Raw genomic sequence first — 144,179 nt, 5'->3', positions numbered from 1 at the left:
ACCAGGGCTGTGTGGAGCTGAGAGTGCACGTGGTGTGTCCCTGATCTCCAGCTGCTCTCCAGGATTTCCTGTGGTGAGCTTGGAGGAGCCTGGTGAGCACAGCCCTGCTGGACCCGCTGGGGCAAACTCCCTGTCCCTCCTGCAAAGGTGGCACAGAGCAAGGGTGAACTCTGCTGCATGTTAATGCACTTCAGCAGCAGCCTCTGGAATGAGGAACCTAGCTCCCTGCTGAATTAAAACACAGGGAATACACATGAGTGAGTGAGAGAGTCTCCATGGAAGGTCTGGGCAGGCAGAGCATCTCCAAACTCAATGGCAGGTGTGATGCCTGGTGAGCCCCCTGCACCTCACATGGGGCCAGCCCTGGCCCTGCCTGCCACCTTCATCAGCTCTGGGCCTGCCACCTTCGTCAGCCCTGGGGCCCTCTGCCACCTTCAACACCTCTGGGCCTGCCGCCTTCACCAGCCCTGGCCCTACCACCTTCATCACCTCTGGGCCTGCCTGCCACCTTCACCAATCCTGGGGCTGCCTGCCGCCTTCATCAGTTGTGGGGCTGTCTGCCACCTTCATCACCTCTGGGTCTGCCACCTTCATCATCTCTGGCCCTGCCTGCCACCTTCACCAGCCCTGGGCCTGCCACCTTCATCAGTTGTGGGCCTGCCTGCCACCTTCACCAGACCTGGGGCACTCTGCCATCTTCATCATCTTTGGGCCTGTCACTTTCACCAGCCCTGGGGCTTCCTGGCACCTTCACCAAACCTGGGGTTGCCACCTTCACCAGTCCTGGGGCTGTCTACCATCTTCATCATCTCTGGGCCTGCCACCTTCACCAACCCTGGGCCTGCCACCTTCACCAGCCCTGGGGCTGTCTGCCACCTTCACGAACCCTGGGCCTACCACCTCCATCATCTCTGGGACGGCCTGCCACCTTCACCAATCCTGGGGCTGCCTGCCGCCTTCATCAGTTGTGGGGCTGTCTGCCACCTTCATCACCTCTGGGTCTGCCACCTTCATCATCTCTGGCCCTGCCTGCCACCTTCACCAGCCCTGGGCCTGCCACCTTCATCAGTTGTGGGCCTGCCTGCCACCTTCACCAGACCTGGGGCACTCTGCCATCTTCATCATCTTTGGGCCTGTCACTTTCACCAGCCCTGGGGCTTCCTGGCACCTTCACCAAACCTGGGGTTGCCACCTTCACCAGTCCTGGGGCTGTCTACCATCTTCATCATCTCTGGGCCTGCCACCTTCACCAACCCTGGGCCTGCCACCTTCACCAGCCCTGGGGCTGTCTGCCACCTTCACGAACCCTGGGCCTACCACCTCCATCATCTCTGGGACGGCCTGCCACCTTCACCAACCCTGGGGCTGCCTGCCACCTTCATCAGTTGTGGGGCTGTCTGCCACCTTCATCATCTCTGGGGCTGCCTGCCACCTTCATCATCTCTGGGCCTGCCACCTTCACGAACCCTGGGCCTGCCACCTTCATCATCTCTGGGGTTGCCTGCCACCTTCATCATCTCTGGCCCTGCCACCTTCCTCAGCGTCTCACTGGCTGCTGTGGCTGAGTCAGCCTGAGCTAACCTGGGGGCAGTAGGAAGCCATGAGATCTTTGAGGAGAAAAGCCAAATATGAGCACTTTACTTTCTTGCAGGTGCCAGCTTCATCCTGAAAGAGCCCTGAGGCAAGGGAAAGCTCTGCTGGCTCTTGTTCATCTGTGGTTATTTCTCATCCCTCAAGGCCTCTGTAGGAAGGTTCAGGAGTGCTTCTGTGCCCAGACCAGCTGTGTTTGATTTCTCCCTGCTCCTGTTTTCTGCACAGCACTTTGCTGCTGCCTGGATGTATCTTGCACATGAATACCAGCCAAAAGTGACCTTCAGCATCCCCCTGCTCATGGAGCACAGGTGGAGGAGTTGGAGTGGAGCTAATGGCCATTTCTAGCATCCCTGCTTGTTCTTCTTCTCTCAGAATTTAAGGGATGTATTTTATTTCTCTGGAGCAAGGAGACTAGCACAGCTTTTTCACACATGGAGGAGTAATGCCAGGGTTGGATTATTTGAGATGTTTGATTATTGAAAATGGGAGAGATTAAATGGCCACAAAGAGCTGCAAAATGAGGAGGTAATTGCACTTCATAGGAGTTCAAAGATAACACAGGGAATGTAGATCTGGACCAGGGCTGTGTGAACTGCCTTTATGTGCCCTTATGAAATGTAATTTGGGTTTTTTTTTTTTCCCAAGAAGCTTCATGTTTGATAGAGGAATAATGTCACAGCAGGTGAGATGGTTTGCTGGCAGTTAATTGGAATCTGTGTGGGTCCAACAACCAACTTTTTATGGTGTCTGATTTCCTGCTAGCCCAAACTCAGGATACCTCCCCTGGCATAAATGGAATGGGCTATTGGAGGATCTAGTGCAATTAGTCTAAGTGGTAAGGACTCTCCTTTGCATCACTCTTGAAACCCTGTAGAGCTGAGCTTTGCAGGAGAGAGGGAATTTGGCCCCCTGCCTTTCATGTGGTGCCAGTTTGGGTGAATTGATGTTTGATGTACGTAGGTAGCACCACCAAGTCAATTCAAGTGGACAAAGGTTAAGTGTGCACTGCAGGCAATTATCCATTAGTATAAAAGCTCCTTGGGATAATATTTATACATTGAAATGCCAAAAAAAAAAAAATGGACATGATGATAGCTTTTGCAGCACTGTATAGTTCATACATTAGAGCTCTGCTTTGCATGTTTGGTATTTCAGAAATAAGGGAACCCATTTTTGTCAGGAAATGCAACATGTGAAATGCAGTGTGTCCAAGTGAAGCAACAACATCCAGTGCTTGCTGTAAACCTTTTCCTTTAATATAGAAATTAGATATATTTTATAAATAAAATATAAATGTCCTGGGATATTTGATGGAAGAAACTCCCTGTAATGGTAACCCTGAGATGTCCAGTTGGTAGAAATCTCTGTATGGATTCTCATGGAGAATCTCTCATGGTTTCTCATGGAAACTCACATGGAGTTGTGGAATGGTATCCCTGTAAGAGGCAGGGACAGAGTTCCCCTGCAGTGCTGTGAGAGCAGGATTTCTCCTGCAGTCTCTACTGTCAGGCTTCAGTGACTTCCCTGTCAATGACGTTTATGGTACCTGGAAAATCCAATTTACAGTTGAAGGGGTTAATAACTGGCTATTATCAGGCATTACCTTAGAAAACAAGTCTGTCTTGTGTGTATTAAACAAGTGGTTCCCTGGCATCAGTGTGCTTGGTGCTTGCAAAATTCTCCTGAGGATTGTCTGGTGCTGGTAGTCAATATGATTTTCTCCATCAGAGGCAGTAATTTGGGACATACCCACCTAGAGAGTTACATGTTCAGGTGTTCCACACCTTCAGGAACTGTGAGTCTTTGGGACTTCAACCTCCACCTCCAATTTCCTTAAACCCAGGTTTTTTACAATATCAGGATGATACTGTGAAGATTCATCCTCATCCTTGCCTTGATCCATGGACAGATTGGGAGAAATTAAATTTTTAAATGTTCCCAGATCCACCTTGGAGCTGTGGTCTGTGGCTGGCTGATTTAGCTTCATATGATTTGTTCCAGTTGCCTTAAGAACTATTCTTAAAGCATTTGAATAACCACAACAGCCCAGGAGCTCCAGCTTTATGCATAAAGAAGCCAAAAAATGCACTGGACCACCTGGGACCCCGTGTGTGGATCCTATCCCTGTGCTTTGGTGCAGGTTTGGAGACTATTGTCATCTCAGGTGAGATTCACCTCCTCTAATCTACAAGTCTGATCCTCATATTTCTCATTAAAGCTCAGCTCCTGAAGTTATCTGAGCACATCAGAATATTAGATTTCAGTTTTTTCTGTGAAAATAGTTGCTGGCATTAAAAAATGGCAAGCAGTAAATCCTAAATGTTAGGAAACACTGGGAACATGCTGTAATTCTGGGAATGAGATTTTAAATTGTGTCTGCTCTTCAAATCAGTATCACTCTTTTGGGGGACTGTGGTGTTTAGTAAGGGTGTAGGGAGGAATTTTGTACTGAGACAATTTTTCACTGCTCTGGGAGTGTAAAAAGTGATGTAGTGTGAGAATTAGCTTTTCCAGACTCTAATAGCTGTCACAGTGTTTACTGGTCGATCTGTGATCCTTCCATCATCTTTGGAAAGTTAAGGACCCTGATAAAATATCCATTAAAGTCAGAGTTTTTTTGTACATCTCCCCAGGCACTGGATGAGATCCAGCCTAAATACCCAATCTACATTTTCATGAGTCATTGCAGGAGCAGGGAACACACTACAACAGGTACAATTGCCAGTTTCAGTGGGAATTTTGCTGCCTCCACTCTGACTCCAGCCCAGTCAATCTAAATTTCCATTATGGACAAGGCTGATCTGATATTCCTATGACACACTGCTCAAAAAACGTGGACACAGAGTAGTTATAAACCATTTCCCAATGACTTGGGCCTTGATATTAAAGCATGTATGGCTCATGCATCTGCTCTTTTGTAAATCTGCTGGTGCTTCCACACAGCCTGCATAAGGAGCAGGGAAGACACAGAAACATCTGTTTGGAGTTTTAAGCAGCTTGTTAGATGAATTCAGCACCTGGGTTCCCTGCAGTGAGTCAGCTCTCGTCTGCTCAGTACGGATGAGAAATGGAGAAACACAACACTCCTTGGGATCCCTGTTCTCCTGGCTCCTGGTGGATTGCTCGAGGTAATTCCTGCTGCTGCAAGTGGGAACTGCCTGTGCAAAAGCCCCAGAAGTAAATATGGCAATAGCATTCTGAGGGGGGAGAGTTTACTCTGCTAAATCTGCTGAATCCTACAAGAAATCTGGAGAGGAACTGTGTCACAGGCATCTTTTATGAAAAATCCTTTCCTTAGGATTTTTCCTCCTGACAAGCTGAGAGGCCTTAGGAACAAAATGTAAACAATGATTATCTGCTGCTGTGGAATGCAATAGGTGGATCTGTGATTGGTCTCATGTGGTTGTTCCTAATTAATGGCCAATCACAGTCAGCTGGCTTGGACTTTCTGAGACAAACCTTTGTTATTGTTCCTTCTTTTTCTATTCTTAGCTAGCCTTCTGATGAAAATCCTTTCTTCTATTCTTTTAGTATAGTTTTAATGTAATATATATCATAAAATAATAAATCAGCCTTCTGAAACATGGAGTCAGATCCTCATCTCTTCCCTCATCCTAAGACCCCTGTGAACATGGTCACAGAACTGTTTACGTGGCATGGAGTGAGAGGATAAGGGGGAATGGCCTCAATCTGACAGAGAGTATGTTTAGTTGATGTATTAGGAAGAAATTCTTCCCTGTGAGGGTGGGCAGGCCCTGGCACAGGGCGCCCAGAGCAGCTGGGGCTGCCCCTGAATCCCTGGCAGTGCCCAAGGCCAGGCTGGACAGGGCTTGGAGCACTCTGGTGGAAGGTGTCCCTGCCCATGGTGGGAGGGTGGGAATGATCTTTAAGGTCCTTTCCAACCAGACCATTTTGTGATTTCTGTGATTTCCATGATTTCTGTTATTTCTGAGGATGTGGTGCTGCTACACACAGGTTATGGTGTTTCCATCTTACTGCCATCCCAGCTGATTCCTTGGCAGTACCCACTACTGGGCAGTGGTCCTGAAAAAATCACTGTGTCTGCTTAAAAAGCCACAGTCCTGAACCAGTTTTCTTTCTGTTCCCTTTTCCCCCCTTCCCCACAACTGGAAAGGATCTCTCTGGTTTTGGTGACCATTACACAGCCAAATGGAAATCTCATTTTGCTGGGAGCTCCTGGCCAGGCTGTGAAAGCAGCACAAGGGACTTGGCTCTGGGAAGGAGGTGCAGAGCAGCTGCATGATGACAAGTCCCTTCTGCTTGGTAACCTTCTCTTTTCCTGCCTGTGTATAAGGTGTTAGACATGAGTTGATCTCAAGGGTTAATTTGCCACAGCAAGGAGAATTTCCATTGAAGTAAATTTATTTTTAGCCTACTCAGAGAACCCAAGAGTCCATCCCCTCTACCTGTTCGTGTTGATGAGCAGAAGGAATGGGCTTGTGAGACAAACTGTTAGGTTGTAATATCATTTTTCTCCTTGCAGCTCTAGAATCAGGCTGCCTAAAAAGTGTGTTTGTGTCATGGCCACAGAAAAAGAATCATTTTGGCTGTGCCCAAAGTATGCTGCACCTCCCTCTAAGGCCAGTGTACCAAAACTGGCTCATGGCCCAGTGCAGAGGCCCTGGACTCATCAGGAAACGCCAGTTTTAATCCTTTATGGCCTGAAGTCCTTGTATTCCTTTGGGTTATCCATTCCAAAATTGAGGGAGGAGAAGAACTGTGATTGTCTGGTGCCTCCCCGGAGGCATGAACAGCACTGGCCTGTGCTAACCTGGATATAGTATGTTTTGTCTGATGTAGTTATAATGATCAATGAGCTATTACTCTCTCTCTTCTGAGTGATTTTGATTATTATGTATAACAGCACATGCTCTCCAGTGGATAAAAGCCTCTAATTCCATTTTATCCAACTCAGAGAGCAATCTCAGCAACTGGCTGTTGCCTGTATTATTCAGCAGCAGCTATGGCATGTACTATTGCATATGATATGAAGGACTTTGTAATAAATATTTAGTGTTCCTTTAATCTGTCTGTTCTTATATCGTGTTCTGCAGATAATCCCCAACTCCACCATGTACAATTTAATAATTCTTCTTCTGCCAGTCTGCTCTTGTCCCTTATCCAGGAACCCATGCCCACCTGCCCTGGGATGAGCTTTCCATCAGTTTTTCTTCAGAGTTCTGGGTTTTCATGACTGTGTCATTAGGAGGAAGAACATTTGTTGCTTGTCTGGATTTGTGAGTAGCAATAAACTGCCTGGTGCTTAGATCCCAGTTTTCTGGCACACAATGATTATTTTTTCCCTGGCTGGAGGCCAAAGGCCTTTGGGAGACAGCAAGGTCTCCCAAGACCCTCTCCAAGGGTCTCACCAAGGCATTGGTGATGTTTGTGTTTGCTGCAGGCTCTTTTATCTGATGCAAGTTACCTTGTGCCTGTCCTTTCTTCTCACCCATTGCATGGGTTGGTTGGAGCCCTTCAAGGAAGGGGCTTTCCTAGGTGGGAACCTGGGCTTGGGGCACCAGGCATCTTTGGAGTCTGGGGACCAAGTAGTTCAGCTCTCCTGTGGGTCTATCTTCAACATGGCCATGTTGCAAGGGCTGAGCAGAAATAAGTAGAGCTGTGAGCTGGGGAGTGTCCAAAGGGGAGAGGGGCAGGGCCCCATGAACACCAACTGCTCTGAGTCTGCCCCAGCTCTGGTGACCAGTGACAGGAGCTGGGGGAATGGCTGGGGCTGTGTCAGGGGAGGTTTAGGCTGAGTATTAGGAAAAGCTTCTTCTTGCAGAGGGTGCTGGGGCACTGAACAGGGTCCCCAGGGAATGGTCATGGCCCCAAGGCTGCCAGAGCTCAAGAAATGCCCAGACAGTGCTCTCAGAAACATGGTGGGATTGTTGGCCCTGTCCTGTGCAGAGCCAGGATGCACTGGATGATCCCTGTGGGTCTCTTCCAACTCAGGATATTCTACAATTCTTTGAAAAGATGTCTCCAGACCACCATGGTTAACATGCAGCTAAAGTCTCTTAATTGACCTTTCCCCTTTCCGAGTTCAACTATAAACATCAGCTTTCCAGCACCTGTGGCAATGAGATCCAAGTTTAAAATAATCCAGGCCTTCTCACTTGAGTTCTTCTTGGAGCAAGGACCATGGGAAGAGACAGGTGATCATACACCAGGACATGCATTTTTCTGGAGCACCCTTACCCCAGCCAGGCCTGACTTGCACAGTCAGATGTACCCACCTCTTGCTTTCTCTGCTACCATAAATTCTGTTAACCCCCAGGGAACAGAGCACTAGAGATGGAAAGGGGATTTCATGATGAAAAGGACAGTGACAAGCAGCATATCTGCTACTTGTCCATGGTTAACATGCAGCTAAAGTCTGTTAATTGACCTTTTCCTTCTCTGAGTCCAGCTATAACCATCAGCTTTCCAATACCTGTGGCAATGAGATCCTGTGGCAAGTTTCAGATAATCCAGGGCTTCTCACTTGAGTTCTTCTTGGAGCAAGGACCATGGGAAGAGACAGGTGGTCATACACCAGGACATGCATAGTTTTTTGGAGCACCTTTACCCCAGCCAGGCCTGACTTCTACAGTCAGATGTACCCACCTCTTGCTTTCTCTGCTACCATAAATTCTTTAACCCCCAGGGATCAAAGCACTAGAGATGGGAAGGGGATTTCATGATGAAAAAGACAGTGACAAGCAGCATATCTGGAGTGGTACCCTGCTTCACTGCTTCAAAGTTAGTTATACTGCAAGTCAGGATTTACTATAACTATTCTATAAACTGTGCTAATGAAATCATGCCAGTATTTGTTAAAGCAGGCAATAATGCTGAACCAGAGAAGACATGAAAAGGGTTCTGATCATCTATTAATAGTGTTGCAGTCCTATTTTGAAAAGCTCCCCAAATTCGTGTGTGGTGGCATTAAACACTAACCTCCTTAAAGAACACTTAGTGCACCTTAGTAGTATCTATTATAGTGTATGGGATTTTAATTGCTTTATTATAAAAGAAAGCAATATTCGCCCTTTTATGAATTTTGATTTAATGACTTTAGCACATTCATTATTAGTTCATTATGGTTCTGTGGAATTGAGGCCTCCTGAGTTAAAAGGATGTCCCCACACTAAGCTGGCCTCAATTAAATTGTAATCATATTGTGGTTAATCTCAAGGACTTGCTCTATAAGGGCAGGGTATGAGAGAGAGAGAGGCAGTGGGGGGCAGGAGGAAGAAACAGGAATGCAAAGAAGCAGGATTTGTGTTGATGAAAAGCTGTTTAAGTCCATTTAGAACCTGAAATGGCTTCCTTAGCTTGACCCATAATATTACACACTTAAAGCCACAAGTAGAACTTCCTGAAGTAAATAAAGCACTGCTGGTCTTTAGGAATAGAGGAAAATTCTATTTAGGGAGGTTTGGCCAGTTTCTCCTCAAGTCCTGGAGCCAGCAGAGGTCCATGAGAACAGGCCACTGACAGACACCAGTGGGACTGGGGGGGACTGGAGGTGCCTTCTGACACTCCTGGTTTGACTGGGACCATTTGTGTGCAGATGGGAGGGAAAGGGAAGCCCCTTGCAGAGGGCAGCGGCAGCGCTGAAGGCGCTGCAGGGAGCAGGGCTGTGGGCAGGGACACTGCAGGAGCTCTGTTTGTGCCCATGGTGCCAGCCTGGGTGCAGGACAAAGGGCTCTCCACTGGAGCCTTCCCCTGCCATGCTTGGCCACAGGGCCACAATAAGGAAACCAGCAACTTGGGATGATCTGGAAGAAGATTAGAAATTCAGCTCACAAGCAATTTGGTTGAAATATTCCCTCTTTGATGTTTTGCCATGCTGAACAGTATAATAACTCTTCCAGAAGAACACTCCAAACAGAGCTATTTTGGGATTACATTTTTCCTTTAGCTTTTATCCTGTGGTTTTCCTGAATCTACTTTTTATCTCCTACATTTCACTGAAAATGTCTTGAGCTCTCATCAACTATTTTGGATGTTTCAAGATCCCTTCAAGCTTAGATCCTGGGTATAAATAAGAGTTCTTGTTCATAAAACTGGAGTGCTTTGCAATGACTGTTTGAAAAGCTTTATGTTATTTTTTTTTGCTCTACTGTGGAGCCAAATCTGGAATCCATGAGGCCCAAAACTGAGGAAAATGAGGAGAGGCCAGATTCCTGTGTGTTGCAAAGCAAACCTTTGTAGTGCTGGGGTCAGGGAAGATTTCCACAATAACTTCCCATTAGAAAGCCAGATCATCAACAAGAACAGAATTGAGTACAATCTTCAATTTGAGTTCATTATTTGATGTAATTTAAGCTTGAAAAATAGTTAAAAAGAAAATAAATAAGCCTCAGAGAAACTAGAATCCTGCTTTCACATACTGTCCTTGTTAAGATAAAGCTAAGTGAAGATTGTGAAGAACACCAATTTTTAGGCTTTAAAAGATGTTTGTCTCTGTAAGAGCAGAAAGTAAATTAAGTCTAAAAGGTTAGTTATCAGGAACAAGCCTCACCAGATTTTGTGCCATGTTGTTTAATAATTATGAATGATAATTACTGTGAGAATATCAATAATACAGTGGGAATGTTTACAATGTCAATATTTCATAAAGTTTTTCTGTATTTCAGGAATTAAATGGAAAGTGTTGTATTTCATGAAGTAAAAAAAAGCTGTTGGGGGGGGAATGTTGTTTTTATGGCAGTGACTTATGTGTGGAGTTTTCCAGCATCTTTTCAGTCTTTAGTTGTCTCTTCATCAGCTCACAGCTACAGTGAGTCTTTTATTTCCCAAATTTCACAAGTCTCTTTAAATCCCTATTATATGTTGCTGATGGTCAAAGGCCAGGCCAGACCCTTTAGCTTTGCTGAAGGGAACTCCACTCTCAGCAACCCTGACTGTACTCAGAGAGCTGGAGAGTTCCCTAAACTGAGGCACATCTGTTTGCCATGAGAATTTACTCTTTTTTCCAGTTTTCTTATGCCATTTAGGGCTTTAACTTGCAGATGATCAGGTCTACAAAAAGCCCAGGCACTGAATTCTTGCGCAGAAAATATCCAGCACTGACAAGACAATGTCCAGGGAGAAAACAGCTTAAGGAATTTCTTCCTGACCGTGGAAATATGTCCACATTGCTGAGAGAGGCTGGCTCTGGCACCTCTGCAAGCTCCTGGCAGTGCAAGCTGTAACCCTGGGAGCCATTCAGCAGCAAGGAATGAATGAGAGGTGCTCTGTGATGTAGAGCACCCCAGAGAGCAGAACACACCAGTTCCCTCCAAGTGCTCTGCTTTAAGGGGTTTTGGGCTAAGTCCAGCCAGTGACATGTGGGACAATCCAAAGCAAATCTCTGCATGTAACTCACTGCTGCTTCTGTGCCAGTGCCACCATAACTGACCATTGTTATGGATGGATAATGAGATGATTGGCTCTCACAATTAAAAGATAACTATTGTGTGAATATTAAAAGAAGCTTTAGTGATGTACAGTTATGTTAGTGTAGTTTAGATGTCCTCTGTTCTCCCCACAGTTCCCTTTCCCCCTGTATTGTTGCCATCAGACAGCCTGGGCTGTCTGGCACAGGTACAAAGAAGCTGCACAGGTGTCCCTTGCATGGGGCAGGTGGGAATGGAAAAGCTTGGGGTGCTGAGGGGGTGGGCATGGCAACACCTGAGCTCCAATGCAGGTACAAAGCAGTCTGCACTGATAAATGGCAAAGCAGAGCTGACTGACAGACTTTGGGAGGGGCCAGGGCTGGCTGATGCAACCCCCAGAGTATAAAAGACTGAGCATCCATCCTGAAGATGAACTGGCCGTGTGGCGTGCATGAGGGGCAGTTCCCAGTGCTGCAGCTTTTTCCTTGTGTAGTCCTTTGTTGTATTTTTGTTAAGGTTTAATAAACTTCTTTAAATTTTCACAGTGAGCAGTTGTTTCTCACACCATTCTCATCAACACAATCTCGTGGACATTGATGAGTTGTTTGCAGAGCACAGTTCTCCTGGCACACTTCTGACCCAGAGAACAGCCAGACCAGCACCTTCCCCTCTGCCCTGCCATGCCCTGGGTTGGGAACTGCAGCAGGGACACGTTGGGCACCTGTGGCTGTGCTAGCAGCAGAGCTTGGAGCCACAGCTCTGTCCTGCTTTCCAGGCTGTGAGAAAGGATTCTCATTTTGAAAAATTTTAAAGGTTTATTAAAACCTTTGCAAAAAAACAACAGAAGACTGAATAGAGAAAATATTACAGCACCTGGAGCAGAGGATCTTTCCCACCATGTGCTCACCCACACAATGGAGGTTTCACCTTTTCACCCTTTAGCCCCTCCCAAAGTTCTGTCCATGGACTCCTCCTTCCCTGCCCAGTGCTGGAGATCACTGCCTGACACCTTGATTGGAGCTCAGGTGCTGCCACAGGAACGAGTGACCCTCCCAAATGTCCCAAACCCAGGGCACCCCTGAGAACAACACAAGGGGGGGAAAACTATGAAACTTCTCTTAGCACATACCTAATATTTGCCCTTTAATTGTGAGAGTAAACCATTTCATTGCTCATCTATCACACAGGCCATGCATGCTTGCAGCTCCTGCATGTCCAGGAACTGATCAGCCTGATCTAGTGGATGGCATGCCTGCCCATGCCATGGGCTTGGAACCAGCTGGTTTTAAAGGCACCTTCCAACCCAAACCATCTTGTGATTCCATGGATCCCTGTATTCTACTGTCGCATTCACATTCTCTGGAAAAATCCTTTCATCCAGGATTTTTCTCCTGGGAAGCTGAGAAGCTTCAGAGAAAAGGAAAACAATTCTGATCTCATTTGCTTCTCCTGTGTTGTGCTCATGTGGAATGTGTTTGGAGATTGTTTACCCACAGGTGATTGTTCCATTGCATTCTGCTGGGAGTTGTTTTCACTCTTTGGCCAAGCAGGGCCAAGCTGTGTCAGGACTCTGGAGAGAGTCACAAGTTTTCATTATTATCTTTTTAGCATTGTGTAAGTATCCTTTATGTATTCTTTAGTATAGTATAGTTTAGTATTCTTTAATATCATTTAGTATCATAAAGTAATAAATTAGCTTTCTGAGAACATGGAGTCAGATTCATCATTCCTGCCTTCCTTTGTTGGGGATCCCAACAAATACAATATTCTATGATTCATTTTAGTGGAAGCCAGCACCTTCCATGTGCCACTGAGTGATCACCAAAGCTCTCCAAAGAGAAGTCAGTCCCTCACACTGTGTGTGTGTGTGCTGGGAGTAGGCATAGCCTGAGCCTCCTGTGTGTGACAGATGTAGAGGAGCAGGTAGAAGAGAAGGTGCTGGTGAGAGATGAACACTGTCAGGCACTATCTCTACTTTTGATTAATTTGCAAAGATGAGTAATTAAATCCCAACAATCTTCCTTCAAAATATGAAGAAGTCACCTTCATCTTTTGTCTTTCCCTGGGCTTCCCTTCCCAAGTATACACAGAGCTGATCAGGAGGATACAGCCTGTAAAGTAATTTCTGGAGAGAGATTGTACTGCCTTTTCCCTCAGTAAGCTCGAGAAAGGTAAAAATTATCATATTATGGGTGCTTTGGCCATGAAGAGAAAATGATGCTAGATGTGAAGAGAAAGAAATTCCTCTTATCTCTGGGAATTTTTAAGCATTAAATTAATTCCCCTATCTCTTGGTGTGTTAATGGGAAGGCTTTCAGCTCTGTGTTAGACAGAGGCCCGCATTTGCATTTAGATGGAGCTATTTTAAGGATTGTAGTGTATACATAGGGGCCTGTATCCCATTTACAATAGAATCTGTAAGATAAAATTAATATCTAGTAAGTGGTTGTTTTTGCAGTTTTGTTATAATCTGAACCCGTAACTGAAGTGCCATAATCTGACATAATAAATACCAGAGTCTTTCACTTGAGAGAGATCTTATCCACCCACAGGAAGAATACTCTCTTTAACCAGTGAAGTGGTATTATTTTTTCCCTTTCACAAGATATCATGAAGTGCTGCATCCAGGGCAGTTCCTGACAGTGATACCCAGATGACTTTTCCTTTTTCTCGTGTAAAACAATGTTCTGCTTCAGGAGGAGAAATGTTTTTGCCCCACCACCCAGGACAGCATAGCAGGGTGGTGGTGGCTGTAAGGGGGACACAGTGAAGGGACTTTAAATCCTATTTTTTATCTCTGTTTGCCTCTGAGATGGGCTCTCAAGGGAATTTCTTGTACATGCCAGGAGCTGTGCTGGTTGTTACTGCTGGGTTTGCAAACTACTGATTTCCAGAAACACCTTGAAACTTTGGTTTTGGTAGAACTCTGACCTTGTGAGATCCCACCTAGAGTACTGCATCTGGGTCTGGGGTCCTCTGCACAAGAGAGAAATAGGCCTGTTGGAGAGGGTCCAAGGGCTGGAGCCAGGCTGGCAGAGCTGGGGGTGCTCACCTGGAGAGGAAAAGGCTCCAGGGAGAGCTCAGAGCTCCTGCCAGGGCCTAAAGGGGCTCCAGGAGAGCTGGAGAGGGACTGGGGACAAGGGATGGAGGGACAGGACACAGGGAATGGCTCCCACTGCCAGAGTTCCATTTAGGTTGGATACTGGGAAGAAATTCTCCCCTGTGAGGATGGGCAGGCCCTGGCACAGGGTGCCCAGAGTAGCTGTGGCTGCCGCTGGATCCCTGGCAGTGCCCAAGGCCAGGCTGGATGGGATTGGAGCAGCCTGGGACACTGGAAGGTGTCCCCATGGCAGGGAGATCAGAACTGGATGAGCTTTGAGGTTGCTTCCAACCCAAACCATTCTGGGATCCTATGACTTAGACAAAAGCTCTGAGCTGCTGCCAGGAGCCTCTGTGGCAGGCTGATGGATGAAACCCAGGTTTGGGGGTTCAGCCTGGTTTGCACCACCCTAAACCTGGGATTGCTATGGCAGCTGCCAAGTCTGAAGGAGAGCCCTGGCACAGGTGGAGTAAAGGCTGTGCCTCGTTCCCTCTCGGGGTTTCTGTGGTCAAGATGACCCTGAGGTGTCAGAAAGTTTCTTTTACCCAGCCCCAAGATCGAAGAAGAAGTTGAGATTCCTCAGCTCTGCTTTCCAATGTTGTTTATTTTCTCTTATCTGTTCCATTCTTTCTCTGCCCTGCTGAGATCTGTCCAGCAGGTCGGGTTGTGGCACAGTCCCTGCCCTTGGGGTGCTGTTGGCTTTTTATACTAAGAACTGTGTGTACTTTATTTACAATAATTTTCCAATACCCATCTCCTATGTTAGACAGTCTGGCTCTACTCTAAACCAATCCAGAAGTGTCACCATCACAGCAGAAGATGGAGGACAAGAAGAAGAAAGAAAAAGGACAAGGGACACCCAAATTCCTCCATCTTGGCTTCTGAACCCCCATTCTGAAAACTCAAAATTCTACTTTTCTATCCTGTAACAAGCTGTCATTCTACTTAAACTCTTGTGGCTTATAATTCTTCATATAAAGTTGGTTGAATTTTTTCCATGGGTTAAAATGAAAGCCACAGGTATCTTTGACTCCATGCCAAGGTTTCTGAGCCCCTGCCAGGGTCTCGAGTCATGCAGGGCAGCCAGAGCAATGTCCTGGGTTCCAACAGTTCCCCTGCCCAGGGAGGACTGAGCAGCCCCGGGTTCACTTGCCCTGAATTCATTCTGCTTGCAGGGAGTGAAATAGAGATGGAAAATCAATGGGGTTTGTTTCAAATGCCATCTGTTTTCAATGACACAAACTGCTCATCACTATAAAGACTCTGCATCCAATGACAAAGGGTAGCCCCAAATAATCCAGCCCTGCAGCTGGAGCCATGCAAAACCATGGATCATTGATTGAGCAAGCAGCTCAGGTGAGAAATCTGCTCAGGTGCTCCTGAAGAGGTCTTCAGGGCGGTGTTTAAGTGGTTTTTCCTAAAATTGTCCCATGGAGTTAAAAGGAACATTTTTGCTGATTATGCTGACATTTTTTATAAGGTAAAACTCAGGCAGAGTTTCACACTAAAGGTGCTGCACCTTGCAGCTCCTTGTCAAAGATGGAAATGGTGTTGGTCACTTAAGGTCACTTCCAAGGCTTTTTTTACTTTATTGGGAACTATTCGAAGCTTCTTTTATCCTCAGGTAAAAAATTTTGAACAAAAATTACTTGAAAAATAACAGTCCCAACTAAACCCATATTTCAAGTGGGTTAAAACACTTTTCTTTAAAAAGCTGAAATGTCTTCTATTGATGTGACTCTATGTTTCTTAAGCTAAGTTATATCTCATAATGGCTGTGCCTTGAGAATATCTTTGAGGAATTTACTCCAATGGTGTGTTTCTACAGTATTGAAAGCTCTTTTGACTTTTCTCTAAAAATGAACTTCTGTTAAACTTACAAAACTGGTGCAAGAAATTCCCCATACAGCAAGGGAGCATTGCCTCATGGAAAATCCTTGTGGGAAAGATCTGGAGTGTTGGGGGGCTCTGTGCTCTCTCTCACCAGAAATCTGATGGGAAGAAATCAAAATTTATCTCCCAAGAACACATTATCAGCATTCCCAGGAGCTGCACCTGGCAGAGGCCGGCTTGCCAGCTCCTGTTGTTCCTTCTCATGCTGACAGCTATCAGAGAGATTCTATTTTAGGGAGGAGAAAGCTCTCCTGTTTCCCAGCCTTTCCAGCTGCCCCGTGCCTGCCTGCTGCCTGCTCAGCCCCTGATGAGTGCCTGTGGCCCCAGAGACCAGGTCTGAGATTGAAACTCAGATCAAAAGCTTATTTATTTTGTTTTTCAAGTGAATCCCTATCTATTAAGAATTGGACTAGTGAGCAGTAATCCTCGAGTCTTACATGAAAGATCAAATGAATGGATGGGAAAAGAAAGATAACAGGGGAAAAGCTTGATTTGGACTAGTTTCCCTAACAAGAATGGAAGAACAGTGAGACATGTCAATTTGACTTTTACAGAGCAGGTTAACGCCAGATACTTGTTTATCCTCAGAGATTCCTCAAATCCAGCAGATTTCAGCCCTGCCTAATGAAAGCTTAGGGAAGAGCAGGAAATGGAGCATGTACAGTTCAGAGGAGGGAAAGATGCAGATGAAAACAAATGCAAAGTCTCTCCCCTTCATGTTTCAAGTGCCAAATTATGCTTGACATTTCAATTTCCCCAAGGCGTGCTTCCATAAAATCGTTTTGAACTCTCCTCCAAGATGTTCAGGCTCCCATCAGCTCCTCCCCTGGCATCAGACAGGTCAGGCTGAGCTGGGGCTGGGGCTGTGAAATGCAACCAGTGCAATAATCACTGCCACAGCACTGCACCACTGGCATGCAGGAGAGCCATGCACGGGCTTCCCAGTCAGCTTGGCACCATGCAAACCCTGTGCCCACCCCATCAGCTGGTGACAGAACCCAGCCAAAGGAGCTGCTTTGGTTTGGTGACTCGCTTGTGGCTCATTTTGGAGCATTTCTGGGAATTCAGGCTGTTTACCACTTGTGTGTGGGTTGTTTCACACGAGGATCTCTGTACTGTGTGTCCATAGCCAGAAGGTCTCAAGTCCTTTGGAGATCTGTAAGAGAGATCTGTAACCACTAAAATTGTCACTAGTTCTCAATGTTCCAGCATTTTTAGAAATCTTGAATTTTTGAAGTGTTTTGACCATGTCCCCAGTGAAAATTACCACGATTAGGGAAATGGCAGAAACAGTGTGTTTTTCCCAAGCCGTTCTATTGATGTGTTTTGTTTTTCTTGTTTTCTTCTAAAGGTCAGTGAAATTTTCTGTTCTGCATAAATTTTATTGACTTTACTCATTGCAATCAGGCTTGTGAGGGAGATGCTGAGACTCTGGGCACTGTCAGTGCCAGAAAGTCAGAAGAAACCCTCCTCCCACGTGAGTGGGAATAATGGTGACCCAGCTTTTGAGAGACCTCACTGAATTGAATTCTCTGAAAAATATACCCTTGGGCTGTGCTTGCTGAGCACTTGAGAACACATATGATTGATGACATGGTCATTAGGAGCATGATTAAGAGCAGCCAGGATTTACATTTACCACCTTGGCCTTTTGCAGTGGTCTGGGGACCACCAGAGCTGTGCACAATGTGACTGCGTGTGTGCAGGGGGAACGGGGGAGCTGTGATTAATTCAGCTGGCAACACGATGCTGGCTCTCTCCTTTGATTGCAGCTGATGAATAGTAGTTTAAAAGCTAAGAATACATTAAGCACTTTGCTGTCGCTCCTCTACAGTCTGAGGCCCAGCACCACAGCTGTGCTCCGTTTACAATGGGTGCAGCTGAAGAGCCAAGAGGAAGGAAGAGAGACAGCTTTAACTTGACTTGAACTATGGATTCTGCTTGTCTTGGGAAGTGGCTGGAGGCACAGGCACCAGTCTCCCTGTGCTGACAGCAGGAGGGGGTTGCTGATGGGGTTTTGGGCCCCAGCAGGATTCACATTCACCAGATCTGGCTGCTTTGGCATGTAAAAATAACAAGTTGTTGCTCGAGCAGGTAATTGTGCTCCCTGCCCTCCCTCACACTTTGTGCCTGGAAGGCCTTTTCCCTCCTTGCAGAGCTGGAAGCTCCCTGCTGCAGTTTGAGGGTGCCAGCCCCTGCAGGGTGGCAGGGTGAGCTCTCTGGCCTCAGGCACAGCAGGCAGCCCTGGGCTGATCATGGTGCCACTGGGCAGGGATCCTCTGGGGCTCTGTCCATTATCCAAATTCCCCCCAAATGTGCACAAGCTTCATACTTAACTCCTGCCTTTGCCAAATTGGGTTGAGATTGACTGGCTGAAAGTGTTTGGGGGAAGAGGCAGTGAGGGAGGGCAGCATGGAAAGTTCAGGCTCACATGTGTCCTTCAGCAACCAGAGTTGTGCCAGGGTGGGGAAGCAGCAGCTCCACAGGCACAGGGAGCAGGAAAAGCTCCTCTGCTGCCCTGCATGGGCAGCATCCATCCAGGCACCTGGGCAGAGTGAGCCACGAGTGGATCCCTTTTTGTATAACACAGCAACACTTCTCTAACATCCATTTTCCAATTCACTGTACTGTTAATAACAACTACAACTTTCCTCCCAGCACCCCTGACCCAGTGTTCATGCCAGCACCATCGCCCTGATTTGATAGCAGCTATTGAAGGAAATAAAAATGACAGCTTTGGAGCAGTCTTGTCAGGCAGCATGATGACTCTTGGCAGCAGGAGAACCATTTGCCCTTCTGGAAGCTGCTGCTCAGACCCAGAATTTAACAGACCCTATATCTGGTACCAAGGTACCGAGGTATCAAGTATCTCTTTTCCCTCACAACTGGGCTAAGGCCCTGCCAGGCCTCGTGGGAAGAGTCCCCACAGGTGACAGACTCCATCCTGACAGCAGGAATTCTGATGGCACTGCCAGCTGGTGGCCAGCCAAGTCTCAAGGTCTGCCCTGCTTGGTCACTTCCACCACAAAAACAGAGGGAATTTGTGTGTGCTCTCCACAGTGTGGGACATGGGGAATTTGCTGCTTGCAGGAAAGAGTGGAATATTGCTTCCTCTGCTTCCCACCTCTGCACCCTCCACACTTTCCAGCTGCAGCATCTTCTGCTCCCCAAGGGTTTCTCCAGACAGGCTGGCTTGGCACAGGGCAGCCATGACAAATGGTTAAACTGTGCTGATAAATTATGCTCCTTTGCCCAGTCCTTCTGGAAAGCGATTTTAATGTGGATTAAAATAAAAGAGGTTTGATAGATGCTGGAAATGTCTCCCTTTGGCTGTTAAGAAAAAAATCTGAATGCCTGTAATATTTCTGCCGAGAATTACAATAATTGGTATTTAAATAGTATTCTGAGCAGAGCTGCAATTGCCTAGGAAAGCCAACCCCAGGAGCAAGATCTGTTGTCTTTAAGAGCTCAGCCAGGCTTGGTAACTTGAAAAGAAACTTGAATTATTGGGAATTTAAAACATGCCCTTGCTTTGGCTTGAATGCAACATCAAAGCAGGAGCCTGTGTGTTCCTGAAAAAAAGGTTCCCTCCCCTCCCAGCTGCTAAATGCTGTTTCTCTGCTGATTTTATTAATGCCACTATCCCAGCATCATCTTCATCTACAAATGCCTTTTTAATGTGCTCACAGGAGGGAGTCAATTTTGCCCTCTCAGAGGAAGAATTACCCACAGCCCAAACAAGAAGTGCCAGTAGCTAAAGAAGGCTGGTGATCTCAGGAACAGCTCTGCTCTCTTTGGAAGCAGTGGGCACAGCACTGAGAGGGCCTCTGGCATCCAGGGAGGGGTTAAATCCATCACACACCTTGTGGTCAGCCTGGATCCCATCAGCATGGTGGTCCTTGCACTCAGGAGGCAGTGCCCAAACCCTGCCACCTCCCCCAGTGTGGTATTCACATGCCCTCTGAACAGAGGAGCTGTGAGACAAGCAGAGAAGAAGGAAAACACAATTCTTATCTCACTTGCTGTGTCTGAGTTGTGCCACAGTAGAATGCAACATGGAGATTGGTTACCCAAAGTGAGGATGTTTTGTTCCCTTGGCCCATCAAGGCCAGGTGTGTGTGTGTGTCAGACTGTCATGGGAGAGAAGGAGAGATGAGTGCAGGGTGAGCAGGTGTGAGCAAGAGTGAGTGCATGGCAGATTCACTTTAGATACAATGTACAATAGTATAATAAAGTAATTAATTAGCCTTCTGATATCCATGGAGTCAGATGCATCATTCTCTCCCCTTCATCAGAGTCACCTTTCATTTACAATACCCCAGGACACGGCAGTTTCAGAGGGATGGTGGTTCCATGGTGGTTCCTCCCCTCCCTTCTGCTGCCACCTGCTCTCCAATGCTCACAAAGGCACTGCACATCTGGGACCTCCACCCCAAAAAGGCCCAATCACTGCTTCATAGAAATCATACAACATTTCTTTTATAATGTCAGGGTTTCTTTTGAGACCAGCCCCACTATATTTGTATTTGTGAGATACTGCTGCTGTTTTTCCTGCGTCTTCCCAAACCCAACATCTTTTAGTTGTACACCTGTTTCCCATGTAGATCCAGTATTTAAGTCCTTGCAAACCTCAAACCTACTGCTATTTCCACATGGCTTTTCCCTATAATCCCTCAGCTCTCCAACCATGCAGACCCCACAGATGACCCCACTAATGGGAACACATCAGGGCCCAATGCCACCAGCAAGCTCTGCCTCAAACAAGCTGGGGGCTCTGAGTGTGTTATTCACAAGTTTCAGACCAATACAGTTCACTGACACTGATTGTCTCATAGTTTTTCTCTTCCTACCAAAACCTCTATTACCTGTAAAAAAAAAAATACAAATACACATATATAAGAAATTATGTTTTATATAGAAATATAACCATATTATAATATATATTACTAAGTATAAATATATTGTTATAAAGCATATCATGTATTATATAAATATAATATATAATATAAATATTGTGTTATTATATATTATATATTATATATTATATATTATATATTATATATTATATAAATATTATTTATGTTTGTTTATATGCATTATAAATATAATACATCTATAATATATTATTTATTATATATATTATATTATATTATATTATATTATATTATATTATATTATATTATATTATATTATATTATATTATATTATATTATATTATTATTTCTGTTTATTTATATGCATTATATAATACATATAATTATATGTATTATATATTTGTATATAAATATAATATTATCTTTATATATAAATATATAAAACATATAATTTCTATATTTTTATATATATGATTTCATTAATTTAAAAAACCTGGGTAGGTATCTGAGCATCCCACAACTCATGGCAGTGTGGACATTCCCAAATTACTGTGGGATGGAGGGGTGCAGGCACACCTGAGAGCTGTGACCCAACACTGCTGGGACACTTTTGGCCTCTGTGCAGCACTGGGTGTGATGTGTGGACAGAGCTGACGTTTCTAATATCAGCAATAACCACTGGGAAAGGTCTCCATTTGCCTTGAAATCGTTATAGTTTTATGTGACAGCAGCTTTTTAGTCGCCAGCTGAGATTAGAAGTCCATTAAGTGCTTGAAATGGTGTGCATGCATTGTGTGAGTGTGTGCACTCCTGAGTAGCTGATGCTGTTAACTCTGTCCCACACAGGTGTCCATCCACATCCAGGTGCCCACCTCTCCAGAACAGGATTTCCTCAGGGTAGTAGATACTGGAGCTGCTCTGAATTTTGGGTTCTGTTTGCATCCTCTAATTTTAAAGAGAATTTAAAAGTGAGAGGAAAAGTGCTTAACCTCATAGAGGTTAATTTATATCAAAGATAGAGGATAATATATATTGAATATATATTATATATTATGGATTAAACCTAATAATTACAAGCTAAATTCATTACTGCTTCAAATGGAAAATAATTTGATTGAAGACAGTGGAAATTATTAACCCAGGGAAGCAGTTAGTTATTTAACATAACTAATAACTGCTAATAATTTTTTTTATTTCCTCTTAAAGGAATAAAGAAGTAAACCTCATTTCTCCTGTGACATCCATTGCTTTTCCCCAGTGTAACTCTAGTGATTTCTGCAGGGTTATTTCTGGGACTGAAACACTGGAAACGCACAAATGCTCCATTCATGGTGAAGTGGTTTGGATAAACCCAGACTAGAGTCAAGTGAACACACAGAGGGGAGAAAAAGAGAAATAGTGCTGAAGAGGAAATGCCAGTGAAGAGGTTTGTGAGAGCAGGAGCACAAGGATTACCAAGCCCTTCAGCTGTAGGAGATGCTTCAGTTTCTCTGAGTGGTGAATTGAGCAGAGCCAGGGCTGCTGATCAGTTCCTTACCCTGCTGGAGTTAAGCACCAGCAAGTGCTCCCTGGGCACAGCCAGGGAAACATCAAGAACAGGAGCATTTCTTGGAACTCTTCAGCAGCTCAGGTGGAGGTGGGATCCTTGTGGAGGAATGGCATCCAGTCTGGAATCAAAAATATGAACAGATCTCTTTTCAAATCTGAAAGATTTCTGCAGGGGTTTCACCATGCATGGTCAGGGGATTAGTTGATCCAGAGCTGACTGAGATCCCTAACTCACACCTACAGAAATGTGTTTGCATGCCAATGAGATCCCCAGACTTGGTTCTTAAAAACTAAAAATATTGTAATTTTAGATTTTAGGTAGTCCTTAGAGAGCTAGGTTGGGAAATTGAATCCTGGAGCCTTGGTGTCCTGGGTTGTAAATTATGGTTTGGGGTTATTTTAATTCCCATGTGTCAGAGCTGGGGCAGTTCTCTGCTGTTCTTGGGGCAGTTTTCTTGATCTCTGCCCCAGCCAATCCTCCCTGCAGGAGATCTCTGCTGTCCATGGCCACTGAGTGTCCCTGCAGGGCTGATCCAATTCCAGCATCCCATGGGGAGATGCTGCGCCCAGGGCAGGAGCCAAGCATTCCTACCTGGATCCAATGGGAGCCTGGCACAGCACAGCAGCCTTTGCCCAGTGCATTGCCAGAGGAGCAGCTTCTGCTGCCCTGCATGGCCAGAGGGAGCCCAGGCCCATCTCCAGCAGCCCTGGAGCTGCAGAGGAAAACTCCCCCCTTGTGCAGGATCCCTGCTCCAGCAGAGCCACAGCTGGCACTGCAGGAGGGCTGAGCCCCCATGGGATGGGGCTGTGCCACCCCCTGACACACAGGGGACAGGGACTGCTCTCACTCTGACACTGGTTTGTTTTCTATTTTGTACTATTGCATTTGTATTTTAAATTTTCCTAGTAAAGAACTGTTATTCCTATTCCCATATCTTTGCCTGAGAGCCCCTTAATCTCAAATTTATAATAATTCGGAGGGAGGGGATTTACATTTTCCATTTCAAGGTAGGCTCCTGCCTTTCTAGCAGACACCTGGCTTTTCAAATCCAGACACTTGTCACATTAGCCAGCCCAGGTGTGGCTGGAGACCCCAGGCAGTGTGATTTGTGATTCCAGCCCTGTCCCTCACCTCATGGCACACCTCACAATATCTGAGGGCTTCAAGCTCCTGACATGCTGACAGGACCTTTCTCATGGTGGGTATCCATGGTGGCCTTGGGCTCTTATTAACTCAGGTCCCACCCATCTTCAATGGAGAGCATCCTTGTCACAGGATATCAAGCAAAAAGAGGCAGAAGCCCCCTGCCACCAACCCCCTCCCCTTTCCTGCACTGCCCTGCCCCAGAGCCAAAAGCTGTCACCCAAGGAGGCTTTGGATGCTGGCAGAGCAGGAGGGATCATTCCAACTGAATAGAGCCATACACAGAGGTGGAAAGATCCTCTTAGCACTCATTAATTGTAATTTTCAGGATTAATGTAAAAGATTTGGCAGTTTGGCAGAAGAGAGTTTTAGCACAGATAATTTGCAGCATCTGGCTGGAGCCAAGGAAAGGGTCAGCAGCTCCCCCAGCCCCACCAGAGACAGGTGAAGAGAGGGACAGGAGTAACCAGACAGGGAACAGGGACATAAAGCCCCTGAGAGGTGACAAGATGCATTTTACACAAGGCAGTGTAAATATTCATGTGATTTATGAGAGTAGCAGACTTTTCATTGATGATTATATTGAATGGAGGGATATTTAGAAGCTGAGGGGATCAATACAGCAGCTGGGAGTCAAAGCAACAGAAGGAAAAGTGTAAATTGCAGTGGCTCCTTCTGGGTGAAGTGCTTTCAGTGCCCCTGGATCCATATCTATGAACTGATGGCTTTAGGAATACACTGTTATCTCTGTATTATCTATGTAGTGCTGGACATCCTTCCAGGGAGCCCAGCTCCCTGATGGCTTTAGGAACATACTGTTAGGAACTTGTCACAGACATCTTTTATGAAAAATCCTTTCCTTAGGATTTTTCCTCCTGAGAAGCTGAGAGGCCTCAGGAACAAAATGTAACCAATGGTTATCTGCTGCTGTGGAATGCAACAGGTGCATCTGGGATTGGGCTCATGTGGTTGTTTCTAATTAATGGCCAATCACAGCCCAGCTGGCTGGGACAGAGAGTCTGAGCCACAAGCCTTTGTTATCATTCTTTTCTTTTTCTATTCTTAGCCAGCCTTCTGATGAAATCCTTTCTTCTATTCTTTTAGTATAGTTTTAATATAATTTATATCATAAAATAATAAATCAGCCTTCTGAAACATGGAGTCAAATCTTCGTCTTTTCCCTCAACCTGAGACCCCCGTGAACGCTGTCACAGGAACTGATGGCTTTAGGAACATACATCATCTAGGTATTTAGTGCTATACATCCTTCCAGAGAGCCCAGCTGCCTCCAGGGCTGTGCAGTGAGCCCCACCTCAGGCTGTTGAATTGTTCCGGTGGAGGGCAAGGCCAGTCCTGCCCAGAGCACCAAACCCAGCCTTGTAGATGTCCTGCCAGAGACCCAGCTCTGGGCTGGATCATGGTTTAATCCCCACCTTCACTGCCATCCTCAGCGGGCAGGTAGGGATCAGAGGGCAGGGTGAATGTCAGTTGTTGGAACCCAGGACATTGCTCTGGCTGCCCTGGAGGACTCGAGACCCTGTCAAGGAGCTCAGAGACCTTGGCACAGAGTCACAAACACCTGTGCCTTTGATTTTAGCCCATGGAAACAATTCCCAACTTTGTGTGAGGAGTTACAAGCCACAAGAGTTTGAGTAAAATGTTAGTGCATTTATCACAGAATGAAAAAGTAGAATTTTGAGGATTTAGAATGAGAGTTCTAGAAGCAAAATAAAATAATCTAAGCATGTCCTGTCTTCTTCTTCTTGTCCTCCATCTTCTGCTGTGATGGTGACACTTCTGGATTGGTTTAGAGTAGAGCCAGACTGTCTAACATAGGTGATGGGTATTGAAAATTATTGTAAATAAAGCACACACAGTTCTTAGTATAAAAAGCCAACAGCACCCCAAGGGCAGGGACTGTGCCACAACCCGACCTGCTGGACAGATCTCAGCAGGTCAGAGAAAGAATGGAACAGATCAGAGAAAATAAACAGCCTTGGAAACCAAAACTGAGGAATCTTGACTTCCTACTCAAGTGTGAAGCTAGAAAAAAAAGACTTTTTAATACTTTAAGAGCCATTCCAACAACTCAGAACCCAAGAGTCAGTGGCACCACAGCCTTTGGTGAGCAAATCTGAGCTCTCCAGGCCTGCTCAGCCCAGATGGTGTGAGGACTTGTCCTACTTTTGGCTGGCATAGAATTCATTTTTCCCCTGAGTAGCTGGTACAGTGGTGTATTTTGGGTTCAGTGTGAGAATAATGCTGATCACACACTGTGGATATTGACAGCCTGGTCAGAGAGAGAAAGCCAGATAAACTTTCCCAGGAATTGTTCTGGAGAGTTTTAAGAAGGGTGAGAGAAGGAATTAAAACAATCTTGCAGCTGGTGTTTTGAACAGTTGTTTTCTCATAAGATGTTTACCAAAGGGCATCTTCTTAATTAGCCAATGTGACTGGGGTGTCGATTAAATGACCAGTCAGGTCCACCTGCATCAGAACAGTGTATAAAAAGAGATGGGTTTCTAATAAACTTGTGATAGGCCTGCTGAAGAGAGTTGGAGTTTGTGTTGCCTCCACTCCCGTTCCTGACTCAGTGGTGACATCACACTGATGTTTTTGTTGTTGCTGAGCTCTGCTTCCCCTAAATCAAGGACTTCCCAATGCTTCATGGGCTGCCATGAGCAGATGCACAAGAAGCCAGGAGGGAGCATGGCGAGGACAGGTGAGGCAGGCGGGACAGAGGCTGTTCCATCCCATGAAGTGTCCTGCCCTGGAGAGACTGGGGGGAGCTGCCTGGGGACAGGCTGGGTGTCAGGGAGCAGGTGCATTGAGAATCACTTGTTTCTCTTGGATTCATATTCGGGCTGTTTAGTGGAAGGGTCAGGAAGTAGTTCAGTGAAAAATGCCAGCTTTGGGAGTTGGAGATGAGGGTCTGAATCCTTTCTTCCTGAGATAGGGTGGTGGGGTAACTCTAAGAAGGTGTTTAAGGTCTTCAATCTTTGGCTTACAAGACCAATGTTTTTACAAACTATTGGAGTTAATTAGAGTTTGAGTAGTTTATTTTCTAGGGTGGCCGCAAAGGGGAATAAAACTTGGATGATTGTTAAGTAAGTGAATGAGGTTAGTTGGCCAATAATGATGAATGGGTGTTCTACTGGTTGGCTGCCCACTCAGGTTAGAATGAGGATGTTAGCAACTAGAGTTCAGAACAAGATTTGTGATAGATAGAGATCTATCTCTCTCTCCTTTTAATTATAATAATAATTAGTAATAGTAGTAGTAGTAGTAGTATTTCTACTATTTTTTCTTTGTTCCAATTATGTGACTGTTCTTATCCCAACTAAAAAGTTTTTTCTTTTCCCCCCTGATTCTCCTCCCCATCCCTCAGTGCGAGAGGAGCTCTCTCAGTGCCTTGATTTTCTGTCCTTGATTTCTGGCAGGGGTTAAGGCATGACAGGACCATAGATCTCCTCCCTGACCCATCCCACCCCTGCCTGCACCTTGGAGCCAGGGGAAGATGAGAGAATCACAAAATGGTTTGTGCTGGAAGCAATCTTAAAGCCTATCTCATTCCAACAAGATCTGTGACAAAGGCTTTAGAAATATGTTGTCTTTGTGATGGGGAGCAGAAAAAGACAAGGCAAGTGATTCCTTGTGTGAAACAGGTTATTCTGAAGCATGTCAGGAACTTTGCACCACTGTCTAGCCACTGTCATCTTGTGAGTATTGGGTTTTACTCCCTATCACTTTTTATTACATTTATTCCTTCAGAAGAAATATAACTCAAATGTCCCTAATCTTTTTAGCATGGAATTTTAGATTTTAATGGGTTTGTTTTAATTTGCACATATTCTTGTTAATAATGAAATCTGTTTAACAGGACTTAAACCAAAAAGCCTGTAATGGTAATTCAAAACATAAAACTCCAGTGCATTTCCATAAGAATTCCCTGTTAATATTCTTAAGGCTTTTTAATGGGTATTGGTATTAGCAGAAACATCACACAAATTAGAATTAGGCTCTTCGTGAGTATTTTAAAATGAATATTCACAGACTCTTCAGCATGAAATTAAATCTAGTTACATTTGATGCTGCTGGTGTGTTTTAAGGAAGTATACTTGACTGAAAAAAGATTGTGTTGCCTGTGAACTTATTACTGATAGTTCATTTAATTTATTACAGGCCGTTGAATGTAACAATCAAATTTTATATAGCATAGCCTTAGGAGCCAGTGTGAGCTTTAAATCTGCAGAGATGGAGCCTGAGCCAGTAAATCACTGGTGGAATTAGGAACAGGGACTTCTTGCTCTGGCCAGCACTCTCGTGTCTCTTGGCTGGGTGATAAACCTGCCCTGGTGCTCTAAAATGGGAAATCTGACTTTGGGGATTTGGGGTTGCCCTAAAATTGGGCCTCTAAGAAATATTATCATTTTCCCCCCTATTTTTCCTAGTTTAAACCCAGTACTTTCCATTGGGGTCACCTGTTTCCCAAGCACATCTGGGCCTTGCAGAGGTTTGTGATTCCCTCTTGGCTTTGTCACCAGCTCTGCTTCAGGTGCTGCTGAGGGCTGGTGGAGCCACAGCAGCTCCATGGCTCTGGCTTAACCTGTGCTGGAATCAGCCCCTCTGGTGCCAGAGGATGTATAAAGGACAGTCAGTGGGCAATTGTGTCCTTTCTTCACATAGTTTTGCTGAATTATTTCCCTATTCTGTTTTTTCCTGACCACACAGAACTAAGATCAAGCTTATAAAATCCAGATTACCACCCCCAGCTAGCATGCCAGCAAAGCAGGTGCTTAAAATTAAACATGTGCAAATCCACTGGAAGTCCAGGTGAAGCACATAGTAAAATTTAAGTAAAAGGTGAATTCTGAACTGATAGCTTTAGGAACACATTTTTGGACTGGACTGATGAGGAAACATCACAATCTGCGACAAGAAAATGCCTCCGTGACCCCCTGAGTGTTGCTATTATCACGGGATAGTCAGATTCACAATCTGCCCTGGTTTATCTCTTTTTTTTTGACAATAACACCTTGTGCCTGCCTCTAGGTCCCAGGAATCAGGCAGCACTTTCCATGATACATCTTGGAGCCCTTAAAACACAAAAGTAGAGTGTCATCCTCCTGCTGATGTACACCATGAGAACCTGTCATTCCCTTGATACAGTGCAGCAGGAGAATGGTCTCTCTTCAAAATCTATCACTGGGGATAGTGACATTTTGAGTTACGTGGTGCCAGGATGGCAAGTGTTTGAACCATTCACAAATGTAGACAAGACAGGGTCAAAATATATCTCTAGTTTTCACTTGGGCAGCTGGAACTCTCTGAAGTGCTAAAGATCACATTAATGTCATTGCCATTTAGTGGACAGCAAGGAAGTGAAATTGCATTGAAGCCCTTCAGTAGTTCCCAATTCCCATTTGCAATGGTCCCCAGCAGAGGCACAGTGGCTGAGTTGTCCCTGCAGATGGAGGCTGGCCAGGAGCTCCTGGCAGAGCAGGATGAGCTGCACACCCCAGGTTGTCAGAGCCCAGGACATTGCTCTGGCTGCCCTGGGTGATTCCAGACCCTGGCAGGGGCTCAGAGACCTTGGCACAGAGTCACAAACACCTGTGCCTTTGATTTTAGCCCATGGAAACGATCACCAACTTTGTGTGAAGAGTTACAAGCACAAGAGTTTGAGTAGAATGATAGTGAATTTGTCACAGGGTGAAAAAGTAGAATTTTGGGGATTTAGAATGGGGGTTCAAGAGGCAAGATGGAGGAATCTGGGCATGTCCTGTCCTTCTTCTTCTTCTTCTTGTCCTCCATCTTCTGCTGTGATGGTGACACTTCTGGATTGGTTTAGAGTAGAGACAGACTGTCTAACATAGGTGATGGGTATTGGGAAATTATTGTAAATAAAGCACACACAGTTCTTAGTATAAAAAGCCAACAGCACCCCAAGGGCAGGGACTGTGCCACAACCCGACCTGCTGGACAGATCTCAGCAGGTCAGAGAAAGAATGGAACAGATAAGAGAAAATAAACAACCTTGAAAGGCAGAGCTGAGGAATCTCAACTTTTTCTGCAGTCTCGGGGCTGGGAAAAAGAGACTTTAATACCTCAGGGGTCATTTCAATCACAGAAAACCTGAGACAGGTGTGCTGGAGAGCCAAACCCACCAGGAAGGCAGGGGGCTCTGTGAATCCATTGCCTGTTTTTCTGCTGTTAGGACCCTGCTGATGGTACCTCTGGCCTGAAGAATGGGCTGCCCCTGCAGCACATTCCCATATTGTAAAAAACAAATAGAGAAAGTCTTTCCTCTGTAACGCCTCAGCCTCTGAACCATTGTGTCCCCTGTGTCCCCTGTGTCCCCTGTGTCCCCTGGTCCCAGGGTGTCCTCTGGTCACTGGTGCCACGAGCATGGCCTGTAACAGCACCAGTGCTTCCTGTGCTCAGTGCTTAAAGATTTGTTGGATGAGTGGCCCGGTTGGCATTCTTTGTTGGAACTGTCTCCATGAAGAACTCATGGAATCAGGCAGGGCCAGCTCTTCAACCAGCAAGAGCCAACGTGGGTCTCTGGAGTCTAAATGGATGATCTGCTCTTCCTTGGGGTCTGCATTAGCTATGCAAAGAAAAATGAACAATTCTGGCAACTGGAGAACAATTCTGTGATGAATTAGTCAATTTTTTTATTTATTGCCTTGATGTTGCTCTATTCTACTGCTGGGAAATTATGCAAATTTTACTTGCACAGGAAAAGAATACTGATAATTAAGAAATGTGCATCTTGGACTCAAGATAATCTCAAAAATGCTCACTGGTGTTCATACACAGCAGAACACTGATAGCTGAGGCACATGCTGTGGCACCAGGGCTGGCTCCTCAGCCCTCAGGAGGTCACTGCTCACACTTTGGGTGGGGATGGGGTGCTTGCTCCAGAGGAACAAGGCTGGGGAAAAGAGGGCAGGGCTGGAAGGCAGAATAAGTCCTTCTTGGCCTTCTTGGCCTCCTTTCAGGCCGAGCTCTGCAGGTTAAATTAAATTAAACAGCCTTGGCTGTTTGGGGCTTATGTTGCTCTCAGGACCTGACTGAAGCATGTGGAGGGGACAAAGTCAGGGCTCTCAGCTGGAGTTCTTGCTGCAGAATCACACATGGGAACAAACTCCCAAGTTCCTCAGCCTTTCCTACGTTGGGTGCTATGGCAGGATGCCAGGCTGAGCCTGTGCTGCACAGAGAGATGTGTGGACCACAGCACAAAGCTCAGCTTTAAAACTGGCTGAGTGTAGAATCAGCTGCTTTTATTTCCAGATACCGCGATTTCAACCCAAAGGGAAAAAAAAAAACCCTACTAAGTTGCTTGTTACATGGAATAAAAAAAGATTTACTGGTTTAGGAGTGCTATTTTGAGGGCTAATGGTTGGGTGGTCAGTAAAACTCCTCCTGCATGCACAGGGCTGCCCAAGGAGCCCAGCCATGCTGGCTTGGTCAGCCAGTCTTTTGAAAATCCAGCTGTTCCTGACAGCTGAAAATGCAGCCCTAGTCATGGAAGTGGAGTAGATTAGCCCTAGGTAGGACCAGCACAAGGATAGGTTCTTTTCAAATACAGCAGACCAACTTATTTGCAGAGTGTCCACACAATTTATGGAAATTTCCCAGAATCTCAACCAGGGAGTCACATTAACAGAAGGGATATTAACCTGGGAACCTCCACAAAAACTTTACCATGACTTTCTTCTATCTTTGTGTTTTTCTCTCAATACAGCACTGTCACTGGGCAATTTAATTCTCTTCTGGGCACAATTGTCAGCCTGTTTTCCAGAAGGGACACATGCCACAGGATTTATTTTATTCCATTTAAGTAACTGTGACCAGTTGTCATAAATTGAGGAGTGGAAATTGCTCATTCCCTAAGGCTCTCTAGCAAATGAGATCACAAGTCCAATGACTATGTCTTGCAAAGCTTTTCAGTTCAATTACAGATGTCCATGTGCAACTGGTAATGCCAGCATCAGTTCAAATAGTATCATTGCAGGTGTGAAAGACCTGCAAATTGAAGTCTGTTTCACATCAGTATCCAACATGTGACTGGAAAGATTAAAAGGAAAATTTTCAAGGGACAAAGGAGGAACAATTAATGAGCCCTGGAGTGGCTCTGAAACAGGTAGCAAAGCAGAACAACTGTAAAAGGAGAAGCTGTCAGAAATGAGCAGTTTGGTGCCAAGTTTCAGGAGGAGATTAGTGGAGAGTTTCACTGGATCCATTAGTGTTTGTGAAGTACTTGTAGGCTGGATCAATGAGCATCACAGAAACTCCCAGGAGGAAGTGAATTAAAAGCTTTTCTTTTTTTTTTTTTTCTTCCTTTTTTTTTTTTATAGTGGGAAGCAAATAAAGCAGAGCTCACACACCAGCTGAGACTAAGACAAGGCACTGCATGGGCCTGCCAGGGTGAGGTCAGCTGGACGAGTTTGTGGCCATGACAAAATGTAGTGATGGCCAGCAGAGGTTTTTAAGTGACCTTAAGTCAATCTATTTTGAGCTTTGGGTTTTTGAGCTTCAATTCTGAGCATTTGGTGGGAGGTGGCCCTTTTTAGGTGGGCAATAAACTCTGTGACTTGGTTTTAGTGGAAACAATAAGGAGGTACTAAAATCCTGAGAGCCACCTTAAAGATGCAGCACCAGAGCTTCAAATGATTCTGCCAGCACAGCACCACTGAAGCTTCCCAAGTGCTGTTGATTTACACCAGTTAAACATCTGGCCCATATGCTTTGTATTATTAAATACTTCTGTGATTATTATGTGAACAATTAAGATGCATGGAAGAGAAAAAGCAGGCTATGAATTGTGCCTTCCCTGCAATTCAGGAGTAGGAATTGCTCAGGGAATGCTCTGCTCTGCCTTTTACTGAAGCTGTGCAGTTTATCTGTGGGTTTTTCTAGAAACCAGAAAGTGAATGGGACCTTGGGAGATTTTCAGGTTGCCTTCTCCCTCCAGGGCAATGTCATCACAGAATCACAGAATGGTTTGGGTTTGAAGAGACCTTAAAGCTCATCTAGTTCAACCCCACTCTATAGGCAGGGACACCTTCTACTCTCCCATCTTGCTCCAAGCCCCCTTCAACCTGGCCTTGAACATTTCCAAGGATGGATAAAACTTCAGCCCTGTCATATTTGCTCAAGATGTGCTTAAAACACTGACACTTGGGACGCTGCAGTGTATCCCAGTGCTCAGCGCTGGTGCTGAAGTAAGAATGTTTTCCCCAGTCCAGCTTAACCTCTCTCCCTGGCTGTGCTTGAGCTCTCCAATTCTTGTCCTGTCCACCACTGCCCTGGAGCAGAGCACAGCCCCTTCCCCTGCCCAGCAGTGCTTTGTAAGCAAAGCCTGTCACTTGGTTTGTCTCTTTTGTGTAACATTCAATCTGGTCAATCGTGTTGGAATTCACAGCTGAGGAAGTCCAGACAAGCCCAAGCAAATGTTAACACTGCAAATTCTTTATTATTTCTTTCCATAAGCCTGATTCCTTTTCATGGTTTGCTGCTGAAGTGTAGAAGTACATCCAGCCATAAGAGAAAAAGATCCATCTTTCAGCATCAGGAGATTAAAGAAATAGAGTGAGATAACGTTTTGCAAACCTGAAAGGATTTGAAAATCCCTCTCCTGCTATTTCTGGAAAAAAGTCAATTGCAGGGCAAGATTATCTTCATTAATAGTGTGAGAATGAGTGTTGGCTGTGGGTTTTGTTTAACCTGAAAAGCAGCATTCAACAGCTGGGTTTCTACATCTAAAATAATATCCGGAGAATCAAAAATTCTTTGCCACACATGAAATCATCCTTTGGCTGTGTAATGGAGCTCAGCAGTGCAATGTGCAGGAGAGCAGGATAACCTTTTAACATCCCCACAATCCCCAGGGACTGGCATGTTGCTTATTAACAGATGCTTGATGATTTGAAGTTCCCCAACTTAAAGCTTTGTATGTATTGCACAAGTCACTGGTTTTATGGAGAGCTTGGGAAACATAATTTTTGGCTTTCATCCTATTTTTCAGATGTGGCATGATGTAAGTGGCTGCTCTGAAGTGAAAGCAACTGTTCAGAGAGAGAGAAGGAGCTGAAGCAATGTTGTGGGAACTGCTCTGCGGGGCTTAGCCCATGGTGCCCTGTCAGAGCCTTAGGGGGCAGGATGGTGGGGATGGATGGAGAGCAGAGATCTCTGCAGCCAGGTCAGGAACTTGGGGTTTATTGCAAAGGGCCTGGGTGCAGGGCCCTGCTGGGAGCTGCCAGCCACAGCTCAGAGCAGGACTGAGAGAAGAGAGGAGCAGAGAGGATGAGAGGGTGAGAGAGTAAAAGGGTAAGAGAGTAAAAAGTGTAAGAGAGCAAGGTTCCCATTACAATACAATAAATCTTCTTCTGTGTTGAATATTCTCATTCTCACTGACCAATCTAGTACAAGATACAAATCCTACAGCATTTACATACAGCCTATAAGAATCATTACATTACCATCCTGTGTTACATTTTAAACCCTAAAAACTCCTCTTTGGGCCCCTTCTGCCAAGCTGTAGGCTCTGCTCTGCCCCTTGGGCCTGTCTGCAAGCAGAGGGTGTTGTTCCATCAAAAGGGGATCACCTTCAGCTGGCCATGCCATTGTTTTCCAGTTGTTCACTAACTGAGGTATCTCAAAGCTTGCTTTCATTTCAAACTCTTACAGTTTCCATATTCTCCAAATCTTTTGCTAGACAATCATATTTATAAGGCTTTCCTGTTTCATCTTCCCCAACATTGCCCTGCCTCAATGGGACACCTTCCCCAGGAGGTGTTTGGGGGGCTCAGCTCAGCAGCAGAAAGGAGCAAACATCCCTTTCCAAAACACACCTCTGTCCTTAGGCATTCACAGAGCCACACAATGGGTGGGGTTGGAAGGAGCTGTGGATGCCACCAGCCCACCCTCCCTGCTCAGGGATGGAGTCTGGCATGTCTGCAGGGCAGAGTGCTTACCTGGGCTTGTGTTCACTGCTTCCATCTGGGCTTGGAGCCATGGACTCAACGTCTGACCTCTGTTCCTTTGTCCTCACTGATATTGGCTCAAGGGAAAAACATCCATTTCTGTGCTAAAGGCAAGGCTGCAGGTAACTCAATTTATCAAAGTTCTGTGGTTCAGTGGCAAAATTAAGAAAAGGACACATTCACTGCCAGAGACACCCCTCAAGGGGTGAAAGATTGAAAGATTGAACAAAGATTGAACAAAGATTGAACCTTGTCTTGAGGCCATGTAAGAGTTTTTTCCCACTGACCCTTTGTATTCAGCAGGTCTTTCTGGAGGACTTTCATTCATGTCTGGAAGGCAGCTCTTACCTGCTCTCCTCCTGAAGGCATCCAGCCTTTGGTTGATCACTGCCCCCCTGCCACAGGAGCTGCTTGGAGAGCCAGGACTGTGTGCAGGAAGAAGGTCCAATTAACAAAATCTCCACTCAAAATATCTGCTATTTTCAGGGCACTCCTCACTTGCCAAGCTGTGCTAATGTTAGCAGTGCATGGTGAGAGGAACTTTAAAACTAGTGCTGGAAAAAATCCCAAACCCTGTCCCTGAACAAAATGCCACCAGCTCCCAAAAGACTTGTTTGACAGACAGAGAGCCCTGTAGCTGTCAGCTCTCCATGCCTTTGGGGACCTGCTTATTATTTTTAAATACTTTATCTTTCTTGTGGTTCTTCTAGCAGTGTTGCCTGTACAAGCAAAACATAAGGGTCTTAGCAGAGCTGTATGTAATTTTTGATATAAATAGGATAACTCTAACTTCTGTTGTTATACAGATAATAATAATCCGCATTTTATTTACATTTTGCAGCAACAGAAGAGGTGCATCTTGGAAGAAAGGTGTGTTGCTGCTCCCAGCAAGGTGAGCAGAGAGGGGTTGGGGCTTTTTCCAAAGCAGCAGAGAGGTGAAAGAACTGAGAAGCAAGCAGAGGCAGAGCGAGGGCTGCAGCACAGCCCTGCCCTCCCCAGTCTCATCACTCACCCTCAAATCTGTGACATTTCATGTGCCAAGGGCAAATAAATACAGGAAAACTATGTGGAGATGGAAGATCAGGGAGGTGTGGAGAACGAAGGGTTGGGTGAGTGGAGTTTTTGTGGAGAGAATCACTGCCTGGGACTGCTTGACAGAATTATACTTCATTACTGCCGCTTCACAGCCTTGATTTTCATATTTATTTGTGACTCTTCTTTTTTAAACCATGGGCTCTTTTGACATGAGAGTCATGCTGTGTAAAGCACTATTGATTAGAGTTTCTAATTTCATGCCATTACAGCATGACCATTGGGGAATGAAATGTATTTTATTTTTTCCACCACAGCTATGCCAGCAGTGTTTGGGAGGCAGCCATGGCACAGGCTGTCAGCAGCAGGCATTTTCAGCTCAAGATCTTTGCTGTTTGAGCCAAAAGGCGAATTTGCCCAAGGTCTAAGCCTCAGCTCACTGTGTTTTTCCTGGAATTAAAACACATCAGTTATAAAGTGTGTTTTGAGGCCAGAGGTTTTCCAAAAGGATGGCTGAATTGGGAACTTTCCATTTTTTAGTCAGGGCTGCAGAAGACCATATTCCCCCATTTTTTCCCCCATTTTCAGTCATACCCTTTGCCTTTCCACAACCTCTGGTTTGGTGCTCAAAAAAGCAAAGGAAATTGCTAGAGATATGGAACCACAGCATCTGATGTGATCATGTAATGTACATAATCCCCATTAGGCACAAGCTGCAAGAAAGAATTGACTGTAAACCTGAGGAAGACCTGGACCAGCCTTATTTAAAATAGTTTTCTCCTCTCACCTGCCAGATTTGGACCCTTCTGGAATTTCCTAAGGAAAGGGTTCATGGTCAGGGGAGTTGATGCACTAATAACATCTCATCCTGTTGGTGCTGTCTGGGGGCATCATCCCCTTCCCTCTTCCTCCTGGTATCCTCCAAAACCCTTGGGCTTTTTGGTCTGGCCCAAAAAAAATCTTGAAGATCTTTCTTTTAGCAAAAAAAAAACCACTTTTTTTTTCTTCTCAAAGGCTTGTGTGAGGTAAAGATAAAACGAGCCTAAGTCTGTGGCTGAGCTTGGCTAGAGTGGGTTTCCCTCATTCTGTAACTAACATGGCTTGTGTTCCCTCCTGCTTTGCCCTCTGAGCAGTGGATGTGCACTGTCCTGAGCTCATGAAGCTTTCCAGCAGTGCAGAAGAGCTCTGGTAGAGTGGCCATGGATGTGTGACCCCTTAAAGATGGCCAGATGAGAGCAGAGTGATTGCTTGACATCTGGCAAAGGGGAAAGTTCTCTGATTTCTGCTTTCTTGCAGGAGCTCCTGACACCCACCAGTGGGTGATGGATTAGTGCAGCACAGCTGGAGCTGCTCTTGGGCTGCAGATGTGAATCCCAGAGCTGTTCCCACGTGTCCTGGAGCGCTGGAGGTTTTGTGGCCAGTTTTGGGTTTCCCTCACAAAAAGACATCAATGTACTGGGACAAGAATGAGAAAAACTGGAGTTTTAAGGATGGAAAGAGGACATCTTAGAGGTGTTGATGACCTTCAGAAGAGGGTGTGCAAAAGGCAGAGTCAGACTGTGCTTGGAGATGCAGTGAGGGGCAACAGGCACAAATTGCAGACTGGGAAGTTCTAATGAGATATAAGATCAAAAGTATCCACCCTGAGGATGGGCACTTGGGTTTCAGTGTAAGCCAGCCCAGTTGATGCCTCAGCTTTAGCTTTTCTATTTTTCACATTCTGTGCTGCTTTAGTGTGTGGGTCTGGGCTTCATATGAGGGGATGGTGAGCTCTGTGCACAGAGCAGGGAGACAAAACAATTCCTGCTCCAGCTGGGCACCAAGGACAAATGATCCAAATCTCAGGCCCAAGAGCACAAACAACGTGGGCTGAAGAGAGAAAAACAAGGATGGGACTGCATGGGCTGGAGCTGCAATTGGACAATTAATTCCGGTATGTAAATGGGCCAAAACTTATAAAAATGTGAGATCTCGTGACCAAACCCTCTTTTGCTTCCATCTTGGAGCCATTTGGGCAGAGCCACGACTGTGGCTCCAGTACTGCCAGGGTGTGGCCTTTCAAGGTCCTTCAATAAATATCCACTTAATTCCTCTTTACTTCATCTAGCCTCTCTTCCAGCTCCTTAAGGCATCAAGCTCCACACCTCCCTGCTGCCTGCAGACTCCTCCAGGCCTCTGCTGGCCTGCTGGCATTTATAGACATTTCTAAATATCAGGGAAGTATTGCTGGGAGAGGGAACTGTGCAGTGAATGACTTGCAGCAGCAAAAGGAAGAAGGTGGTTGAGAGCTGGCTCGTGGTGACCATGCCAATGCTCCCCTGAGGAGTGAAGCCTCCTGTGGGAACAGAGCCTTTTCCAGGAGATGAAATGAACTTCTTCAGCATTAGCCCTGAGTAAACACTGGTCCAGCTCATAAAGCAGCCAGGAGTGCAGAGCTGTTTACAGATTTTATTTGTCTTGAGCCTTGTGCTTTGTGAGATCAGAGGTGTTTTTATTACCCAGCTTTGTGCAATATCATTCCAGAAACAAATGCCATGTGGGTGTTTACCATAATGAGGGAATACATTACAGCCTGAGAGGATGGCAGTGTCTAATAGAAATATTCTTCTGCAGCACCTGAGGGCCAGTCCCAAGGAACGGCTTTTCCTTGTTTCATTTTATTCTTTTTACTCTGATTTTTACTCTCTCCCTGCAGCTGGATGCTCCCCACACGCAGGACAAAGAGGCAGGACTGAGCCTTCCCTCCCCGGTAATGGGCTTTGGTTTTGGGGGAGCAGTTCCTGGTAATGGGCTTTGGTTTTTGAGGAGCAGTTCCCCACAGAGAATTAGAGCCCTGGCTGGAGGGGCAGCAGCAGCAGTGCACACCCAGCCACCCTGAGTCAAACAGAAAATGGAACTTGGTCAGCTTCTAGTACTGGAATTGAACTTTTGATTTTCCAAGGAAGATGCAAGCAGTTTGTACTTATAGGATGTTATAAAGGCACTTCAAGAATATTATATGGTCTGCTACTGCTACTGAGAACCTCTTAAAAACTTAATTGCCTGTGACACCAAATGGGATGAGAGTTGTTCCTTGAAAGATCTTGTGTTTTGAAACCACACAGCCAGTTCTAAATACTTTCAAATGGTACATACCTCTTTCTTCCTGCTGACAATTAGAGTAATAGCTGAATGCAGGATAAGGGAGAGTGCCTGAAAGGTTTCAGCACTGTTTTCTTGTTCCATGTTTTTTCACAATGCAAAAATACAGTGGCATTCTTGGTCAATGACTAACCACAAGATGAGGAGACAGAGAGATCTCAATGACAAAGTGACTCTAAAAGCTTGGGAACATCTCTGCACCTTTACCCAATTCTCTTTACCCTCCTTCCTTGTCAGCTATTCACAATCTGCTGATGTTTCAGTGAGAAAGGAGGGAAAAACACCCCACAACCAAAGTCTGTTACCCATGCTCTGGAAGAAAATGGGCTTCATCAGGCACAGCTTCTGTAGAAGAGAGGTCCTGGGGCTGAGAAACTGTCACTGGAGCCCAGGTAGTTTTGGCTGAGTGATGCCTCCCAGTTTGTGTCCTGGCAAGTGCCATTGACCCTTGGCTCCTGCTGCAGGTCACAAGGGTGACAGAGAAGGGGTCTCCTCACATCACTTACTCACTGCACTGACTAACCAACACCTCCATTAATTCTGGGGAGCAGGAGACCTCAAGAGTTTCAGCCTGATCACTTTTATTTTGGCCATAATATTGAGCACACAGGATTCTCTGGTCTCAGCCTGGCTGGAGCTAGCACAGGTGTCTGCTCTCTTTGTGTTTGTCCTTTAAGGACCTGTTTCCATCTCCTCATTTCCCTGTGTGGCCCATGACACACAATAGTATGAGACAGCAGTACCCACTGTAACATGATGTGACATCTGAAACCTCAAAGGACACACAGACACAGGCTCTGCTGACTGAACTGTGGATATGCTTCCTTTGCACCTGTTCTGAAAGCAGGGAAAAAATGGCTGTCATCTACAGCTTCAGCAATTTATTTTTTAAGCATATAAGCATCTCAGGGTTGTTGTTTTTTGGGGTTTTTTTTGTGGACAAGCAGATCTGCAAAGCACAGCAGATGTCTTCAAGATACAAGGGAACATTTCCCCTCGGTCCTCAGATGAAACGGACTGGGCTTTGCTCCAGAAAAGAGAAACGATTAATCCATCACTGAGCATCAACTTAAATGAGCTAATATTGGGTATTTTAGTTCTGATGTATGTGCTAAATGAAGTAATCATTCAGGGTATAAAAGTAATGTCTTTGGGAAAATGTTATAAAACACCATGGCTGAGGCACGTGGGGCTGCATGGAGCTGGAGCAGGCCCTGGGACAGCCACTGCTCCCACAGCAGAGCTGAGCCCAAACTGCAGGAACCACAGACTCCTGGGATGGTCTGCATTGAAAAATGCCCTTAAAGCTCATCTTGTTCCCCCCTGCCATGGCAGGGACACCTCCCACTGTCCCAGGCTGCTCCAAGCCCTGTCCAGCCTGGCCTTGGGCACTGCCAGGGATCCAGGGCAGCCCCAGCTGTGCCAGGGCCTGCCCACACTCAGCATAAAATCCTTCTTCCTAACAACTGATCCAAATCAACTCTCTGTAAGTCTCAAACCATTACCCTCTGTCTTACCACCACAGGCCCCTGCTAAAAAGTGGATCCCATTTTTTCTCCTAGACACCTTCCAGTACTGAGCACCACAAGAAGCTCTCCCTGGGCCCCTCTCCAGTCTGAGCAATCCCAATTTTCACAACTATGGAGTTAGTCTGGCACGTTCCCACCAGCATGGGGCCACCAAGGATCACAGTGCCAGCAGCCCAGCCTGCTCCAGTGCTCCCTGTAAACTCCTGACCCATCCCCAGCTGGTGGTGTGGGGAAGGGAGGGGCACTCTGCTGCCTGCACAGGTGCAGCACCAACAGAGCCTTCCACAGGCTCCCCAGCTCCTTCCTGACTATTTTACTGTACAATACAGCACTGGAAGTCATTATTGTTACAAAGAATCACTAATTCAATAATGCCACTACCCTGCAGGAATAGAAACCACACAATATTAATGTGCTTCCCCCCGGTATTCATTGCAGAACACAAAAGCTGCTCACAGAATGCAAGAAGACTTGAAGCAAGGGCACCATTAGTGCTGCCATGCATTGCTCACACCCAATCCAAGAGTTGGAAATTATGATTGCAAAGCACATTTTTGAATGCCATTCACAAATACAAAGAAAAAAAATTGCTAAAAGTTAAAACTTCAAATAAAAGTCGGAAAGCTGCCTGGCATTTTATGATAACACAGCACTTTATTATTCCTCTTCGATTGTTTGACGTTTATGCCTCTGTTTAGCAAGTCTGTTCATTTTCCTTCTCCAATTAACAGAGACTTTTTTCAGATTATTTTTATGAAATTCTCATTTAATTAGCAATGCCGCTGAATCTCAAATGGCAGTTTTAAAAATATCCTTCCACCGATCACGCAGCCGAATTGTCTTTCTGAGATATTTGAAGAATTGTAAACCTTCATTTGTCTGCTAATTATCCCCCCTGCTTAGATGATGGGAATGGGAGCACCTGACAATCAGGGGTTATTCACTGGACACTTTCATTGAGCACGGTGTGGAAAGATACAGATTTCACTTATTAAAACCCTCTCATGGACTTTTTTAGAAGTAGAGAATGGGATTTATCAGATGATTTTCATAATCCACACAATAGATGGGGAATTAAAATAATAGGACAAATAATAGAAAACAGGTGTGATAGGAGACATCAGGCACTCCACAAGCACAAAGCAAAATGAGAGGAAATACACTGATGATACAGTAAGGAAAAAAAAATAAACTGAGCAGTAAAATGTCAGTGAATGGGCCCTCCTGCCATACAGCTGGAGACCATTATAGTATTTAGCAACTCATACACAAATAAGCTTAAAATGCATATTTGCCATATATTGGTGGGTGTATGTAGCTTGGGTGAGAAAAAAATCCTTTCATCTACTACTGAACCACTTCCACATTTGCAGGGGAATGTGGCAGCTCTGCAGGTCCCTGCTGGTCAGTTCCCCTGTGCTCTGTGGCACTGCCCCTCTCCAGCCCTTTGGGAGCAGGGACTCCTGGCAATGCTCCCAGGGGACGTTTGTTAGTGGGATAAGGGGAAAACTCAGGTTTTCCTAGTGTTAAAAAATGAGACCAGGCTCTCAGTACTAAAGTGATTTCAGCATTTCATATAATAAAAGAAAGGCCCAAAGCAAGGGGGTCCAGGCCGGGCAGCAGCGTTCCTGTCGAGGATGGAGCAGCGCCGGCGCTGGGCCTGCTCAGCAGCCATGGCCCCGATGTTCCAGGTTGAGCTGGACACATTCAGTGGGTCAGATGCCCCTTTTTATCCTGTTTTTTGTCCCTTTGGATTGGTTTCTGTTTGGATCCTTCATTTACATGAAGGTTTAAGGTGCTCAATTGGCCCATGACAGTTCTGTCCAGGCTCATTTCGCTTGGGCAGTGCTGCACTTCACTTAGGTGTAATTTCTTATAACTACCCTTTTACCATGACCAAACTAACAGTACACGTTAAAAACGAGAGCAGGCTCCCAGTACTAAAGTGATTTCAGCATTTATTATAATAAAATAAAGGTCCAAAGCAAGGGGGCCCAGGCCGGGCAGGAGCATTCCTGCAGAGGATGGAGCAGCGCCGGCGCTGGGGCTGCTCAGCAGTGATGGCCCTGGTGTTCCAGGTGGAGCAGCACGGATTCCCTGGGTCAGATGCCCCTTTTTATCCTGTTTTTTGTCCCCTTTGGATTGGTTTCTTTTTGGGTTCCTCATTTGTATGAAGGTTTAAGGCGCTCGATTGGCCCATGACAGTTCTGTCCAGGCTGGCTCGTGGTGCACTTTACTGAGGTGTGTTATGGTACACTGGGTACCATATTTCTTTTAACTACCCTTTGAACCCCTTTTACAATATAATAGCTGTGATATATGTTATAAAATAATTTGTGCTAAAGGAAATTAAAACCACAGCATTTTGTGTACAAAGCCAGCGTCAGGCAACAAGCAGTAATAGGCTACGTGATAAAGAATGGAGATTCAAACACCAGGAGGACACTGGCTCCAGGGATGGATATTTCAAGGGATTTTTTTCCATCTGACAAGACCCCAGTAGGAGGTATTTGATAGGCATCATCAGAAGTTTATCCCAGAAAGTTTTCACCTGACAGGATTCCAGCAATTCTCCACCGGTTCCAGGAAGCACAGCAGCTAGAAAGAAAAACTACAGTAATATGCTAAAATATGCTAAAGAAGGGCCCCTTCCAGAGCCCAAAAGACTGTATAAAATGGACCCCTTCCAGAGCCTAAAGGACTGTATAAAATGGACCCCCATTAGAAATGACATTTGGAGACCCACAAGGATTTTGGTGCAATAGAGGCCAAATCCTGAGTCTCTCTGACCCTGATTGCCTGGCTCAGAGTCAAATTGCTTGTAGCTTTTTCCAAATTTATACTTTGATTATTTAATACATTTCCTTAATTATTGAATTGGAGTATTCATTTATAACATAGCCAAGCTAACAGTACATGCTTAACAATCTATCAACTATTTTACAACAGTTTCTAACCTATTTTTAAGACCTAGCACAGGGCTACAGGGCAAAATACTGAATTTGAGACAGAGTCATAGCATGGTTTGGGCTGGTAGGGAGCTTAAAGGTCCAACTCTCTGTCATGGGCAGGGACAACATTTTCTGTTCCAGTTTTTAAGCCTCATTCTAGCAGGACATCAGGACACTTCTGCCCGTGCCAGAGGTGAGTTTTGGGGGTGTTGGTTCTGCCACTGCATCTTTGCTGTGCTCCAGCTCTCATTTATATCCCAAAGTGCTCAGAAGCCCAGAGGCAGGAGGAGGGCAGGTGAGTATCAGTGTGGCCATTTCAGTGGCTGGAATGGATGTAGGGCTTGCAGGACCCCACCAGCCATCCTCACCGAGTCTCACAAGCTCCAAGAAGAGTTTCCAATCCAGCATTTGGGGGCCAGGGGAGAAAGCAGGAATGAAATAAACACGGGCAGGAGACTTTTCTCCTTTTTAATGCCTTTATTGAAAGTGATCAGCTCTGGAGGGAGAACCGACAGGTCTGTCTCATGCCACTGCTTCTCCCAGGAGTGACTTGGAGGAGGAGGAAAAGTGCAGCTTTGGCCACTGGTCAGTGGGCAGAGCTGGGGGTTCCATCCTCATGAGAGCATCAGGAAAATCCCTTGTTTGCTTTTTTGGTTGGACCTTCAGGGTCCTGCCTCTAGCTGAGGTCCTTCCTTGGCTAGGGCGAGGGGCAAAGAAAGGGTCTCAGCATCTCTGCAGGCTCTGGGCTTTGTTCCTCACATCCAGACATCACTTTGATCTCTTAATTCTGTGTTGGCTTGTTGTTTTTGGGGTCTTTTTGGTAAGTTTGGTGGGGTGGCTTTCCTGTGGCATGCTGGCTCTGAGGTCATTTGCATGCCCTCCCATGTCCCCTCCGATGTCCCCTCCTTTCACTGTCCAAGAAGGGTCATCCACCTGGCAGCAGACAGGGTGCTACTGACAAAAGGAGCAGTTAATGAAAATGACTGATGATTACAATAACAAACAGTTAGAACTCCACCCTGGCAGCAACTGGTCCAACCTGTTCACTCTGCAACCTTTTAAAAAGAATTGTCAGCTTTTTCTACTTATTACAGGAATTCTTCCATCCAGGCATTGAAGGGGAGCTGTGGCACAGGCTGCTGCTGCCAGAGAAGTGGAGAGGATCCGTCAGAGAGCCCCTCTGGATCTCCAGCTGCAGTAACACATTGTTATGAATCTCTATCAGTGCACTTGTAGTGCAGCTGGAGAGTATGTCTGACATTGCCTCCAGTGACCTTTTCAATACAGTCCAAGTGCTGCAGAGCTGGTCTTTCAAGAGGAATTCAAATCGAATTTACTCAGGCAGAAAGGATTGGCCTGAGGACAGCCCTGCTACTCACTTCGCATTTCTCCTTGTCATTCTCATGGAAATTGCAGCTCTTTGAGCATGGTGCTTCTTCCTACAAGCTGCAAATGTCTCCCTGCACACAGCAGGGACAGCCAGGGCTCTGAGGGAGGGTTTGGGCAGCGACAGTGCTGTGACAGTGGCAGCCAGGGCATGACAATGTTTGGGCATTGCAGGGCTGCTGGTGGCAGACAGGGCTCTGAGGGAGGGTTTGTGGTGATGTTTACAGGGCTCCCAGGAAGAGATGAGAATCTTGACTCCATGTTTCAGAAGGCTGATTTATTATGTTATGATATATATTATATTAAAATAAAATTATATACCTTTATGATACATATTATATTAAAAGAAAATGATATACTGAAACTATACTAAAAGAATATAAGAAAGGATTTCATCAGAAGGCTAGCAAAGAAAGGAATGGAATGATAATAAAATCTTGTGACTGACCAGAGAGTCTGAGACAGCTGGGCTGTGATTGGTCATCTAGTAGAAACAATTCACATGGACCAATCAAAGATGCACCTGTTGCATTCAACAGCAGCAGATAATTATTGTTTTTCTTCTCCTCTGAGGCTTCTCAGCTTCTCAGGAGAAAAATTCCTGGCAAAAGGATTTTTCATAAAATATGTCTGTGACAGGTTTGGGCAGTGACAGTGCTGTGCAGGCATTGCAGGGCTGCTGGAGGCAGGGGAGGATGCAGGTGTGAACTGCAGCACAACCTGTTGAGAGGTGACAATGTGACCTCATGAGCTGGCACACCAAATTTGCTGCTGTGTGCCAGGCACCCACCATTATGTTACAAAATGCAATGCATTCCCATGGGATGGAATAGCTGAGATCTGGATATTTTGACCCACCCATTAATGATAAAAATTTTAAAAATCCCTTTGCCAACAAAACCCGTGCTTTAAAAAGGCATTACTAGATTTTAATTTACCGCAAATTGCCCCCAAACTAGTCAAAGATCTATAGAATATATTAAACCATTGTTCTTTCTACTATCACAAATTCAGAAAAATCAGTTAAGAATCAAAATATATAATGATCTAATTTAAAAAAAGCAATCAATTAATCTGTCCCTGGTTGAAAAAAACACCCCAAAATAAAATAAAAATAAATAGCCACCTAAATGAATTATACAACACTATAGACCAGCCACATAAAATCCTAATGAATTAATATCAAGTGCCAGAAAACCCATTTATAATTTAAATCAAATAATTAAATTACAAGCTGTCTTTGAAATAATAATAAACCAAACAAGTGCAACTCTTGACCTTCTTGCTGACCAATCTACTCAAATAAGAAGTGCACTTCAGGTACAGGGAGAGAAATTCATGGGAGAGAAATTCACTGAGCGCTCTGCAAAGTGAGACAGCCAAGGAGCAACAATCTGGTGCTAACACTAATGGCCCTGGGGTGAAGTCTTTGCCCTTCTTGGGGCAAATCTGTGTGTTTGGGAGGAGGAAATGTTGTTGTTTTCATGTGCTTTCCTGGCACAGTATGATTATTTCATACATTTGTCGGAGGTGCTTTAAAATGTAATTTCTTTGATTAATTTGGTGTCTATATTTTCACTGTTTTGTTCTCTCCAATTTATGACAAAATTGAACAAAGTGGGTAACAAAATATAGCCCTGTCAGGCTCCTGTCTTCATGGGTATAAAGAAAAATGTGAAACTGTCAGGCACACAAATGTGCCAAACTCCAAGGAAAATTATTACATTCTGCTTGACATTTACTTTAATTTTACAAAATTCTGTAATACCATTATAAATAATAATAATAAAAAGCAGCATGGAAATATTTTAAAGTGTATTTATTTTCATTTGCTAGCTTGGTGATTTATGGGTTTGTTTTATTTTCTTTTTTTTCTTCCTCTCTGCATCAGAAGAGAGAATGAGCACCTTGAGCTCAAGTGCTGCTCTGACTGCAGGGTGCCTGCAGCTGGGTATCTGTCACCATCATATTTTCTGGAAAAATCCCTTTGCCCAGGATTTCTCTCCTGGGAAGCTGAGAAGCCTCAGAGAACAAGGAAAACAATTCTTATCTCATTTGCTTCTCCTGTGTTTTGCTGCTTTGGAATGTGGTTGGAGATTGTTTATCCAACATGTGACTTGTTTTGACTTAATGACCGATCACAGTCAGGCTGTGTTGGGATTCTGAAGGAGTCACGAGTTTTCAGTAGTATCTTTTAGCCCTCTGTAAGTGTCTTTTCTGTATTCTTTAGTATAGTTTAGTATAGTATTCTTTAATATATTATATACAATAAAATAATAAATTAGCCTTCTAGGAACATGGAGTCAGATTCATCATTCCCCTCCAGCTACAGAGGTCTCAGAAAATACCACAGGGTATCCAAGGAAATGTGCCTGCAAGAAGGGGGCAAAATAACAAAAAAAGTAAATCTCTGCTCCCAAAAGCTCTGCAAGGCTGTTGTTGAGCCCCTGTAAAGCTCTCTCTGAGGGACAGGTCACTGGGTCAGGTCAATGTCTGGAAATGCCAATCCAACAAAGTTGGTTTGTACCAGCTGAGGGTCTAAAGGGAGGCTGGTGCTGTGTGGGAATGGGACACAGACACCCAAAGAAGTGTGGGAAGTGAGCAATCTAATTTTTTAAGTGAGAATCTAATTAATTTTTTTCTAATCAAAGTAGATAAATACTTGAGAAAAAAGGCACAAGAGGGTGGAAGCCAGCAACACTCTGCTTTCAAGAATGGGATGAGCGAAGGTGCTTTGAAAAATTACACATGGGTATTTTAAAAATACACGTGGCTGATGCTGAGGGCCTAATCCTGCTCGTGCTGATGTGAGCACCACATTCTACCCTTCCCTTGAGACCAGGGCTGGCTCCTTAGGCCAGCCCAGCCTTGAAGCTCCTGTGCAGAAGTACAGATGCTCTCCACTGTAGCAGTTTTTAATCAAGAGGCAGCTGCTCTGTCTGGCTCTTTGGGGGAACTCAAAAGGCCATTAGCTCACATCACTCTCAACTCTCTTCTGAAAATCCTATTCTCCTCCTCACCAAGCCTCAAAGTAGAGTCACACACCCCAAAGGAAACGGGAGAAGAAAACCACTTCAAGGCATCAAGGTGGTGTCTGTTGCTCTGACAGCTGAAGGCCAAGAAAAGTGTATGAAAATAATTGATGGTATGTAGCAAGCAGGGCTGGCATCATTTACATACTGAACTGACAGCATGTGCCACTCACAGGCCCTTCCACTGTGAATAATGCCATATAGTGACACAGAAAACTCTTATTTATCTCAGGAGTTAAAAAAGCACCACCTGAGTGGACAGCCAGCTTCTGGGCTCCCCAGGAAAATGTTTATATAGGAGAGCTTGCATTAGATAAATGTGACCGTTTTCACAGGGGTCTCAGGTTGAGGGAAGAGATGAGAATGTTGACTCCATGTTTCAGAAGGCTGATTTATTATTTTATTATGTATATATTATATTAAAACTATACTAAAAGAATGGAAGAAAGGATTTCATCAGAAGGCTGGCTAAGAATAGAAAAAGAAGGAATGATAACAAAGGCTTGTGTCTCTGACAGAGAGTCCCAGCCAGCTGGCTGTGATTGGCCATTAATTAGGAACAACCACATGAGACCAATCCCAGATGCACCTGTTGCATTCCACAGCAGCAGATAACCATTGGTTACATTTTGTTCCTGAGGCCTCTCAGTTTCTCAGGAGGAAAAATCCTACGGAAAGGATTTTTCATAAAAGATGTCTGTGACAGATAATGATCTATAACCTGGCTGATATGGGCAAGGCTCTGTTAGCCAGTGAACTCCAGGATTTCCAGCCCATTTCCGTGCTCACCCCAGGGCTGATGCATTCCCTGGGACACAGCTCTAACACACTGAGTCTGGAGCCTCAAAGGGCTCTGAGTGGTCAATAGTTTTTACCTTTTCCCCTTGTCATCCCCATAATCTGTCATTTCCAAGGTGTTTGGGTTTCCTTAAGAGCCTCCAGCTGTGCTGCATTTGGGGTTGAGTGCTGCAGCTGCTCCCCATTGCCTCCCCTGCTGCTCTCAGGGAACCACCTGCTCTGGTTACAGGAAGCTCAGTTTCAGTAGCTGTGCTTGAGTAATCTACTTTATTTTGGCAAGAGAGGGCTAGAGAGGGTTCTCTGGGTTGGGATATCCATTGGGCTGGTGACCTTTGCAGTTGAGAAGTCCTTGCACAGCTTCCACCCACCTGTACCTGATGGGAAGGTGCACCTTGGCCATGACAGTGCACAGGAATGTGTCCCAGCATTGATCCTCTAAGCCCTGATATCCTTGGATTGCTCTGCTGGTGGGAACAGCTTTGCTGAGGGGTGGGATGTTTTTAGATAAAAAATAGCTTTCCTGCTGGGTGGAAGGTTTTGGTGAGCCAGACTCTCCCAGACTGGAAGGTTTAATTTGTTTTCATCTCTAACAGATGGCTGCTGTTGGGAACTAAACCCTGGGGAAGCAGCAAGGCTCTGTCATCCCAAACAAGTCAGGAAGCTTCTTCTTGATGTTTCCACAGCACCCATGTCCTGCTGGTTCAGTGGCCAGCAGGCCTGGACCCCTCTGTGAGAGACAACTGCTCACTTGAAAATTTAAAGAGGTTTATTAAACCTAAAAAAAAAAATGCAACAAAGGACTACATAAAGAAAAAGCTGCAGCACTGGGAACTGCCCCTCATGCACACCACATGGCCAGTTCATCTTCAGGATGGATGCTCAGTCTTTTATACTCTGGGGGGTTGCATCAGCCAGCCCTGGCCCCTCCCAAAGTCTGTCAGTCAGCTCTGCTTTGCCATTTATCAGTGCAGACTGCTTTGTACCTGCATTGGAGCTCAGGTGTTGCCATGCCCACCCCCTGAGCACCCCAAGCTTTTCCATTCCCACCTGCCCCGTGCAAGGGACACCTGTGCAGCCTCTTTGTACCTGTGCCAGACAGCCCAGGCTGTCTGATGGCAACAATACAGGGGGAAAGGGAACTGTGGGGAGAACAGAGGACATCTAAACTACACTAACATAACTGTACATCACTAAAGCTTATTAATATTCACACAATAATTATTTTTCAACTAAGAGCCAATCATTATCCATCTATAACCCCTCCATGCTGTGCTCACATGAGTGGAGCTGCTCCTGTGTGCAAACCCCAAGCACCTCCTCTCCTCTCCTCTGTGCTCTGCCATCCAGCAGGTCTCCACTCCACCTCTGCTTCATGAAGCCCTTCTGGGAAGTGCAGTGTGCTGCCTGCTCAGGAAAAGGCGTTATAATGGGCAGGTAGCGATGGGGGAAGATGGATCACTGAGTCAGAAATCAATCGAGAGCTTGTGATGGCATCATAAATCAGGGGATGCTGAGCGTTAAAGAAACCCAACACTTGATTTATAACTTGGCACAAGCCATTTGTCGCCAGCCAAGATTTTTCTCTTTTCAAAAAGAGAAACATTTTCGTAAGCTTAATTTAACATTATTTTTTTCCACTGTGCTAAGTGTTTCTGTAGGGTTTATTTTTCCTCCCGCAGCTAAAACTCAATTTGTGGATAAAAACAGTCAAATGACATCTGAAAATTTTGTTTCCTTTTTGAAATTCTTGTTGGGCTTGTGTCCTTTTTTCCCTAATTCATGGTCATTCTTCTTTCAGCCTAGATTTGTCCCTGATGTCTTTTAATATTGAGTCTCACTGGGAGCTGGAGGCTTTTGCTGGTGGATGGCTGGTGCAAATCCAGCTCATGCTGCTGACAAGTATCATCAGTTAATCACTGCTCTGCTGCTGATGTGGAGCTCATTTTGGTGTCAGCAGCAGGTAGGCAGCTGCCTCACCTGCACCTGCCCTCTCAGCTGTGTGTCTGGCTGCAGGAGGAGCTGAACACTCAGTGGGTTGTGGTAAATCAGGATTTCCCCTGAGCTGCAGTGCCTTGGGAGGGGCACAAAGTGCTGCTCCCAGTGCTGGGACTGGTGCTTGCAGTGCCTGATGCATCAGAGGGGTTTTGGTTTATCTGTCCCTGCACCTCAGCAATGTGACCGTGTTCACAGGGGTCTGAGGATGAGGGAAGAGATGAGGATCTGACTCCATGTTTCAGAAGGCTGATTTATTATTTTATGATATATATTATATTAAAACTATACTAAAAGAATAGAAGAAAGGATTTCATCAGAAGGCTAGCTAAGGATAGAATAGCAAAGAATGATAACAAAGGCTGGTGGCTTGGACTCTGTCCCAGCCAGCTGAATGTGATTGGCCATTAATTAGAAACAACCACATGAGACCAATCCCAGATGCACCTGTTGCATTCCACAGCAGCAGATAACCATTGGTTACATTTTGTTCCTGAGGCCTCTCAGCTTCTCAGGAGGAAAAGTCCTACGGAAAGGATTTTTCATAAAAGATGTCTGTGACACAGCATCTCCTCTTTTATGCTGCCAGGTGATGTGTCATTTATATGTATTTATTTTTTTTTAATGAGGAATTAAAGTATTGTTCTGGTGTGAATGTGTTTTTTAGAATCTCAAATAAAGCATCTGTTCATTCTAAGGTGCTCTGAGCATCAGGCTTGATGGGCAATGCTGTTCCCAGAGAACTCACCTTTTTCCTGTTGTTTTATAATTAATTGGATTTTGGACTTGATTTCTTTGGGTGCCTTAAACCAAGGTGGGAAAGCACAAAGCAGAGCTGTTCTGGAGTTTTCTGTGTGCCCTGGTGACAGTGTTTATATAACATGGATACAGCAGGTGGGCACAGCACCAAACCTGAGTTCCAGAAGTGTTTGGACAATGCCTTAAGCACATTGTGGGATTCTGTTGCAGACATCTTTTTATGGGAAATCCTTTCTTTAGGATTTTTCCTCCTGAGAAGCTGAGAGGCCTCAGGAACAAAATGTAACCAGTGGTTATCTGCTGCTGTGGAATGCAACAGGTGCATCTGGGATTGGGCTCATGTGGTTGTTTCTAATTAATGGCCAATCACAGCCCACCTACCTCAGCTCTCTGTCTGAGACACAAACCTTTGTTATTCATTCCTTTCTATTCTTAGCTTAGCTAGCCTTCTGAGAACCTTTTATTCTATTCTTTTAGTATAGTTTTAATAAAATATATATAATAAAATAATAAATCAAACCTTCTGAAATATGGAGTCAAATCCTTGTCTCTTCCCTCATCCAAAGACCCCTGTGACCACGGTCACAGGATTCTTAGGGATATCTTGGAGATGTACTGAGCTAAGAGTTGAACTTGATGATCCTTGTGGGCCCCTCTCAACTCAGAATAACCTGTGGTTCTGAGGTAATTGTGCTCTTTATTGGAAGTATTTGTCAGTGCAAAGCATTGTGCACAGGGTGATGGTGGGAGTGTGCTCAGTTTGCAACATGTCTCAGACCCACGTGTGGTTCTGGCAAATCTATTCCAGGCCAAAATGGTAACAAGCAAGAAGAAATAAAAAAAAGTATGGAACTCAAATAACCTCCACTTACAAATAGTGCCTATGGTCCATTTAGCTTCACACACACAAAGTATAATTGTTCATAGGCAAAAGTCCCGTGAGCTCCCTGCAATAGAGAGGATTGGTGTTGCCTGGTTACCAGTGGTACCCTGGCATGCTGAGATAAATCAATACAGCTCCAAATATTAAAGCCTTTAAAATAAAATCAAAGCTGTATCCACAGTCCCCAGTGTTCCTCTTTACCTTAGAGCCAAGGTAGCACTGGAGCTGTGCAGGAGCCATGGGCACTGTCTTGGTTTGGAAACCCAGGAATCTGCTAAGGAAGGCAGGAGCCTCCCTCCCCTGAAATGGAGAATGTGAACCCTCCCCACCCCTCTGAATTGCTATAATTTTGAAATTAAGGGGCTCTCAGGCAAAAATATGGGAGCAGGAAATAACATTTCTTTAATAGGGAAGGAAAAAAAAGGATAAAATAAACAATGCAGTGAACCAAACCAACACTGACAGAGTCAGAACCCAGCCTGACACCCTGTGGGTCAGGGTGTTGGCAGCAGAACCATTGGAATTGTGGCTCAGCCCTCCTGCAGTGTCAGGGCTGGTTCTGCTGGAGCAGGGATCCTGTAGAAAGGTGCAGTCTCTTCCTCTGAAGATCCAGTGGAAGAAGAGGCAGCTGCTGTTCCTCTGGGAAATCCAGTGCAGAAGCCGTGCTGGGGTTCCAGAATCTCCAGATTATATCCAGGTAGGAATGCTTGGCTCCTCCCTCTGGGCTCACATCTCCCAATGGGATGCTGTAGTTCTTATCAGCCATGCAGGGACATTCCATAGCTGTTATCAGCTGGTGTCTCCCCTGAGGGAGGTGTGAATGTGGTCACTCAGAGAGAGAGATAAGGCAAACTGCCCACTTGACAAAGGTAATCTGCCCTACAGATGGGAATAGAAAACATCTTGCATTGCAATCTTCAACAGGCACAGAGACTGCCCAGGCTGTTGCTCTGCCTTCCACTTCTTCCTTCTTCCACTCCTTGGACTAAAAGTGAGAATAGGCTGAGCCATCCCAGCGGAGAGAGCAGGATGGAGGGGCAGCAGGGCTTTGTATAGAGGTGGAGGTGAATTTTATCTGCTCAGCCCATCTCTCCTGTGCAAGCCTTGCAAAGACATGTGGCAGCAGGTCCTCCTCTCTTAGGGGGCCAGGCTGAGGTTTGCCCTGGGCAAGATGCTCTGAGCCAGGCCTGAAAGGAGCCCAGAGCCCTGAGCAGAGTCATGGCATGTGCTGGTAGTGTCTGCTGAGAAATGGGGAGGGGGGGAAATATCTGTAAAAAAATGCCAGAACAACTTGGTTTCCCAGGGAAGTGCCTCAGCTGCCAAGATCCCAGGTGGATCTTCCCCCTGGGGTGGATGTGGGTCAGTATTGTCCTTGAAGAGGAGATAACTTTACATGTTTGAGTCTTGCTCTTAATTAAATAAGAGTGAAGAAACCATATCCTACAGATTGAAAGAGAATGAGCAAAGCACAGAAAAGAAATAACCCTCTCTGGCTCATTTACTAGAGTGAATAATATTGGTGGTGATTGACCTAACTTTCCTACAGAAATACAATTTATATCATTTGTTGAGACTAAGTTTTCTACAGATGATAATGGTAGGGAAGATCTTGCTCTGGAGTGAAATGTTAGACACAGGCATGGGGTGGGCTGCCTGGATCAGCTCCCTGAGCTTGGAAATCCCAGGTAACAGGAGCTCAGATCTGAAATGCAAATGTAAAACAATCAGAGACCTTGGTTCCTGGACACAGTGCTGAGATAAGTCACTTACTGATGCCTGAGAGTGGGTTAAGCTGTCTATGTAGACACAGCCCTTGGAATTCATGTGACAGTAATACCTAGAGAAATCTACCAGGATTAGATCACTTATATTAGATTTGGTAGATATGCATGTACAGTCTCTTCTCCCAAAAGATTGTAATGTAAGTAGACAAGTCAAAATAATGGTGAGAAAAAAAAGGCTGTAACTTTACTCCAGCTTGTAGATGCCAAACTAGAGCACAGCAAGGCTCAGTCACTTCCCCACAGAGACAAAAAAAAAGTGTAGTTGAGCTGGGAACTTGTCTTGGTTTGAAAAGCCAGGTGTCTGCTAAAGAAGACAGGAGCCTTCCTTGAAATGAAGAATGTAAACCCTGTCCTTCCAAATTATTATAATTTTGAAATTAAGGGGCTCTCAGGCAAAGATATGGGAGTAGGAATAACAGTTCTTTACTAGGAAAACTAAAAATACAAATCCAATAGTACAAAAAAAAAAAAAAATTGATAGAGTGAGAGCAGTCCCTGTCCCCTGTGTGTCAGGGGGTGGCACAGCCCCATCCCATGGGGGCTCAGCCCTCCTGCAGTGCCAGCTGTGGCTCTGCTGGAGCAGGGATCCTGCACAAGGGGGGAGTTTTCCTCTGCAGCTCCAGGGCTGCTGCAGATGGGCCTGCTCATGTGTGTTCCTGCCCGTGGTGTCCCTGGCAGGGGGTGGAATGAGATGAGATTTGAGGTCCTTCCAACCCAAACCATTGTGTGATTCCATGGTCACTGTGCTGCACATCCAGCACTGGGAAGCTGTGTGTCAGAGACGTCTTTTATGGAAAATCCTTTCCTTAGGATTTTTCCTCCTGAGAAGCTGAGAGGCCTCAGGAACAAAATGTAACCAATGGTTATCTGCTGCTGTGGAATGCAACAGGTGCATCTGGGATTGGGCTCATGTTGGTTGTTTCTAATTAATGGCCAATCACATTCAGCTGGCTCAGACTCTCTGTCCAAACACAAGCCTTTGTTATCATTCTTTCTTTTTCTATTCTTAGCCAGCCTTCTGATGAAATCCTTTCTTCTATTCTTTTAGTATAGTTTTAATATAATATATATCATAAAATAATAAATCAGCCTTCTGAAACATGGAGTCAGATCCTCATCTCTTCCCTCAGCCTGAGACCCCTGTGAACACGGTCACATCTGTGCCCATGGAGGGCTCTGGGGAGCTCTCACTGTGTTTGCCCAGGGGCTGTGGCTGTGTTTGGACAGCGCCTGCAGTTCCTGGGGCTGCAGGCTGCAGTCTGGAGCACTCATGGGGCTGCAGGCTGGAAAGGTTTCCCCACCCCACCCAAACAGCTCTTTGTGTGTCCTGGGAAAGCCTCAGGGGACTCCCAGTGGCTCTTTGATCCAGCCAGAGCAGTGTAGGGTGAGGTTCCATCCCAGCTGCTGCCAGCAGGGCAGGACCCAGCACAGAGGAGCAGGGAACAGAGGAGGGGGAGCTGGTGGCACCAGCCACCATTTATCACTGCTAGAAATGAAGGGATGGGACTATTTTGGGGCTAAGAACGGTTTATTGCTCAGGCAAACATCAGTCTCAGAGGCTGTGACATTTTAGAGGAGCAAGCAGTCTGCCATAGCTCAGGAGCAGTCACAAGTTCTCTGTTACAAGGCAATACAGAACTTTCTAACCCAATGGACAGTTACCACAGGGTTTATTTTGCTGTTCTCACCTATCACCTTTCCTCACTTCTGTGCACTGTGGATACTTTTGTCCAATGGCTTCTGTCTCACATGCACACATATACTTCTGTTATAACCTCTAAACTCCCAACCTACTCCAAACTGTTACATTACTACACTATAAACCCTTCACCATCTTATCAATACATTTCTTACTTACTTAAGGCATATTCTTACTTACAACTATAGAAAAATAAGTTTATGTTTTCAGTCTCCTGCAGGGAAAGCAGGCATTCCAGGAGAAAGGAGCAAAGATGGTGCTGGTGAGAGAGGCTTGGAGGACAGGACTGGGCTCCCAATCTGAGCATGTGTTGGGGAAGATGAAACAGGAAAGCCTTATAAATATGATTGTCTGGGAAAAGATTTTGAGAATATGGAAACTATAAGTGAGATTGAAATGAAAGCAAGCTTTGAGATACCTTAGTTACTGAACAATTGGAAAACAATGGCATGGCCAGCTGAAGGTGATCCCCTTTTGATGGAACAACACCCTCTGCTTGCAGACAGGCCCAAGGCTCAGAGCAGACCCCACAGCTTGGCAGAAGGGGCCCAAAGAGGAGTTTTTGGGGTTTAAAATGTAACACAGTATGGTAATGTAATGATTCTTATAGGCTGTATGGAAATGCTATAGGATTTGTATCTTGTACTAGATTGGTTAGTGAGAATGAGAATATTCAACACAGAAGAAGATTTATTGTATTGGAATGGGAACCTCACTCTCTTGCCTCTTAGCTCTTACCCTTTTTTCTCTCTGCCCCTCTCTTCTCTCAGTCCTGCTCTGAGCTGTGCCTGGCAGCTCCCAGCAGGGCCCTGCCCCCAGGCCCTTTGCAATGAACCCCAAGTTCCTGACCTGGCTGCAGAGATCTCTGCTCTCCATCCATCCCCACTGTCCTACCCCCGATGGTCTTACAGGCATGGAGAGCAGAAGGACCAGCAGGGAATGGGTCTGGTGGGAATGAGGATGTGCTCATTTCTGCAATCCAGTGTCTGCCCCACAGAGCATTTGCAGTGGCCAACACCACCCTGCTGGAGGGGAAGCCCCCCTGACAGCAGCTGGGCACAAGATTGTCCCCACACACACCACAGTCCCCAGCCCTTCAGGCTGTACCCCTCTGGGGTGTGACCTCCAGAGACAGATGCTCCTGCTTGCTGAGCAGAGGAGAAAGAGCTGCTGCTCTTAATTATTAATGGAATTTCACACACAGCACTAAAGACACAGGCAATTCTTTTTGGCAAGTGTAATGAAAAAATTAATTGAATAATCATTCCATGTAAATAGATTTAGATAAGCTTCTCGTCTTTCGGTTTGAATTTTTTTTTTCCTTCCCCTCCTTCTCTCTCCCTGCTCACACCTTCCACTTTTCAGTAGAGAAACACTGTGATTAATTGCTTGGAATATTGTTTTAATTCATAGCATCCTGTGGTGAGCAGTGGCTGTACTGGCTGGGGCCACCAAGTCCCTTGGGTACAGACAGTCTTACCTAGGGGATGCAGAGCAGTACTAGGGAAGAAAGGGCTGTTAAAATTTACTGCTAGTAGGAGCACTTCAAAAGAAACCAAAATGCCTGATTTATAGGGTGTTGTTTTTTTAATGGCTTAGAGAGCATGATCCTGTTCATGCCTATGAATCTTCCCAGTTTTTAGGGGGTTGTTCCTGGTGGGTGTCCCTGCAACTGGATCCAGGCCCTGCCTGCTTTAGGGACCATGTGCTGGGGACCATCCTGTGAGAAACAACTGCTCACTGTGAAAATTTAAAGAGGTTTATTAAACCTTAACAAAAATACAACAAAGGACTACACAAGGAAAAAGCTGCAGCACTGGGAACTGCCCCTCATGCACACCACATGGCCAGTTCATCTTCAGGATGGATGCTCAGTCTTTTATACCCTGGGGGTTGCATCAGCCAGCCCTGGCCCCTCCCAAAGTCTGTCAGTCAGCTCTGCTTTGCCATTTATCAGTGCAGACTGCTTTGTACCTGCATTGGAGCTCAGGTGTTGCCATGCCCACCCCCTGAGCACCCCAAGCTTTTCCATTCCCACCTGCCCCATGCAAGGGACACCTGTGCAGCCTCTTTGTACCTGTGCCAGACAGCCCAGGCTGTCTGATGGCAACAATACAGGGGGAAAGGGAACTGTGGGGAGAACAGAGGACATCTAAACTACACTAACATAACTGTACATCACTAAAGCTTCTCTTAATATTCACACAATAGTTATCTTTTAATTGTGAGATCCAATTATCTCATTATCCATCCATAACAATGCCCTGCCTGCTGCAGTGACCGGGTGTTTGTGAGATGCTGTCACTGTTCCCCAGGGCTGCTCAGGTCCTGTCAGCTTCATGCCTTAAACTCTCATGTTGGAGTGGGAGGAAGCAGGACAAACCTTCCAGTTTTTCTCTTCTCTTTTCCCATCAGGGAGTTGTTAACGTTTCCCAATTAATGAGCCCATAATTGACCCTTGGGCAGGGTTGGGCACCCCTGTGAGTTCCCTGGGGCTGCACTGCCAAGAGCCATGGGAGGGATGTGGAGCAGCCAGGCCAGGGCAGCCCTTCCCAGCAAGGACCAAACCCCAAACAGAGCAGGACCAAAGCACTGAATTCCTTACAAATGCCAGAGTCTGGGGCTGTGCTGTTTCCTGTGAAACCAGTGAAGGAACCCCTTTTGTGCTGTGCTCTGGTTCCCACCTCTCATCAGAAGCAGTCTGGCTTTTTCTCTCTTGTGTCTTGCAGTGAAAAATACTTCCCATTAAATTTTATCTCAGAGGATCTTCTTTGAGGTCTCCAGCTCTAATTCCCTAACATGCAATATTTGTAAAGACAGAAACCTTTTTTACCCTTACCCATGAAACTTCTCAATTCTCATTACTCTGCAAAATGGCATAAATTTAAGGATGAGCCAGGAGAGAATATCTTTTTATAGGAATTTCTTATGGCTTTAAAAATTAACAATCCAAAATACACACCAACATAACCAACCCCCCAAACCACCTTTGTCCCCTTCTGTGTAGGACCCTGAGCTCTCATGGATGCCCAGCAGCATCTCAGCAGAGCCACAGGGAAGGTGTTCAGGACCAGGCTGCAGTGACCCTGTTTAGCACCAGCACAGGTTCAGCCACAGCAGGACACATCCACTTTCTGTATTTTTAAGTTTAAAATTGCCAAATTCCTTGCCTTGTGATCTGCTCCATCGTTAAGATGATACAGACAAATTTCAACTCTCTCTGCAGATTTTCCAGGAGTGTTATGCCAGCATTTCCTGAAGACATATTGCTGTTCAACCATGTGTCTTTTTCAGCTCCCCATCTCACCTGACAGCAAATTTCCAGTTCTCTATAGTTACAACTATGTTCAAACAGTGTCTTATCATTCAATCAGCCCACACTGAACCAGCCAGTTGCCTGGAAGAGAGACTGCTCTTATGGCTTTTCACACTTACTCAGCTGCTGCCTCACTCTGCAAAACAAAACAAAAAGGGAGAAACAGAAACTGCCTGCTGAAATGAAGCAACTGCTTTGGTGCTGCTTGTCGTGCCTGTGGTTTCCATGAGTTTCCATGCCTGGAGTTTCTGAATTTCTTTTGCTTTAGATGACAGCTGGGTGTGTGACTGTCCCTTGAAATGGCAGAAGAGCCCAGTTTATTTCTGCCTTGGGATCTAACCAAACTGAGCTTTGTGGAGCATGGACCCAAGGCAGCTCATTTGGGTGTTGTACATGGGAAAGAGGAGCTGGCTTGTTAAAAATGTGTATTTTATGATTGGCTTTTTGCAAGTATTAAAATGAATATTATATGTGTTATGTTAGAAAGTTATGCTGTAGTAATTCTGTCAAGTAGTGTGTTAAATATAGTTTTAGGTTATAATGTTAAAATAGAAACGATGCTATGTAAGATACTTTTTTTAAAAAGAGAGGAATGAGGTACTCCCACCAAGATAGCAGCCACAGGACACCTGAATCTTTCAGAGAAAGAGAATTTATTGCTGCATTATCAGGAGAAATGAACTTCTTCCCACCTTGCTCAGCACTGAAGACACCGTCAGGACTCAGAGGAAGAAGCTGACACTGCCCATACAGAATCCTGTGTTTGAATGGAATTTCTGCATCATGTATGAGGTGTATGAATATGCAACAGGCTGCTGCTTTTAAGGATTAATCCTCTGTTAACGTGGGTCCTTTTTTCAGGCTTATTTTGCCCAGAAAGAGGTACCCAGACTTTCCATAACTCTTTCTTTTTATTGTCTCGTATTGTCCTAAATCCTAATTGTCCAAATTTTTATTAATCTAATTATTATAGATAATTAGAGTAATAGTTATATCTATAGATCTAATTTTATCTATAATTATTAGTACTTTTGTACACATTTTATTGCTATTAAACTTTTAAAATTCTAAAACCAAGTAATTAGATTTTTCACATCGCTCTTCCACAGGCTTGTCTCACAGGTCTGGCGAAATACCTGTAACTCTTAAATACCTGTATTTAACTCTGTTAAATACCTGTAACTCTTCTCTGGGGCATTTATTTCCATTGCCAGGTACGTGTACAATTGTAGCATTCATAATTCCAGTCAAGCTGAGACAATTCAGGCTGGATCTGGTTTGTGCACACACACACACACAGAGAGCCCTGCCCACCCTCCAGCCCCTGCCCAGCTGGGAAGGAGCAGCTTTGGGAGTGGGAGCAGCCCAGTTGCTCCACAGGAGTTAATGAGCAGTTCCCTTTCTCAGGGGTTTTGGGTCTTCTAATTCACTGGGTGGGCTGTCTCAGAATCTCTGCTGGCCAGAGTGACTCTGAGATATGGACAAGCTTCTTTTCCCAGCCTGGCCATTGAAGAAGGAGTCAGGACTCTTCTGTTCTCATTCTCAAGGTTGTTTATTGTTTCTTGTCTATACCATTCTTTCTCTGACCCACCTCAGGTCTGTCTGGCAGGTTGGGTTGAGGCACACTGACAGCCTCAGGGCAGTGTTGTCTTTTGATACTAAAAACCACGTGTGCATTATTTACCATAACTTCCCAATACCTATCACCCATGTTAGACACTGAGCTTCTACTCTAAACCAATCCAACAGTGCCACCATCACAGCAGAAGATGGAGGCCAAGAAGGAGAAAGACTGGGCACACCCAGATTCCTCCATCCTGCCTCCTGAACCCCCATTCTAAATCCCCACAATTCTACATTTTCACCCTGTGATAAACTCACTATCATTCTACTTAAACTTTCTTTATTTGTAATTCTTCATGTAAAGGTTGGTAATTGTTTTTTCCATGGGTCAAGATCAAAGGCACAGGGGGGTCTTGGGCTCTGTGCCAGGGTCTCTGAGCCCCCTGGCAGGGTCTCGAGTCCTCCAGGGCAGCCAGAGGAATTTCCTGGGTTCTGACAGGCTGAAGCTCTCTGTGTGTGATTGTCTGCTGTGATTCAGTACAAAATCAGCAAAACTTAGTTGCTGGAGGGTTTCCCCCCACTTTGAATACCCCTAATGTCCAGGTCCTGCTGAGGCCATCTCAAACTCCTTACCTGCTGGGCTTTGGCTCAAATGCCTGTGGAAGAGGTTAAAAACCCCTGGCCCACAGCAAAACCAGGTTATTTACTGGGGTTGCTGCTCAGCAGTGTCCAAGCATGATCTTCATCCCACAATCAAAGTCTTGGGACTCATTTGTTCCAATTACACCAGTAACTCCAGATGAAAACCAGCAGAAACACACCAGTATAAAACAGGGTCAAAGGTGAGGTGACAGTCTGCTCCTACTGACACTGCTGTTCTTTTTCCACTGATGTTTTATTGCCCTCTGGTATAAATCAGGTCTTTCATGGTTTTTAAGGTTTGGTTTCATGTGACTGCCCTCTGCTAAAGTGTCCTTTCTCAGGTTTCAGGGCTCTGTTTTAACCTTTAATTAAAAAAAGAGTGAGTAATCTATAAACAATGTAGAATTGTTTTTTTTGGTTTTGGGGTTTTTTTTCTCTTTTTTTTTTTCTTCTCCCCTCCTCCCTGCAAAAGAGCCAACTGAGCCTAATCCTATATTCTGAAGCCATTCAGGACTGCTTTTACTGGGTTTATGTAGAATTTGGTTGCCTGTGGCTTCAGGCAGCCCAAATCTCTCAGGATGTGCAGGACAGGTGAGGGAGAGCCAGGTACCTGAGGATCCCATCCAGAAGAGAACAATGCCTTTGGGAATCAACTCTTGCACATCCCCAGGGAAGGGGAATTCTGTGGGGAAAGGGAAAGCCTCCAAGGCTGGATGCTGGGCAAAGCCTTTTCCTCATGGCAGGAGTGACCCTCACCACGCTGGTGTCATTCCATCCTCTCCCTATGGAAAATACCAAATCCAGGCAATCCTTCCAAGAGCACTCAGCTCCTGCCTGTGCTCCCACTGAGAGCTTTTTTGTTTGGAAAGAGGTTATTGAGGCCATCATCACCTGGATATTGCTGGGAGGGCTTGGGATTGTTTGAACATCCAGGTTTCAGATGGTCGGGGTGCTGAAAAATGAGCTCAAGGTCCATTAAAAAATGCCAGATATTATCCACATGGAATTCTCCAAATGGATATTATCCACATGGATAATCCATGGGATCATATGACATGTTTTTAGGAATTTGGGCTGGGTGAATTTTGCTTTTTCCCAGTATTGCCATCCCTCAACCTGGTCTGTAGCAAACACGTCTCAAATGCACTTTGTTAAATAGTTTCTTTAACCTTTGTGTTTCGATTCTCTCTATCATAAGATAGGTATAGCAGCCCATCTCATGGGATTGTACTGTGGAACACTGATTAAAATCTTCACACAAAACCACTTCACACTTGTGCAAAGTGTTCCTGGGAATGCAGGAAGAACCTTGCCTGCCCAAAAAGCTCTTTTACTTTGTTGGAGTCAGTGGATTTGCTACTTAAAAAAAAAACCACAAAAAACCACCAAAAACCAAAACCAAACCAAAACAAAAATAAACCACCAAAAAACCCCACAAAAAAAAACAAAACAAAAAAAACCAACAAAAAAAACCCCAATGAAACAAGAAAAAAAAAAACACAAAAACACCCCAAAAAAAAATTTTAAAAAGCAACAAGACAAAAAAGAGCCAAGTCTGCAGAAGCTCCTGCAATAAGCAGGGAAAAGTTCAGGAGCTGCTGCCCTCCTTGGTCCTTCCCAGTGCCCAAAGGCCACACAGGTTCCCAGGAGCCTGCAGGGTGAGGCAGAGGACACTGCAGCTCAAGTGCCACATCCTTTCTGCCAGGCAGTTTATTTATCAGACTCTGCCTCTGATATAATTAATGTCACCCTCAGCCCCTGCTCCTGCAGAGGAAGGGGCTCAGTCACCTGCTGGGGAAGCTGTGACTCCAAATCTGTGAATAAGGAAACAAGGGGGTCTCTCTTCCCCTGCACTGGGGGGTTTTGGGGGATGCTGAGCCCCAGGGGCAGCCTCGTCCCCCACAGATGTTGCTGTTGTCTTCTCATGGGGGTAACAGTTTGTGGTGAGAGATGAATGCTGGTTTTTGTGAAGGCTGACCTAGAACAGAGGCTAGACTGAATTAAAGAATAAAGTAGGGATTTATTAGGAGGCCTCAATGGATCCACCTTGGGCAGCACAAGAGCCCAGCCAGGGCTGCACCCCAGGTAACCCAAAATGGTCACAAAATGCACAACTGGGCACGGGATCTCTCACTTTGATCAGTTCTGCTCCATTTGCATATTGGAGTTCATTGTCCAATTCCAGCTCCAGCCCATGCAGTCCCCTCCTTCTTTTTTTCTCTCTCCAGCCCACGGGGTTTGTGCTCTTGGGCCTGAGATTTGGATCATTTGTCCTTGGTGCCCAGCTGGAGCAGGAATTGTTTTGTCTCCCCTGCTCTGTGCACAGAGCTCACCATTCCCTCATATGAAGCCCAGACCCACACACGAAAGCAGCACAGAATGTGAAAAATATAAATGCTAAACCTGAGGCATCAATGCAGACACTGCTCCAGGAGAAATGCTCAGAAATTCCATCTCAGTGAGGATGAGGAGACACTGGGGTCACCCTGCCTTGACTGTGCTGTAGCTCCAGTTGTCTCCAGAGCCCCTCTGAAGTTTTGTGTGAAAGAAAGCAGGATGGGCTCATTACACAGATATGAAATGTGGGTACAGAAATGAAATGAGACATGGGAAGCCTGAGCTGCTGCTCTTGGCCAAGGAATGGTGCTGTGGGGGTGAACTGCCTGTGGCATGAGGGGCTGCAGAGCTCATGGCCCTACAGCCTGTTCCAAGGAGGCTTGTGAGATCTGGGACCAGCTGTGGTGTGTTTAGAAGTGGAATCCAAGAGCCAAAAGTGGCTGTGGTGGTTCTGGCAGTGGCCCAGGTCACCTTTATGGATGGAGAGGTGAGGGAGAGGTGAAAACACCAAAGCTGTGCTTGCATGGTGCATCCCTGCCTCCTCTCTGTGGCTTGGTCACAGCTTTTAGCATCTCTATGCTGAATTTGACAGAACTTTCCTTGTCCACTCCTGCAGGGTCAGTCAGGCAGTTTGGAAATTTATGTCCTTGTTCTGGTTTGAAAGCAAAACCAGTGAGAGACTCCAAGTCAGAAATACAATTTATTGGGAAAAGGAAAACCAAAATACATACAATAATACAAAAGAAAAACCATTGACAGAGTCAGAACACAACCTGACACGCTGTGGGTCAGGGTGCTGGGAGCAGTCCAGGTGGATTGGTGGCTGCAGCCCTCCTGGAGTGGCAGGTGTGGGTCTGTTGGAGCAGGGATCCTGTAGAAAGGTGCAGTCTTCCTCTGAGGACCCAGTGGAAAAGACAGCTGTTCCTCTGGGAATCCAGTGGAAAGGCTGCTTGTTGTGTCCCAAACCCCAGATTATATCCAGGTGGGGATGCCTAGCTCCTAGCTCCCCCCCCTGGGCTGGAGAGCATCTCACAATGGGCTGATATCATTCTCTGAGTCATGTAGGGGGATCCATGAAACAGAAATGGCTCCTGGAGGGAGTTATCTCTGAGTCATGGGCAAGGCATTGATGGGCCCATCAACAGGAGATAAGGAAGAAACGATGCCCCTCCTGGTTTCAGCAGCTCTTGAGGATGGGAATAGAATAGATCTTAATATTGTAACCTAGGACAGTTCTGTTTTCCTTTGGGAATTTGCACTTTGGGGCTTCCCAGGGTCTGTCCTTGCTTGCAGGAATGCAGAGCAGTTGGGACCTTGCTAGCACCACACTCAGGCTCTCAGAGCTGCTCCTGGGCAGAGCTGCTGGGTGCAGCAGGAAGCAGGTGTGTGGCTCAGGGGTGTCTGCTAGGAGGAGGACTCAATATTTCATCAGCATTGATTCCTGGAGGGCCATCTCCCTGACACTGATGGGAGAGGTTTAGCTTCAAATTAATCCCAACTTTGGATCAATGGGGGAAGATCAATGAGTGCAGGATAAGCCAACCTGTAAGAGCTGCAAGCTGGTTCACTGCACATCAAGATGAGCTTGTTTCAGCTGCCAGAGGTGTGAGAATATGGGAGGCTCTGTGCACTTGGGGATGGACATGGTGGGAATCTGGCCTGGACAGCTGGACCAAAGAGCTCTCACAGGTGGGAGCAGGCTGGTTTTTACAGAAAAGTTTGTACTGGAAGGGACTTTAAAAATCATCTCATTCCACCACTCCCTGCCATGGGCAGGGACAGCTTCCACTAGACCTGGATGCACCAAATCTCATTCATCCTTGAACACTTGCAGGGATGTGTTCCTGTTTTACACGAGGCCTCACGCTGAGGCTCCACAGCTGGCACTGGGTGCCCAAGAGCAGATGTACAGAGTGAATGTCCTTCCTGGAGCCATTTCTGCAGATGTGGAAGAAGGACCAGCCCAGTTTATTGAGGGGGATTACAGCTATCAGAGTGGGTTGCCATGGTGAGTAATTAAAATCTTCCCACACGTCCTGCAGAGGTGCCCTGCACAGCAGATGTTGTGCACACCACAAGCACAGGAGCAGCTTTTGAGCACAGGAGAAACCCACAACATGCTTTCACCTCTACTTGTCTTGGTCAATGAAATGGGCCCTGGCTGGAGCTTAAATAATGCTTTTAATGCTGCTTTGCACAACACAGAGCAGCTGCAGGGTACAGGTTGTAATCCATGGATGCTCACTGTCTTTGAGAGTGTCAGATATTGTTGTGACTGTTGTAAAATGTACCAGATAATGGCATTAAAGCAATAAAAGCTCTGAGGGTGGCTGTGTGCCTTGCCTGGTGACAAGCAGAAGTCAGGAAACCTGGGTTACCTGAGGAGGTAATGCCCCAAATCCCCTAGATTCCCCCCAAACCCCCAGATTCCTCTGGATCCCCCCAACCCCCAGACACCCCAAACCCCCTGAATCCCCCAAACGCCCCAGACACCCAAAATTCCCTGAATTCCCCCCAAACCCCCAGACATCTCAAACTCCCCTGAATCCCCCAAACACCCCTTGACACCCCAAACCCCCTGGACACCCTCAAACCCCTCTAAATCCCCCAAACCCCTCCAGACACCCCAAATTCCCTGATGTCTAACTGATGCCAGCTCCAGGTCCTGCAGGCTTTCAGCCTCAGTGCTGGGTCTCTCCTGTAACACTGGAGCATAAACTGCACAAAGATTTCCTTCCTCTGCTTTGGGATGTGAAGAGAGGCACTGGGGTCAGAGCTCTGTGTGCTGGAGCACAGAGCTGCTCTGGAGCCCATCACCTGAGCAGGTCCAGCTGGTCTTGTTTGTGATGGATATGGGACCTCCCAGCCAGGCCAGAGCTGAGAGGTGATCAGTGTTGTCTTATGCATATGTATCAAGACTTCTGTTATCATTATGGTGCAAGGATTGCATATCACTGGAGTGTCATACCTCCTCAATGTTTCTCACAGGCAGCTCCTCTAAGCACTGCCTGTTCCTGGTCCTTGCAGTTGTCATCTGACTCCTGTTCCCACCAATCCACTCTTTTGTACCATTAGTTCTTATTTGCTACAGGTGTTGCCTGTTGTCATCCAGCCTGCTCCTAATCTTTAGTAATTGGTTCAGCTGCGACTCATTGGGGGATAAGATTACATTCTATACCACCTTCATTTACCCATATTGTATCCCCCTACAGATCAGTTCATCCCCAAAGAGAAAATAAAAGGTCTGTCCTGTCCCACTTTAGACTTTACTGTGACTCATCAGACTGCTTCCTGCTGGGCTTCTCCATTTGCACCCTGAAAGAAACCAAAACTGTGTCTTTGCTTTTGCACTTTGCTTTTTTTCTTCCCTGGATTTCTTTGCTGTGCCTCTATTGTAATTGTTTAAAGGAGTTGAGAGGATAAGCAATGTCTCCTGTGCTTCTCAAGGAAAATCTTTGTGCAGAAGCTTGTGCAGCCTCTCCTCCTTCCTTGTGCCTCTCTGAAGGTCAGGTTGTGAGCCCAGCTTTTGTTGGACAGCTGGAAATCCACCTCCAGTGGGCTGGTTACTGGTGTGGCAGCCAGTGATCCCAGAATTTAGAGAGGAAGGAGCTGGTGGGCCCAAGGGGAGAAAGCCACTGTCCTTTTCCTCCAGCACACCCCTCCTGCTGGGCTGGGAGTCCTTTCCCAGGATTGATTGTCCAAAGAACAAAAGCCAAGCAGGAGTAAAGTGCAATAATCATATGAGAGGAGAGAAACTTGAGAAGCACACCACAGGTTCACTTAACTCCTGCTTGGTCGATATGCTGCTTATTGCAAGGCATTACTCTTGTGCTCCTGATTCCCAGAAGTGTGGAGCTGCCTGGAAGGCCATGACCAAACTCTGCCAGCTGGGCTGCCATTGATTTTAGTGGAGCAGGACACAGCACTAAATTATTTATTATTATTATTATTATTATTATTATTATTATTATTATTATTATTATTATTATTATTATTATTATTATTTAAATAAAGTGTGAAAACACCATTCCCCCAAGAGGAACAGCACAATGGGATAACAAAAGTAGTGACTAGCACAGGGTTGTTTCATGTTCCTTTGCACAAGGAGTGGCTGGCTGGCTCCTCCACATCCCCATTGCATGGCTGCAGTGCTAATTTAGGCTTATAAGCGAAGAATCCACACTGGAGGGTGGGCTGCTCACCACCCAGAGAGGACAAAATAAGTCAAAGAATGTTTGTTTCATTACTCTGATATTCTACTACTTCAGCTATTCACAGTTTAAGAGCAGCTATTTTCCACTCTCTTATTTAAAAGAAGAGCTCCTGTTAAAGCTGTGTGAAATACAGATTTCCTTTGGATTTACTGCCGAAACAAAACATAACGCTTTGGATGAACATTTTTTTTTTTCTCCTGGGTGAATGATAAAAAGTTAAGAGTTACCAAAAATGTCTCATTCAATGACAAATCAGGTGTTTTGATTTGGAGAATGGAAGAGAACAGCAGTGAGAACAGCTCTGCCTTTAAGTTACATTTGGGTAAATACAAAAGAAGAACAGCTAAACAAAGCTGGGAAGCACCACTGCACCTAGAAAACATTTGCACTGAGCAGTGGGTCTAGGGGTGATGTTCCTGCAGATCTTGGCATAAACTTTGAGATTTTAACAATTCTGAACTTAGTTTTCTCTTTTTGCAAAAAGATCCTTTACTCGAGAGAATTTGCATGGCCTTAGCCATAATATAGCAAATATTAAATCTGATTTTAAAAACCAAGGTCACTTTTCAAAAGTAAAACCTCAGTTACATATGTAGACCAGATGGGTTCTGTTTTCAGTGATAGTTGGGGGGCACTTTTTTTTTTTTTTTTGGACATGTTATTTCAAAGTGAGCTTGAATAGAAGAAGGCTGAGCTCAGCCTAATACAGCATCAGAGATAAAAAAGGAATTGTTCTAACACAGTGGTTCCCATAGCCCAGCCCCAGGGGCCATTATTTGCCACAGGGCTGTGGATCACCTGTGAACCAAGGGAAATGCACTGAGGTGCAGGAGCCCTGCATGCTGTGGGAATGTCCTGGTGCTGAGCCCCTTGCACATCACTGGTTGTGCTGTGCTCACCTTAGAAACATTTTATGAATTTATACCTTGCTTTTCTACCATCCCCTTGTAAGCCCAAGTCAGTATTTGCTGTGGCCCTGGCCCTGAAGGCAAGAGCTCCATCCTTGAGCAGGTGGGGGTGAATACCTGCAGAGAGGCTGAGCAGAATCGTGGTGAATTGAACTCTTTTCTTCCTCTCCAGGTTTGTGTCCCAGCACCCCCACCTTCCTGGAGACTGGTGTCACCCACAATAGCTTAGTTTTGAAAAGAAGGTGGATAGGTAAAGGAGAGAAGGTATAATTATGGGTGGAATCTGGGAATTTTTTTTTATCAGATCGTGACACTGTTGAAATCCCATTGTGGCACTTAGAAATCCCCATTTTCCACCAGTGCCTTGGCCTCAGAGCTGCACCTGCCATGACAAAATCCCAGAGGGTTTTACACCATCCCCTTGTAAGCTGTCTTGGTTTGGAAAGCCAGGAGTCTGCTAAGGAAGGCAGGAGCATCCCCTGAAATGGAAAATGTGAACCCTCCCCTGCACCCCCAAATTTCAAATAAATTTGAAATTAAGGGGCTCTCAGGCAAAAATATGGGAGCAGGAAATAACAGTTCTTTACTAGAGAAGAAAATAAAAAGATAAAATAAACAATGCAGTAAACCAAACCAACACTGACAGAGTCAGAACCCAACTTGACACCCTGTGGGTCAGGGTGTTGGCAGCAGAACCATTGGAATTGTGGCTCAGCCCTCCTGCAGTGTCAGGGCTGGTTCTGCTGGAGCAGGGATCCTGTAGAAAGGTGCAGTCTCTTCCTCTGAAGATCCAGTGGAAGAAGAGGCAGCTGCTGTTCCTCTGGGGAATCCAGTGCAGAAGCCGTGCTGGGGTTCCAGAATCTCCAGATTATATCTGGGTAGGAATGCTTGGCTCCTCCCTCTGGGCTCACATCTCCCAATGGGATGCTGTAGCTCTTATCAGCCATGCAGGGACATTCAATGGCTGTTATCAGCTGGTGTCTCCCCAGAGGGAGGAGTGGGTGTGGAAGAGATAAGGAAAACTGCCCACAGATCAGAAGCCAACTGCCCTACAGATGGCAAATAGATACATCTTGCCTTGCAATCTGGGACATAACCCACTCAGTATTTGCTGTGGCCCTGACCCTGAAGGGAGGGGTCCTCAGCCCATGAAAGACATGGACCTGCTGGGTCCAGAGGAGGCCCTGGAGATGCTCCAAGGGCTGGAGCCTGTTGCAGTAGGACACAAAATGAGCGACACTCACACGCTGAGATGTCCAAGGCAAAAAAGGCACGGTTATTTCCAGACCTCGATATTTATACAATTCCAAAAGTGACCATGGATTGGAGGATGAAATTGCCACCTCTCCAACCACACTGGTTAAACCAACAGCCCATCAATTCTCTCCTCCTCCAGAAAGGAATGGAAAACAATTGTTATTTACATGAAAAGTGCATGAGAAACTCCATTACAAAAATGTAAACACCAGAAGGCTTAGAAGAACTTTAGAAGAACAGGGTGACAGGAGCCCCTCTGCTCTGGAGCCAGGCTGGCAGAGCTGGGGGTGCTCACCTGGAGAAGAGAAGGCTCTGGGCAGAACTCACAGCAGCCTCTCAGTATTTAATCAGGACTCATGAAAGAGCAGGGGGAGTGACTTTTTACAAGGGCAGATAGCAATAGGACATGAGGGAATACTTTTAAACTAAGAGATGAGAGATTTAGATTAGATGTTAGGAAGAAATTCTTCACTGTGAGAATGCCCTGGCACAGGGTGCCCAGAGCAGCTGGGGCTGCCCCTGGATCCCTGGCAGTGCCCAAGGCCAGGCTGGACAGGGCTGGGAGCAGCCTGGGACAGTGGGAGGTGTCCCTGAACATTCAAAGCAGGGGGGTGAGCATGAGAAATCTTTAAGGTCTCTTCCAACCCAGAGCATTCTGTGATTCTGTGACTCTGGATTTGGAGTGTGGGCCTTGCTGGCTCTGTCTGGGCCCTGGGGACAGCCCTGCCTCCCCTGCCCACAGCATCTCCTGTGCCCACAGCCCTGTGAGCTCTGTATTGATCACAGCCAAGGGCAGCCCCTCCTGCCAAAGGCCAGGCCCTGGGCCCATCACAGCTGCCGCTTTTTTTCCACATTACTGTATTCAGGCAGAAGCTGATGCCAGTAACCCCCAATCCTTACAGCCTTCCTGGATGTTTGCTCAGCTTCCTGCTTCCCCAGCCATTTAACATCAGGTGTGCCATGTCCACAGCAGCTGGGACAGCCTGGACTTGATTCTCTTCCCAGAGATGCTTCTTAAAAACTGTTCCACAGTGCTGGTCCCCTGCCAGCATTGATGGATGCAACATCCTGGTTTACTGGAAATGCAGTGAGACAGAGGGTGGGGAATGGCAGAGCAGGAGCTCAGTGCCCGTCCCTGCCTGCACCAAGAGTGTCTCAGACCCTCCTCAGCCACAGCAGCCCCCAGACTCCTGCCTCATTTTGATTTAAGCTGGCTTAAATCATAAGATCAATGCTGGGAGGTTGTTGTGGTATTGTGGGTCCCAGGATGAGGTGAGAGATGAGAATTGACCAAGTTCTCAGAAGGATGATTTATTATTCCATTATATTATATTATATTATATTATATTATATTATATTATATTATATTATATTATATTATATTATATTATATTATATTATATTATATTATATTATATTATATTATATTATATTATATTATTATTATATTTTAAAACTATACTAAAGAAAGAAAAAGAATACATCAGAAGGCTTGACAAGAATGAATAATAAAAACCCATGACAGACTCAGAGAGTCTGACACAGCTGAACTGGGCTTGGCCATTAATTAAAAACAATTCACATGCTGGGTAAACAATTCTCCAAATCACATTCCAAAGCAGCAAAACATGGAGAAGCTGAGGCTTCTCATCTTGCCAGGAGAAGAAATCCTGGTAAAGGGATTTTTCAGAGAATATCACAGTGACAGGAGGTCTCAGCTTTTGTCTTTGCAGTGTTTGGATGGGTACCTGGGGAGGGAGGGGTGGCCACAGCCCTGTCCCCTCTCACACCCAAAAGCAATTGAGCATCCTGAGGTCTTGGTGGTGTTGGGACATTAAATGTGCTTTAATCTCTGCCTGCCAGAGGTGGGCATGATGTGAAAAATGCCTCTTTTATGATTGGCTTTTTGCAAATATTTAAATGAATATTATATGTGTTATGTTAGAAAGTTATGCTGTATTAATTTTCTTAAGTAGTGTGTTAAATATAGTTTTAGGTTATAACACAATGTTAAAATAAAAACTATGCTATGTAAGATACTTTTTTTAAAAGAGAGGAGTGAGGTACTCCCACCAAGACAGCAGTCACAGGACACCTAAATCTTTCAGAGAAAGAGAATTTATTGCTCCATTATCAGAAGAAACGAACTTCTTCCTGCCTGTTCAGTCCTGAAGATGCAGTCAGGATTCAGAGAAAGAAGCTGACACTGACCAGGCAGAATCCTGTGTTTGAACGGAATTTCTGCATCATGTATGAGGTGTATGAATATGCAACAGGCTGTTGCTTTTAAGGGTTAATCCTCCGTTAACGTGGGTCCTTTTTGGGCCTAATTTGCCCAGAAAGATGTACCAGGACTGTCCATAACTCTTTGTTTTTATTGTCTCATATTGTCCTAATCCAAATTGTCCAAATTTTTATTTCTCTAGTTATATTACTATTTTTATAATAATTTTATTACTATTAAACTTCTAAAATTCAAAAAACAAGTGGTTGGCGTTTTTCACACATGGACATTTCTTGAAGAACTTTGGACAGTCCATCCTATAAATGCCTATAAATGCTTTTGGAGCTGTTAAATCCATGTGACTTAACCCAAAGTCCAGCCAAAGCTGGGAAGCACCATGCATGCCTTAGGGCCACCCTCATGTTGCTTTTGGGGCATTTTCTTGATGTTCTTTGTACATTTTCAGAGCTGCTGTGGGGCCCATCACTGAGAAGCCCTAGGGCAGCAGAGCACACATGCACATTAATTTTAGCAGTAGCTGAACATCCACAGTCCCTCTTCCTCCTCCTCCCAGCAAGGACTGTGAGTGGGGCTGGCAATGGAACACTGTGAAACCTCTGAGCTCACCTGGCTTTCTAAATTCCTGAAAATGCCTCAGTCTTCTTTTTTTTTTTTTTTTTTTTGTTAGAAATGGCACCAGTCAAATGGTGTTTCTTCATCCTAAAACCCCATCCCAGATGGTGCTGGCTGCCCATGGCTGAGGAAAAGGTGTCAGCTGAAAATAGACAGGTGGGAGAGGGGGCAGGCAGAGAGGCTGAGCAGAATTCTGGTGAATTGAACTCTTTTCCTCCTCTCTGTCTCTCTCCAGGTTGGTGTCCCAGCACCCCCACCTTCCTGGAGACTGGTGTCACCCACAATAGCTTAGTTTTGAAAAGAAGGTGGATAGGTAAAGGAGAGAAGGTATAATTATGGGTGGAATCTGGGAATTTTTTTATCAGATTGTGACACTGTCGAAGGCTTTCTGTGCAAAGTATATTGTCAAAAAGGCAGTGATTGTGCTTTTCCCACCACCATTATCAAAGCTCCAGTCAGTCAAATCCTCCCTGTTATTAAATGCTGCTCTGCAAGTCTGCATTGTGAAGCTGAAGGATATAATCACAGGTGCCAGACATGGGGAGAGAGCTGATCCAAAGGTGTGAAAAAAAAAGAAAACACAAAGATGAGCTGAATAAAAACACATAAATGAGGTGTAAAAAATCAGATTACAGGGGGCACAGAAGGTGGGAGTAAAATGAAGCAGAAAAAAATCCATTACTTAGGCTCCTTTCCCCTCTTTTGTTAATACAGTAGACACTGGACAAATGCAAGTCAGAGCATTTGTCACTATTTTCCAGCCTTGCATGAGACATGCAGAGCTTGAGGTGATTGTGGCACCTCTTGGCTGCTGCTCTGTGTGCCACAGGGCCCTCAGCACAGCCCTGGGACAGTGGGTGTCCCTGCCAGCCCAGCACCCTGGTGTCCTCTCAGGGCCTTTCGGGTCACTGCGACCCCAAAAATGTTAAAAGTGTCTTTGCCCAGCTCAGTGCTTGAAGAAGGAGTCAGGGCTCTTCATTTCTCGGTCTCAAGGTTGTTTATTGTGTCTTATCTGTAAAAAATTTTCTCCTGCCCTGCCAAGGTCCATCCAGCAGGACAGTTCCAGGCACTCTGCCTGCCCCCAGGGCAGTGTTATGACTTTATACTAAAAACTACCTGTACAATGTTTACAATTACTTCCCAATACCTATCACCCATGTTAGACACTGAGCTTCTACTCTAAACCAATCTAAAAGTGCCAACATCACAGCAGAAGATGGAGGCCAAGAAGAAGAAGGAGAAAGGCTGGACATGCCCAGTTCCCTCCATCTTGCTTCCTGAACCCCCATACCAGGAACCCCAAAATCTACTTTTCCACCCCATGCCCATGATAACTTAACTATTATTCTACTTAAACTGTTGTGGCCTGCTGATCTTCATACAAGGTTGGTAATTTGCTCCATGGGTCATAATCAAACCCACAGGTGTTTTGGGCTCTGTGCCAGGGCTTCTGAGCCCCCTGGCAGGGGTTCTGGCTGTCCTGGACTGCCAGAGGGATGTTCTGGGTTCCCACAGTGTCCCAGAGGATCTGCAGTAGCTTTGGCACAGCCTGGCACCAGCAGCACACCTGGATGGCTGCTCTGATGTCCATGACAGCACAGGAATTAGGAAATCAAGTGTTTGAAATTACAAATATTAGCACAGGCCTAGGCTCCTGGTGGAATATTTCCAGTTTTTTTTCTGCCAGAGTGGACTGGCAGAGAGGGATTGGGTCTGTCAGAGCTCCTGTGTCAAGGGGAGGGGATGGCTGCATGCTGCCTTCAACTCATTCTGGTTGTGATGCCAAAAACTCCTTTGGAAATCAACTTTGACTGCTCCAGCCCAGGGGTGTCAAGGATTTGCTGCCACTCCCAGAACTCGCTATTTCAGGAGTGGACACGTTCCTGCAGAAAATTTCCATTTTGATGAACTTGCATTTTTTAGAAAACTTTTGAGCAGCATAAATGTGTCCTTTGATGACAGCTTTGAGAAACCAAATCACCCTGATTTCCTTTAGACGTGGGTATCTCCAGCTGATTACTCCCACATCCCTCCATGCTGCCCTTGTTCATTTTACAAAACCCTCTGTGTTTTACCCAAGAGCTTGGCCACAGAAGCTGGAACCAGTTTCCCTAGTTTTCTAGCCTAGTGCAGAGCCTCCCCACATTTTACTCACCCTGCCTTAGGCCAAGCCTGTTTGCAGTCCATGCCAATTAGGACAAAACTGGTAGAAGTTCATCACACAGCTGTTCTGGGATAGGTCTGCAAAATCCTTTGAAAAACAACACTCTGAGGTCAACCAGTGCCACTCCAAACATGGAAATCTGGTTTACAGAGACATTCCTGGGTGGGACATCTATTAGCAGGCAAGGCAATAGGTCACCCTTGCCATGCATAAAATGCCAATAACATATTAATGGAACTCAGACAAGCAATCAGCCCTGCTCCTGGGCAGGGAGGCAGTCATGCTTATAACATAGAAAAACATAGATTTTTTTGTTCTGCCCCAAGGCACCTTGGAAATTTGGTCCTGTAGAGGTCAATAAGTTTGGGGGTTTTTTCTGGATTTTTTCCTGACTTTTCATAGAGGTAAAAGGAGCTCAGAGAAGGACCTATGATCTCACTGCAGGAATTTCAGAGTGATGTTTGCTGGCCTGTTTTATGCATGAGGATAGGTGAAACGACCATACAGCTTCCTTCTGCCCAGTCCACCCCTTCCTGCAAACATTTTTCTTTTTGTCACTCTGAATTTCAGGGGGTCAGAGCATCACTTGTAAACTGAGCAGCACATGCATTGGGTAAGGCTAATTTTGAACAGCGGGTCATCTCTCAAGCTAGTGTGACCTTGGTTCAAATTCCACTATATTTCAATTGTTATGGATTTTCAGTGCCTTTTTTCTGAATGGGAACCTCTGAAATGAAATGCTGTGAAGTGCTATAGATCTGTTTGCAAGGTCATCACAAAGGCAGGAGGGATGGTTCTGCCTCTGAGAGGATGCACTGCAAAGCCTCCAAGGCCTGTGAGATACCGACACTCCAGAGATGTGTCACTGCTTATCAGGGGCCATCCTGACCCTCAGACCAGCTAAAATATTCAACTTTGTCATTGTGTGCTCACTGTCCTTCCTGCCAGCAGTGTGGGAGTGCCACAGACCTATGTGCAGGGCAACAGGAGCTGCCCAAAACAGCATTTCAAGGACACACCACAAATTACCTGCCCAATTTACCACTGATTGTCTGCTCCAGCTGCAGAGCAGGAGAGGGCAGAGAGTTCTGCCCAGTGAGCAGTGGTTCAGTGGTGAGGGGCTGGGAACACAAACCCTGTGAGGAGCCACTGAGGGAGCTGGGGGGGCTCAGCCTGGAGAAAAGGAGACTCAGGGGTGACCTCATCACTCTACAACTCCCTGAAAGGTGGCTGTGCTCAGCTGGGGCTGGGCTCTCTCTCCAGGCAGCACTGACAGAACCAGAGGCCACAGCCTTAAGCTGCACCAAGGGAAATACAGGCTGGATATAAGGAAAAAGTTTTTTACAGAAAGGTTGATAAAGTTCTGGAATGGCTGCCCAGGGAGGTGGTGGAGTCCCCATCCCTGGGTGTGTTTAACAAAGCCTGGATGTGGCACTGGGTGCCAGGGTTTAGTTGAGGTGTTGGGGCTGGGTTGGACTTGATGATCTTGAAGGTCTCTTCCAGCCCAGTGATTCTGGGATTCTGGGATTCTGTGAAGTCTGTGCAATCAAGTGCAATCAGCCTTGGGAGATGCACAGGGCAAAGAAAGTGACAGAGAGCAGCTCATGTTTCCAGCAGCACTGGAAACCAAGCACTGTGGAAAAGACTGGAGAACATGCAAACCTCCAAAGCCCAAGTCACAATAAAATAATATTCATAGCTGGGATGGATTTTTACTTTTCAAGTGCCAAATGGGATGATATCCAAGTTTGTAATGAAAGGACATAAACCATACGCTCACCACTGACAGAACAAAATGATTGATTTTTTTTTTTTGTCCTGTTCCAAAATATGTTGCTTTGGGGGCATTTTCTTGATGTTATTTGCAGATTCAGCAGGTTGGCTGATGAGGTGAAAATTGTCCAGCTATGCTGGCTTGGCAAGATTCACCTGACCTTCTGGGAGATGCAGCCAGAGGAATCAGCAGAGTTGACACTTGTTGGTGGATATCTAAAGCCACATGGTTGAGTGTCTTGGTTTGGAAAGACAGGAGTCTGCTAAGGAAGGCAGGAGCCTCCCCTGAAATGGAGAATGTGAACCTTCCTCACCCCTCCAAATTGCTATAAATTTGAAATTAAGGGGCTCTCAGGCAAAAATATGGGAGCAGGAAATAACAGTTCTTTAATAGGGAAAGGAAAAAATAAAAGGATAAAATAAACAACGCAGTACACTAGAACAACACTGACAGAGTCAGAACCCAGCCTGACACCCTGTGGGTCAGGGTGTCGGCAGCAGAACCATTGGAATTGTGGCTCAGCCCTCCTGCAGTGTCAGGGGTGGCTCTGCTGGAGCAGGGATCCTGTAGAGAAGGATGGATTCTTCCTCTGAAGATCCAGTGGAAGAAGAGGCAGCTGCTGTTCCTCTGGGGAATCCAGTGGAGAAGGCGTGCTCATGTTCCAGAACCTCCAGATTCTATCCAGGTAGGAATGCTTGGCTCCTCCCTCTGGGCTCACATCTCTCAATGGGATGCTGTAGTTCTTATCAGCCATGCAGGGACATTCCATAGCTGTTATCAGCAGATGTCCTCTCCCGAGGGAGGTGTGAATGTGGTCACTCAAAGAGAGAGATAAGGCAAACTGCCCACTTGACAAAGGTAATCTGCCATACAGATGGGAATTGAAAACATCTTGCATTGCAATCTACAACATTGAGTTATCTGGCACAGCTTTGGCTATAGCCAGGGAGAAAAATATGATGGAGTTTTTATTTCAGGTGCAAACTTCTGCAATTTAAAGCTGAAATCTTATCTTCCTACAAGCTATATAGAATTCATTTCAGATCTTTTAGTCTGTCTAGTGGAGAGCAGTAATACTCCTAAACTCTTTTGTCTCAGGGTGTCCATGTTTGTATACAGAAGTCAGAAGCAGGAAGTATTTATACATTTCCTTTCAAGTGTTTACAGCTGCAGATCTCAGTGAGAAAACTCTTCACCAGCTTTAAAAAGAACAATCAAATAGTGTAGCAAGGGGCTGATTGCTGCTCCCTGGGGAACTGCTGCACACATTATAGACTATCTGCCTCACACAATAATGACAGACAAGTAGATGACCTTTCTATGCTAATGATTTGGCTCCTCAATGAATTCATCCTATGTGAAACAGGCAACTTGTCTTTGCTCAGTGATGGATCATGTCATGGGATCCCAGAGCCTTCGTGTGTTAGTTAATGTTCTGTCAACACAAACCCCTGAGAGATCATCCCAGATGTTCTGGATGACAATTAAGCTCTTCTGAATAAAAGAGATGGTGCCTAGCAAGTTTCCAGGAGCTGATGCACTTCCTGAAGCACAAATGGCCACATCCCAGTGGAAATGTTCCCTCCCTCTGCTGCGGGAGCATGAGTGCAAGAGCAGGGTTAAAAATCTACAGTAAAATGAACTGGAAAATATTGATCCAATTTAAAGCTGCATTAGGAATGCCCAAATCATTGCATCCTAGCATTAACTAATTTTTAAATATCTAATGGTTTTATCTGCTCTGCTGCACTTCATAATGACAAATAAATGTGTTAGTGCACACAGCTCCTGCACTGCAGATATTTTGGCTCCCTGTACCAAACGCAGACCCTGTGCCTGCCCCATCTCTCCCCATCACCTGCAGTGAGTGCACATGGGGCACTGTCTTGGTTTGGAAAGACAGGAGTCTGCTAAGGAAGGCAGGAGCCTCCCCTGAAATGGAGAATGTAAACCCTATCCCTCCAAATTGCTATAAATTTTAAATTAAGGGGCTCTCAGGCAAAAATATGGGAGCAGGAAATAACAGTTCTTTAATAGGGAAAGAAAAAAATAAAAGGATAAAATAAACAATGCAGTGCACTAGAACAACACTGACAGAGTCAGAACCCAGCCTGACACCCTGTGGGTCAGGCTGTTGGCAGCAGTGCCATTGGAATTGTGGCTCAGCCCTCCTGCAGTGTCAGGGCTGGTTCTGCTGGAGCAGGGATCCTGGAGAAAGGTGCAGTCTCTTCCTCTGAAGATCCAGTGGAAGAAGAGGCAGCTGCTGTTCCTCTGGGAAATCCAGTGCAGAAGCCGTGCTGGTGTTCCAGAATCTCCAGATTATATCCGGGTAGGAATGCTTGGCTCCTCCCTCTGGGCTCACATCTCCCAATGGGATGCTGTAGCTCTTATCAGCCATGCAGGGACATTCCATAGCTGTTATCAGCAGGTGTTCCCTCCCGAGGGAGGTGTGAATGTGGTCACTCAAAGAGAGAGATAAGGCAAACTGCCCACTTGACAAAGGTAATCTGCCCTACAGATGGGAATAGAAAACATCTTGCATTGCAGCCTTCAACAGGCACACAGGTTATTTCCAGCAGGATTTGGCTGCCCAGCATTGCACCTTTCTCCTCCAAGGGCTGCTCTCACGACTTCTGTGCATCCCAAACCTGCCCTGAGGGATTTACAGCAATGGAGCCTCAGCCCAGATAATACAGATCCCTCTTGTGTTTGCATATGAGTTGAAGATGAAAATCAGGATGAGGGCAGTAAAATACATGATAGGAAATGTTTCATGTGTGAAGACTTTCAACCTGACAACTCTTTTGCAACTGCTGTGGAGAAACCTTGTGTTTATAACCCACAGGGCAGGCTCCACCCTCACCACATTCATGGGAGAAATTGGTATCACCCTTTTCTCCCCACAGGCAGGACTTCCATGCACCCTTGGAACTGGGAGCTAAACCAAGGGCACATTGCCCCACTTTAAATCAATGCACTCCTGCAAACTGCTTTTGCTCAGCCCAGTTCTGCCATTTTTAAAATGTCCTTCTGTTTTTGTTTTTTTCCTTAGAGGGCTCTTTGCTTTGGGAGATGCTAAACCTTGCCTTGATTTCATAGAACCCCAGGCTGGAAGGGACATCAGGGATCATCTGCTCCAACCTTTCTTGGCAAAATGGTCTAGATGAGATGGCCCAGCACTCTGTCCAGCCAAATCCTGGAAGCATCCAACACTGGAAAATCCACCTGGGGAGGTTGTTTCAATGCCTGCTTGTTCTCATTGTGAAAAATTTTCCTCATGTGTCCAACTGGAGTCTCTCCAGGAGTCTCTTGTACCCATTGCACCCTCATCCTTTCCATGTAAAGTGGAACAATGGAGTCTTCATCTTCTTTGTAGCCACCTTTTAAATACTGGGACATGGTACATGATACAGTCTCTTCCCAGCCTTCTTTTCTCCAGGCTGAAGAAGCCCAGCTCCCCCCTTTCCTCACATGGCAGCTTCCCCTTCCTTGGATCATCTTTGTGGCCCTTTCCAGGGCCTGAACCTCACTGTGGCACCCCAGGGCAGTTAAAATGTCTGTTCTGCAAATTCCCCCTGATAAAAAAAGTAGACTGTAAAGCAATGATGGGGGCTAAACTCATTACAACCTCTTCAAAACACAGTGTGAGAGCAATTTTAAAAAGAGAGAGAATAATTCTGTGGATGCAGACCCCTGCACAGGAGCTCAGAGCTCCCTGGGTTGGGAGGGGATGTTGGGGTACCTGTTGCCAATTTCCCGACTTCTGGGACTCAGCCTGGGCCCTCCTGGGGGCTCCCCTGTCAGGGGAGACCCTCCTGGAGTGGTTTTGTGTCAGGAAAGAGATGCACTGGATCTTTTCAGTCCTCAGGTTGTTGTTTGTTGTTATCTTATCTAGAGTTTTGCACGCTGTCCACACCAGGCTCAGCGCGCTGGAAAAGCACCACAGAAATGGCCAACAGTCTCTTGGTACAAGGGCTTTTAAAGCTAAACTATCCAATTAGGAACTGACACCTAGATTATTTTCCCTTTTAACCCCATAACTGATCCCACAGAGCCCACAATGCAGACTTTTCTGCCCAATTACAAAATGCCACCCAAACCCATGGAGAAGGAGGAAGAAGAAGCATGAAGAAGAAACCCAGGATGACACCCTGTGCCTCCATCTTGCTGCCATCCACTACATACTAAAAATCCCAAAACCTCAATTTCTCACCGAGTGACACACCTACACTGCTCTCTACAATCTATTTCACACCTTTGTGGATTCCAGTCTATTCTGGAGTTTAGGAAACTTTCTCCATGGATGAGGGTCAAAGTCAGTGCTCCCCTGGGGTCAGGGCACCCCAGAGCAGACAGAGAAACATTCCCAGTGCCCTGGGATTTCCACAAGGGGAGGCACAGCAGCTTCTGGGGCTGACAGGTGACGCCCCTGCAGGACACAGGGACTCTCTTAAAACAGCAGGAATGAACTGATTAACCTGGGCAGCTTTCTGCTTGGGGAGGCTCACCAAAACCTGCTTCTTGCTGCTTCTTTTCTTACCCTGGAAAGACAGAATTCCCTCCAGTTTGTGCTTCCACAGGATATCTTATGAAGGGTTTCAAACTCCCCCTCTCTCTGAGTTCTCCTCCTGTTTCTGAGAGCTGCTTTCAGAGCTTTCTGAACAGTTTCTTACCTATACCATGTTTCCCACAAGTTCTGTCCCTTAGAAGGGGTCTCCTTTTTTCTCTGGGGTGCCCTGTCCTTGATCAGGCTGTGGGATTTTCTAGGAGCCTGTGCTGGGATATCAGCCATGGACCTGTTTCCCTGGGGAGTTAATTGGATTTGATGGCTGTGCTCTGTCTCTGAGTGTAATGGGTGAAAAACCACTCCAGGCAAGGTAATTATTGCAAATATTTCTTGTTTGTGTTACAGCACAACAACTGTGTTTCACAGCCAGGTGTCAGAGAGGGTGAGCTTTACAGAAATAACTGGACCTTGTTCTCCAGGTTTGTTATTAATTAACTGTTCCTTGTAATGCCTCTTGGAGCTCAGGAAGGGCTCTCAGGAATGGGGGAGCTGCAGGAATGATACTCTCATCTCTTCCAAGGATTGTTGTCCAAAGCTGGAGCTCAGTTCAGGCCTCATAACCTGAGAACTGGAGCAGGGCTGAGATGGCATGGCAAGGAGGAGAAAACAACACCAGCCCATCATCTGTGTGACAGGGTCACTGAAAGGACCAGTCACACCGAATATGATCAAAATTTAGATTTCTCTGGTGGAAAAAATTTGACCTGGCATTTTTCACAGCCTTGGTGTCTTTGCTTTGAAAGACTCCTTTGTTCTGCAGGTCTCAGGGTGAAATTTAATCATGGTTCACATAAATACTGATTCTTTTGTCTGGCTTGGAGCCAATCTTGGATCATATACATCATGCCCCTTTCCATGGCATACACACACCATGTTAAAACTGTTCCTGCCTTCTACAGTGAGGAAGATCAGGGTCATTTGCTTCTTCTCTGGAAACCTTGTTAGAGAAATGGGAAGGTGAAGGGCATCCTCATGGCTCTGGCATGGGATGACACTGGCTTTATAGGGAGGGCAGCAACTTATGGACCACAGGAGCCCCTTATGGACCTCAGGAGCCCCTTATGGAGCACTGGAGCCCCTTATGGACCATAAGAACTCTTATGGACCACAGAAACCCCTTATGGACCACAAGAACCCCTTATGGACCATAGGAACCCTTTATGAACCTCAGGAGCCCCTTATGGACCACAGGAGCCTCTTATGGCCCACAGGAACCCCTTATGGACCACAGGAAGACCTTATGGAGCACAAGAACCCCTTATGGACCACAGAAACCCCTTATGGACCTCAGGAGTCCCTTATGGACCACAGGAACACCTTATGGACCACAGGAGCCCCTTATGGACCACAGGAAGACCTTATGGAGCACAAGAACCCCTTATGGACCACAGGAACCCCTTATGGACCACAGGAAGCCCTTATGGCTCACAGGAACCCCTTATGGATCACTGGAGGCCCTTATGGACCACAGGAACCCCCTCAGGGGTTTGGGTCTTGCTGGTGGAATGAGCTCATGTGCAGTTTTTGTCTCAGTGAACAGCTCAGGAAACATTTCTGACTGAGGGTTTTGATTGGAATAATTCTCCCGGCCCTTTTTGACTGGAAAGCTGCTCTCAGAGGGCAGTTCCTGACTGTCCTGTGCAAGTGTTTGGTGTTTGCAGTTCAGCTTTGCAGCACTGGGAATGGCCCCTCGAGTCCCACAGCATCACCCCTATTCCATGTTGGTTTAAATTAGGGAGCAATGAGTAACAGACTATGAAATTTGGGGGGAATGCTAATTTAGGCTGACTTGTGTGAAGTTTTTATGAATTGCAGACATTTCCCTAATGCCCTGTGGTTTTCCAAATGCTTGTGAGTCACAGCCAACCACTTTCATTCACAAAAATATTTACAAGATTGGGTTTTTTAACTGTTTAATCAGTTCTGTGAGGGCTGGAATGCTGTTTTCAGGCTGAAGTTGCTGGAGATATTCACACTCTTTTCACTGGGATGTGGATCTGGCCTAAATTACTCTAACAGCATGTCATTATATACAAATACCAAAAAAAAATGCAAAGGGTATTAACTCAGAACCTTCCAAAATGAAAAGCAAATGCTCAATTAAGATGAAAAAAGACCTGGCCTGAAAATTGCCTGTGAGACCCTCTAGCCAATGCAGTCCTGGCTATGGATGTACCTTTTCCTGAGACAGGGGAACACTTTATGTTAGTTCTTTACCCCTCATCTCCAGCAGGATCTGCTGGAAATTAAATGATTTGGACTTGGAAATACAACTAGAGGGAGATGGATTAGCAGGCAGGGGGTTGGTGAGGTCAAAAAGACAACTGATTTCATTGCTTTGTGCCCACTGCCCCTCTCAGCTGGGCATCTGTTATATCCCAGAGTATCACAGGTATTTCTGCTCTAGGAAAGCCCTTCTCTTGTGTGATTGCACTTATGGGATCATGGAATGGGTTGGAAGAGACACCAGGATTTTGCACCCCTGCCATGGCAGGGACACCTCCCACTGTCCCAGGCTGCTCCCAGCCCTGTCCAGCCTGGCCTTGGGCACTGCCAGGGATGCAGGGGCAGCCCCAGCTGCTCTGGGCACCCTGTGCCAGGGCCTGCCCACCCTGCAGGGAAGGATTTCCTCCTAACCCCAAATCCAATTCTCACCTCTGATCAGCCTCTATGAACACCTGTAAGTATGGATTATCAGTGACACTGACTGGTTCTGATAATCTGGGAATTTTTTTTGCAAAGGCAGCACACTCTACACCTGAGCAGGCAGATTTGGGGGTGTCTGGGTTTGAACAGCCAGGTGTCTGCTAAGGAAGGCAGGAGCCTCCTTTGAAATGGAAAATGCAACCCCCCTCCCTCTGAATTATTATAAATTTGAAATTAAGGGGCTCTCAGGCAAAGATATGGGAGTAGGAATAACAGTTCTTTACTAGGAAAAATAAAATACAAATGAAATAGTGCAGAACAAAATAAACAAACAAACAAACAAAAAACCCAAAAAACCAAAAACAACAAAAACAAACCACTGCCAGAGTGAGAGCAGTCCCTGTCCCCTGTGTGTCAGGGGGGTGGCACAGCCCCATCCCATGGGGGCTCAGCCCTCCTGCAGTGCCAGCTGTGGCTCTGCTGGAGCAGGGATCCTGCACAAGGGGGGAGTTTTCCTCTGCAGCTCCAGGGCTGCTGCAGATGGGCCTGGGCTCCCTCTGGCCATGCAGGGCAGCAGAAGCTGCTCCTCTGGCAATGCACTGGGCAAAGGCTGCTGTGCTGTGCCAGGCTCACATTGGATCCAGGTAGGAATGCTTGGCTCCTGCCCTGGGCGCAGCATCTCCCCATGGGATGCTGGAATTGGATCAGCCCTGCAGGGACACTCAGTGGCCATGGACAGCAGAGATCTCCTGCAGGGAGGATTGGCTGGGGGAGAGATCAAGAAAACTGCCCCAAGAACAGCAGAGAACTGCCCCAGCTCTGACACATGGGGACAGAACACACATCCCCATTTCCAGCCTGAGACAGGGTGCTGCTGCTGAGGCAGAGGAGGGCACCTGTGTGAGACCCAGGTGATGCTGCAGCTCTGGGCACAGAGGGATTGGGCTCCCTGCCCTCAGAAAGGCTCAGATATGGCTCTGCTGCCTTCAGCTAGGGAGGAATCAGGCCTGGCACATGACTCAGCCAGCTCAGAGAATGCCCTGCTTGTCCCTCCAGGCTGTGCAGGGCTGCCCTCCCTCCTCAGCCTCACCTGGCTCTGCAGAGAGCTCCCATCCTCCTGTTTGGGCTCACAGCAAACTCACGAGCTCCTCTTTATTGAAACCATCAGGCTTGGCTAAAGTCTCTGGGCTCAGAGCAAAGCCAATGACTTCATCCCTGGAGCTGCCTCTGCATCACCTCTGCTCTCACAGATCTATTAGAAAGCTCCCCAGGAGGGAAAGCTCAGCTGCCAAATAAATCACACATTCCCAGCAGAGAGGTGTGAGGTGCTCAACAGCAGCCCCAGTGCCTGCAAGGAGGGACAGGGGGGATCTTCTGCAGGGATTTTCCAAGCTTGTCCAGGCACAGGCTGGGGCAGATCCTCAGCCAGAGCCCATTTACTGGTGTAAATGCACCAGTTCAGTGGAGTTCTGCTGCTCTACTCACAGAGAGGATTTGGCCAGAGCCTGTGTGTGTGGTGGGTAGAAAAGAGACTATTGTCAACTGCAGGGCTTTTTATTTTTCTTTCTAATTAAAAGCAGACATTTTTATTATTTTTTAAACACTTGCAGCGGGAAACTATAATTTAGCTTTAGAATTTCCCATTTAATACTCCCCTAAAGCCTGTGGAAAGGTTTGAGTTGCAGGTCACAGTTTGAATCTTTGTGGACAATTGGCTGGGGAAGGACCTGGAGAAACACAGGTGTAGATTTGCAAAGCTTGGGGCAGGGATCTGGGGAAGAGAAAACCTACAGACTGAGCAGCTCTGCTGCAAGACAGGGTGCATAAAACCTCCATTTCCCCATTCCTTTACAGATGGCTGCTTGAGCATCAATATTGCATGATTCAAGGGTCATATCAGACAACTGTAATTCAGATTGGGTGGGACCAAAAGCCAGATTTCCATGTCCTCTTATGACCTCTGCATTGCATCTGCTGGACCTGGCAGAGCTGACACCAAGAAAAGGGAGCTGTGCTCTTCAAACTCCTCTACAAGCCCTGTCTTTGTGCTCCAGAATCCCTGTGAGGGTGCCACCATCTGCCACGAGGGGCTCTCCCAAGGCCTCCTCTGCAGAGGACAAGGTGTGGGTCTAAATCCCTCTGCAATGCCTGAAAAAGAGCAAGAAGAGCTGGAATTGCAGGGGTTGGTTTACATCTGTCTCCTCCTGAGAGGAGAATGAGGGAAGAAAAATGAGATGTGAAACTTGTCTCACTTGTGCATCATTCAAGGCTTATTTCAGAGGGTTTGGACATGAGATGAAACTTTCATCCTTGGGGCCTCTGTTTAAACCATACCAGGTTTCTTTGCATAAAAACAAAAGTGTTGCTGGATTGGGTTTCTGGTCCAGGTTTTTCCCTTGAAGACTTGAAATCTCCAGCTACTTCAGAAGAAGACACAAAAAGGAATGCCATGAATTACTGGGGTTTATATCATTCATCTCAGCTCCAGTGAAAGCTTCTTAATTTTTGTATCAAAAATATTTTTCACTGACTCATATTCTTCATCTCCATGAACTGTCAGTCCTAAAAAGTTTCCCATCCTCTGGGCTTTCTCCATGCCTGGTTTTGCTCCCTTTTCTGTGAGCCCCTCTGCTGCCACTGCTCTAAATGATTTGGGGGCTTGTGTTTAATGCTCCAAGGGCAGGTATTGCAGCATTACTAGCTGTAATCCACAAGTACCTTGCTGGTTTTCTGCTTCCAATCTGTACCATTACAAAATACCACCCAAACTCATGAAGAAGCAGGAAGAAGAAGGTGAAGAAGAAGGAAGAAGAAGGTGAAGAAGAAGGAAGAGGAAGGTGAAGAAGGAAGAAGAAGGTAAAGAAGAGGGAGTTGCCTCCACACTAAAGCCTCTATTTTGCTTTATATATATTACTATATTCCAATACCCCAAACTCTAAATTTTCCACCATGTGGTGTTACACATTTCTAGTCAACTATACTTCATCCCAGTGCTATCAATCAATTTTGAAAGCCTTTTCCAAGGCCTCAGGTCAAATGCAGTGCTCTCCTGGGAGTCAGAGCCTGTCAGCACAGAAAGTTTGAAATTCTCAGCATCCAGAACTCCAGCAGTCCCTCTCTGTGGTTTTTGGGGAACAAGGAGAAAGAAAGGGTTATCTGTACTGCTGAACATAAGATTAGTACCTGCTAATCTTACAGCTGGCCAGGTCTCCTGGTTTAGGGCAAATCTGGGAGAAAACCTCCAAAGGGGCCCCTCCAGAAAGCAAACCCACACGGCCCCTCCCCACAACCAGTTTGGGAAGGATTCCTTGGAGAGAAGTGTAAAGAACCTGTTTATTTACCAGGCACAGCACCCCCAGCACACAAAATGAACAATGCCAGGTGACACCACTCTGTCACCGCTCTGACAAAGATGACAAATTCAGAAAGTCTCTCTGGGGGTGCTCGCTCTGTTCTCAGTCCCTCCTGTGCTGGGGCAGCTGCTGCAGCCACAAGGTGCAAACTCTCGGTGTTCCCAGGTCCCAGTGCGGAGCAGGCTCGAGTGGCTCCAAAAAAGGGAAAGGAGAAACAGTCCAGGGAAAATTTGGACTGCTCAGCTAAACTAACTAATGAGCAGGAGCAAGAGCAAGAGCAAAGCAGGAGCAAGAGCAAAGCAAAAAGCAAAAGCAGCACCATGTACTGCCCTGTCTGTGTGTCCCGCCAGCCATGGGGGAGCGGCTGATAGCAAAACCAAAACAAAACATTCGCTCCTCAGAGCCAGTCTTGAAGGCACAGAACATGATATCCAGCACAAACAGAACACACAAATGGGGATACAAGCATCATAACACCACCCTAGGGTCAGCAGAATGTTTGTGTTGGTGTCAGGGTTTGATGCTGGAGACACAACCTGAGCCAGGTGAGGCTGGGCTGCCCCAGCCCTGCAGGTGACACCAGGGCCACCTGAGAGGGTCCCTGTGCTCCTGGCCAGCCTGCAGCTCTGTGCCACAGCTGTCACACCCGCCCAGCTGAGGGGTGACTCCTCCTGCTGCTGCCCTGGCTCTGCCTTGCCAGGCTGCAGCACAAAGCTCCCCATTGATGTGCTGCTGTCAGAGTATAAGTAATCACTTTCATACTTCCTGAGCTGCATGGTCACCAAGGTGTAATATCTGATGGGCAACAGATGTCTGCTTTCTGCCAGAGTTTACAGCCCTGTGTTATTGCTGTTATTTGCTCTGGCTCCACGCTGCCGGGCAGGGGAGGAGGGGCAGCTCCTGGTGCTGCCTGCTGGATGAATGGCACCTACAGTCTTCCTTTGGTTTCAGGGGGGCTGTTTGAAGTGCTCAATAATACCCAGTGCTCGCAGAGTCAGCTCCTCTCCTCAGAAATGAAATGGTGTCTCCTGCAGCGGCAATTCCTGGTTTATTCAGATAGCCTTTACCCAAACACAGCTGTGTTCAGCTCAGGGAGACTTGTTGCATTTCTCAAATCTCCCCATGCCTGCACAACACTGCTGAAGATAAAATAACCTGGGAATAAGATGGGGGCTGTGCCTCCTGAGGCAGCCTCTCATGAATATGACACAATTTGCCCTTGCATGAGCTGGCTGTGTGCAGGGGCTGAGGGGAGCTGTGCCTCCCATGGTGCCAGCAGCACTTCAGGCACTGAGTGCCCTGCTTCATCTTGCTTGATGGAGAGAGTCAGGTGCTGCCCCTGACTCTGCTCCAGTGCTGCTGCATCCTTTTTGCTTTTGAAAAACTGTTGTGCAGACATAAAATTCCACTTCGATACCCTCCAGGAAGCCTGGCTTAATGCCTCATCAGAAGGACATGATATGAGTCATTAAAAACAATTTTTAGAAGTCTGGAGATGACCTGTGTGGCTGCAGGAGACTGAGCCCTGTGCAGCAGCAAGCAGCCAGTTTGTACCTTCCCCCTCTGAGCAGCTCCTTGGCACAGCAGCTCTTCCTCTGGGGACAGGACTGGGAGAATCCTGAGCTCTTCCAGGACTGATGGGCAGTGGGCTGCAGGGACAGCCATGGCTCACACAGACTAAATTCAATCCAAATGCTTCCTGATCACTGCTGGGGAGCACTTTGAGCTCTTTGTCCCACATTTCAGCAGTGCTGAACTCTCTACTCTGGTATCGTCTATGCAAAAAAATATATATGCATAAATAATATCTGCATATTATATTTTATTTTACATTATATTTTATATTTTTTTATTTTATTTTATATTTTATTATTTTATTTCATTATTTTATTATTATATTATATATGCATATTATATATGCATATATAATGTCTACTTATTATATTCTATATAAAAATAAATTTTAAAATTATTTTATTTTTATAATAAATAAATAAATAAATAAATAAATAAATAGGGTTTTTTGCTTCTGTGCAAAAATATAATGTGTTTGCATCAGGACCCTGACCTGCAGGGTAGCTGGGGAAAGGCTGGGGACATGTGGCCTGTCCTCTCTGCCCTCAGGTGCCACCTGAGTGCTCTGTGCACTGGTGTGATGAGGGCACATCCAAGGACAGCCACTGTGGAGCTGCCTTGGTGCCTTTCCAAGTTACTGCTGGGAGTAAAACTCACAGGCAGGCTCTAAGATCTCCTCTGCCCACACTGGGGGTGCCGTGGCACCCCCCAGGGGCTCAGCCCTCCCCTGTGTAAGGCTCAGACTCACACCTGGCTGCCTCTGTCCCTTCCCAGCCCCACCGCCCACAGTGGTACCAGCATGGCCCTGCTGCCAGGGATGAGTCACCATTTCCTGACACTTTGCTGTATGGAGCCACAGGCAGCTTGTTTTGGCTGGCAGTTGGGTTTGGAAAGCCTCAGGAGGCTGGGAGGATGATAAAGGCTGTATCCCCCTCCATGAGTGCATGCTCAGGCATTACAGCTGCAGCAAGGAAAGAAATGCCAGCTCAGGGATGGAGTTTAGCTCCATGGAAATACCTGAGCCTTGCTGAGCCAATACTTGTGGTAATAGGTGTTAAATTGTCTCGTGTAGACATGGTCCTGAAGGGCAAAGAAATAACTTCACATCTCCTTTGTAATGTCTCTTTTTCCAAGCCAACCCTTTCCCCCAGTTCAGCTGTAGTGTCCTTACGGCTGTTCAGGTTTTGCTGTAGTCTGGAGGTGTCCAAGGGCAGCTGCCTGTGCCATGGCATGTCTGGGAGGGAGACCCACAAGGAAGGGTTAAAATCTCTGCAAACAGAGGAAAAGGAATCATTCCCTCATTTTGCAAACCAAGGGTTTGTAGGGGATTAAGTTCCAGTGGCTGTGGTCCTTGGTGCTGCTCTCTGTGGAGCTCTGTTTGCTGGCAGGACTCACTGCAGAAGAAGAAGTGGCTCCTAAATCACAATATGAGACCAAAGCATGCCCCAGCCTCCCTGCCAGGGCTGGGTTACTGCAGCATACCTGGCTATAAAATGCTTGGCTTCATCCACCCCTGTGTCTGGAACAGCATCCCAGGGCAGAAAGGAAAAGCTTGCCTGTGCTGTCAGAGACAGAATAGAACCTCCTTCTCCTGAAGCCAAATCTGGTGTTCAGCCACAAAAAATCTCAGGAGAGAGCTTTTCCAATCCAGGGCATTCATCTTTGCTGCAATCTGTTCAGGGAGAGGCATCCACAGGCACTGCCTGCCAGGTTGGTCTCTGCCTTCTCCAGAGCAGCAGTTCTCTTTATTTTCAAGATGAAAAGGCTTTCATGTGTTCTTTCTGAATAACAAGTTCCAGTGTCACAAACTCTTGTCATCACCCAGGTTAGCTTTGAAAAGCCAAATGCTTTGCCCATTGTCTTTGTAGGAAAAACAAAGGGAAGTGGCTTCTTTCTACCACCTGAGGACAAAAAGCTTCTGTGAGCTGCTGAGGTGCCGCTCCAGTGGCATCTCAGTCCCAGCTTTCTTGCAGGCCTGGCTTTGGAGGTTCAGTGCATCTGATGCAGCTCCTGCAGCCTCACACTGTCAGTGTAGTGGTGGCAGTCAGCAGGCTCTTTGGGATCAGTTATTGGGTTTAAAGGGAAAAAATCTAAGTGTCAGTTCTTATTGGGAAAGTTAGCTTTAAAAGACCTTGTAACAAGAGATTGTTGGCCATTTCTGTGGTGCTTTTCCAGTGAGCTGAGCCTGGTGTGGACAGCTGGCTTCTCTGTGAGTGTGCCTGCCTCATGGTGGCATTTCTGCATTTTATGTGTCATTTTTAAATGGAGTGTTCAGATCCTGTTCCTTCCACAGTGCTCTCTCAGCAGGGCCCCAGCTCCTTAGGTCACATCCAGGGCTGAGTGTGCATCCACCTTACAAAGGCATTTGCCTCTGCACTCCTGTCCTGACCAGATTAGAAAGTCTCCAAAGCACGAAAGTCTCTTGGTCTCTCTCCTAGACTGGGCCTGCTTCCAAGATAAATGCAAGTATTTGCAGACAAGCTGTGGAAATGAATGCCTTCCCCACTCTGGGGAAGAGGAGAGAGGTCTGGAGAAGTGTTGCAAATTCCTGGCTGGAATGGCTTTTCCTGCACCCCCAGCAGGACAGCACTGAGTGATTTCAGAGGTGCATTAACAGCCAGACTGGTGTGTCAGCTCTTCTCCCCTGCAGGACTTCATTCTGAAGGATCTTTGCTTTTAATTGCTGCCTTTCCTTTCCTGGTGACATCTCCCAGAGTGAGCTGGGGACTGTGGGAAGCCTTGGCCCGTTCTGTCTCCACCTGATGCCTGGAGAGGCTGCCTAGAACAGAGGCTGGACACAGTTGAAGAATGAAATAGGGGTTTATTAGAAGGCTTTAAAGGATCCACCTTGGCAGTGCAAGAGCCTGGCAGAGGCTACACCCAAGATGAACGAGGGTCACAAGTTTTTCAGGCACTTATAAGTTTGGTCTGTTTGCATATCTGGTTTAATTCTCCAATTACAGCTTCAGGTAATGAAGTCACATCCCCCTGGTTTGCTTCTCCCCCTGATTAATGATTGTTTACCCTTTTCAGGCCTGAGGCTGTGATGATGACCTTGGTTCCCAGGCCCAGAAGGATTGTTTAGCCTGACCAAAATGTGAAGAAAGCTAACAAGCATGCTATATAGAATTCAGAGTTGTACACTAATGCAATACAGAACCTGAAAAATGTAAAAGCTAAAAGCTTAAGGCATCACACTAGTGTACTGAAAAGATAATTTGCACCCCTGACCTGCCCCTGCTTAACAGTGGGGAAGAGCAGTTTGCCCCTTGTTATGACAGCAGAGCTCTCATGATGACTCAGAGGATGAAGATTGATGAGGATGAAGAACCCCAGGGAAGGTGCAGCCATAATCTATTCTTCCTTGGCACCACCACCAAGGTACCCCCATCCCCTTTATCACCTGTACCTGGGCTGCTGGGGATCCCTTCCAGTACAGCAGAGGAAAAGTGCCACAAGCTCTCCCAGGATGTCACAGTCACAGGATGGTTTGGGTTGGGAGGGACCTTAAAGCTCATCCAGTGCCACCTCTGCCATGGCAGGGACACCTCCCACTGTCCCAGGCTGCTCCAGCCCTGTCCAGCCTGGCCTTGGGCACTGCCAGGGATGCAGGGGCAGCCCCAGCTGCTCTGGGCACCCTGTGCCAGGGCCTGCCCACCCTCACAGACAGGAATTTCTTCCCAATATCCCATCTAACCCTGCCCTCTGTTAGTTGAACCCATTCCCTCTTGTCCTGTCACTGTCTGCCCAGATAAGAAGCCCCCTTGCTCAATGTGTAAGCCCCATCAAGGTACTGGAAGGCTGCAATGAGGAACCCAAAGAAATGTTTGCATAGTTTTTCTCCAAAGAGTTTGGGAGTGTAGGAAGTTGTGGAAACACAAGGCACAGGGAATATTTCTCTGGGGTGCCCTGACCTCCAGGAGGGCACTGACTTTGACCCTCATCCATGGAGAAAGTTTCCTAAACTCCAGAATAGACTGGAATCCACAAAAGTGTGAAATAGATTGTAGAGAGCAGTGTAGGTGTGTCACTTAGGTGGGAAATGTAGGGTTTGGGGTTTTTAGTATGTAGTGGATGGCAGCAAGATGGAGGCACAGGGTGTCATCCTGGGCTTCTTCCTCGTGCTTCTTCTTATTTCTTCTCCATGGGTTTGGGTGGCATTTTGTAATTGGGCAGAAAAATCTGCATTGCAGCTCTTTGGGATCAGTAATTGGGTTAAAAGGGAAAATAATCTAGGTGTCAGCTCTTAACTGGATAGTTTAGCTTTAAAAGACCTTGTACCAAGAGACTGTTGGCCATTTTTGTGGTGCTTTTCCAGTGTGCTGAGCCTGGTGTGGGCAGCGTGCAAAACTCTAGATAAGATAACAATAAACAAGAACCTGAAGACTGAAAAGATCCAGTGGGTCTCTTTCCTGATACAAAACCAGTCCAGGAGGGTCTCCCCTGACAGGGGAGCCCCCAGGAGGGCTCAGCCTGAGTCCCAGAAGTCAGGGAATTGGCAACAGGTACCCAGGCAGAAAATCATTTATAAACAGCAAGGGGAAAGAGGAGAGAGAAAGAGAGAACTGTTCATGTAATTATGAAATACCCCGAGTAGAAAGGGACCCACAGGGATCATAAACTTCCAGGTTTTATGTCATCATGTCATTTATGGATCAGCTGCTGCCCTGGTCAGATTCAGGTGTGTGCTCTGAGCTTGGGGGCACCCCCAGGCCCTGAGCTCTGGGGAGATTTTAGGGCACTGGGGCCACTGGGACAGCTCCTCCTGCTGCTGTGGGACGTGGCCCTGCCCTCAGGGCAGCTCTGTGACCATGGGGTCAGGAAGGTGAGCACTGGGCTGGGCTGTCACCCCCAGCCCCTGCAGGAGCTCTGACCCTGTCCCAGGGGCTCTGTGCAGCCTCTGTGTCCAGCCTGCTGCAGGTGCCTGCACAGAGCCTGGGCTGAACCCAGAATGGACAGTTCTGAATCACTGAGGAGATTAAAAACCCCAGCAATCTCCAAATGGTGATGCTTTAGTTTGAGATGCTTTGGCCTGAAGTTTCTAAATTCCTCCCCTTTTTCAGCCCACCTCTGGTCCAGCTCACAGAGAGGTGGCCAAGCAGATTTTGATCCCTAAAGCTGCACACCAAATCTTCAGGAGCCAGATCTATTTCCTTCCTTATCTCTTAGCCCTCCATGGCTTGGAGATCACTACATAGTGGTGGAGGAGCCTTGGTTTGAAAGGTTTTCTCACTTGGGATTTTTTGGCAACTCTGGCCAATATTTTTAGATTACTGTGAGATCCTGGAAGTCCCTCCAGCAGCAACAGGTTTGGGCTCCTCTCCTGCAATAAGGTTTGAACAAATCATCTCTGATGTTAGTGCATATGGCATATCAAAGGGTTTGGCCTGGGCTGTGAAATATATTCTGGATTAATCTCCCCCTTACCTGTAAACCAGATGAAAAAGCATACACAAACACACCAACTGTTTGATGTTTCTCCTCTGAATCAGAAAGACCTGTCTCCATGGTCCTATTATCTCCTCTTATTAAGTATGTTTTCATGCTGTGCTTTTTTTTCTGTGCCCACAGTCAATAACAATTTAAATGATACTCTTTGATGACCTTTGTTCACATCATTTATTTCCATCTCTTTATCTGATTTTGCCAACAGGACCTAATTTGAAAGAGGCTGCAGTTCAGCGGCAGGAGGGATTTAAACACTGTTAAGACTGACATTTTCCCTCATCTCACATCCCGTGGGGTACCTGATTGCAAATTTATAATACACCAGAGGTCTTGCCATCAGAAGATACAGACTTACAGTAACAGCAACTAATTTAAAAAAGATCTCCAGCGCATCAGTGTCTGGGGCTGGTTTACACAGACTAATTAATCCTTATTTGACCTGAATTAACTCTTAATCTGTGTGAAATGAGAGAGCTTTACTGGGATATAGAAAATTTTAAAAGATGGAAAATCCTTTCAGAACAGGAGGTTTCTGCAGCTGAGTGACATGTGGATTAAAATACTTGTTGGCTGCTGCTGCTGTGGAAAATCAGCCGCTTCATTTTTCTCCTTTTCCCCCTCCCCTGATACTAACCAGAAAGAAGAGGGGCAGCAGACTTTTTGCCACCAGCAGTTACTGTGCCTTGGTAAGTGGAGCAGCACTGTTGTCCTTGCTGATATTTTGGGTTTATCAAAGACATCAGCAGCCTGGCACAAGGGAGGAAGCTCATTTTGGTGCAGATCTTGCTGCTGACACCCCCAGCTTACAATCTCCAGGTGAGAGGAGGTTTCTCTGCCCCTTGGGAGCAGTACCTTGGCAGGAGCTACGGGTGTGGATGCACTGGTGAAGGATCAGTGTGGATTCTCTCCATGAGCCAGCTCAAAGGTGGGAAGGAGGCACCAGCACAGCCCCCAGCCCTGCACAGCAGGATCTGCTGCCACCCCTGTGGGGCTGCCCTGAGTGGTTATTATTGCATTAAGTGTCCCCTTGCAGAAGATGCCACCACACTGCAGGGCAGAAGTGCCAGTCTCCCCAGTCAGTGAGCTGTAGAAGGCTTGAGGCAAGCACTTAAAGGTTACCCAGTGCTGCTAGCATCTCCATTTCCAATTACCCCCACTTGTTGGCTCTAAGGTCTTTAGTATGGAAAATAAATCAGCGTGCTGCTCCATCAGCCAGTGATGTGACAGTCTCAGAAGATCACAGGATTACAGGGATAAGGGTCTAGTTAGAAAATGTGCACCATTTCCCAGGCAGATCTTTGACCTCAGACTGCATTAATGTTGTGCCATTTTTAGGTCCAATGCCAATCTCTGTCTTGCAACATGTCATCATTGCAATGCCTGATTTACACTCTGAATTATGGTAATTTATTGTAATAGCATGATTGGACCTTTCCAGTATTTCCTGGTTTTATTGGCTCTTGCATCCCTTTCCCCAGAGGTCAGAGGGACTCTGGGGTAGAGGAGGAGGTGAATGAGCCCATAAAGGCACATCATGCTGGAAAGGGCAAACCACAAGAAAATCCTGCTAATCCAGGGGCTGGGGAACACATGGAAATTTTGAGGGGATATTTGTGACATGCCCCATGCCAGGAACAAACCTGATGTGTTAGCCTTGGAGGGGAAAGGTGTCCTGGATTGCCAAGCAAATTGTATCTATTTGCCATCTGTAGGGCAGTTGTGTTCTGTTCTGTGGGCAGTTTCCCTTATCTCTTCCACACCCACTCCTCCCTCTGGGGAGACACCAGCTGATAACAGCTATGGAATGTCCCTGCATGGCTGATAAGAGCTACAGCATGCCATTGGGAGATGTGAGCCCAGAGGGAGGAGCCAAGCATTCCTACCTGGATAGAATCTGGAGATTCTGGAACACCAGCATGGCTTCTGCACTGGATTCCCCAGAGGAACAGCAGCTGCCTCTTCTTCCACTGGATCTTCAGAGGCAGAGACTGCACCTTTCTACAGGATCCCTGCTCCAGCAGAACCAGCCCTGGCACTGCAGGAGGGCTGAGCCACAATTCCAATGGCACTGCTGCCAACACCCTGACCCACAGGGTGTCAGGTTGGGTTCTGACTCTGTCAGTGTTGGTTTGGTTTACTGCATTGATTATTTTATCTTTTTATTTTCCTTTCCCTATTAAAGAACTGTTATTTCCTGCTCCCATATTTTTGCCTGAGAGCCCCTTAATTTAAAATTCATAACAATTCAGAGGAAGGGGGTTTACATTTTCCATTTCAAGGGAGCTCCTGCCTTCCTTAGCAGACACCCGGCTTTCCAAATCAAGACAAAAAACCATCTTCAAGGATGGCTGGAGCCAGGTCCATGAGCCTCCAGGTGTGGAGCAGGGCTCTGGGGAGGCTGGCTGTGCCTCACAGTGCCAGCCCACCTTGTGTTCATGGTGTGCAATCCCCCTGAGAGGGGATGAACCTGTTCCTAGAGGAAATGAGCTTTGGGAATCAGAGTGTCCTGATGGGAGAGCAGAAATGTAAAAGGCCAAGATGGAAAGTGCAAATACAATCCTAACAGTTTCTCTCTTTATTGAACTCTGCCCAGATACACTGCTTCTCCAAGGTAGGATTTGCAGGCATGAGAAAAGAAACTGATAGCTTGCTAGCAAAATAAAAAAAAAATAAAAAAGAGAGAGAAAGAAAAGCCAGAAACACTAAAATAATCCCCTACAACATAAAGCTTTGATAAAAGCAAAGCTGAGCCTGAGGGTGATGCTACTTTTTCACCCTGTTCTCCAGGACTGAGTTTGTTCCAGAGGACCCAGCCTTTCCTTTCAGCTTTGGAGTGGGTTATTTATTTTCTTAAGGACTGCCCTCCGGCGTTCCTTTTGAAATGAATATTTGTGCCTGGCTCTGGAAAACAACAGCAAAAGCAGCCAGCACTTCTAATGGCCCTGCTGCCTTCCAGGGAGCTGCATCTTCAGAGTTTGCTCTCAAGGGGTGGGAAGGCACTGCTGAGCTGGGGCTCCAGCCCTCCAAGAAGCATTTGGAAACTTTTGCTGATAAGGACTCAGACAAATACAGATGTAATTCTACTCCAGAGGGGTGGTGGCTGCTGGTACAAAGCTTTGATGGGAAGCAAGTATAGAAAAATACTATAAATACATATACATACATATATATATATATATATATATATATATATATAATATTATTTTTATGTATTAAATATTTGTATATGCAAATATATTATAGATATTTTTATACATAATATATTATTTATATTGTCATATATTTATATATAATATATTTTTATATATTTATAATAAGATAAAGATTTATATATATTTATATATAATAAGTATATCTAAATATATATATGCTTTATATATATATATATAGTATAGAAGATACTTTATATATGTAAAGGTACTTATAAAGAAAATAAAGATACTTATACTATAAAGATATATAGAAGATACTTTATATATATAAAGTATAGAAGATACAGGCTGGAAGAGCTGGCTGAGGTCAGCCTAAAGAAGAGAAGAGAAGGCTCTGGGGAGACCTTAGAGCCCCTTCCAGTGTCTAAAGGGGCTCCAAGAATGCTGGAGAGGGACTGGGGACAAGGGATGGAGGGACAGGACACAGAGAATGGCTTCTCACAGCCAGAGGGCAGGGATGGATGGGATATTGGGAATTAGGAATTGTTCCCTGTGAGGGTGGTCAGGCCCTGGCACAGGGTGCCCAGAGCAGCTGGGGCTGCCCCTGGATCCCTGGCAGTGCCCAAGGCCAGGCTGGACAGGGCTGGGAGCAGCCTGGGACAGTGGGAGGTGTCCCTGCCATGGCAGGGGGTGGAACAAGAGGAGCTTTACTGTTCCTTTAAAGCCAAATCATTCTGGGATTCTATAAAAAATAAAAGAAGCCAAGCAGATGCCAAGAATCTCTGTTCCTAGAAGGGAGGGAAAGGGGTAGAACAGGTTGGAAACACAATGGGGCTGGAGTCATCCAGTACCCCCTTTGGACACTTGTCACACCAATCACAAATTACAGGTGCCTGAATTTTGCTCAAAACCAGAGGCAAAAGTACCAAATGTGCCTGGAGGAGTGCTGGTGCCAGCGTGGCTCTGCTGAGAGCTGCAGGTGAGGGAGGGGAGGCACAGCCAGGGCTGGAGCTGGAGCTGCTGGCCCCAGGCAGCAGATGGAGCAGGGTGATGGATTAGCAGTGACATCAGGGGAGAGCAGAGCATGTATATTGTGCATCCAAGGAATTGTGTTTTCAGGTGATTTGTTTTCTCTTGAGCCATCCAGCTCATCTCCTCCAAAGAGTTAATTTATGGTGTTTACCCAAAATGATGGGTCCAGGGCAGAAGCTGGGGTGGAGTCTCCTGGTGAAAGGTCTCCCTTCATCTTTAGCTGCTGGACACACAATTCTTCTTGCTCTGTGTCTGCACCAGGTGTTTTATACCAGGCAAACATCCATCATTTCCAATTAATCCCAAAGGCCATTTCCATTACCCTTTGGTGGAGCTGACTGGAAATAACAAAGTTTCCCAGTGCTGAGCTTCAGTAAAATATTCTGAGTATCTCATAAGAGATGACTTCCTCTTAATACCAGTGAGCACTTTGTCCCTCTCAGACAATGTTTTATTTCATTGTCTCTAAGGGGATTGTACTCCCAGAGGCTGAGTTCCTCCCCTGGATTTTCCCAGCAAGCCTGCACTCAACAGTGACACAGTCCCTGGCCTTCAGCTGACATTTTTCTACAAGTCATGGCCCAAGTTACAACACTGGTAGGAGTTAAGTGCCTCTGAGACTTCTGGCACTGTGTCAAATCTGGTTAAAATTGCTCTCAGCTCGTCTCTCCTAATGGGTTCTGGTACCTGCAGGCAGCTCCTTTAGGACCTCCCTGGTACCTGGATGCACTTGGCTTTTAAGGTGTGAAAAAACATTTTAAAATGGTCTTTGATCTGATCACACCAAAGTCCCATATGAAGTTTGTTCTCATAGAGAAAGACTCTTCTGCCCTATAAAGTGTATTTTGTGTATTTTGCACTGCACAAGAGCCAGGAAGGAAAGGCAGCTGAGAGAGGCTGGTGGAATTCAGGAGCTGAGGTTTTTCCACTGATTTTCTCAATGACTTGAGACAGGTTTCCCTCATTTTGATATTTGTTCACCTCAAGTGAAGCCAGGTCAACAACAGCCAGCTGGGATTTGACAAGGTGTTTGCACAGCTCCCATGAAGTCCTGATTTGGGGCTTGATGTGAAATCTGCTGGTTAAATAAAAATGCAGCTGGGAGTTTTGATACAGAGAGCTGTTCTGTAGGCCCTTATCAAAGCCCAAAGCTGATCTCCAAGCTGGCCAGTCCATACCTAAAGGATTATCTAATTAAATACAGTAGATGGATACTGTGATTCTGGGCTGACAAAACCACTGCTTGCTGCAAGGGAAGCTGAACCAGAGGTGGGCATTCCCAAGTTCTCTGCTTTCCAAGCAGCCTTCAGGAACACCCTTCATGTAGTGTAATTTTATTGTACATTTTCAACCCATTCCACCAATACAGCCAGGAGTACACACACTTTGTACACACCATCACCTTCATTAGTTTGAAATGCAAATGCTTACTTAGAGATACTTCATATCTGCAGTGAGTGGTTTCAAACCTCTCCACACAGGGACACAAAGCTCTGCAAACACACTGAGGATGCCAGGACCTTTAAAAACAGCTCCTTTTAAGCTGCCACTCGCATTCTGCTTCTGAGCTGGGATTTTGCACAAATATTTTCAGTCATTGTTTTAACGTTTTCACGCTTGCTTTTCAAGTGGATCATCCTCTGTGATCACACACAAAGGCAACAATTGTTCAGTGGTCTCTTACTCTAATGGAGTCAATTTGCTTTGCTGGGATTTCCCTCTCCCCTGCATTCAGCCTCCAGGACCAAACAGAGTGAAACAGATCTAATTAACTTTTCTCCAGGGTATTGACTGTCTGCAAAGGAAGAGGAAAGCAATGAGGAATACATTATGAGAGCCCATTCATTGCCAATTCACACACAGGAGCACATCTTCCCCCTGCAAACCTGAGGTTTACACAAATTTCTCTATTTGATTGTATTTCCTGTTGCATAGAGGCACCAGGGGCTAAGTGAACTCCTATGGGTTTTGGAAACAGAATCAAAAGGAGATAAAGCAAAAGTGCTTCATCTAAACAGTGGAAATTAGGAATTTCTAATTAGCCTTTATTCATTAGGAGATGAGAAATGAAGTGTACTGTAGGCCATTATGTTCTCTCCTTTAAGATACAGAAACTGAACCTGACTAAGATCAGATGCTGCCTTCACCTCCCTGGAACACTGTGGGAAGAGTGAGGACTGCACAGCCATGCAAGGCAAGTCCAAAGTTTGGAAAATCATGTAGACACTGTGTCTGGCATGGAAACATTTTTTCCATGTTTTCCAAATTTCCATCCATTTGCCTTTGGGTGTGGCTAAAGACCAGAAGTTCCTATGTGCATAATTGAAAGAACAACTCCCAAAGGCAGTGCCTCAGTTTCCCCAACGTGCAGCACCTCATGATGAGCTGCTCTGGAGCCCCTTCTGCCAGCAGCACAGGCAGCAGAGCCCCTCTGTGTGCAGGGGTAAGGACAGCCCTGGGGTGAGCTGGCAGCAGCCTTCATCCCTAAGGGAGTGTTGGCAGGGAATGTCTTGTGAAATGGCCACAAAGGTGCCCCAGGCATTGTCACCTCGGGCTCACAGGAATTCCTGTTTGTAATTGAAAGTCACTCTCAGCTACTGACACAATTTTCCAGGTAACCTTGAAATTCTGGTGGGAATATTTGCTTGCAGGATGTGCAGGTTCCTCCAGCCACAGCATTGTCACAGGGTCACCTCTGCTTTGGGGCCCTGGACCTCTCAAGGCAGGGAGAGGCAGAGGGAAGCTGAAATAGGGTTACTGTGACTCTCTGAACCTTTAGCTCTCTCTCCTGTGAAGCATCAGGCAGTGAGTGAGTCCTTCTGACCACTGCACTAGGACAAGATAAATGAGGATGGAGTGTCAGGCCAGCCAGGGTAGCCTGTGAGCATCTGGGAGCTGTTTTCAGATGTCAGAAGTTAACAAGGCACTGGCTCTTCTGCTAAATTGAAATCCTTTCTGAACCTCCCCACTTCTGACACAATCTGTTGATTGTCATCTCTACTATACCATGTGCAAATAAATACATAATAGCATCTTGTCAAAATGTATTGCCATTCAAATTGTACCTGTAATCTGGGTGTCTAACACAATCTCAGTGCTTCCTAACAAATGCATTTCCCTACCAATTTCTGCAGGATGAGAACCCACTGCAATTTATTCAGCAGTAGGGCTGAGAGCAGGGAGAGGATCAGGGGTGGGGAGGGAAGAGACATTGTCAGCACCTGCATCAGCATCGACTCAGATTAAAGAGGGATTAAAGGTCTAACCAGAGCAGAATAACTCTCTTCTGGACACAGCTGTGAACAACATCAATGCTCCCAAAATATCCTGCTGGTGCAGCATCACCTGTTTAACAACAGGATGTTCTACAAGCCTTTAAATTCCCTGGTGTCCTAACAGCTCTTAGGAAGGCCAGGCTGGCAGGAGGGAGCAGCAGCAGCTGCAGTGCTGTTTGCATCAGCCCAGGCTGGGGTGGGCTCCCAGTGCCTGCAGCCCTCTCTGCTCCCCTGGACATGTCCAGCCCTGCAGCCCCATGGGGCTGCTCCCAAAATGAAAGCTGGCTGCTTGCTCAGGCAGTAGAAGAGTAAAAATCACTTGCACTGGGATAGAGAGAGAGGAGTGCTGAGCTGGGGTGGCTGCCTGGTGGTAGCAGAGCAGAGTACTCTTGCTGCTCTCAGCCCTACTGCTGAATAAATTGCAATGGGTTCTCATCCTGCAGAAACTGGTAGGGAAATGTATTTGTTAGGAAGCACTGAGATTGTGTTAGACACCCAGAATGGGAGGGGGTTCAGTGTCTGCCCCAGGGCAGACAGGCCCTGCCCTGTGCTGGCTGTCCCTGACTGAGGTGGTACCATCAGCACTGGGCCACCAAAACCAGCACAGGGGCAAACAGAAACAGGGTTTTGACAAAGGCAAATAGCAACAAATCACCCTCCAGTACGTTTTCCAAACAAATACAAAGCATATTTGCTGTCAGCAAAGTGTTTTATGGTTCCCACCTCGTTCCTGCTGGTTTGAAGCATTTGTGGCTCAGCCTGCCGAGCTGGCTGGGGTGGGACAGCCCTGGCAAGGCTGAGCTGTGGCCCTGGGATGGTTTAGGAGCAGCAGTGCCTGGGTGTGGGTTAGAGCACTGAGGAAAGGCAGATGTAATGATGGAGAGGCATGAAGCAGCTGCTGTGCTCCCCTCCTCTCTGCCAGGGTGAAGGGATTTGTGTGCATTAGGAGGAGCAGCTGCTCACACCACCATGGGTTTACACTGCTTTGCCTCTCTCCATGAGTGGTGCTAAATTAATCTAAGACACCTCTAACAGCAATAGGTTCTAAGTGCAATAATTACCTGTATGCCAACGTGTGCCCTGTTTACATTCCAATATATTCAGTTCAATGTGTTGTGTCACTGCATTTAATAAGTGGAGCACCAGGTGCTTTATAGGCCAGGCCTATGCATTTATCAGCTTTCTGCTGTGGTTATCAATGAAATCATTAAATAATGGACAGATTGGCTCTATTAAATCACAATCTTCAGTCCCATACATTGTGTAATTTCTGCTGTGAGTGCTGGGAGGCTGCATGGGCTCCTCTGTCTGCAAGCACCAAATGAGGGAGAACTGCTAAGAGAAGCTGGAGTTTGCTGCATGGCAGAGCAGGGGCTTGGGATTTCCATTCAATGACCTTCTCCATACCTGGGCAAGCAAAGCTGCAGCCCCATCCTCTAAACTCCATTTTAGTAAGAGTTTTACCCTCAGCAATCTTTGGCTGCCTTTTTCTCCTGTAGGAACCTCAGTTCTAACACCAGAAGAAGCACCCTGGAGAATTGTATTTTACAGAATCACAGAATCATTTGGGTTGGAAAGGACTTCAAAGATCATCCCATCCCACCCCCTCCATGGCAGGGACACCTCCCACTGTCCCAGGCTGCTCCCAGCCCTGTCCAGCCTGGCCTTGGGCACTGCCAGGGATGCAGGGGCAGCCCCAGCTGCTCTGGGCACCCTGTGCCAGGGCCTGCCCACCCTCACAGGGAAGGATTTCTTCCCAATATCTAAACTGAACCTACTCTTCTTTCTTTGTTGCCACAAATGCCAGGTGGTTTTGAGAGACCAGGTTTTGGGGTTTTGTGGTGAATTATTGTAAATGCAGGGCCACCAACAAGGGAAGGAATGAAGGAATAAAATTAGCCATTTTATCAGAAGGCTTATTTATTACTTTATTATACTGTATTATATTAAAGAATACTAAATTATACTAAAGAACACAAAAAAGGATACTTACAGAATGCTATAAAGATAATAATGAAAACTTGTGACTCTCTCCAGAGTCCTGACACAGCTTGGGCCTGATTGGCCAAAGAGCCAAAACAACTCCCAGCAGAATGCAATGGAACAATCACCTGTGGGTAAACAATCTCCAAACACATTCCACAGGAGCACAACACAGGAGAAGCAAATGAGATCAGAATTGTTTCCCTTTTCTCTGAGGCTTCTCAGCTTCCCAGGAGAAAAACCCTGGGCAAAGGAATCATGTTCAGGGAATGTGAATGCCACAGTGAATGTGCTATAAGATGTTTTGCCTTTCCTTCCCTCACAAATCTTTTTGGGTGCAGCAATGTGAGCAGGGCTTCACCCCAGGGATATAAGGAAAAATCAAAGTTTCCATGATGTTACCATAGGGTACCACTGCTCACGGTTGGAGGAGGGTGTACTACACCAAAATTAACAAATTAAATGTGTCCTGGGCCATTTCAGGGCACGAAAGCTGACATGTAAGGGTCCAAGTGTGTGTCTGCAGCCTGTGAAATGGGGTGGTGGATGCAGCATCCCTGGTGGGAAAAAGCCCTGTGACTTGCCAGCTCCAGGTGAAACTGTCACATAAGAAAATGCTGACCACTCCATAAGTAAATAAACAAGCACACAGATGTGAATCACACAGAGATTCCAACTTACACCTGATATCTTGTACTACACCCACAAAAGACTGTAAAATTTAAAGACTGTAAAATTTACTCTCAAGGCAGTGAGAGCACACTGGGCAGTGCAGCTTCAGCACAGACAGGGCTGCACCCACCTGAGTGCTCAGGGACATCCCCATCCCCTCTCACCCCTGCACTGAAAGGGCACAGACATGGAAATTTGGGTCCCTCAGGCTCAGCCACCATCAGACAAGTTCCTTGTGGCTGAGTCCATGCTTAGTGCAAGGGCTGATGCAGCAAAACCCCTCTGGCAGGAGAATAGTGCACCAAAGGTACATTTTAGAGTGCAAAACATTCATTTTTGAGGACAATCCTACTCCTCAGGAATCCCATCACCTCCTGCTGAGTGAGTGAGAGCAGTGGCTGGCCCTTGCTGGGCTGCCTCACCTGGACACAGTGCTGCTGTTCACATCCTTCAGTGCTTTGTGAAAAGCACTCTTTGGGGTGGTTTGGCAGGAGGGAAGGTGTTTCTTCAAGTGCCAGTCTCCTGATTCCCTGCCTTAGAAAAGCTGCACTAATTAAATTGTGCTTGCCAGCACAGAGGGTATTTTTCCTGGCAGTTGAGTGCCTGGATGAGCTGAGGGCCCCAGGCAAAGCCGAAGGTATTTGATCCAGCAAGATGTTAACTGCCAGCAAATATCCCAACAAGACAGGGCTGTAATATGCTTAATAAAACATCCTGCTTTTCCTCTGGCACTGGGAGGGCATGGAGACAGCACACAGCTGTTTCTACACCTAATCCAGCTCGGTGGGCAGAGAGCAGGAGCTGCAGGGCACTGTCCCTCTGTCCATCTGCCCAGACACACAGACAAGGGCATTTCCATCCAGAGTGGCAGGGAGGCAGGCCAGAGGAAACCTGAGTGTTTGCTCAGCCTCTTAACACCTGCAAGTCCATGGAAGTGTTGTTTTCAGTGCCAAAACCAGGGGGTACTGGTGCAGAAAATGAGCTGCTCTTGCAACTGGTGTTATTTCTTGTATTTTGCCATCTACACTCTGCTCCTGCTGTAATAGTATAATGTAATGCAATCATGGGGGAGTGTTGCTAATTTTAGAGACAAAACTAAAAAGTGCTTTGAAATCTAGCAAGGATTAATGCTGACTTAGGCTAGGACTATAATCTCTGCTCTGTGATGGGACACTGAGGCAGGTTTAAGGAACCAGGCTATAACCCCATGGTGAGTTAGAAGGAAAACTGAATTAACTCAGGCCTGCAAAGGAAATTTCTGTCACTTTATGGGGAAAGAGGACTGGATTCAGGCTTTTCCCAAACATCCTCCATAACCCTCAGACCTCCTCTTTCCTGCCTGTAAAATAAGTCCAAAACCTCACTTTATCTCCCCAAGCTTTGCTCCCTTCCTCTCTTCAGTGTGCAGAGCCCATCAGAGGAGTCTGGCTCTTACACACCCTACAGAGAGCTGAGGAGCTCTGATCCCTCCCTGCATCCTGCATTTCCAGGCTGGAGCAGACCAGCAGCTCCCTGGGACTGCTGCAGACAATAGCAGTGTTCACGTGAGAGCAGTTTTTATCAACCCCCATCAGGCCAGAATTAATGGCTGTCTTAATAAAAGCAGGTGAGATCATCACTCTTGGCTTAATTTTTCCTTTTTATTGCCTTTTACATGTAGAAGTAATGATCAGCTGCTGAAATATCTCTTAAGCCAACACTTAAGGACATGTTCAAATCTCTCACTCTCCTAATGAATGGCAGTGTCACTTCAGAGGGAATTTTAGCACATTCCTGGACCAAAAGGAGAGGTTCCTTGTAGGACTGGTGCCCCCATCCTTCAAGACTCCTGGAACAGTGAAGTCCTATTAAAACTGACCTGGAACAGTGAAGTCCCATTAAACAGACCTGGAACAGCGAAGTCCCATTAAAACAGACCTGGAACCAATGAAATCCCATTAAACAGACCTGGAACAGTGGCTGGGTGCTGAGTGCAGGCTCAGGCCAGAGAGCACATGCAGGGTTAAAGGCAGAAGTCTCTGTGCCTGTCTATGCAGCCCATGTCAAAATAGAACCTTCACCAAGTCCCACTCACAGCTTCAGAGATGCTTGGACTTTCCAAAAATCTTTCAAGAGAAGTGACCAGGTTAGGGACCAAAGGCTTTTTTTCCCCTTGTTCCTCAGAAGGATTTCAGGACACTGTGGTGTCTCCACTGGCCCACTCCATCCCAAAAAGAGCATCAGAATCAGCTTCAAATGTTATTGAAATGTGATTTATGGATCCAAGGACCTAAATGTAAATGATGTTCAATGTGATTCTAATTCCCAAAAGCCTGTATCACTTTAAAAAATTAATTTTAGTCTCTAAATCACTTCTCAAACCCATCCCTCTCCCTCAGGTATCACTTGTGAGGCATCACTGGTAGGGCTGGAGTGGAAGAGTCCCAGAATCCCAGGATGGTTTGGATTGGAAGGGACCTCAAGGCTCATGTTGTTCCAACCCCCCTGCCACAAGAGCAGGTTGCTCCAAGCCCATCCAGCTGCTCAGGGCCTGCCCTTGCTCTGCAGCTACACACACACATGAGCAGTTTGCCTTTCTCCACCAAGCATTCATCTGCAACCTGTGTGAATTGCAATTAAAGCCATTTACAGCAAGACATTTTATGCAAAACACCAATATCAGTAGTAGATCATCCAGATTAGGTTTGTTTGTCAGAATAATGGTATTGGGGAAAGTGTCTGACATAGCTGAGGCTGTGAGTGAGCAGGGCAGAGCTCAGATGCTCCTGTGCTGTGACAGCCCAGGACAGCTTTTCTCCAGACCTCTGGAAAAGGATTAGAAACCTTGCAGTGCTTCCAAGGAAGCACATCTTCCTGGGAAGAAAACCAGCAGGTTTCCCTGCAGGAACCTCCCTGGGGTTCCCAGGGTTGGTGAGATCTTTGCTTGGTGCAGGATTAGTTCACCCATTGCCATGAGTGTTGCAGTGTGATGTCACAGCTTGCCTCAGTTATCCCAGTCCTGACCCAGGTGTGTCACTCACCTCTCCTTTCCCTCCCCTTTCCCTCCCAGCACTGTCTGTCAGTCCTGGCATTCCAGAAGGGCACTGAGTGATTGGCAGATCCAAAGGATGCCCTCTACCCCTGGGGGCACTGGGCCATCCAGGTGTCCTTTGTCCCTTTGTCCCTCCCCTCCTGTCCCTGCTTGGTGGCTCCCTGCCCCTTCCCTCCCCTCTCCCCGGGGTTCAAAGGAGCAGCAGCCACGGGCTCAGGGAGTTCTGTTGGAGCTGGTGCTGCATTCAGAGGCCTGAGGGCCAGAATAAAGCTCTGGATCCAAACCCTCCATCAGAACCGACTCCTTTCCTTCACCATGGCCTGAAAGCTTCTCCACAGAGGGAAACCTGAGGAGCAGCCCCTGTTATGGGGGGAAGCTCCATCCCAGCACCACCAGAGCTCCTGCAGGTCTGGACTTGTCTGCAGTGCCCAGCTGCAGCACCCAGGCAGGCAAAAGTGTCTGAGGGGTGAAACACCACACACCCAGCCAGCCAAAAGTGTCTGTGGGTGAAACACCACACACCCAGGCAGCCAAAAGTGTCTGTGGGGTGAAACACCACACACCCAGCAGCCAAAAGTGTCTGTGGGTGAAACACCACACACCCAGCCAGGCAAAAGTGCCTGTGGGTGAAACACCACACACCCAGCCAAAAGTGTCTGTGGGGTGAAACACCACACACCCAGCCGCCAGGCAAAGTGTCTCTAAGGGTGAAACACCACACACCCAGCAGCCAAAAGTGTCTGTGGGTGAAACACCACACACCCAGCCAGCCAAAAGTGTCTGTGGGTGAAACACCACACACCCAGCCAGCCAAAAGTGTCTGTGGGTGTGTGGTGTTTTTATCCTGCACCCACTGTCCCTGCTCCATGCCAGCCACCATGGGCAGGCAGGGGCTGTGGGGCTGGCACTTCTGGCAGCCTGGGCATCTGGAAAACCAAGAGTTTGCCAACAAAGCGGGGCTCAGCAGCCCCGGGATTTGACTTCTTGTCCTTTCTGGATGAGGGCTGGGAGGGAACATTCTTTCCCTGCTCTGCTTTAGTAATTGTGTTGGTGCCTTTGCTGGGGCTGTGCTGGCTGAAGTGCTGACAACTGGGGAAGGCTGCATTCTTCTAGGAGGAAAAACTGCAGAAGCAGTTACATCTGTGAAGCCTCCAGCCCATCTCAGCTGCCAAAAATGTACAAAACTGAAACATGCTCTGGTTTCAGATGTTGCTGGCCTTCACTGCCTTGGGAAGGGGCCTCTTTGCACCATGGCCTGTGCCACAGCCCCTGTGCAGAGCAGACAAGCTCAGGGCTGAGGCTGCTTCACTTGCACTGGGGGGACTATTTGGGGTAGGAGCACTCTGCAGTGTGGGCTGAGAGAGGAGCAGGGTGATCCAGGGGGAATGAGAGAAGGAGCAGGGAGATTCAGGAGGAATAAGAGAGGAGCAGGGTGATTCAAGAGGAATGAGAGAGGAGCAGGGTGATCCAGGAGGAATAAAAGAGAGGAGTAGGATGATTTGGGGGGAATGAGAGAGAGAACTGGGGTGATCCAGGAGGAATAAGAGAGGAGCAGGATGATCCAGGAGGAGTGAGAGAAAGAACTGAGGTGATTCAGGAGGAGTGAGAGAAGAGCAGGGTGATCCAGGGGCAATGAAAGAACAGGGGTGATTCAGGAGGAATGAGAGAAGCAGGGTGATTCAGAGGGAATGAGAGACAGAACTGGGGTGATTCAGGGGGAAGGAGAGAGAGGAGCAGGTTGGTTCAGGAGGAATAAGAGAGGAGCAAGGTGATCCAGGAGGAGTGAGAGGAGCAGGGTGGTTCAGGAGGAGAGAAAGGAGCAGGTGGTTCAAGAGGAATGAGAGGACTGGGGTGGTTCAGGAGGGTTTGCAGCTGTGGAGATGCTCTGCTCAGCAGCAGCCCCAGCACAACCCTGAGCTCTGCCTTCAGCACCAGTGTGGATGCTCCCCAAGCTGAGCCTGTGAGGCTCCTTCAGCCCTGCCTCAGCCCTGCCCTCCCTCCCTCTGTCACTCACTGATGCCCTGACCCCTGTGAGACACCTCAGGGGGTGTTTATCATTAAATTTAATTCATTTTAACCCATTTAATATTTCTCAGCTTTCTCTTTCCTGTTTATCTCTCTGCCTTTTAGTGCCCCAGGTTCAAGGGAGCCTTGATGGGTTATCCAACCCCTCCCTGAGATATTTGATTGAAATGTGTCTCACCTGCCTGGGTAAGCCTGGGAGAGGCTTTTTTGCTCTGCAGAGAAATGCAGCAGCTGCTTTCTTCCACCCTCTGCCTTCCAGCAGAACACAAATGAAATGCCTAATTCCAAGCAAATTTGATAATAAGGCTGGGGTGTTGAAAGTGATTACATTCCAGGGTATTATGGCATTTTATTTAAGTAGAGAGATCATGTTTGGATTCTCTAATTTATTTTTTTCCCCAATTTCCCCAAAAGAAGGACAGAAGTATTTGCTCCTTTCTGGCTGCTAGATATGGCTGGGACAAGGCTGAATGTGAATTAATCCATGAATGTGGATTCATATTCTCCTGCTCTTGGCCCTTCACAGGTCCAAGATGTTCTGGGATTCTCTGTCACCTGTACCCTGGCAAGGCAGGACCAGGACCAGGACCTGAGAAAGAGCTCCAAAAAGCACTGCCCGGGCCCTGTTTTATTTGTCTGAACATCAGGATTGAGGTGCTTTTCTGCAAACGACCTTTGCAACCCACCTGTGTGCCTCTAAGTTGCTCTAACCACGTGTGGAGCAGTGGTATTAATAATAACACCATTCACAGCAGAGTCTCCTGGGCAGCTGAATGACAGCCTGAATGTGGATTAATATTCCTCAGCCACAAGGGACTGGTGGAAGCACAGCTTGTGAAATTAATAATCACCACCCACTTGGAGGAAAAGGAATTGGATTACAGGGACTCCAAAATTAATAGTATCCTGGGCAAGCAGAGCCTATTGAAATATTCATTGGGTTCAGCTCACCCAAGGCAGTGAGAGGCAGGCAGGTGTGATGCATTCTGTAGCCACAGGCAATGCTGAGCTGCCTTCTGTGGCCAGGGGCTGCTGCTCCTCCTCACACAGGCAGAGTGGCACTAATTGGGCAGGGGAGCTGAGGGAGACCTGTCTGTGCTCTGATGAGAGCTGCCAGGAATGTTTATGCCCAGAATAAATAAAGCAGAGAGAACCTTGGGCTGAAACACACAGGAAACTGGAGCAGGGGGAGTCAGGGGGTGCCACGTGAAGGGTTTCAGCAGGACACCACTCTGAACTCTGGGGGCTCTGAACTCTGGGGCTGCCTGAATTCTGAATTCTGGGGCTGCCTCTGCAGGCACACCTTGATTTGAGCATTCCTGTGTCACTGTGAGGGGGTCTGGATGCCATGGGGGTGTTGCTGCTGTGAACAGGCTCCTCTCCTCCCAAAAACACATCCCGCCTGTGCCAGTGGGTGCCAGGCACGTGAAATTGGTGAGAGAAACAGCAAAGGCACTGCTGTGTCACAGAGGGCATCCCCAAAAGTCACTGTGGTATCCCAGGGCCTGCTAAACCCTGCAACAGTGAGAGCAGGGGGAAAGCAGCTTCCAAAAGCCTTTTGTGGGGGTGTGTTGTGTGCCTGCTGCTGGCTGGGAGGGAGCTGGGCTCAGTTTTGGGGGATAAATGGCCTCCAAATGCTCCTGTCAGGAGCTCTGCTGGCCACCAGGCCCTGCACATGCCTCTTACAGGCACTGGCACCAGAGCTGTGTGCACCAATGGCAGTGAGGACAGGGACAGGAATGCCCCTCACCAATCAAGCCTGGTGGCATTGCTTCCATGGGCTGGAAAAGCTGATTTAAACAGGAAAGAGGAGCCCTGACCCTTCATGGCCCTGCAGCCCTGCTGATGAGTCTGCACAAGGGTTCAGGGTGGGCAGGGGATGCTCAGAGCTGAGATTGCTGCTGTGTCCTGTGAGCCCTGGGGGCTCTGGAGGGGCTGCAGGCCAGGAGCTGATCCCAGCACTGGCCCTGTTCAGAGAAAGGACAAAGAGACCATCAGAAGGCTGAGGAGCTGTCCTAGGGTGATGTTATGGTGCTTGTATCCCCAGTCCTTGTTCTGTTTATGCTGGATATCATGTTCTGTGCCTTCCACACAGGCTCTGAAGAGCGAATGTTTTGTTTTGGTTTTGCTATCAGCCGCTCCCCCACAGCTGGCAGGACACACAGACAGGGCAGTGCATGGTGCTGCTTTTGCTTTTTGCTTTGCTCTTGCTCTTACTTCTGCTTTGCTCCTGCTTTGCTCCTGCTCCTGCTCATTAGTTAGTTTAGCTGAGCAGTCCAAATTTTCCCTGGACTGTTTCTCCTTTCCCTTTTTTGGAACCACTCGAGCCTGCTCCGCACTGGGACCTGGGAACACCGAGAGTTTGCACCTTGTGGCTGCAGCAGCTGCCCCAGCACAGGAGGGACTGAGAACAGAGCGACCACCCCCAAGAGAGACTTTCTGAATTTGTCATCTTTGTCAGAGCGGTGACAGAGTGGTGTCACCTGGCATTGTTCATTTTGTGTGCTGGGAGTGCTGTGCCTGGTAAATAAACAGGTTCTTTCCACTTCTCTCCAAGGAATCCTTCCCAAACTGGTTGTGGGGAGGGGCTGTATGGGTTTGCTTTCTGGAGGGGCCCCTTTGGAGGTTTCCTCCCAAATTTACCCTAAACCAGGACAGTGGCATAAGCACAAGTCTACTTGGAACCACTTCTTTTATACACTGATGGATACAGGGGACCTGATTGGTCATTTAATCAATCAATTTAATCAATCAATTTAATGTTAATCAATACATTTCACCTGACTGGGTAATTAACAAGATGCCCAACAATTTATTTATTTACTTTTAAATTTATAAACAATTTTATGATAATAACAAGAAAACAGATATTAGGAAAACAACACCTGCAGGTTGTTTTTAATAATTGGATATCATTGTTTATCTTCAACTCCCTAAAGTCTCCCAGGCTGATTCTGGGAGAACTTACCTAGTTTTCTCACTCTCTGACCAGGCTGTCACATCCACCATTGCTTCCTCACTTTTCTGCCCAATCTGCCTCCTTTTCCCTCAGTGGCCAGAGTGTAGCAGGAGAGAGGTGCCAGGGCTGTCTCACAGAGCAGCCCCCTGCTCTGGATCCATGAGGAGCAGCCTCCTTTCCTCCCTCACCCATGGAAATGCCTTCTCCCAGCACACCCAGGGTGGGCACAGTGTCCACTCAAACAAATGCTCCTCTTCCCTGCCCCCAAATCCTTATTACTGGATTGTTTTCATCAGTGTGAAGTCAGAGAGCCCCAAGGAGTGACCTGTGAAAAGTCACATCTCTGGCAGGCCTGCATGTGGCTGTTCCAGATTGCAATGCAAGATGTTTTCCATTACCATCTGTAGGGCAGATTACCTTTGTCAAGTGGGCAGTTTGCCTTATCTCTCTCTTTGAGTGACCACATTCACTCCTCCCTCGGGAGGGGACACCTGCTGATAACAGCCATTGAATGTCACTGCATGGCTGATAAGAACTACAGCATCCCACTGGGAGATGTGAGCCCAGAGGGAGGAGCCAAGCATTCCTACCTGGATATAATCTGGAGATTCTGGAACACCAGCACGGCTTCTGCACTGGATTCCCCAGAGGAACAGCAGCTGCCTCTTCTTCCCCTGGATCTTCAGAGGAAGAGACTGCACCTTTCTCCAGGATCCCTGCTCCAGCAGAACCAGCTCTGACACTGCAGGAGGGCTGAGCCACAATTCCAATGGGACTGCTGCCAACACCCTGACCCACAGGGTGTCAGGTTGGGTTCTGACTCTGTCAGTGTTGGTTTGGTTTACTGCATTGTTTATTTTATCCTTTTTTTTCCTTCCCTATTAAAGAAATGTTATTTCCTGCTCCCATATTTTTGCCTGAGAGCCCCTTAATTTAAAATTTATAGCAACTCAGAGGGGTGGGGCGGGTTTACATTCTCCATTTCAGGGGAGGCTCCTGCCTTCCTTAGCAGACTCCTGTCTTTCCAAACCAAGACAGGCAGGAAGATGTCACAGAGAGAGGCTCAGCAGTTTAGGAGTGTTATAGATAAGAAATGCAATAATTGTCTCTCAAATTAAGAGATAGATATTATATAGATGTACAGTGATGTTATTGTAATATGTCACCCCACAGTTCTCTTTCCCTCTCCCTGTGACAGCCTCAGCAGTCAGGACATTCAGAGAGGGCAGCTTGTCACCAGGAGGGCTGGGGGAACAACACCTGAGCTCCAGTCAGGGTGTGAAAAGTGATCTCCACCAGTGCATGGCAGGGAAAGCACTGTCACTGATTTTTAAACTGACAAAACTTTGGGAGAGCTAAGGATATAAAAAGCAGAGCATCCATTTTGTAGAGGAGCACATGGCTGATAATCACAGGGGCTCCCAGTTCTGTAATTTTTCCTTATTCAGTCTTTTGTTTTAATTTTTGTTAAAGTTTAATAATTTTTTTTAAAAGTGAGTAGTTGTTTCTCACAGGAGGCAGCTGTCTGGAAAACAGCCCTGCACAGGTCTGCCTGGGGGTGCCTCCATCCATTCCCCTCCATCCCTCACTCCCCACTCTTGGACAAGGCTGATAGAGGCTCCCACAGGCTCTGCTGCCAGGAAAATGAGGGATATCTCTGCTCCAGAGGCTGATAGGACCCCCTGAGAAGCAGCTGTGGGCCAGATGCCACCAAATGTCATGGAGCCATGCACTAAATTAAATTGGTTGTGCTATTGAAGAGGGAGGCATTGCCCCTGTGAGAGTTTGTCAAAGTCCTGCAAGCTCATGGGCAGTGAGCCTGTGCTGCTGCCAGCACACTGAATTACTCCTTGAGTGGGTATTTGAAAGGGTAAATCACTGCAGGGGATCATTATTTAATCAGTTTGAATTAAAGATTCCCCAGAAATACAATATTGTGCATTTTAAAATGTCTCTGTCCTGTATGTTTCCCACAGCTCTGCTCTGCCTCCAGGAAAGCAGTGATGGTTGATTTCATTCTGCCTCAAGGCAGCCACAGCATCTGGGTTCAAACCTGGCCCTGTGATGTCCAGCCACCTTCTTTTCCCAGAGGAGCAGGTTCTGGTGGCACACTCAGGAATGAGGCTGCTGCATTGCAGGTGAAATGGTCTGAACATGAGTGGCTCTGCCAGACACATCTCTTGCCTGCCCACCCAGCCTCCAGCTGGAGTTAAGCCCAGATGAGTTTGCCAGGTCACAGCTCTCCATACCCACAAGGGGAAAAATGGGTTTGTTTTGTTGTGTTTATAGTGGGGAAAGAAATTCTGGATGTACCCCAATGAATGTTTAAAATCTGCAGGGGCCTTTCTCTCCGGACCCAGGACATTGCTCTGGCTGCCCTGGGTGATTCCAGACCCTGGCAGGGGCTCAGAGACCTTGGCACAGAGTCACAAACACCTCTGCCTTTGATTTTAGCCCATGGAAACAATTACCAACTTTGTGTGAAGAGTTACAAGCCACAGGAGTTTGAGTAGAATGATAGTGAATTTGTCACAGGGTGAAAATGTAGACTTTTGAGGATTTAGAATGGGGGTTCAGGAGGCAAGATGGAGGAATCTGGGCATGTCCTGTCCTTCTCCTTCTTCTTGTCCTCCATCTTCTGCTGTGATGGTGACACTTCTGGATTGGTTTAGGGTAGAGACAGACTGTCTAACATAGGTGATGGGTATTGGGAAATTATTGTAAATAAAGCACACACAGTTCTTAGTATAAAAAGCCAACAGCACCCCAAGGGCAGGGACTGTGCCACAACCCGACCTGCTGGACAGATCTCAGCAGGTCAGAGATGGAATGGAACAGATAAGAGAAAATAAACAAACTTGAAAAGCAGAGCTGAGGAATCTCAACTTCTTCTTCAGTTGCAGGACTGGGAAAAAAGATTTTTTAATACCTTGGGGGTCATCTCAACCACAGAAACCCTGAGACCTTTCTAGTGAAGCCAGGTGTGTGTTGGTCCTGCTATGGGTATCTCAGGAGACATCATGAAGTGTCCAATGAGCTCCTGATGAGAGCTTGGGTGAGAAGAACCCTGAGGAACCTGGGGTGACGTCCAGTAGGTGCCTGTTCCTGGTTTTTTGGCACAGATGGTTTAGAAAAGAAATCTTAATGAGATTTATGAGGCTGGTTTAAAACACAAGTGTCCTTGCCAACAAGACACATGTCTGCTACATAAAAAATATGATGATGAAGGGATAAGATGACAGCTTTGTATCCATACACTTTTATCCCAAGGTGCCTTCACCCAACTGCTAAATATTTAATTTCTTCTAACTTCCATATAGAAATATCCACAACTAGGTGAAGATGCAAAAAGGCCTTTGCCCACAGGGGTGAGGTGGAACTTGGGACAGGCACAAACAGCAGCCAGCTGCTCCCCATCTCCTCTAACACTCTCTGCTCTCACAGTGCTGTCAGCTGAGCAGCATTTTGTGGATTCTGCTTTAAACTCAGAGTTTATCTTTGTAGCTGTGTGGCAAAGATAATAATGAAAACTCGTGGCTCTCTCCAGAGTCCTGACACAGCTTGGCCCTGATTGGCCAAAGAGTGAAAACAACTCCCAGCAGAATGCAATGGAACAATCACCTGTGGGTAAACAATCTCCAAACACATTCCACATGAGCACAACACAGGAGAAGCAAATGAGATCAGAATTGTTTTCCTTTTCTCTGAGGCCTCTCAGCTTCCCAGGAGAAAAATCCTGGGCAAAGGGAATTTTCAGAGGATGTGAATGCCACAGCCATGCCTCCAGTGTGAGTGTGGGGCTGTCCTGCTGGCTCTGATGTCCCCCTGAGCTGTCCCCATCCAGCTGAGGGCCAGCCCTGCACCCTGGGGACTGTCCCACAGAGAATGTGAATGGTCCAGCAGCTCCAACTGCCTGCTCAGGAAAGCACTTTGGTTTTTGTTTGCTCTGAAGGGAGGTGAGAAAAAAAACATGGGAAAAAAAGGACTTCTGGGAGACCTTGTAAGATTAGGCCAGCATGGCAAGCTGCTGAACAATGGCTGGCATAGCAGGGCTGCACTGCTGTCCCTGCCCTGGCTCCTGCAGATCACAAACACACACTCCCAGTCCTTCATTTCTCCATGTTTCAGTGCCCATCTATCCAATCCTTTTATTCCACTTGTGACACAGAAGTTAATTTGAAGAAAAGGATAAAGTGTCACATTCTCTTGAGAAATGAACATGTAAATGGCCTGGAAGCAACATAATTTTTCTCTCTCTTCTTTCTTCTTCTTCTTCTTTTAAATTTTTTTCCCTTCCCTGCCATGAAAGCAACATTAAATCTGCTCTCCTGATCTGCCCTTTTGATAGCTGCTTCCCTGGTGCCAGAGAGGAAGGATGGACCATGGGCTGGGGCACAGGGGAGGCCTGGCTGGCTGGAAGCAGCTGCTCCAGCTGGTCCCAGTGCTGGTCCCAGTGCTGGTCCATGTGGGATGGGCAATGGGAGCCCATCCATGGTGTGCCAGTGGGGGTGGGTGCAGCAGGACCAGGCTCTGGGCAGCCCTGTGGGATCCCATCATGGGGCACTTTCCTCAAGGTGTCCTTGGCATGTGCCTCTTAGCAGCAGGAATAACAGGGAGGAGAAAAAATGAAGGGGGTTTTGATATTGATTGCTTTGGAAGGAAGGTTGCTGGTGTACAGGGACTTTTGGGAGCAGAGAGTACAGGCACAGATCAGAGGCTCCAATTATGCAGAGAAAAATACACAGCTCTAAAAAATAACCCTCCCTTAGAAAGGCTTCAGCACTGTAACAAAATATTAATGTTTAAAGATATTCCTTCTTAATATTTCAGGAAGCAATTGGAAGTCCCACAGTATAGTTCATTCTACTTTTTAAATGGAAATATTTAACTTGGAGCAACAGAGCTCACATTGGCTCCAAGATAAACTTTCCTTGGCAGTTGCAGCTCGTGTATAATGCTAAAAGCAGCTCCGTCTTTGGGGTGGCATTTTTTTTTAGCTCATCTTGAAGAGCCAAGCTCTGGATTAAACTGAGGGCTTGAGCAGCTGCTATTTTGCCAGTGAGTCCAGGAGCTTGTCTGAGGCTGGGGAGGGGGGAAAAAGGGCTGTCTGGAGGGGGAGGCAGGATCCTTACAGAAGGCTGGGCTAATTAAATCTGGAGAAGTCACAGGAGAGCCCAGTGTTTCTGCATATTGTATCTTCAAAGCTTTCCCTTGCGCAGGGCATGATAAGGAGAGGATCATCTTGACACTTTCATCTTCTCCTCAAAGGGTGAGCATTGAGCTAAATAAAGAAATAAATACACATTGATTACACGGGGAGGGAGGGACAGAAATATCTGCTTGTTCAAACAGCTGATGTGTCTCCCAGGGCTCCTTCTGCTCATTAATAACCATATTTATTATTGTTTTTATTGCTCTTATTTTTCAATCTGCCTGTTGAGTGCTGTATTGCAGGAACTCTTGTTTTCACTCATACCCTCTGATGTCAGCAGCCTTTGCCAGCACTTGTTGAGTTTGTGAGGGTCCCCAGGACAAGGTGAGAGATGAGAATCTGACTCCATGTTCTCAGAAGGCTATTATATTATATTTTATATGTTATTTTATATGTTATTTTATATTTTATTTTATATTTTATTTATTTTTATTATTTTTATTTTATGTATTGTATATATTATATTATGTTATATTATATATTTTTTCTATTTTGTATTTTATATTTTATATTATATTATACTGAAGAAAGAGAAGAATACAGACAGAAGGCTAAACAAGAATGATCATGAAAAACTTGTGACTGACTCCTCAGAGCCTCAACACAGCTGATGGTGATTGGTCATTAAGTTAAAACAATTCACATGAAACAAATCAAAGATGCACCTGTTGGTAAACAATGTCCAAACCACATTCCAAAGCAGCAAAACACAGGAGAAACAATCAGATAATTATTGTTTTCATTCCTCTCTGAGGCTTCTCAGCTTCCCAGGCGAAAATCCTGGGCAAAGGGATTTTTCAGAAAATATGAGAGTGACTGGCCCAACTCCCCACCTTTCAGAGAAACATGGAATTGGAACAGCAGAGGTGTGCAGGGTGTATCTGGTGCTGTTGAAGGAAGGGAAGGGCTGGGTGAGGTTTGCCCAGTGCAGGAGCATCCCTGTTTCAGTGTCAGGGCTGGTGTGTGCCTCCCTTCTGTCCCTGCTCCAGCAAGCTCCTTTAACTGGGAGCACTGCATGTCTACAAACTGGCAGTGCATCAAATGATAGATCTGGAGATTGATAGGAGAAAAAACCTCCCAGGGATCCTCCAGTGCTGTGTCCATGTGGGAGCTCTCTCAGCTCCCCAACAGCCTCCCTGCCCTGTGGGAGCACGAGGCTGCTGGCATCCCTAAAACCCCAGGAAAATGGGTGAAAGTTTCCAGTGCTGGCCCTTTGTTAACAGATCCTCTAGTAGCTTTTTCCCCTAAAAGTTGCAGTTGGCATGGAGATTTTGAAATGGACCCTAAAGCTGAAGGCTTGTCCTTGGAGAGGTTGTCCAGTGTGGTAGGTAGGGCAGGGGCTGAGGAAAAGCAAAGCAGAGGCTCCAGAGGGGTTGATTTTTCACTTAAACACACTGGAATTAACCCCCCCTGAGACCTATAAATTGGTGTTCATTCTTTGGTAGCCCAAGGAACAAAACTGAGTTGTTCCTGTAAAAGTAAAAAGACACAGTGATCTGGAGACTAAAACATGGTATGGGCAGATCTTTCCTAGCAGTGTGCTGAACCCAAATTTATATTATTTTATTGTTTATATAAATATATTACAATTTTTGTATAAATTTATACAAATATATAGTATTACTTAGATCAATAATATAATAATTTATCTACTAAATTGTAATATTTAATAGATATATATTTAAATAAATATATAAAAATAATTATATGTAAGATATAATATATATTATATATATTAAACCCAAATATCTATAAATCTATTTATACAATATTTAATAAATATTAATTATATATAAATATTATATATTATATATTATATGTATTATATATTAATATAATATTTAATAGATGAATTGTTTTATTTAATGTGTTCTATATTAAATAATGTAATTAATATTTAAATATTATAATGAATAATATAGTATATTTATATTATAATATTATATTATTTATTAATATTTTATATATATTGCTGTATATATATTATAGATACAGCAACATATACTCATGACACCAGGACGTCTCTGTTAAGGGCTGGACTCTGGTCCAGGCTGGGGCTTGGCTGCCCCTTGCAGTGAGGCTGAAGGAGCAGGACTTGGCTCACTCTGCAGAAAGCAAAGAGAGGACTTTGACTTTTTTAGGGTCATACAACATACAAGCCTTCAGCTTCAGAATGTTTCACCAAATGGGTATTCCTCAAGGCTTTATGGTGAGTCCCAGCAAAGCAGGGATGGATTTCTGCAGCTCCTCCAGTCCCTCCTGGATGGAGACACATGGTGCAGTAAGGTAGAAAAATCATAAAGAAAGGCTTCATAAAATCAATCCTGCTCTCCTGGAATCAGTGGCTGGCCTTGTCAGGCTGGCCCTTTGCAAGTTCCCATGTGAAAGCAATCCTGGTGTGAGCAGTTCATTAACATAACAATCAAAAAAACAACTGGCACCTGTACAAACTGTTTTTACACTGTTAGAAAAATGAAAACTATCTCTCACAAACAACTTTCCCTGCAGTTACACACCGGGGGTTGGAGTGACCAATCAATACAGAATAACAACTTCTTACTGACCAATAATTACTTAACAAGAAAGCTCCTGACCAATTGGCGTCCCCCATGAAGTCTGTAAAACTGTATAAAAAGGAATTATGTGAATAAAGAACGGGCTTTTTCCACCATGAAGAAAATGCAGTCTGTGTGATTTATCCCATAGGCACAGGCCTGTGAGCCAGGGCAGAGCTGCTCAAAGGCTGCCTGGCAGCTGGAACACCCAGCAAAATCCCGTTTTCAGCTCAGATTTGTAAACCTGGGGGTGGCAAATGAGGCTGTGTGGGGAGGGGCAGCCATGGCAAAGCCTTGGGCTGTGCTGGCCTGTTGGGACCCAGGACATTGCTCTGGCTGTCCTGGGTGATTCCAGACCCTGGCAGGGGCTCAGAGACCTTGGCACAGAGTCACAAAGACCTTTGCCTTTGATTTTAGCCCATGGAAACAATTACCAACTTTATGTGAGGAGTTACAAGCACAAGAGTTTGAGTAGAATGATAGTGAATTTGTCACAGGGTGAAAATGTAGAATTTGGGGTTTTTAGAGTGGGGGTTCAAGAGGCAAGATTGGAGGAATCTGGGCATGTCCTGTCCTTCTCCTTCTTCTTGTCCTCCATCTTCTGCTGTGATGGTGACACTTCTGGATTGGTTTAGGGTAGAGACAGACTGTCTAACATAGGTGATGGGTATTGGGAAATTATTGTAAATAAAGCACACACAGTTCTTAGTATAAAAAGCCAACAGCACCCCAAGGGCAGGGACTGTGCCACAACCCGACCTGCTGGACAGATCTCAGCAGGTCAGAGAAAGAATGGAACAGATAAGAGAAAATAAACAACCTTGAAAACCAGAGCTGAGGAATCTCAACTTCTTCTGCAGTCACGGGGCTGGGAAAAAAGATTCTTTAATACCTCGGGAGCCATTTCAGCAACTCAGAACCTTGACAGTAGTTCTATCCAACCACTGTAAGCACAGGTACCTTTGGTTAAACAATACTTGCTTATTTTGGATACAATACCTGCTTGTGAGCCTTAAAACACAATGCACAGAGCTCCATTATTGAGCTTAGACTGGCCCAGCTGGGGTGGCAGCCCAGGGGACACTTGTCCATGGCCCAGAGGGAGCATCACTGCAGCCCTGCCATCGCACAGGCCTGTCCCACGGCACTCTGCACTGCCCACTGTGGGATGTGGGATCAGCCTAGATGATAATTACAGAGTGAAATGTCAGCCTTATTCACAGGAGCATCATTACCCATTAGCTAATTAGGCATTAGCCATTCCAGCACTGCTGTCAGCTGCTTTTAAAAAAGCCACTGGATATTAGCAGAGAGAAACACTTTGAAATTGCACTTATGATGGTTGGTTTGAAAGAACAGGGAGTCCTCTGATGCTTTTAGCATGTTAGAAAACACAAATGCCTCTTTTTTTCTTTCCCAGCTCAGAAGTGAAGAAGAGAGGAAGCCATCCCCATTTCTGAGTGTATCCTGTAGAAAAGGACATGATTCCATCTGGGCAGGGATGGGAATCCACAGTGACTCAGGCCCCATTCAGTGATGGGAACAGGACCAGTGAGAAGTTTCCAAATTACCAAAAGCAAAGACACCCCTGCCAGGACAAGGGTCCTGCTGAGCTGCCATGTGAGTGAGAGCAGCCCTGAACTTCCTCCCCAGGAAAGGCACAACCATGGTCTCAAGGGTGTTGGGAGAAGATTTAGAGCAACCACCAGAAACCATTTCTGTCTCCACAGCTTCAGGTTTTTAGGCTAAAACTCAGTTTTCACCAGAAAACAGACTTTCCCAGAGATACAAGCTGAAACATGGTTTCCTGCCTGTCTTGTACAGCTCAGAAACCCCTGTGGATTTGCTCTGTGACTCTCAGAAGCAAAGCAAGGATGGATGGAGTGAAGTGACCATGGAGGGGCTGGTTTGGCTGGGTTTCAGCCCATTCCCACCAGCACCACATGCCTCTGAGCAGGGTTAGGGTTAGAGTTTACCTGGGACTGGTCTTGTTGCTTTTTACCTTCAAACGTCCACTGCTAGAGCTTGAGCCTTCCAAAGGGTGCTGCCATATCCTCGTTTTCCTTTCACAGAAATGCCACAGGGCAGGAGGGAGACTCCTCCAAGTGTCCAGAGATGTGGTGGAAGGTGGCTCTTCTCACCACAGAGTGGGGGAAAGGAGCAGATCCATATTTATATAGATCTGTCATCTCTATGTAAACCTGGGGAATAAAGAGCAATTTTATGTACATTAGATAAGGGAGCCATGTTCTCCTTTTAAATGAAGCAAAGATTAAATTGGTCCCAATAGGATGGCTCTTAATTCCTTCCATTTATATATTCTTGTTTTATTATGCTTGTGTGATAGCAGCACTTAGTAAGGCAGACTGAACAGATAAAGTAATCAAAGAAGGTCCATAGGAGTGATTTGTCCAAATTATCAATATATCTAATGCTACTTCCTGCCTTATTTTCCTGATATTTTTTATCCCATCACTTTGCATTTCAGCTCAGTGTTTAACAGGAGTTATGGAGAAGCCTCTGCTCCTCAAACAGCACCCAGCAAGGAACAAACCCTCTCCTGGCTGCCTCCTGACAGCCCCACTCACCCCAGCCACAATAAATTACAGCTCCTTTTTGTGTGCCTTTGTGCCTCCCAGCCTGGATTAAGGACATAATAAGGAAATAACTTCCAAGGTGTGGGAGTGACAGTCTGGTCAGAGAGAGAGAGAGAGCAGGATAAGTTGATAAGGTGATAAACAATGATAGCCAAATATTAAAATAATCTGCAAGTAGTGGTTTTTAACAATTTGTTTTGCTGTTTTCCTCATGAGGTTGATTACAAATGGGTGTCTTGTTAATTAGCCAGTCATATGAAATGCATTGATTAAATGACCAATCAGGGCCACCTGTAGCAAAATACGGTATAAAAGGGGAGGGGATCAAATAAAGGGGGGGTGGGGGGTTTTGCCATTTTGCCCTCTGATGTGCCTCTGTGTCATCTCTGGCTCAGTGGTGACACCAGGAACCTCTCCCACCTCAGGGCAGGGTGAAGGGTTCCCAGTGATGCAAGCACAGCACAGGCAGGTTTACTGATGTCCAAAATTCAGTGTCCCACACCATCTGCTGCTGCTGCTCCAAGGCTCTGGCAAGCTCCAGCTGCCACAGCACAGCAGGGATTTGTGCAGGTGTGGGGCAGAAAGAGTTAAAAATGGGCAGCCATTGGCATTTGGTATCTGATTGTGGTGAGGGCCTGGCATGGCTGCCCAGAGAGGTGGTGGGTGCCCCATCCCTGCTCAGGCTGCTCTAGCTCGTGTCCCTGCTCACTGCAGGGGGCTGGGCTGGACGGCCTTTACAGGTCCCTTCCCACCCAAACCACTCTGTGGTTCTGTGAAAAGCCCAGCTGGGATCAAATTTCAAGCCTGGGAGGGAAGGGAGATGCTCCATGAGTGGGATGTGCTGCTGGGTGGTCTCCCAAGGCTCTCCCAGCTCCTTCAGCAGCAGCAGCAGCCAAGGCTTTGGAGGGACAGACTCAGGATGTGAGTCCTTATTCCCAGCTCGTTGACTGTGGTAGCTTTGTTTTGAAAACGATGTTTTTAATGCTAGGAGGGTTCTGGGAAAGCTGTTGAGAATGAATTCAGAGTAATTTAGGGAGGCAATGAGCAGGAAATGGTCTGTGGTGGGTGCCTGCACAGTGTGTGGGTGCTCCAGAATAAGCACAAAGAAGGGGCAGGGGTGGACCTGGCTGTGCACAGGGATGGTGCTGTGGCTCTATGTTGCAGTAAGGTAGAAAAATTATAAAGAAAAGCCTTATAAAATCAGGCCTGCTCTGGCTGGCCTGTCATTTCTTCTAAGCCAAGCCAGCAGTTTGCAAGTTCCCATGTGAAAGCAATCCTGGTGTGAGCAGTTCACTAACATAACAATCTATTCCTGGGTGAAAGACAACTTGTACCTGTATAAACTGTTTTTACACCTTTGATAGAAAAATGAAAACTATCTCATTTGTGAAACAACTATCCCTGCACATACCCACCAGGGGTTGGAGTGACCAATTAATACAGAATAACAACTTGTTACTGACCAATAAAGTAATTGGCAAGAAAATTACAAATCAATTGGAGTCCCACAGGAGGTCTGTAAAACCCTATAAAAAGGAGTTTTGTGAATGAAGAGGGGACTCTTTCCACCATGAAGAAAATGGAGTCCCTGTGATTTATTCTGGAGCTGTATCCCCCTGTCAGGGCAGGGGCATTGGGTTGGTGCCAGGTGAGCTCCCAGGACAGAGAGGAACAGAGCAGAAATGGTTCCTTGGGCTTGGGGCTGTTTCCAGTGTCAGGAGAGCTCAGCAGGGAGGGCAGGCAGTGCTGTCTCAGCTCTGGATACAGTCCCACAGCTGTGGCAGCATGGCCAGGTCCTTCTGCCTGCTGGAATGGGGAGTGAGGAGGGAATGAAGGCTTGGTGTGCTTGGCAAAGCAGCTGGCACTGGCTCTGGGTGGGGGTCAGAGGCTCATCAGGAGGTGGTGGCACAGACTGGGGCCACTGGGACCATTTCCAATGACACAGAACATCCCAGCACGGACCTTGCAATGCCCAGCACCCTGTGTTAGGTGCACAGACTCCTGCTCTTGAAGCCTTCCAGGTTCATTTGGAGCTCAAAGCAAGCCCTGAGCAGCCTGCCTTGAGCCACGAGGGCTCTTACGACCAGCAGGGGTCTATATACAAATCACCAACAGGACAGGACTGCTGGGAACTGCCTTGAGCTGTTTGATTTTCCAGCATCAGTCTCATTCCATGGTTATGGCAATGGGAAGATGCCAGCAGCTCACATCCCAGGCAGCAGACCAAGAATTTAATGTTACAACTCACTTTAAAAGTTTTTTGACCAATCCCACAAAGCAGAAGCACATTGACAGTAGTTCTATCCAATCACTATAAGCACAGGTACCTTTGGTTAAACAATGCTTGCTTATTTTGAATACAATACCTGCTTGTAAGCCTTTAAACACAATGCACAGAGCTCCATTATTAAGCTTAGAACTTCCTAATTCCTCACTAGATAAACTTTTCTGTAGCTTAGGGAGTTATTCTAGAGAAGTGTTAATACACAGACCATTGTGTTATTTGTCCTTTTCTACTTACATAATTTTTCTGCTGACCAATCTCATGGCTGCTGCTTAGCTCCAATCACAGTTCTGCTGTCTCTGAGGCCTGCCTTCTGCAGCTTTCCCAAAACCCTCTGATTTTATGGATTCCCACAGTCTCTCTCAATGTGGGGTACCCTGGGCACTCAGAGCTCCCTGCAACCAGAGACATCCCTGCCCTGATGCCTCCTTATCTCTCCAAACACCAGCATCCCTCCAGGCTTGGAAGAACCTCCCTATCACCTACCTGCAGTGTCAGGCACTTCTGCACCTGGGAAACATACCTGTTCCTGGGAGTCTGGGAGGCCAGAAGGCTGCAGGGAGCCAGGGCTGTGCCCATCCAGGCAGCCAGGGCTGAGCCACAGCGGGGTCGTGTCCCTGTCCCCATGGGCAGTGTCACATCCCACCAGGCCCTGCACTGCACCACAGCCTCAGGTGTCCTGCACCACATATCTGCACCTGGGCAGCAGCTGCTGAAGTCCAGCTTTTGGAGAAATGTCGGGGTCTCTGGATGGTCAGAGTGACCCCAAGAAAAGTTCAAAAGTCTCTTTTCCCAGCCTGGTGCTTGAAGAAGGAGTCAGAACTTTTCATTTCTCGGTCTCAAGGTTGTTTATTTTATCTTATCTATAAAAATTTTCTCCTGCCCTGCTGAGGTCCACTTAGCAAGACAGTTCCAGGCACTCTGCCTGCCCCCAGGGCAGTGTTATGTCTTTATACTAAAAACTACCTGTACAATGTTTACAATTACTTTCCAATACCTATCACCTATGTTAGACACTGAGCTTCTACTCTAAACCAATCTGTAAGTGCCACCATCACAGCAGAAGATGGAGGCCAAGAAGAAGAAGGAGAAAGGCTGGACACACCCAGATCCCTCCATCTTGCCTCTTGAACTCCCATATCTGAAACCCCAAAATCTACTTTTTCACCCCGTGATAACTTCACTATTATTTACTTAAACTGTTGTGGCTTGCTGATCTTCATCTAAGGTTGGTAATTTGCTCCATGGGTCATAATCAAACCCACAGGTGTTCTGGGCTCTGTGCCAGGGTCTCTGAGCCCCCTGGCAGGGGTCTGGGCTGCTCAGAACAGCCAGAGGGATGTCCTGGGTTCTGACAGAGAAAAAGCCAACCTGTGCCACTGCCAGCTTTGGGGCTGAGAGCATCAGCCTTGCTCTTCCTTTGCTATTGAAGACCATATTGAAGACCTATTTGGTTTTGGTGGGTGAAAAACCTCTGGGGTTTTTCCCCAGATGGGCTCTCCTGCTTTAGATACAGCCTAGAAGAAGGGAGAAGCCTCCTGTTCCCTGTGGATTTGTCCCTGGGGTGCTGCTGGTGGAGGCACCAGCGGTAGATTTAAGCATCGGGTGAGGGCAGCTCTGCCCCAGCCTGGTCCCACAGATTCCAGGTATGAAACACAGAGCCAGGAAAATTCCCTCTTCTCAGAAGGAAATTCAGAATAAAATGCAGGGGGAAACGTTTCTTTTTGCCCAGTCTAGCTCCAGCAGCATTCCTGATGTTTGCTAGGAGGGGTCTTTGACCCCGAGTGATCCATGGCTGATTGAGGCAGGTTGTCCATACAGAGGCACTTAGCCTGGCTGTGCAGCAGGGAATTGTGAGACTGTGTGCCTGTGGATGTGTGTGTTAAACACCTTCCCCAACAAACGTGTGCACAGCTGTGTATGTGTGCAGTTTAACAGTTATCACTCTAAACTTAATAGGATTACAGAGATCTGCAGACAAATGAACACATCCCTCTATAGCCTTATCATCAGCTGATAAATGAAAGCCCAAAGATTGTTGAGACAATTATGTTTTGATATTCATCTTAATACTTGTTCAGGAGACAAAATGAATAAATTGCTTTTCAGCACTGTGGGTGTGAGCAAGAGCCCACAGTGCCTGTGGGATCCAGCCTTGTCTGGCCAGCTCTGGACACTGTTGGGAAGGGTGAAAGTTTGACAAGAAAGTCTCACAGATATGTGTGCTTAGCAGAAAGATTTTTAAATGTAGAGTCTGATGAAGGAATAGAGATGGAAGCAAGTTTTGATATAGAAGAAAAGAATTGCTGAGCCAGTCTCACTGGATAACCAAGGAGGCAAAGGGTGTGTGAGTTAGAAGGGTTTTTATGGCTTAGAGCAAAGGATAAACCCACCCCAAACAAGAAGATGTTTTTAACAAGCAGAAAGAGAGCACAGGCAAACAAAAGAGCAAATGTTGCCAGTAGATAAAGGGTCTCAGAATTTTCCACTGCAAGAAAACTGAAAAACAACTTATAGCTTAAACTGTAATGTACTGACTGTTAGTGATTGGAGAACAGTAACATGAATATGGTAATTACAGCAGCTATGATAGGCTATAGATAAAGGTTAAGGTATGGATTGGTTCTACTGTATGAAGATGCTCAGCAAAGAAAAGTCTATAATGCATTGTAACAAAACCCAAAGTCTATAATGCAATGTAACCAAAAGAAAAGTCTATAATGCACTGTAACCTAAACTCAGGGTCTCCAGGCCTGCCTGCAGCTGGAGCTGACAGCTGTGGGCACAGCTCTGTCACCCATGACCCTGGACTGCTGTCATGTCTTGGATACAATAAACTGCATTTTGCATACAATAAACTGCATTTTGGAGAGCAGCCTGGAGTCCCACACCTCTCATTTAGGCTCCTACAGGACACAGCATCTTTCTTTTCCTGAACTGCAGGGTCAGTCAGAACTGACCCACAGCCAAACCCTGTCCTGGCACTCGGCCCCAGTCCAGCAGGGGACACCTCAGGCATCTCCCAGGCAGTTCCAGAGCTCCATGGCACAAGGGCAGCCTTCCCTTCCCTTCCCTTCCCTTCCCTTCCCTTCCCTTCCCTTCCCTTCCCTTCCCTTCCCATCTGTTTTGTGTCCTGGAGCAGCTCAGAGCTCACCTGGCACTGGGTCCCTGCTCCTCTTCTGCAGAGCCTGAAGGGCCTGACCTGCTCAATGCTGGTCCTCAGCCTGCACCAGAACTCCCCAATGCCTTTGGCAGCCACAAAAACCAGGAATTTTTGTGTTATTGTCAAGTATGGGGCAGGGAGATGGGGAGCTGGAGCAGACAGAAGAGCCTTGCTGAAAGGAAATATTCCCATCCTCTGGTGCCCTGTGATTTTTGGCCATGTTCTTGTGCTAATCTGGAAGAGTTTGCTGGAGATATTGAGAACAGCTGCCCCCCTAATTAGACTTGGGAATGTTTGTATTACCAAAAGTGTCAAATTGCTTCATTACAACAAAAACAGGAGACACTTTGATCCAGAAAATTGGATGACTTCAACTTCGTATGAAGCTGGAGCTCTCCTCAGTGCCTGAGAAACAAAGCAAGGAGAATAAAGCAGGGGATGCTCTCAGCTGTGGGTGTGGGCAGCTCTCAGGAGTGAGCTGAGTCAGGCTGGTACCCCAGACCTGCAGAGCTCTCCAGTTATTCCAAGCAACCTGGCAAAACTAAAAAATTTACCCCCAAATTACCCTTAAAACAACAGTGCACATTGGCAACAACACCAGCATTTTCCAGAAATCATGGGTTACATCACAAGTCCTTTTTGACATGGGTGAAACCTCTCCAGCTTTCTCTGAGCAGTTGCAGTTCCATCCAAGCCATGTTTTTCCAGTGATAGCTCCATGGGGTGGCTCACAGCACTTCCCTGGGGGCAGCCTCCAGCCCAACCTGGGCCTGCCCGGGCTGGACCTGTCTCACAAACAGTTCTCCTCATGTTCTTACAGAGCTCAGGCCAGGGTTTACAGCCAGGCTCAGTCTAGGGGGCTGCAGGAACACCCTGCAAGGCCAGGAGGTGCAGCCACAGCTGCTCTGGGGCATCATTTGCAGAAGAGCAGAGCTGGGCTCAGCTGTGCCGCTCCCCCTGCTCTCCATGCAAGCAAGCTGCCTTCAGCTTGAATCTCTAATCTCTTCTTATCTCTATATCCTTATTCCAGACAGGCTTTTCCTCCTAACAGTGTGTAAAGAAAGCAGGGGGATCTACTTGCCATTACCTGCATTGAAATAACACTGGAGGGTTGTCATCTTTAAATCCCACCAGGCAGATGCTTTTGTAACATCTTAAAACTAACCAATGAACCCAGAATCAACCTCCCAAATAGAAAAGGGAGATAAAAGATTCATCCTTCCACATACTTTAACAGTAGGAGAGCAGTGATATTTCAAAAGCCAGACAGACATCCTGGAGGTGAAGGCAAAGGAGGCGTGGGAAGCACAGAGAGGATGCAGACTTTAAAGGTGAACAGGAGGGCATTTGTGCTCAGCACTGTGAATGCTTCAGTCACAAGATGAGACCTCTTGATTCTGCACTGAAGTGGAATTGCACATTTCTGGCTCTTATTTACTCTGCAAACAGAAAGCAAAACCTCCAACCCCACTTGCTTCCCAGGGAGGGTGGCTGCTGTTTGGAGCAGAGAGGGGTTTGGAGTGTCCTGGCAGGCTGGGCTGGGCACCCACAGCCCTCACCCAGCCTGTGACACAGCCTCAGGTGGGGTCAAGAGCTGGGGGTTTGTTTGCAAATGTTCCCACAGCACAAGCATGTGATGGTGTTCACAGGGGTCCCAGGTTGAAGGAAGAGATGAGGATCTGACTCCATGTTTCAGAAGGCTGATTTATTATTTTATGATATATATTATATTAAACTATCCTAAAAGAATAGAAGAAAGGATTTCCTCAGAAGGCTAGCCAAGAATAGAAAAGGAAGGAATGATAACAAAAGCTCGTGGCTCTGACAGAGAGTCCGAGCCAGCTGACTGTGATTGGCCATTAATTACAAACAACCACGAGACCAATCCCAGATGCACCTGTTGCATTCCACAGCAGCAGATAATCATTGGTTACATTTTGTTCCTGAGGCCTCTCAGCTTCTCAGGAGGAAAAATCCTAAGGAAAGGCTTTTTCATAAATGATGTATGCGACATAAGCAGGCACTGATTTATTTACCAGGAGCTGAGGCGGTTCCAGCCTCCAGCAGCTCCAAGTGCAGCCCTAAGGCCTGGCACAGCCTGGGCTGGGCATGGCCAGGTAAAACAAGCCCCTGCCTTGAAACAGAGCTCCCATGTTCAGAGAGTTTGGAAATATTGTGTAAATGCAGAAAATGTGGCACTTTCCAGCCCCAGCACCCCACGTCCCCCTGCAGTGTCTGTGTGCAGCTGTGTTTGTGTGAAAATGACAGAAAATCAGCAAACCCACCAAGAAGAAAGTAGAGTGGTTGGGAAAAGCGGTGGTTTTCTCTTATTAAATTTGCTTGGGTTTCCTCTCTTTCTTTTTCTTTTGCCTCCCATCAGCTCCTAAGGTGTGTTGGCTCCTCCAGCTCTGCCAGGGCCTTTCTGGAGGAGCTGCTTTGTGCCCTGCCTCTGGCTTCAGTGGGAACAAGGGTGGCTCTGAATTCCCACCAAGCCAAACAAGGCTGCACAAAGAGGACATTAAATACCTCTCTATAAGGCTAAGTCTTTAAGGTATATTATATTATATTATATTATATTATATTATATTATATTATATTATATTATATTATATTATATTATATTATATTATATTATATTATATTATATTATATTATATTATATTATATTATATTATATTATATTATATTATATTATATGGTGTCTATATATATACCTTATATATAATTATATATATAATATGTATATAATTTTATATATATATACACCTTATATTATATATATCTCTATTTATATATACCTTATCATATAATATACCTTAAATAATATAATATAATATAATATAATATAATATAATATAATATAATATAATATAATATAATATAATATAATATAATATAATATAATATAATATAATATTTATATATATTATAAGGTATAATAAGAAGTTATTTTCTAAGTGTAAAAGCTTTTTTTATGTTTTAATTATAATGAGGGGTAAGGAAGGGAAGGCAGTGAGCACCAAGTCTGAGTCGGGCAAGGGCAGGCTCCATGGAAAAAGGGGCAAGGTGTGTCCTTGGGACATAGGCTCATGGTGTTCCTTCAGTTCCTGAGAGCTGGTTTATTTTTAAAAGACTAAAAAATAACCTTTAATATTTGCATAGGTAGCTTGTGTCCTTCTCCTCAGTCCTTTCCATGGACATGGAGCCACCAGCCAAAGCAGGGCCAAAATCCCAGTGGGGATGTTGCTTTTCCCTGCTTGCTGCTGAGCTGAAACTGCTGTCACACAACACCTTGGACACAAAATACTGACACAGCTTTATCCAATTACAGTCTGAACCTGTGGGACAAAAATCTGTTGACAGCTGTTAAATGTGATGGCATTATCTGAGCCTCTGGAGGTGGGAAGCTGTGGATCACCAGATGTGGAGAGAATCCCACATGGAGTCTGTCCATATGGGCTTGCCCTGCATTTACAGTCTCTTTTGGATACTTGCTCTCAGCCAGGGTCCAAAATGAGATTATACAGACTTCTGGTCCTTCCCATCATGCTGAAAGAGGAGGGAACAGCACATGGAGCTGTTGCTGCCCCCTCAGAAAGGCAGCCTGGGTGTGATGGAGCAAACCCAGCCCGGGTGGGAGCGAGATGAGCTGGGGTCTGGCACAGAGGGGCTGAGGCTGCCCCTGGAGCCCTGGCAGTGCCCAAGCAAAGCCCTGGAGCAGCCTGGGATGGAAGGAGCTGTCCCTGCCCATGGCAAGGGATGGAATGAGGTGGTTTTTAAGGTCCCTTTGAACCCAAACCAGTCTGGTTTTGTAAAGAGCTTTTCCACTTGATCCTGGCACAGGATGCTGATGGGTCTGAGGCAGCCCAGCTTCTTCTCTGCACAGCTGGTCCCACATGGGACCAGCCTGAAGCCTGGATAAAGCAGAGCTCTAGTTTTCCACAGATTCCCAGGGGGATGGGTGTGTTATTAAGGGAACAAACTGATGTGCAAGTCAGCTGGTTTCCTCTTTTTTTCTTTTTCTTTTTTTTTTTTTTTTGAGCCTGGCATCTCATTCTGTATGAGAGGCAATTTAGAAAAACAGCTATTGAAGGTTTTTAATTCAAGTATGAATGTGTCTTCAGCTGGGGCAACTGATTGCCTCTTCCCTGAGGGAATGAGCTGTCTTATAAAGCACCATTCACTGCTATAATGGTCTGGCTCCCTTTGGGGCAAAACACTCCATTTTAACTAAAAGGGGTTTGTATACAAACAAGACTTAATGCATCCCAACCAAAAGTGCTCCATCGGGGCCCTGAGCCCAGGGGTGAAGCACAGGATGTCCCCAGGACAGGGAAATTCCAGAATTCCAGCACCAGCCCAGCCAAACTGGAACTGGGGGGGCTGGAGGGCAGCAGAACCACATCCCCTCCCTCTCTGCCAGCAGGAGGGGATTTCTGCTCCCTCTGCTCCTAAAGGCAGCCCAGCAGACAATTAATTAGCAGCAGGACTGGTTGCATGGCAAAGACACTCCGTGCACCCTCTCTGCATGCAAATATCCCCTGGGCAGGCAGGATTAGAGGGGCTGGCAGGAAATGATGGCTGGGAGGGTTTAACCTTGAATATTGCAAAAGGCACGGCTGCTGCTGCTTGTTTTGACACATGTGTGGGTCAGCCAGACCACGGAGGAGAATAATTAGGGAGGGAAAGGAATGCAAACTCTTATTATTGAAGGTACCTGGGGGCTAATGGCATGAATACATTTGTTATAATTGACCCATGGCCTGATGCTGATAATTCCTCTGCAGAGATAGCCACCTCATCTGCTCTGTGTGCCAACATGGATGCAGGAAATAATTGCAACCGTGGCTCCATCTCGTTCCCACTCTTCTGGAGAATAGCTAATTTATGACAGAAAATAATGACTAATGTTAGAATAAACAATATTATGACTCAAGTGACTTATGAGTGCTGCAGATATGATGCACATTTAATAGGACATGACTTATCCAGACATGTAATTCTTTTTCTGAGCAGGCTAAAGTAAGTGTGGCAGAAATGCCAGAAACAGCTTTGCAATTGGAATATGCAATTTAAAATAAGTAAAGATTACTCCCAGGTAGTTTATTGCTTTAACTACATCAAGGCAGGTCCCTGTAGCAGACTGCATAATGACTCTCATTTCATTTTTGGTTTGTGTCAAATATCTTCAGTTAGTTTTGCTTTATTGGCTTCATGCAATTTATTGCAGCACTAGAATGTGATTGTAATGCAACTAGTATTTTAGTTTTATCTTCCACTGGTAATTTTTCTTCTTTATGGAGCCTATACTGTCTGCATTAATAAAAGCCATAGAAATTATACAGCGTGGAACCAGGTTTTAGTAAGTGCCAGTTTGCCACAGAAGAACTGAACCAGCAGTGCTGCTCTGCAGCCCAGGGGAGCACAGACAGGGCCTGGATGCTCTGTGGCACCTTCTGGGCACAAAGCTCCTTCCAAACACCACCCAAGCACTCCTGTTTGTCAGAAGGGAGCACAGAGTGGATTCATCTCACTGAACAGCAGCTGGTTCTGCCACATATCCATGAGATTCAGAGCTGTCAGAGTGAGCCCACTCCTTGAGGGGCTTTGTAGGGTCAGTTGGGGTCTCTGCATGGAGATCCCAAAGAGAACAAGAGCTGTGCTTGGCCTGAGTGTGTGTGACACCTCTGCTGCTCAGGGAAGGACAGGGGCACTGCACAGAGCAGCCCCTGGGCTGTCAAAGGCAGGAGGCTTCTCCCAGCCCAGGCAGGGCCTTGGCAGGGCCTGAGGAACCTTCCTGCCCCAGGGCTCGGCCACCAGCAGCTCCCAGTGCAGCATCTTCAATAACTTTAGAGTTTGCATTCCTTTCCCTCCCTAATCATTACTGAAAGGCAGCTGTCCTGGCTTCTTTCATCCCCCTAGTTCTTCTTTAAAACCTCCTGCCAGGGCTGCACCTTCAATCCTGTGGTCAGTTTTGGGCCTCTCACTACAGAAAAGGCGTTTCTGCAGGGGCTGGAGCGTGTGCAGGGAAGGGAATGGAGCTGGGGAGGGTCTGGAGCCCCAGGAGAGGCTGAGGGAGCTGGGCAGGGGCTCAGCCTGGAGCAAAGGAGGCTCAGGGGGGCCCTTGTGGCTCTGCACAGCTCCTGCCAGGAGGGGACAGCCGGGGGGGTCGGGCTGTGCTCCAGGGAACAGGGACAGGAGCAGAGGGAACGGCCTCAGGCTGGGCCAGGGTGGGTTTTGAGGGATATCAGGAAATTTCCTCCACTGAAAATGCTGTAAAACATTGGAACAGGTTGTCTGCAGCAGTGATGGAGTCATCTTCCCTGAAGGGATTTAAAACTTTGTGGATGTGGCACCTGGGGACATGGGTCAGTATTGAATTCAGGGTGTCCCCACCACAGGGAATGATTGGTATTTGACTCTATGATTCAGAATGCTGAACAATTGCTTTATGAACCTATAATATAATATATTATACAATACTATATTAAAGAGATACTATACTATACTATACAAAAGATATTAAAGAAAAACCCACGACTGTCTGAGACAGCCAGGACACAGCTTTGACCCAATTGGCCAAGGAAACAAAACAATCTCAGCAGAATCCAATTGACAAATCATTTCAGGTAAACAATCTCCATAACACATTCCACAAGTGAAAAAACAACAGGAGCAGCAAGTAGAGATAAGAATTGTTTTCTGTTCTTCTCTGTGCTTCTCCAGGAAAAACCCTAAAAGAGAGAGAGAATTATGTATGTCTCTGTTCAGAGAATGTGAATGCCACAGGTTAGTGCTGGGGGATCTTAGAGGGCTTTTCCAACCTAAATGATTCTGTGATTTTACTTCACCAAGGAGTAAGACAATTGAATGCCCTGGTACATAAAACCATGTGGGGTGCTCAGATGCCCCCAGTGCTGTGAGCACCCAGGGGTGAGTGACCAGCACTGGTCTGATTTCCCCCACATGTGCAATACTCACCTGAAAAGCTCACAGATTTCTAAATTTGTGAATTTGGGGGTGTTGATTAATTCATCCAAGCAGCTTGGGGGTCCAATTTTGGCTGTGTGACTCTCAGTGAATATTTATAGTGCACAATTTTTGCTCCTCCTTTGACATTTCTCATCCCTTTTATCACAAGTCACCTTTTCCTCTCCTGAACCACCAGACAAGTCCCATCAGCTGCTTCCCCAAGCACTAAAACTCCTTTCAGTAGCAAGTGTGCTCGTGCTCCTCAGCAGCAGCGCTCCCCTTCCCCATTTTGGTTTGTTTTGGCCACAGCTGAAGATGCTCTGGGGAGTTCAGGCCAGCCATAGCATTCACATGGTGCTTGTGGGAGCCCAGCTCACCCCTCCACTAGTAAAACATGGTAAAAAAAGCAGAAAAACACGAGGGAAAAGCTTCTATTTGTATTTTAGGGAGTGTACCTATGCAAGAACCCAAACTGAGAGGGCAGCCCAGGACACACCCCAGGGGCTGAGATTATAGAAGCATTTCTAGGAACCAAAGAGCCAAACCCCACGGACTCTGCATGGGACCTGGGTACCTAATTCCCTCAGGCACTCTTAAATTTGCAGGCAAAAACCACCCAGTGTATACAGGGGGTGGGGTTCTGAAAGACTGATTGTGCTTGCTGTGAAATGAATTTCCTTTAAAGCTGCATTTATTGCACTCCATGGCCCCCATTAATCAGTAAATTATATCTGGCCTTCACATTATGGTGAGAGAAGAATGTGAAATATTCCTAAGCTGCAAAATTACTCAGAACTGGAGGGGTGGGGGGGGTGGGGGGGCGTGGGGTTCCTCTTTTGCATCTGAATTCAGTGTGGAAAATAAGTCACTTTTTGCTAATGTCTGTCTGAAGGCCGGCTGTGAATTTGGCTTTGTGTGAGGAGCCCCACGCCCTCCTGTCCCAGCACAGCCCTGGGCAGCTCCTCTGAGCACCCCTGGGGGCTCATTCCTGGTGCCCATTCCTGGTTCCTTTCTGGGGTGGCTACATGGGGGTGATGGATGTCTTGGAGAAGAGTGGGAGGGCTGCTAAAGGCAGAGTTATTGCCCAGAAAGGCTGACTCTACAGCCTTTGGTTATCTTTTGTAAGAAGTGGGGTTGTGGTTTGACCAAAACTTGGCTCTAATGCAGCCTCAAAGCTTAAAAAGAAAAATCAAGATCTCCAAGAAGGCTGAAAAAACATTTATTTTCTTACTTGGTTGAATTCAGTGTAATCATTTTTAGAAGTGTGAAGGCAAAAAGATGAGAATTTTTTTTTTTACATAAACCAGTAACCAACACTTTGCTGGAGCAGGAAAATGCTTTCCATGAGGACATGTCTGTTTGAGGTGCTCAGTGTGAGGTTTTTGGGGTCAGAATGATTTCCTCAGTGAATATATATTCACAGCAAGGTCTGATCTTTGCAGGGCCTGTAATGGCACCAGCCATGAACACCATAAATAAAACATCCTCCTAAAAACACTGTTCTGTGCTGTCCCCAAGGCCTCCCACAGGCTGCTCATGGCTGGCCAGTGCATTTTAAACTTGTTAAATCCTGTATACACAAACATCTTACTAACCACCCTTTCATGGGAAGGGAGGAAAAATCATCTCCATTGAGCAGCTTGACCCCTGTGAGGGCATTCCCATGGCTAAGGGAGCTCCTGCAGCATTTCATGGTGGCTTAAATCACTTGTGAATAGGAGCAGGCTTCCCCTGCCATGTACCTTTGCACCTCTGCAGGGCAGACACAGCTTCTCTCAGCTGGGTAACTCCACTGCACCTTCCTTCCAGTAAAGAAACTACTCACTAAAACCACTGTGGGTAAATAAGAAGTCACTTTTGTAAAGCCTCTCTTTGATGATGCTAAATGAATTCCCAGAGGGTGGATAAACTTTCTCACAATGACGACCATTTGCAGAACAAAGAGGCAATTTTTTTCTCATTTCAGTGTTTTCTGACATTTCCCCCCTGGGGGAATAAATGGGCCCATTATTCTCCCGGATTCCCTGGCATCTGCGGAGCCTGGGTGGGGATGCTCCAGTGCCTCCAGTCTCCAGGCTTTGCCTTGCTGCTTTGGGGTGGCACCCAGCTGGCCTGAGGTGGCATCTGATGGCAGCAGCCTCTCCTTTGGGAGCAGCCTCCCCAATTCCTGAGCTGCTGGGAAGGTGTTTAGGATCTCATTCCAAATGCCTACACAGGGAGCTGGGGGCTAAATGCCACCCCAAGGGTGTCCAGGTAGAAGGAGCCCCATGGGAGTTTCCCTGGGAAACAGACTCAGCACCCACACAGGGGGGGAAACAAAATTCAAGAGGAGGGATTGTCACTGTCATATTTTCTGGAAAAATCCCCTTGCCTGGGATTTCTCTCCTGAGAAGCTGAGAAGCCTCGGAGGAAAAGGAAAACCATGTTATCTAATTTGCTTCTCCTGTGTTTTGCTGCTTTGGAATGTGGTTAGAAATTGTTTATCCATCAGGTGAATTGTTTTAACTTAATAACCAATCACAGTCAAGCTGTATCAAGACTCTAAAAAAAGTCACGAGTTTTTCATTATTATTCTCTCTAGCTGTCTGTCTCTATCCTTTCTCTATTCTTTAGTATAGTTTAGTATAGTTTAGCATAGCATTCTTTAATAATATAATATCATAAAATAATAAATTAACCTTCTAAAAACAGAAAGTCAAATCCTTCCTTTCCTCGCGTTCGTTGGGGACCCAAAAATACCACAAGGGATTATGTTATGGATCACTCCACCAAAAAAGTCTGAATTTAACCTGTTGATGTCAATTTTCCTGGCACAGTCGAAGCCCAGCAAGGCCAGTCCTGGTGGATTATTCCCACCCACTGAGGGGAAGGGTGGATAAGGAACCCCAGGAAGAAGGAGGCCACAAGTGTCCCTGGGCTGGGGCTTGCAGGTGGACAACTCCAGCCTGTGGCCACCATTTCAGCCTCAGCTCTGTCACATTGAATAACCTTCTCTGCTGTGCTCACAGCTTCTGCTTGACCTCAGAACAGCCACAATCAGGAAGGCAGACAGAAGGAACTGGAAAATGTTCCAGATTGCAAGGCAAGATGCATTCTATTTGCCATCTGTAGGGCAGTTGTCTTCTGTTCATTGGGCAGTTTTCCTTATCTCTTCCACACCCACTCCTCCCTCAGGGGAGACACCAGCTGATAACAGCTATGGAATGTCCCTGCATGGCTGATAAGAGCTACAGCATCCCATTGGGAGATGTGAGCCCAGAGGGAGGAGCCAAGCATTCCTACCTGGATAGAATCTGGAGATTCTGGAACACCAGCACGGCTTCTGCACTGGATTGCCCAGAGGAACAGCAGCTGCCTCTTCTTCCACTGATCTTCAGAGGAAGAGACTGCACCTTTCTACAGGATCCCTGCTCCAGCAGAACCAGCCCTGGCACTGCAGGAGGGCTGAGCCACAATTCCAATGGGACTGACACCAACACCCTGACCCACAGGGTGTCAGGCTGGGTTCTGACCCTGTCAGTGTTGGTTTAGTTCACTGCATTGTTTATTTTATCTTTTTATTTTCTTCCCTATTAAAGAACTGTTATTTCCTTCTTCCTTTTTTTTTTTTTTTTGCTTGAGAGCCCCTTAATTTAAAATTTATAGCAATTCGGAGGGAGGAGAGGCATTACATTTTCCATTTCAGGGGAGGCTCCTGCCTTCCTTAGCAGACACCTGGCTTTCAAACCAAGACAGGCAGGAAACAGGTAATAAGAATAATATATTGGGAAATACTTGGTATGAAGAGAAGTTAAAAAAAATATTTCCTTTTCAATATCATCTGCTGTACAAGAGCTTCCAGGGAGGGTAAAATCTCACTGCAGATGGGTTATAATCCTTATTGATACAGTAAATGGAACTATCAAGCTGGAAAAGATCATATGGCAGTTAAGATAAAGGTTTGACTTGTCCCAGAACCAGGCTTATCAGGGTTTAGCAGTAAGTGAGTTTTGTTGCTTAGACTGCATTTAAAAAGGTCATTGATTTGCAGCTAATACCAAGTTGTCATAGTTTCGTGAGTAAGAGCTTGCAGTTTTCAGAATCAAAGCCTTTTCCTAAATCGATAAGAACAGATTCAGTGAGATTGCCTGAGCCCACTGAGGCAGACAGAGAGGCAGCAGCAAACCCAGCCGGGCATGGCAGGAGGGAAGAGCTCTGCAGATGCCCTCAGGGCTGCTCTGAAGCTCTGCCAGCACAGCCCAGAACGCTCAGCCTGGCAGCAGATGGGCTGAGAGGCTCTGTCAGGGACCAGCAGCTGCCTGCTGCAAACCTCCTCTGAGGTAATTAGCTGATTGATCTGGGCTTTGCTGGGCTGAGACACTGTATTTCCTGCATGCTCCAGTCAATACCATTGGATTTTCACGCTGCTGGATGCAGAAATACACATGCACAGCCAAGTGTGGCTGGAAAGGGGGATTCCCACCTTGGAGATGGATTCCTGGGCCTCCAGCTCCTCCCTAGACACCAGGTGGGGCTTCAAAGTCAGGAGAGAGGACCATCTTCCTTAGCAGAACCTCTTGGAGTTCCTGTGCCTTTATCATGTATTGCACAGACAAGAGCAGGGCTTTGAGCTTCCCAACTGGCTCTCCTGCTTTTGTGGGATAGCTCCAGGTATGTCCCAAGGACCCTTCTCCTTCCCACCAGCCCCAGCCAGGGCTGCCTTCTGCTGCTCTGCTGCCTGATTCCCAAACAGTGACAACTTCCCCCTGCCTGTTAACCCAATTTCTGGAGAAAAAAATGAAAGTAAAACTCAGGAACCACCACACTCAAGGACCACTGGCCACCTCCAGCCAAACCTGACAGAGATGGGGTTTCATGGAAGAAACCAGCTCACATGTGTTGGTTTCTTACATGATGGAAAAGGTGGACAATCAGAGAAGTGAGGTGGCATTAATCTGCTCAGCAAGGGAAAGGCTCCCAGCTCCCACTTCTATTAAACTTCAAAGGGTCCCCACAGGAGAAGGTGAGGGGGTCACCAGGCTTCATGTGTTTTATGGGTCATGTAACAGCTTATTTCTAAATCTAACAGAGCAGAATGTTAGAAAGTGCTACTCTGGTATTTGGCGTCTCTACTTGAAGCCAGGCATAAACACAAAAATAAAACACACACAAAACCAGCTCAGAGAAGTTCTCAGGGATACTGGTGCCCACAGCTAACTCTCACTCTTCGCAAAATTGGGCAAGGAAGGCTGACAACTTTTTTGGCACTGGTTAAATGGTTAAATGTAAATTTTATGTCTGGGGTGAAAATTACCACAAGGTGAAACTACCAGAACCTGTCAGAAGCTCTGCTATAGAGACAGGCTGAGACATTTGAGGCTGTTCAGCCTAGAGAAGGCTCTGGGGAGAGCTCAGAGCCTCTTTCAGTGCCTGAAGGGGCTCCAGGAGAGCTGGAGAGGGACTGGGGACAAGGGATGGAGGGACAGGACACAGGGAATGGCTCCCAGTGCCAGAGGACAGGGATGGATGGGATATTGGGAATTGGGAATTGTTCCCTGGGAGGGTGGGCAGGCCCTGGCACAGGGTGCCCAGAGCAGCTGGGGCTGCCCCTGGATCCCTGGCAGTGCCCAAGGCCAGGCTGGACATTGGGAGCAGCCTGGGACAGTGGGAGGTGTCCCTGCCATGGCAGGGGTGGGGTGAGATGATCCTGAAGATCCCTTCCAGCCCAAACCATTCTGTACCTCTTTGAATTCCCTAATGTTAGACAGCTTTTAGACAGGAAAATGCAAAGTAAATCAGGCTTAAGCTTCAGAAAGGGCAAGAGATGATCTGGCTCAGCTTCTACTCCAGTTGCAGAGAGAGGAGGTTTTTTCAAGAGGAATAAACATGTTGGGTAACAAAGCTTCCCACAGAGCTCTTGTATTCAGCACTCCCCAGATGAACCCAGCACTGTGCCCTGCTCCCCCTGAGCCTCCTGCTGCTCTTGGGGCTGCTTTCCTGCTATCTGAGGATCTTGCATGAAGATTTGGTGTCTGTTGCTGCCCAACAATAACAGAATAAGAACTTGAGCACACATTTCATTTGGAGGATGTGGTGGATTGTGTCTCCTGCTCTGCAGAGCCTGCTGACACAAGTTCCCAGCCAGGCACTGCCCACACCTCCTCAGACCCTTCCCAGCTCTCAGTGCTCCTGCTAATCTCAGATAAGTCAAGGGAACATGAGCATGTGCTTGATGTGCTAGTCCTGGTGCTAAGCATGTGCTCAAGTGCTTTGCAGAATTGAAAGCCCTGTGGTATTTTCTGAGACCCCCATTGAAGGGAGGAAATGTTGAATCTGACTCCATGTTCTTAGAAGGCTAATTATTACTTTATGCTCTATATTATATTAAAGAAAGCTATACTAAACTATACTAAAGAATAGAGAAAGGATACAGACAGAAGGCTAAAAGATACTAAAGAAAAACTTGTGACTCCTTCCTGACACAGCCTGACCATGATTGGTCATTAAGTGAAAACAATTCACATGAAACCAATCAAACATGCAGCTGTTGGTAAACAATGTCCAAACACATTCCAGAGCAGCAAAACACAGGAGAAGCAAATCAGATAATATTGTTTTCATTTTTCTCTGAGGCTTCTCAGCTTCCCAGGAGAAAATCCTGGGCAAAGGGATTTTTCAGAAAATACGATGGTGACAAGCCCTGAGCACCAGGGCTGCCACAAGGCTGGGAGCAGCATCACGTTCATCCTGAGCACAAAGCAAAGGAAGGATTATAATTCTAAGAGCCAGCCCGACTCTACTAAGCTCTATGGTATAATCTCTCCTTGCTTGAAACTAAACAGCAAAAAAAAAAAAAATCCCAATCCTTTTAAAATCAAGACAGTGCCAAGGTTTGCACATCTATGATTTTGTTTATGACTGTTATCAGATATGGATGGAAAAGTATTTGCTCTGAGTGATTTGGAGACCCAGGCCATAAAGAGAGCAAATCTAAGCATAACAGGTTCTCAGCTGTGTGCCAGCTCAGTTCCTAGAAGAAAGGTAAACCTTTAAGATTCCATTTTAACCTGACACAATGCAGAATGAGGGGTTTCACAGGATAACCACCAGTCTCCTGCTTTTCTGGGGTATAGTTTCGTTTACAGGCTTTTCTAGGCTATAGTTTCTGCATAACAGAACTCATCTATGCTTCCTTTTCCCTGTTATACCCAGCCCCCTTCCTTCCACGTCCCTTTGAGTGAGACAGCCACAATATCTCCAGTGGAGCATTTTAAGAATTCTTCCTTGTGAGGCTTTCTGTTTGGAGTGCTGGCACAACAAGTTGCATTTGAATCCCATCAGCCCAGCACAAGTGCAAACTGCATTTCACACACACACAGATGATTCTTTCACTGAGGAGCCTTTGTCAGCTCCTGTCCCTGCCCTGAGTGGCAGCAGGGTGACAAAGGAGCCTGGCACACGCTCCCTGCCAGCCCCACAATGGCCTCTCTTGTGGCCTGGGTTGCTGATCCTCCTCCTCCTCATCCCTCTGGATTTGTCATTTGTCAGCAGCTCTTGTGACAGGGCCAGCTCTGCAGCTCCTGGCTGTGGCCAGCCCAAGGTATATCTGGCAGTGAGGCTTTGTGTGCTGTGATGGATTCCTCTGGTAATGGGTAACATCATTTTTTGGCTCCTTCCATGGCCCCCTGGGTCAGCTCTCCCTGCCAAAGCTGCTGTGGTAGATAGCTTGCAGCCTGCCTGTGGGGTCAGTGGGTTAGTCTGGAGCTTGCCTTGTGACCACAACAGAAATCATCCATCAGGGGAATGAGCCAGGCCCAGGATCAGCACACTGCTGGGACATACAGGCTGCTGGAGAAAGGAAGCCATTCAAATACTGCTTATTGCAGCTCCTGCCTCATCTTCTCTTGCAGTTTATTTGCACTGCAATATCTTCTCATGCTTTTTCTTACAGCTTCAGCACCTGTGCTCTTGTTATTCAGGGACTGTAGCAGGTGGTGCAGAGGAAAGCCCTTTGCCAGCTCCTGTGGTTGCAGAGGAATTTTAACCTGTCACTGGACTGCAGCCTCAGGGTCTGGGGGGAAAGCACCAGATCTCACCAGTGTCACCCAAACCTCGGTGCTTAGGGAAGAAAAGGATGAGGGTTGATGAGGAAGCCATCCTTGATGTTGGGGAAGCCACCAGCTGTGTCCTTCCAGAGCTGGGGACACAACTTCACAGTGATCTCTGAGCCAGGGAACCATTTCCTATTTCAGCCCCAGCCCCAGGTGACCCTGCAGGTGTGGTGGGGCTGGGGGTGGGAAGCCCTCAGCACAACCCAGAGCTCACCTGTAGGATTTGAGGGCAGCTGAAGGATGACCCAGGACCAATAATAACCATCAGGTCTGGCAAACCCACAGGAACTCTGGCAAAGCCAGCAGGGATGTGTGGCCAGTTCTGCCTTCTTCTGGCCTGAACCAGCCCCAAAGTGACCCCAGGGGCTGCTCAGGCCAGGCCAGTGAGGCCATGGTGCCTGGGGCTGTCACCCAGCACCTGGAGAGGACCAGGTGGGACAGGCAGGGCTGCAGCACATCACTGCTCCTCTGCTCTGCAGCAAATTCCATTCTCCTGGTGGGACCAGTGTGTGCCCAGCTGTGGTATTTTTGGGGTCCCCCATAGCAGGAAGGAAATGATGAATCTGACTCCATGTTCTTAGAAGGCTATTATATTATATTATATTATATTATATTATATTATATTATATTATATTATATTATATTATATTATATTATATTATATTATATATTATGCTGTACTAAACTATACTAAAGAATAGAGAAAGGATACAGACAGAAGGTTTAACAAGATACTAATGAAAAACTCATGACTCTCTCCTAAGAGTCCAACACAGTTTGACAGTCATTGGTCATTAAGTTAAAACAATTCATGTGAAACTAATGAAATAAACACCTGTTGGATAAACAATCTCCAAACCACATTCCAAAGCAGCAAACACAGGAGAAGCAAATGAGATAATATTGTTTTCCTTTTTCTCTGAGGCTTCTCAGCTTCCCAGGAGAAGAAATCCTGGCAAAGAGATTTTTCCTGAAAATATGACAGTGACACCCAGCCAACAGCCAGCCAGGGTTTGGAGCATGTTATGTGTCTGAGAAAAG

This window comes from Molothrus aeneus, chromosome 20 (genome assembly GCF_037042795.1).
Source record: "Molothrus aeneus isolate 106 chromosome 20, BPBGC_Maene_1.0, whole genome shotgun sequence".
Lineage (NCBI taxonomy): Eukaryota > Metazoa > Chordata > Aves > Passeriformes > Icteridae > Molothrus > Molothrus aeneus.
The sequence above is the reverse complement of the archived record's forward strand: the minus strand, read 5'-3'. Positions refer to the sequence as shown.